At 56.5% G+C, this 131,224-nt stretch overlaps 10 protein-coding genes across 19 annotated transcripts; 8 read left to right on the forward strand and 2 right to left on the reverse strand.

Moving 5' to 3' along the window:
• Window positions 1-4,908: 4,908 nt before the first annotated feature.
• On the forward strand, window positions 4,909-27,345 carry CSNK2A1 (casein kinase 2 alpha 1). 2 transcript variants are annotated; one of them, XM_054274427.1, is made up of 14 exons: window positions 4,909-5,002; window positions 16,554-16,747; window positions 17,752-17,863; window positions 18,749-18,850; window positions 19,270-19,320; window positions 20,007-20,066; window positions 20,671-20,754; window positions 21,152-21,262; window positions 22,079-22,180; window positions 23,076-23,176; window positions 23,854-24,002; window positions 25,278-25,364; window positions 26,012-26,164; window positions 27,006-27,345. In XM_054274427.1, the coding sequence occupies exons 2-13, from the start codon at window positions 16,647-16,649 to the stop codon at window positions 26,125-26,127; spliced, it is 1,176 nt and encodes a 391-aa protein (XP_054130402.1). In that variant the 5' UTR covers window positions 4,909-5,002; window positions 16,554-16,646; the 3' UTR covers window positions 26,128-26,164; window positions 27,006-27,345. The 2 variants fall into 2 exon arrangements, with proteins under 2 accessions (XP_054130402.1, XP_054130401.1); XM_054274426.1 differs by having other exon boundaries at window positions 26,012-27,345.
• Window positions 27,346-28,690: 1,345 nt separating this feature from the next.
• TBC1D20 (TBC1 domain family member 20) lies at window positions 28,691-39,879 on the forward strand. 2 transcript variants are annotated; one of them, XM_054274423.1, is made up of 8 exons: window positions 28,691-28,805; window positions 31,046-31,231; window positions 32,359-32,442; window positions 33,868-34,054; window positions 34,817-34,918; window positions 35,784-35,925; window positions 36,529-36,716; window positions 36,849-39,879. In XM_054274423.1, the coding sequence occupies exons 1-8, from the start codon at window positions 28,763-28,765 to the stop codon at window positions 37,120-37,122; spliced, it is 1,206 nt and encodes a 401-aa protein (XP_054130398.1). In that variant the 5' UTR covers window positions 28,691-28,762; the 3' UTR covers window positions 37,123-39,879. The 2 variants fall into 2 exon arrangements, with proteins under 2 accessions (XP_054130398.1, XP_054130399.1); XM_054274424.1 differs by lacking the exon at window positions 28,691-28,805 and adding an exon at window positions 30,169-30,292.
• A 3,042-nt stretch (window positions 39,880-42,921) lies between these two features.
• SOX12 (SRY-box transcription factor 12) lies at window positions 42,922-44,808 on the reverse strand. The gene has a single exon (XM_054274523.1). It carries the CDS (start codon window positions 44,806-44,808, stop codon window positions 43,909-43,911), a length of 900 nt encoding a protein of 299 aa, XP_054130498.1. The 3' UTR covers window positions 42,922-43,908.
• A 5,653-nt stretch (window positions 44,809-50,461) lies between these two features.
• REM1 (RRAD and GEM like GTPase 1) lies at window positions 50,462-53,733 on the forward strand. Its single transcript, XM_054274724.1, has 4 exons — window positions 50,462-51,288; window positions 51,432-51,514; window positions 52,487-52,691; window positions 52,871-53,733. Exons 1-4 carry the CDS (start codon window positions 50,631-50,633, stop codon window positions 53,146-53,148), a joined length of 1,224 nt encoding a protein of 407 aa, XP_054130699.1. The 5' UTR covers window positions 50,462-50,630; the 3' UTR covers window positions 53,149-53,733.
• Window positions 53,734-56,169: 2,436 nt separating this feature from the next.
• HM13 (histocompatibility minor 13) lies at window positions 56,170-68,993 on the forward strand. The gene is made up of 13 exons (XM_054274725.1): window positions 56,170-56,349; window positions 57,665-57,763; window positions 58,978-59,060; window positions 60,116-60,204; window positions 60,936-61,021; window positions 61,134-61,259; window positions 63,077-63,134; window positions 63,671-63,754; window positions 64,200-64,236; window positions 65,198-65,300; window positions 66,077-66,162; window positions 68,083-68,270; window positions 68,906-68,993. Exons 1-12 carry the CDS (start codon window positions 56,170-56,172, stop codon window positions 68,231-68,233), a joined length of 1,182 nt encoding a protein of 393 aa, XP_054130700.1. The 3' UTR covers window positions 68,234-68,270; window positions 68,906-68,993.
• Window positions 68,994-74,474: 5,481 nt separating this feature from the next.
• ID1 (inhibitor of DNA binding 1) lies at window positions 74,475-75,275 on the forward strand. The gene is made up of 2 exons (XM_054274733.1): window positions 74,475-74,796; window positions 74,984-75,275. The coding sequence occupies exons 1-2, from the start codon at window positions 74,476-74,478 to the stop codon at window positions 75,023-75,025; spliced, it is 363 nt and encodes a 120-aa protein (XP_054130708.1). The 5' UTR covers window position 74,475; the 3' UTR covers window positions 75,026-75,275.
• A 2,028-nt stretch (window positions 75,276-77,303) lies between these two features.
• LOC128936048 (bactericidal permeability-increasing protein-like) lies at window positions 77,304-82,139 on the forward strand. The gene is made up of 16 exons (XM_054274723.1): window positions 77,304-77,367; window positions 78,365-78,490; window positions 78,721-78,832; window positions 78,918-79,046; window positions 79,127-79,282; window positions 79,397-79,460; window positions 79,553-79,613; window positions 79,774-79,865; window positions 79,951-80,184; window positions 80,373-80,432; window positions 80,851-81,018; window positions 81,244-81,311; window positions 81,597-81,639; window positions 81,798-81,861; window positions 81,943-82,019; window positions 82,098-82,139. The coding sequence occupies exons 1-16, from the start codon at window positions 77,304-77,306 to the stop codon at window positions 82,137-82,139; spliced, it is 1,560 nt and encodes a 519-aa protein (XP_054130698.1).
• Window positions 82,140-83,195: 1,056 nt separating this feature from the next.
• On the reverse strand, window positions 83,196-101,492 carry BCL2L1 (BCL2 like 1). Of its 7 annotated transcripts, none has more exons than XM_054274731.1 (3): window positions 101,328-101,492; window positions 99,691-100,351; window positions 83,196-84,923 (listed from the first exon to the last, which is right to left on the reverse strand). In XM_054274731.1, exons 2-3 carry the CDS (start codon window positions 100,243-100,245, stop codon window positions 84,786-84,788), a joined length of 693 nt encoding a protein of 230 aa, XP_054130706.1. In that variant the 5' UTR covers window positions 100,246-100,351; window positions 101,328-101,492; the 3' UTR covers window positions 83,196-84,785. The 7 variants fall into 7 exon arrangements, with proteins under 7 accessions (XP_054130706.1, XP_054130702.1, XP_054130704.1 ...); XM_054274727.1 differs by having other exon boundaries at window positions 99,691-100,356; XM_054274729.1 differs by lacking the exon at window positions 101,328-101,492 and adding an exon at window positions 101,176-101,235 and having other exon boundaries at window positions 99,691-100,356.
• Window positions 101,493-107,247: 5,755 nt separating this feature from the next.
• TPX2 (TPX2 microtubule nucleation factor) lies at window positions 107,248-115,728 on the forward strand. Of its 2 annotated transcripts, none has more exons than XM_054274719.1 (16): window positions 107,248-107,352; window positions 107,616-107,741; window positions 107,935-108,043; window positions 108,589-108,720; window positions 109,386-109,508; window positions 109,932-110,065; window positions 110,374-110,531; window positions 110,945-111,116; window positions 111,233-111,371; window positions 111,736-111,952; window positions 112,169-112,267; window positions 112,945-113,121; window positions 113,242-113,388; window positions 113,933-114,044; window positions 114,696-114,883; window positions 115,328-115,728. In XM_054274719.1, exons 1-16 carry the CDS (start codon window positions 107,250-107,252, stop codon window positions 115,436-115,438), a joined length of 2,247 nt encoding a protein of 748 aa, XP_054130694.1. In that variant the 5' UTR covers window positions 107,248-107,249; the 3' UTR covers window positions 115,439-115,728. The 2 variants fall into 2 exon arrangements, with proteins under 2 accessions (XP_054130694.1, XP_054130695.1); XM_054274720.1 differs by having other exon boundaries at window positions 114,717-114,883.
• Window positions 115,729-122,275: 6,547 nt separating this feature from the next.
• MYLK2 (myosin light chain kinase 2) lies at window positions 122,276-128,000 on the forward strand. Its single transcript, XM_054274894.1, has 11 exons — window positions 122,276-123,828; window positions 123,953-124,251; window positions 125,110-125,215; window positions 125,429-125,522; window positions 125,624-125,733; window positions 125,913-126,054; window positions 126,228-126,298; window positions 126,520-126,648; window positions 126,932-127,084; window positions 127,441-127,573; window positions 127,920-128,000. The coding sequence occupies exons 1-11, from the start codon at window positions 122,276-122,278 to the stop codon at window positions 127,998-128,000; spliced, it is 2,871 nt and encodes a 956-aa protein (XP_054130869.1).
• Window positions 128,001-131,224: the final 3,224 nt, after the last annotated feature.

Consider the following 131,224-nt stretch of genomic DNA (forward strand, 5'->3'; position numbering starts at 1 on the left):
AGCAAGGGCTGATGGTCCCAGTGCTGGGGGCACAGCAGGTCCCAGCACCGAGTGTATAGGTCCCAGTATGTCCCAGGGCTGAGCATCAGTGTCCCAGGATGTCCCAGTGCCAGCAATTGGAGCCTCAGCAAGCTCCAATATGAAGACCATGAGCCCCAGTGAATCCCTGCAGAGGAGCTGTGCATCCAGGATGTCCCAGTGCCAGAGACTGGGGCCCTAGAAATCTCCAGTATAAAGGCAATGTATCCCAGTACATCCCAGTGCCGAGGCCGTGGGATCCAGCATGTCCCAGTGCTAGGGCCATGGATGTCACCACACCCCAGTGCCAAGGATGGCACAATGACCCCAGGACAAGCTCCAGTGTAACAGCCCTGAGTCCCAGCATGTGCTAGTCCAGCAGCTGGGCACCCAAACACATCCAGTGCCGGGGCTGTGGATTCCAGCACATCCCACTGATAGCTGAGGCTGTGGATCCCAGCATGTCCCAGCACTGGGGCCACGGCTCCCAGCGTGTCCCAGTGACAAGCCTGTGGGTCCCAGTACATTCCAGCCCCTCCCAGCACCACGAGAGGGGAAGCGGTGACTCAGAGCTGCCGGGCTGGTGGGAGCTGGGTGCCCCTTTGCCCCTGAGGGGTGAGTGCTGTGGCCACCGCCGGCTCCCCGGCAGCCCCGGCCGAGCCCAGCCACGCTCCCCTCCCATCCTCTCCCCTTCCTGCGTGCAGACACCCTTGGAAAGGCTCTTGGCCGCTTTCTCTGAGACAGGAAGGTGTCCCCGAGTCTCAGGAAGGAAAAACACTCAGTGCTGAACCCACAAAGACCGTCTCTGAGGGGCCAGGGCTGGAGAGGCTCCAGGCCTGACATCACCTGGGAACTGGAACCAGAACCGCAGCTGCACTCCGCGCCTGGTATTTTTATTTTTTTTTAACTTGTGTTTTTAAACTTTCTTTTTATAGATTTTTATTTTATTATTTTTTTCCCCTTTCCCTTCTCCATTCCCCTCCCAAATATTTCAGCCTCCCGCAGGCTGGCCAGCCAGGCTGGAATGCAGCAAGGCTGCACCCGCGGGTGCCGGGAGCTGCCTTGTGGTGGGACGGATGAGGCTGGGTCTGGTCAGACAGGAGCTGTGGGCAGGGGTCAGCCTGGGGCTCACCCCCAGTGACCCCTGATAGCCCCTGGCACTGCTGTGCTGCTGGGAAGGGATCCATGGCCAAGCAGGGACACAGGAGGGTCAGTCTGGCCGTGGGGTGTGGGAGGACAGAGGGCACAGGGGTCAGGCAGAGCCTGCAGTCCGTGGGCAGCGCTGCTAACCCTGACCCATCGCCCCCAGGATGGGGAGTCAAACCATGTCTGAGTCTGAGTCAGCGGAGCAAGAGGAGCCAGACAGGGATAGAGGATACAAAGACAGATTTTGGGGCCAGGATTCAACCCCACTCATTCCTTGTCCTTTGGCAACACCTTTGTGTGCTGCCTGAGCCTCCCTGGGCTTCCCCCAGAGTGGAGGCTCATGATAAAGACCCTAGAGTATCCTGGAGCAAAGCTCAGTTGTTTGTTGCCTGGAGAATCCTCCCTGTGACAGTGACAGCCATCAACTGAGTGTCACAGGTCACTCTGAGCCCTGTCAGACCTGGGGGCGAAGGACTGAGAACGGACTCCCAAGGTCCAGATTGCACTGAGGATAGGGTGACACATCTCTGCTGCCCAGGGCAGGGTGGAGAGAAGGATCAGGGAGGGATGGGATGGGATGGGATGGGATGGGATGGGATGGGATAGGATGTGGGATGGGATGTGGGATGGGATGGGATGGGATGGGATGGAATGGGATGGAATGGAATGGAATGGAATGGAATGGGATGACCAAGAGGAAGCACGATGGTCCTCCAGGTGGGGTGCTGGGCAGTCCCGGCTTCCCTGTGCCAGCAGACACAGACTGTACTGATCCTCCAGCATCCTGCAAGAATCCCTGGGAAGAAAATGGGCAAAGGGTCTGCCTGAGACCCCCAAGACACCTGCCAGATCCTCACCACCACAAGGGATGCACAGCAAGAGCGCCCCAAGGTCCCACACATCCCAGGGGTGCGGCGGGCGCTGCTGCAGGGCTGCCACCACCCCGCCACGTCCCCCCCACGCACAGGAGCCCTCGGAGCTGCTCTCCCTGCTGGGACCTCGTGCCAGGTGGGCTCCCTGGGGACACGGGCCCCGCAGCAGGGACAGGGTGTGAGGCCGTGGCGCGGGGTGAACGCCAGGTTAATCTCCCGCTGGAGCTTCCCTCTGCAAACAATAAGACAATGCCCGGCCGGGGCCGCCTGCGTAACCAGCGGCGCGGAGGGGAAGTTGTAATATTTGGATTTAGCCCTCATTAAATTAAGGAAGAAAAAGGAAAAAACGCTGGGGGTAATCAGAGCAGGGCTGGCCCCGTGCCCTGCCCCACAGCCAGCGGCCCTGGGGGCTCAGCTCAGCCCGTGGGCAGCAGGTGAGCAGGGCCAGAGGCTCTGAGTCAGTGAGGCCGGGCATGGATGGGAGAGGGACATGTCCCTGAAGGGCAGGCAGAGGACAGGCATGTCCCCATCTCGGGGACAGCAGCCTGGAGGGTCAAGGCTTGGATACCCAGCAGGGCTGTGGGCAAACATCTCCAGCCACATCAGAAAAAAGGGATCTGGGCCAGGAAGTTATTTTAATCCAAACCTCTTCATGGGAAATAAAATCCTATTTCTGCAGCTGGGGTGGCTGGGCAGGAGAGGGCCCGGGGGGGTCGTCACCTTCAGCTGGCAGTGGGTGGCAGGGGATGACAAGGGAGGGGCTGTCCCAGGATGTCTCCATTGCACGGCCCCTTTCCCAGCACAAGCCCTGCAGTGGTGCTGCCTCCCTGGGATCCCACGGCAGGGCCCTCACTCAATCAAACAGGCACCGTGGCTGGACATGGGGCTCTGAGAGGGGGTGGGAAGAGGTCTCACTGCAGGGAATGCCTGCACATGCTCAGGGCAGGAACAGTGCTGCAGGGATGGCCTTAAACCCTCCAAAATGGGGGCTTTTCACACACCAACATCGCCACTCCCCCAGGGCTGCTCCTGCCTGACCTGGCCCCAATGGGGTGAACAGGACAGGGACACCCCAGGGAGCCGGTTTGGGGGGTCAGGGCTTGACCTCAGAGAGCTGGTTTGGGGGCAACAGGGCTTGACCCTAGGGAGCTGGTTTGGGGGTGAACAGGGCTGGACACAAGGGAGCCGGTTTGGGTGGGTAAGGGCTTGACCCCACACTGCAGGATTGAACTGGGGTCTTGGGAGGGCTCATCCCGCCCTGTACCTTGGGGAGACCCTTCCCCTACTTGGTGCCCCAGGGTGGTGTGGGGCTGGCAGGAGGCTGGGGCAGCTGGGGCAGAGGTGACCAGCGGGCAGCAGCGGCTCGGGAAGGCCTTCGGCACCGTGCCTCGCGCCGGGAGCCCATTTCCCCACAACAGGGGCCCTTATCAGCGGCAAATCCTCCGAGTGCTCCCAGGGGGGACCTCCAGCCCTTCCCCTCCACCTACCCCACCGCTCTCCCACTCCGGCCCACGTCAATGCCGCCGCGAAGGTGTCGGAACAATCGCCTGACAAAGAGCTATTTTTAGGGGCCGGGGCTCGGAGCGAGGATACGGCCCGGCCGCTGACAATGGGGGGAAGGGGGCCGGGCTTCCCCCGTGACCACTCGGCAGCAGAAGGACCTGTAAGATTTCCTCGATGACCCAGGCCCGTACAATACAAGGAAAGCGCGAGAGGGAGATACCCCCGCCAGGACGAGCTGCTCCTTTACCTAATGGGAGTGACCCGGGGTGAGGGGGCTGCGAGCCTTGGGCCAGCGGCCTCCCCTGGGGGAGACTCCCACACCGGGAGGGAAGTGGGGTGAAGCCTGGCCGTGCTCGGCTTTCCATGAGGTCGAGGTGAGGGAGGGCCTGGCTGGCTCCCTTCTGCTGAAGGGCATGGGGAGATCTGGGGGGGTCAAAGGGGTGCAGACATAGCTCAGCACAACCCCTTCCCCTCCAGGCTGGCTGGACATGGTGGGAGGACGGTGACCAGCCCAGAGCTGCGTGTCCCCGTGGTCCGAGTGTGACATGATCCCAGGCTCCTGCTCATCCTCAGGCTGAACCTGGATGCCTTTTCTCCCACTTCGGGGTCTCCCCCAGCTCAGCCTGTGCCAGATGGCTCGGTGGACCATTCGCTCGCACTTTGGGGAAAAAGTGATGTCCTGAGCTGCACGGCAAGAAATTGGGCTAAAAAGGTGAAAGGCAGGGAAAGAAGGTCACAGGGCACTGGACTAGGTCAAGGCTTGGCCTGGTTGCTGGCTCGGCTGCCGGCTCAGCAGAGGGATGAGCCCCTCCCATGAACAGCGCCCGAGACCCCGCAGGCCGGGCGGGACCCCAGCGCTCTGCGGCGGCCCCGGGGTCTGGGAGGGCCGGGGCCGGGCCGGTGGAAGGGCTGATAGAAGGGCCAGAGAAGGGCTGAAGAACGGCGGAGACAGAGCTGTGGAAGGGCCAGGACAGGACCGTGGAAGCGCGTGGGAAAGACCGGGACAAGGATCGGTACCGGGCCCGATGGAGGGGCCGGGGCAGCGCCGGTACCGGGCACCTTCGCAGGCCACAGTCGCCCCCTGGCGGCGGGTCCCGCGCACAGCCCCGCAGAGGGACTGGGCCCAAGCGGCCACCGCTCACGGTTGGGCCTCTCGCCGGCGCTGCGGAGGCCGACATGGACCCCGTCACCTTCCCGCGGTTCACGGGGACACACCTGCACACGGAACGGGAACAAACCCGCGCCCTTCGCACACCGCCGCCGCCACCGTGGACTACAACTCCCATAGCCCCTCGCGGCGCGCTCCACCCTTCCCTGCGCACGCCCCCGCGGCGCGTGGCGGGGCCCGCGCGGTTTCCGTTTCCGGCGCGCCTCGCTCTGGTCCCTGCGGCGGCGGCCGAGCCTTGTGCCTCCGCCATATTGTCTGTGTGCGGCGGCGGCGGCGGCGGTAGCGGCCGCGCCAGGTACCGGCGGCTCCGGCGCCCGAGCGGGGCCCCGCGGCAGTGGCGGGCGGAGCGGGCGGCGGGGGGGAGGCGCCGCTGCGCCTCCTGAGCTCCTCCGCCCCCCCGCCGCGGGCGCGGTGTGGGCCGGGGGGCCGCGGCTGCCCCTCAGGAGAGTGGGGCCGCGGCGGCGCTGAGGGGGAGCGGGCAGAGCGGGCGGGTCCGGTGCGGCGGAAAGGGCACGGCCCGCCGCCCTCTGCCCTCGGAGGGGCTCCGAGTGCCCGGGGGGAGCGGGCAGGGGCCGCCCCGCTGCCCCCAGCCCGGTGCGGGGCCGCCCTCGGCCGCGCAGGAAGGGCAGAGCCCCGCGGAACGGGAGCCGTCCCCTCCCCCAGCTCTCCCGGCTCGCACCTTCGGGCCGTGGAGGTGTTATTGGCTTCAATTGCTCGATCTTGCCTGTTCCCCGCCCTGCCCGGAGAAGCGGGGAGATGCGGAGGGGCACGGAAAGGCCCGTTCGTGCTCGATGCCTCCCCCGGCTGCGCAGGGACTCCGTTCTGGGCCTGTCTGGGTGGAGGGAAGGTCGTTCTCACGGCTGTGCACACCAGTCTGTGGAAGCAGCGGTGGTCAGCCTTGCCCCCGCTGTAATTTAGTTAATTGTGCCTTGGGACCGAGAGCAGCGTGTCTATTGGTGAAAATGTGGTTTGTAAGAGAGGAGTAAGATAAGATTATGGAGCCCTATGTGTGTGAGATCGCTTAATTTTTTCTTACTGAGGTTTTTGGGTAAAACCAATAAAGTTTGGATTGTGAATATTCAGGCAAAGTGGAGGGGCAGGCTCTGATCTGTGGTCTCTGGTGATCGGTTGCAGGACCTGGGGGGGTACACGGAGCTGTGTGCAGGTGGTTTAGGTTGGATATTAGGAAAAGGTTTTTCACCCAGAGGGTGGATGGAAACTGAAACGGGCTCCCCAGGGCAGTGGTAATGGCCCCAAGCCTGACAGAGTTCAAGGAGCTTGGAGAAGGTTCTCAGGCACAGGGTGGGATTGCTGGGCTGTCCTGTGCAGGGCCAGGAGTTGCCTCGATGTTCTTTGTGGGTCACTTCCAGCCCTGGTACCCCTGAGAGGGGTCTCTCATGGTTTGGGATATGTGTTGCTCAAACCTGACCCTGGACTGGAGCCTTGGGCAGCTGCTCTTGCACTGACCCTGGTGCCAGGCTTTGAGAGTGGGCACTGTCCCTGGAGAGGGCTGTGCCATGTGCTCACTTGGCTCCTCATGGGTGCCCTCCACAAAGGGGTTGGGAAGAGCCCCTGCCAGAGGGGACTGGGCACAGTGGCTGCTGTTCAGAGGAAAACAAGTGGACACCCAGCATTTCTGCTTGGGGCTGGGAGTGATTTCTTTGTTCTTTGTGCACGTTCTCTTTTCTGAAACAGAATTGCTCAAATTATTCAGACTCAGAGTTGGGGCTTGTGCCATCCTGCCAGCCAGCCTGGGTGTTGGATGTGAATCCAGGGTGGATTCTGGGTGCATCAGCAGCTGGGGCACAGGAGTCGCTCATCCTGTGGTTGCTGGTTTGGTGTGGTGTAGAAAAGGGCAAAGTTTCTGCTAGGAGAGGAGAGAGTGAGCTTGGGAAGACTCAAGGCAAGATTTGGGGAAAGTACGAAGCTTTATCAGTTCCTTAATTAGCCCTAAAACTGGGATTAGGGTAATGTTGCATTTCCTAGAGCACAGGCTCTGTGTCTGTAACTGGAAGGTGGAAATTGGGATTGGGATGTCTGATCCCAGGATCAGGGCAGGCTCTGCCCTCAGCAGATCTGCCTGTGCCTTGTGGCTGCAGTCCCTGTTCTCTGTGGATGGCTCCAGACAGGGGAGGTAAATTGTGACTGTAAAGGGCCAGGCATTGTAGAGTTGTAATTGTAAAGGGCCAGACCTCTCCCTGAGCATGAGGAATGTCCATCTTTGGTGCTAGGCACTGATCCTTTCCTTTCTTCTTGCCAATGGGGAGAAGTTTCCATTATTTTACCTTTCTCCAGTGATTTCTGTCAATACCTGGTAACATAATTTCTGTTGTCAGTGAAATTTGCTGTTCGGTTCCCAGTGTGTGTGGTGGCAGAGCTGGGTGGGCATGTCCTGCACTCAGAGCTTGGCCAGTTCAGCTGCTGCCTACAGAGGGCTGAGGAAGGGAACATCATCTTGGCTTTGGCTGCTGCAAAGAAGCAAAAACTGATGCAGCAGAAGATCTGGGTGAGGGGATGAGGCACAGAGCATGGGCAGATGTGGTGAGAGGGAGATGCTGGAGGAGAAAGCAGACAGTTGCAGGTGGGAGGGTCAGAGCAGGTTTTCTTTGTTTGGCAGGGCTCTTGGCTTCATAGATGGAGGGAAAGTGAAGCTTTTTGGATGTTGGGAATGTGGCTCTTTGGAAAAGTGATGCTAAAATTGGCAGTAGGTTCTAGCAAATGTGGAGGAAATTGGATCATGGGATGTTGCATGGCATTGAGGTTGTTGAGGTTTGTGCAGGGGCAGTTAATGGAATTGTTTGCTTGAAAAAGGCTGGTGAGATGTGAGAATGAAGATGCAAACCTGGGATTGGGAATTGATTTGGTAAAATGCCATTTCCTGACAGTGAGACATGGAAAAACAGAGTTTGGTATTTGGGTTATTTTCAAGTCATGCAGATTGGGTTCATCAGCATGGAATGTGTTGGAAGTAGGAATCTCGGGGTATAAAGGATGCTGAAAGGTGGTTATAGATTTGTGGAGTTGTAGAGAAAGAAACTTTCTGCTCTGATGAAAGGGACATGTACCCAGCTTTTCCCAGTTTTGTTAAATGGTGGGTGTCCTTACACTTCCATTTCAGTTCTTCTCCATTTTCTCCTTACAGAACTCATTTTCTCTTTGTCTTTCCTCATGTCCTCTGAGGATAAGGGAAAGGAAGACAGGAGAAGCAAATGGGTGACATTGTGGTGGTGTGATTAATTTAGTGTCACATTTCTGAAGAGGCAGGGATTTATTTCTGGGTTACCAGACCTGTCACCTCCACTGTTCCTCCATTATGGAATTGCTTACATTAAGATATCTGTTTAGAACTCTTTGCATGAGATTGTTGCCATCTTATTGTCCCATAAGGGTCTTGTGAGGAAAAAAAAAATAAGATTTTTAAGATCAGGAAACACTGCCTTGACTTAGCCTGGCTACAAACATTTGTTGCAAGACAGCTCTTGGATAATTTTTCTAAGCTTGGATATCTCCTTCCAGGGGCTTGCAAGAGCTGACTTCCCTGGAATTTACAGAATGTAATTGGAGAAAGGGAGTTCTCCTTTGAACCTGAAAAAACTGCTTGGAAGAGGAGGCTGCAGCTTTTTGAGCTGCTGTTAGTGCTGTGCTGAATGTTGAGTTTTTCCAAGCTGGTTTTTGGCTCCTTTTTCCACCAAGGTGCCAAACTTACATATTGGTGGGGAAGATTGATGAGGAGTGGGATTGTTGATGTGCTCATGGGATCAGTGGTTCATGGATATTTTCTGGTTAGGAGTCCAGTAGAGAAACAGCAACGTGAGCCAGGCCCAGGTCTCATCTGCTCCTGTTTTCACACTGTTCTGGACAAAAGGTTTTATTATTACCCATTTCTTGCTGCTGCTTTGGGAGGCTGAAGAGCAGAAGGGACGGTTGGAGTTCTTTGTGGACTTGGTACCACCACAGACTCGCATTTGGAAGGTTACAACTTCAATAATTTGAATTTTCCTTGGAGTTGAGTTCTGAGATTTAGGTTACGTCCTCCTTACAGAGTTCTATTTTTTAATTAATATTACCATGTCCAGGGAGGTGGTTTCTAAAGCAGGCTGCCCAGCTCCTGCCTGTGTAATGGCTGCTTCATATCATGGCAGTTTATTTCACGTGAGTGCTGAATAAATTGTGTGCTAGATGGAAAACAGCTTTGAGTCAAGGCAGGAGTTTGGCTGCAGGTTTCCACTGGATGGTCTGAAGTGTTAACAGCAGACCTAGAAAATTGAAGTTACTCACTCTGTTTTGCACTGAAGTAGGCTCTGCCCTTGCACCTTCTGGAACAACCAAAGGCTAAATTAGTCCTCTTTTAATTAAGCCAAGTTCAGGGAGAATCCAGCGTGCTAATACAGCATTTCGTGCCAGAACTTGCTTTCCCTGGGTGGGAAAGGTCTTCCTGTGGTGGGAAAAGTGGCCCCAAATCCTCTTGTGTGTCCAGGGGGCTGAAAAGGTGCCTCTCCCTGTTGTTACCAAAGCCTTTGGAGAAGGCATTTTCTCAGAGCATATTTGCACATGTGCGTGTGAGTTGTCAGAAAATCTTTATTTTTAGTGTTCAGAAAATGGATGAGCGTGGACGCGCACAACAAATTAATTTCCAGTCTAGAAAAGCAAGAGCTCCTGCAGTGTTCCTTCTCTTGCAGCCTTTTTCACAGGTTTCTCTGTCTGTTACCAATGTGCTGTTGAATTCCAGCCTTTCTTCCACACTTAGTTGTACTCCAGAAGGAAAAAGAGGGCTTTTTAGAGGGCTTTTTCCTCACTCTGCAGCATCTAGATTAATTTCATCTGAACTTAAAAATGAAGTTACAAGTTTTGGCACAGTGGCTTTACTGGGGGCTTGTTAGGTGTGAAGGAGAGTGCTGATTGCTGGAGTTTAATAGCTGGGGGTTTTTTTCCATTTGGTTCTTGGAATGGTGGTAGCTAGTTTCATCTTGTGTTAATAATTATAAATTTTTAGAGAATTATGTCAGAGCTTCACTTGCTGGCAGGGGTTTGCACCGGGTGCCTCTTGCTGAGCCTGATCAGTGCTGGCTGAGGGTTGGACGTGGTTTGTAGTGCATTGCCTGCTCCATGGAACAGCTGATCACAGGGATTTCCTGAAGAAATGGTTACAGGCAGTGCCCTTTGGCTCTGGTAATTCCTCCTGCCTCTAGGAGTTGCTTGATCAGATCAATTAAAACTGTGTCACTTTTACAGATGGTTGGTACAGGTCAGTTTTCTGAGTTCTGCCTAAATCCCTCTCTGTACATGACCCATAAGAGTCAAATCAGCTGAATGATTGTCCTGGCAGTACTCTGGGCCTACTAATTAATGAGGAAAACAACTGTGTCACTTAGCAGCAATTAGGGAGGTAGAACTTTCCAGAGGATGCTGCCAGTGGGACCTGATGTCAGGCCATAGTGCTGCTGAAACATTCCCCTTTGTGAGCCTCCAGGAAGAGTTCCCTGGTGTTGCTGGGCTCTCAGAAACTCTAGTTTTGCTAACTGGAATCCTGTCCAAAGCTCAAGCAGTAGGAGATTTAGTTTTGTTAGTGCTCTTGGAAGAAAAAGGAACTGCTTCCTGTTGAATATTGCTTTGGCTTTAGGGCAGACCTGGAGGGATATTCCTCCAAAGAAAATCCCCCTGCCTTTCCTGCACTCCCTGCTCAGCCTGAAGTGGCACTTTGGGGAAGAGGTGCAAGCAGAGTTTTGTCGTTGGTTTCTGTTTGGTGTGTGTGCACAGACAAGTTGGTTTGGCAGTGCCTGGTTATATTGCAGCCATTTTTATCAGGCTGTGTCAGGAGTCCTTGGCACTGGCACTGAGGATATCCTCTGGGTTTATGGTGCTGGGAGTGGTGGCAGAAGTGCAGGCAGGGGAAAGAGGCAGAGGCTGCACTCAGCTGCTGGAGCTTGGGTGTCTTGCTGCCCTCTGTGGCTACATGGCCCCATCCAAGGTCAGCTTTGGGGTCTTTGTGTTTTGGGGTCTTTCCCTTTGCTCCATGTGCTGTTGACTGACTTAGCTCTGAAAATAATAGTGTTGATGATCTTGGGGAATTGTCTGCATAGAATGCCTGTCACTGCTGCTGGAGGTGAGCCCAGTGTTCTGCCCCAGTCCATGTGCTGCTGCCAGCACTGATATTTGGCAAAGGACAGGTGCCCAACCAGGCTGAGATGCTGGAGACCCATAGAGCCTTCGTGTGAGCTCTGCTAAAATTCAGCTGTTAGAGATGTGAATGAAAAGGAAGACAAAGCATGACAGACCTTCTGCCAGGAGAGTGTGTGCACCAGAGCCACTGCCAGGGCACCCTGGAGGGTGACAGACACGTTACACCCTGCTTTCTGAGGTGGGAAAGTGGGACAGTGAAGTTTTCCCCAAGACTGTGAAGAGTATCATCAAACATGGAGTTACAGCTAAACCACTCCTGTGGCTTCCATATAGATTGTGATCCTCCTTACAGAGGATGACTTCTTCATTGGCAAAATCGTGAGGAATTCAGAGAGGAATCAGTGGAGCTGATGTAGGAAGAGCCAAACTAAATTTAGGATGTTTCTAATGCAGAATTACTCCAAGATGTTGCTTCCAGTATAACTAAACCTGTCAACTGCTTTCCCTGCAGACTGGCCATGTCTTGTTTAGAATTAATCACAACAGTTCATGTTTCTTTCTTAAGGGAATGTTGAGGTCATTACATTATCGTTTGTTATTTCTCTACAGTCAGACACAACCAGCTATTTAAAAGAAATCTGGAAAATAATTTTAGTGGAAACTGCAGTTAAATCAGACTGTGCTGTTCCAAAACAATACCCAGAGAAAAGTTTGGTTTCAAACCTTTTTTTTTAACTCAGATTTTAAAATCTGCTTTTCTGTAGATGTTGTCCCTTTAGTAGGGAAATGATCTTCAGGAAAGGATATAAAATGTCAATTTTGTTAATCCAGGCTTGTTTCTATTTTAGTTGTAAAATCATAGAAAAAAATAGGTTGCAAGGGACTTCTGGAGGTCATTTGTTCTGTGCTTGTATTGCTTAAGTTTCAGCATCATGAGAACATAAAAATCAGGTTTCTTTTGAGAGATAGAGCGTATTTTTAAAGGAGATGATTACTATTATTTCTTTTAAAAGTAAGCTGAGTGTTGATTGATGTTGACTGCCAGCAGGCAGTACTGTAATATTTAGGCATGTCTTGATTTTTTAATTTCAGTGTTTCTCTGGTATTAGATATTCTCCAAACTCTGAAGGAGCAAGTGCACTTCCCTGGGAGGATTACAGGGCTATGTGAAGGAAATCATCAACAATTTTATCTGATAATTGTAATTCTTGCTCACCCTACCAAATCACATTTTACACTCATGATTTTAGAGGCTGAGTTTAAGCTTTCTGCTGTGAAAGGTAACATCTTGCTTGCAGTTGGAGATAAAAGGAGGGGAATAACCTTTGGATTGCAGGCTCTGGGCTGTAATTCTGCTCTTCTCCACTGACAGAGCTTTTCTTCTCTCCCAACAAACCCGCTGCTGTCTCAGCCTGTTTACAGTCTTAGGCTGGCACAGTCACCACTGTAATGAGCTTATGTGGGGAAAGTAGAAGTGAGAGAAAAGTCTCTAGACCTGTTTGGCCAATCTGTCCACTTTGCTTTCTCCTCCAGAGGAAGGTGAGCTTCTCTGGAATGCATAAAGCTGCAGAAATGTGTTCTTGGCTCTTTGAGTTCAGCTTGCTGCAGTTCAGGGCCTGTTTTGCTCCTTTGGGACTGCTGTGGGCTCGCTGAAGCAGAGTTCAGGTGGGTCATTGGGAATAACCAGGTTTATGTGGTGTTGAACAAGGTTTTCTGGGTTCACTCCACTCTCTCTGGATGAACTTGGATCTTCCTGGCAGTAGAGTGTTCACACTGAGGGCAAGGCATGCTGTTAACAGCAATCCACAGGAGGGAAGCCAGTGTCAAGCAGTGTTTGTGTTCTTGGTACATTATTTATACTCCAAACCTTATCCACAAAGGTCATCACTTGGACAGCACTTGTGAATTCCTTGGGACACCAGTCTTCTGGGAAGCTTGGCTTTCAGCTCACTGGGAGCCTCTGTAAGTGCTGCATCATACTGGGGCAACTTCACAGGTTTTAAGTTCTGAATGAGTAACTGCTTGAGAAAGGTTCCATGCCAAGAACATTTCCATTTAAAAGGAGAAAAAAAATCATTCTGGTATCTCAGTTATTCTGGACTAAAAAAAAAAAGGCACATTTTACTAGAGGCAAAGTAGGTGTGTTTCTCAGAAACTAATCTGCATGGATTTCTTAACTCTGTTTTGTTGCTGCTTGCTCTAAGTGCATGCATCTGCAAGGACAGAGGGTAGGAAATTCCTGTACTAATTGGAGTAGGTGCTGGAAGTATGGATCCATCACAAAATATCAAATTCTCTATGGGGGCTTGGTTACCCTTAGAATTAGAGTGCATTGTAAGGATGAGAACATCCCTTTTTAAAAGTAAGGGGGTTTGTAACTAGTTCAGATTTAAATGTTGTAAAAGAGTCAAAGAGAGAACACTGAGAGGCTTTTTACCATTTTATTGAACTTTAGGCACAAAATATCTAAGCTTGCCAAGCTGTTTAGACAACAGGCTACTGTTAAAAGAATTCAAACTTTTAAGAACTGATCTTTTTTAATTAGTAGGCCTTCCAATTAAAAAATTCCTATATGGTGGCAGCACAATTATTTATCTCTGGGCTGGGGCTCTGGGTACTCCCCTGGAGTCTGTCAGCAGGGCAGGAGCTGTGTTTGGTTCTGTTCTTGCCTGGGATGAGCAGGGTTCCTCTTGATAAGGCTGCTGTGTAAGAAATCAGCTCATTATCAGTTTGTTAATGCTCCAACGGCATTTCTGAGGCCAGGCCTGTGTGGGAGAAGCCAGCAGTGAAATTTTGGGGTGGTGTTCCTTTGCTGTAGCTGTCATGTGAGCCCTTCTGGGTGCTCTCTGTCCAAGGGATGTCACCACAGGGGCTGATTGAGAAGCCCTGCTCTGTGTCCTTGGCAGTGAACAGCCTGTCAGACTGTGGTTGGGAGCTTTGTCTTCCTCTCCTTGTGACCTCTGGTACATTGCCTAAAAGCTCATGGTTGTTTCCCAGTTAAACACTTCTCTACCACAGAAATTAAAATTTTAATGTTGTTTCTTGGAGGTGCTCAAGGCTACACTGGACCCTGATCTCCCCACATCTACTTTGATTAGGTTATGTTGAGCAGACTCTCCCAATATAAATTATTCTATGATTCTGTCATCAATGCAGGAATTAATAAATGATAAAATTTGTTTGGATTTTGCAGAAATAGAACTTCTCTTTTATAACAGGCTCAGGGCTGTTCTCTAGGTGCAATCGCTGCTCTTGCTGTAGATTTTTCTGCTTTAAAACTGCAGGCTCAACTGATGCCTGCCTGTCAACACCTGTCCCCATTATCTGTCTTTATTTGTGTCATTCCCTTCTGCCAAAGAGCTTGGATCCACTGCAAAATAATCCCCCTCCAGGGGCACTGAAGGCAAAAATCTATACAAATTCCTTGGCAGTTTTGAGCAGAGAGTGAGCAGCTTTCAGGCAGGGTAAGTTTGTGTATGTCTGTAACTCTGTTTGCTTTAAAATTTAGTTATCTGTGCAGATTCTCTCCCCTTCCTGTGTAAAGAATAGTAGACAATAATACCTACCCTTGTAAATAGACATTGTGTGCCATTCTTAGAAGCTGCAGTTGATGATTTCCTGAAAAAGCCCTTCTCTGAGCAGCCTGTTACAATGTGCTGCTTGAGCTAGGCTAGAGCTACGTGACAAAAAATAGCCACTGTGAAATTTGATCTATCTTTAGATAATGTGATTGATTTTTCTTTTTTTTTGTGTGCTGAAACTGATCTTGCTAAGCTGGGTGAGGGGAGCAGTCACGTGTGCTTTATTTATACTGGATTGTGCTTAAAAATTAAAATTGCTAAGTCATCTGAGACATGTATAAGTTCAGTTAATTCCTTCACAAGGAGGATTGGGCAGAGGAAATGGGCCAGTGCATCTCCTGCCAGAAGGACAGGGAGTGAGAAGAAACACAAGCATAGTGATTGAACTTTGAAATCTAATAAATTTCACTGTACTAAACTGTTCTAGTAAACTTGCATGCTCTAGTAATGCCTGGGGACATCTAATTTCTAAGTGTCTGAGTCATGCCACATAAATGCTTTGAGGTCTTAGATGATTGCTGCCTCATCTTCTGAAATTGTATTTTGTGAGAGGACTAGCATTTTATCTAGGAATAGACTTATTATATTTTGAGGAATGCTTCATATTCTTCCATTAGCCAGACACAGCTGAAGTGCCACATCATCCTTTTGTGGGTCTAAGGCCTCAGTCACCCTTCCATAGTGGATTTTGGGATAGTGCTGTGTCCCTGTTTACCCTTTGGACTGGATCACTGCACCCCTGTCTACCTGAAGCTGCCACCAACACCATTTGTGTGTCAATAGGTCAAAAAATGTCCCAGTGCTGAGCTCTGTCCCACCCAAGGAGGCTTTGCCCTTGCATGCTCTCCTGCCTCTGGAAGCAGGACCAGCTGCTGGTCAGGCTGTGTGACACAGTGAGGGACATCAGACCTGTGTCCCCCAGGTCCTCCACAGCCAGTGGGTCCTCACAGGAGCTGAAGAGCTGCAGACCTCAAATAAACAACAGGACTGTGCCTGTAGAGCAGGATTTTGCTTCTGGAGTTTTCTTCTGTTGTGACGTGCCTTAGTAGCTTAAGCCAACTGCTCTGAGCAGATTTCTTGGTCTTTCTCATTAATGTGTGATTAATGGGGCTGTTACTTCCTTCTGCAGGCTGGCAGTTGCCCATTTTCTCTGAAGGGATAAGATTGGCACAGCAAATAAGTGTATTAGTTTAGATAACAGTGTTGCCCACTGTTGGAGCACAAACCCAGGGCTGGATGGCCCTGCCACGTGCTGCTGCACCAAACAGTGCTGGTCCCTGCTCCAATACAGCTCCCTTTCTTGTAAGTTATTTTGAAAGCTGACAAGGGGATTCTTGTATTTAAACATCTTCCCCTTGTGAAGGATTTGAGACATGTAAAGGCACCACATTTTTCTTGGGTAAGACAATATTGATACAAAACTGTAGTGAGTTACTGCTGTCCTAAATATTCAGATGTGGATGATAAAGTATTCAGACATATAGGATAAAGATGCAGTGTTTGTCTCTGACATACAGTAATGTTCTTTTGAGTGGTTTTGACCAGTCTCAATACTGCTAAAACTTACCAGAAGATTTGCAAAAATTGCCTTGGAAGGAGGAAGGATTGGAGGTACTTTGGGCAAGCACAATGTAAAGGAATATCTTCAGACTCTCGCAGCAGTGCATTTCTTTCATGTTTGAATAAAGCATAATCCAACACAGATGCTGCTGTCTTTTGGACAGTCAGATTTAATGCTTTGACTGTAGGAAGTTGTGACTAAAGCTGGTTTCCATCCCAGCAGAATTGATTTTGTTACATTGGATGGCCAAAGACTTGTGATGGGGGTGAGACTGTAGCTGTTGCTTTCAGTCTGCAGTTGAAAGGAGGGGATCAGTCTGCAGATACAGAGCACATGGCATTCTTTCCTTTTGGAAAGTTACCTCTACAACCAGCAGCTGGAAACAAGGTGCTGAAAATTACCAGCTCAGCACGTTGGTTTGCTATGGGCCAGTCCTGTGCGAGAGAGAGCAGACAAATGGCTTTCAAGAAATCCCAGGCCTATGGCTGGGCAGGCTCCAGCCTTTGCAGCAGCTTTTAATGATTAACTTAAATACTTTTGAAGCACCTTGAGAATTTAACCTCTGGTTTCTGTTCTGTCTGCAGGTGGAGGAATCTGAGGCCTTTCTCCTCTGTCAGCACTGCAGAGCAGGTCGCCTCTGATTTCACATCGCGCTTCCGCCTGCCAAGCTGTCTGATATGTCGGGACCCGTGCCGAGCAGGGCCAGAGTTTACACGGATGTGAACACACACAGACCCCGGGAGTACTGGGACTATGAGTCTCACGTGGTTGAGTGGGGGTAAGTCTGGGCTGCCTTTGCATGTTCCTGCACCAGGATCAGTCCCTGTGGATCCTGCATAGTGGTACTTGGGGAGTTCAGGCAACTGGCAGTTTCTTGGCAGATGGCAAGGGAAAGGATCACAACTTCTCTTCAGAAAAATGTTTCTTATCAAACTCTTAAATTCCCAGTTGGGGAAGAACATTTATAGCAGCTTCCTTAAAAGTTTGAAGAAGTTTTGCCAGGTAGTCGAGAAACATCCCCTTTCAGAGGGAATAAAATGTATTTCTGAAACAATCCAAACAGTCCTTGAGTGCAGGGCTGAAAAGAAATGAAAAGACTTTCAAACTGAACTTGCTGCTGACTTGGATGGGTGAAGAAACTCCACAGACTGAAATAGGTACATGCTATTTTATGACTTGTTGCTCAGCTCTCTCCAAGTGCCTGGAAAAGACATGGCTGCCTCTCTTTGAAGAAAGGAGGTGTCTAAATTGAGCTCATGACTAAAGTGTCCCAGAATCAGACAGCAGTGGTGGCAGCTTCATAGCTCTGCATTCCTGCTGGGACATGGAGGGCCCAGACAGAGTTCTGCCCTCAGCTGTGCAGTTCCCTGTTTCTGGAATGTACACAGTTGTCTGAGCATAAGTGCTGCTTTGTGCCCAGACTGTTTTTAAACAGCCTTGCACTTAGATTTTTTCCTCCTACTGGCTTTGTTGAATTTTACCAGCATTATACAAGGAAAAATGGAGCTTCCAAATGCAGAGAGAAGGGATAGTTCAAGTTTGCTAATGCTGAAATACATAGTTGGGCTTTCAATCCATACTTTTGGATTGAATCTGTCTTGGGCAAATAGAAGTTCCCTGTTTCTCTCCTAGTTCTTAAATCGTCCGGTTCAGGAGAGGTAAGGCACTAGTTAATCCCCTTTGTCTGTGAAGTTAGGCAGTGATGCAGTGTTAAGGAGCAGTTTATAAATTGTGATGGAAATGACTGAGCCCTTTGGAACTCTTAACCTTTTCTCTCCACAGAAATCAAGATGACTACCAGCTAGTTCGAAAATTAGGCCGAGGCAAATACAGTGAAGTATTTGAAGCCATCAACATTACAAATAACGAAAAAGTAGTTGTTAAAATTCTCAAGGTGAGCTGGGGATTGGGCAAAAGATAAAATCTGTCTTGAGGTGATCAGGAGGCCAGAAAGGGCTTTTTGATGTTCTAAAACTGAAATCCTTAAAGCCTGGCTTTGGAGTGTCACTCAGTGAAACAGGGCATGAGTTTGAGCCTGCTGATATAAGCCCTGCAGTTAAGTCAGATCTCTGCCTGTAAGGAATTAGGCTCTGTCTTAAAGAAGCCCTGATGTGCAACACCTTTTTACTTGGAACTAAACAACATTACAGCTGGTGACTACAAAATTCTCAGCTTCTCTAAGTGCTGGTGTCCTAGCAGGCTGTCATGGCCTTGGCCTTCATTTAGTGACCCTCCAATAGCCCATAGACTTCTCATAGTTAAACATTTGCCACATGCCAGTTAAGAAGTCTTGGAGTATCACAGAGCTGTTTGGTTGGAAAAGCACTCAAAGATCATCAAGTCCAGGCAACACCCCAGCATTCATGTCCCCAGGTGCCACATCTCTTAAATCTATTCAAGGATGGTGTCCTCACCACTGGAGCAGCCTGTTCCAGGTATTGACAGCCCTTTCTGTGGAGAAATTTTTTCCTGGCATTACTTGAGGCCATTTCCTCTTGGCCTATCAGATTATGTTCAGAGAGCTTTTTTAAAAAAATGCTATCTTCCAGCCTCTCCTTCACTTGGAATTATTGTCTGTAGCTGTCAGGGTTGTGTGGTTAGAAAGGAGACAGCAGATATTTGAGCCCTTACTGGTGTGATGCATACTCAGGTTAAATTTCAAATGTTTCAATATATTTTGCTGATCTGCAGTCACCTGGGTGTTGTCATCTGACTGTTGAGCTATTAGCCTCACTTTACTGCAGGGCTTTATCTTACACTTTGGGTTTTTCTTCTTCAGCCTGTTAAAAAGAAGAAAATCAAGCGTGAAATCAAGATCTTAGAGAACTTGCGAGGCGGTCCCAATATAATCACCCTTGCAGATATAGTAAAAGATCCTGTGGTGAGTAAGGGAGAAACTCAAGGGGTGCACTGGGGTTAAGGGTGAAGTTGCTTTGTTTGATTTCAGCTCTGACCTGGCTTTTTGTTTTCCCCTGCTCTTAAATCCTGCTTTTGAATTGACTGATCAGATCAGCTCTTAATCTGATAAACTTCTTTTAGAGGGCCCTTCCCCCACAGGTCCCTCCAGCCCCTCACTCTGTGAGGAGGAGATACCAGCAAGCTGAGTCAAGTTAATTCACTCTGCAAACAGTGCTGCTGGAGGCTGTGGGCTCAGGCTCTGCTCTCTCTGTCTGAGGGGAATCATAAATATGTCCAAGGCAGAGGGATTTTGTGCCGTTTTAGTAGAAAAAAAAAGATGTAATTCATTATTCTAAGTGGAAACATAACTTACCATGGCGAATACTTTTTTTTCTGTTTCAGTCTCGAACACCCGCTCTGGTTTTTGAACATGTAAACAACACAGACTTTAAGGTACAGTGTGAGATGTGACTTCTCTTTTTTTCGTGTTTGAACACCACTCCTACTTTCTGGGGAAGGGCAAGTACATAGAACAGGCATTGCCTTCCAGCATAGGAAATGCTTTTAAAGGTAAATGCAGTTGGGACAGAAGTTTGTAATTAGCCCATCAGTACCATTTTGCCACAAAAGTTACAAGATGAGAATGCAGATTCCAAGAGGCATTTAACCTTGGGAGCAAATGAATCTGTTACCTTGTGGTCCATCAGTGCCTGTGTTTTTGAGGCATTTGGCTTTTATGTGTACAACTATTTATTGAAACCACTTTAAATGTGGGCAGCTGTTTCTGTGGCCTTCCATGCTCCTGGGAATGGGGATTTAAATGTTTCTTTGTCCCTTCATACTGACCTGCCTCAGAAGAAGAAAAGCTGTGCAATGCCATCCATCATGCTTGTGCTGGGTGGGTACAACCAGAGGGAGATGGTGACAGGAACCAGGATGTGCTGTCTGAGCAGAGCTGGAAGTAAACCATGTATGGGATTTGCAAAGGGAGAGGAACAGACTGATCAGAGTCAGGTGTGGGATCAGAGTAACTTGAGAAACTTGGACTACACCTTCAGATGGGTTTGGAGAATGCCAGCAGCCCTGAACAGGGGTTTTTTGGATGTTGAACACTGATATGATGTGTTTGTGTCCCACAGCAATTATACCAGACATTAACAGATTATGATATTCGATTCTACATGTATGAGATTTTGAAGGTAAGTTGGTGCTTTGCTGTTTTGTTGGTTTATTTGCTCTCAGCTAATCACTGATGATAGTGACATCATATCACTAAGGGAAGGAGAGTCTATGGAAGAATTGGGCAGAAAAATATCAAGTCAGTATCTGTTTTTCAGCATTTTGGTACATTGAGGTACCTTAAAATCCTAAATCAGGAGTACATGTAGCCTCTGAAAGAAGAAAACTGTGAGCTGTTACCCAGCTGTGAGCTGGGTTTGTGCTCACATATAATATGAGTCAAATGTCTTCATCCATTCTTCTGAACTAAATAATTTCTCCTTAGGAGTCTGGAGAAAGGGGGCTTGTGTGATCATTAGTGCCTAGTAACTATACTCTTAGAGACTCTGAAAATCCAATTTTTATGAGGAAGCACATGAAATAAAGTCAAGAGACTTCTATTGCTGGGACCTCCCTTTGGGAGGGTGCTCTAAAAGCATTTTCTGTGATCAGTGAGTCTAGTCCAGGATCTAACACTGGACAGTCCTGTTATCTAGTTAGACTTGATATGTGTGGAAATACTTTTGAATATGGTTAAGTTGACCCATTCTTGTGACTCCAGCATGTGTTTCCTTTCACCTGCAGGCTCTAGATTACTGCCATAGCATGGGAATCATGCACAGAGATGTCAAACCTCACAATGTCATGATTGACCATGAGCACAGAAAGGTAGTGTGGGGTGGCTGGGGGGCAGGGAGGGGTCCTGCTTTTCTCTTGGCAAACTGGGATCCCTTTTGGGTACTCCTGTGTAGCGGTACTAGCAGACCTCTTTGAGGGGAACTCTGCTCTAATGGTGTGGACAAATGTAAAATGGGAATATTGTGCTGCTTTCTGAGGCTTTACTTGGTCACATGTAACCCTCAGGCAGGGTTGTAAGGAGAGATATTTTATTTAGTCTGCTTGGTGATACGGGTTTGGGGAGAATATGTAACCAGACACTCTGATCAAATTATTGAAAATGGAAGACTTATAAATTAACTTCATGCTAAGTTCACCAGTGTCATTCAGCCAGTGGTAAGCTGGAGCATCCCTTGAGCCTTTTTTCTTTGTTTTCTACCATTTTTAGCTTAGACTAATAGACTGGGGTTTGGCTGAATTCTATCACCCTGGCCAGGAGTACAATGTCAGAGTGGCTTCCAGATATTTCAAAGGACCTGAACTTCTTGTAGATTATCAGGTAAGAGTTACCAGGACTTCTTGCTGACTTTGATATGGAAAGTCAGTGCCATTTCAAAGTAATAATCCCAAAATTCAGATGTCTAGAGAGCTGAAGCTAAAGACAGTCTGTTCCAAAATGTATGGCAGAAAGCAGTGGCCATAAAGCCACTGAATGAAAGAAACAAATGAGTAGTCTCAGGACCTGAGGAAGAGCTGCAGAACTATCATTATGGATCTTGGAATACAAATGTTGAATATTTTTTTTAGCAAGGCTGTGTTTGCAGTAAGGTACAGGAATGAAACAAAGCCCCTGTGGGAACAGCAAGTACTGCATGAACTTCTAAATTAAGCTATAAAAGCATCCCCTTATCTGATGGCAGTTTGCATTATGGAAATCACAGTGTTCCTGGTGACTTTCAGACCATGCTGGTTCTGGAAAAAAAACACATCCTCACCTGTCCATGGACCCTGGGGAGTCCACACCTTTTGTTGTTTGTTCCAATGCTTCCTTTCCCAACACAGATTTCTCAGTGGTTTATAACATTGGAGTCTGCAGTGAAAATAGAAGAAAGCTCTGATTTTTAATATCCTGGCAGACAGGGATGGAATTAGGATACCTGCTGTCCTGCTAATTGCTGTATCCCAGTTTGAGTAACTGGAACACTGAGCTGAACACTGGTTTAGGGATGAAGATACATGAAGATAGTTCCATTTGTTTCCAGCGTGACATGGCTGTGTTCATATCACCTTGGTGGGGTGGGAGAACCCTGTTAGTTTTGGAGGTCTGTTGTGCTTAATTCATTAGAAATTGAATTGTCCTTCTGGTTTTGTACAGATGTATGATTACAGTCTGGATATGTGGAGCTTGGGTTGCATGTTGGCTAGTATGATATTCCGAAAGGAGCCATTTTTCCATGGCCATGACAACTATGATCAGGTGAGAGCTGGTCATGTACATTGTCTGTTCTCTTAGCACCATGAAGGTTTCCTGCTTAGGCTTCTATCAAATCATCCAGAGAATTTTTAAGCCTTTCTCTAATGGCTTCTTAGCTCAGTTTGAAGCCACATTCCTTTTCTCAAGTGTGCAAGATTATGTAACCAATTAAATAGAAATGGATTTATAGAGCTTTGTACTTTGGAGCTCCTCAGTAGGTGTCTGGGAAAAGCTGTGGAAATAGTTATATTAAGGCTGGTGTGTTCTAGTACATAGTTTGACTATTCCTGAGGTTATGTTATGTGGAAAGCCCCTGCCACTTCTTACTCTTCCCCCTGTATAGAAACTGTGAATTAGGTACAGGTTTATACAAATTCTGGAATCTTTGATGTGTTGCCTTTGGGCCAAAATTTTTATTTTTAAACTTTTATCACATGCTCAGCATGTGACTGCCATGCAAATATTCTGGAACAGGGACCTTCTGTTCTCAAACCTTTTTTCTGGAGCTCTGTGGGGTGGTGCTTCACCTTTCACATGCAAGATCCAGAGTTTCTGCTTTTTTGACCAGTTACTCTTGCCTTCCCCTCTGTTGGTTTTGAATATTTTCATGTTGCTAAGGGAGGTTGTGGTGTGAGGTCTCAGGTTTAGAGATTTTAGGATCTGTGGCTCCCTCCTGGCTGCCTTGGGGTTCTGAGCTCCAGCTGTGAGTGGAGGCATGTTCTGATGCCTGGGACTGTGTGGCTGGGGAAGCCAGAGCCACAGACTGACCCTGTGGCCTCTGATTCATACTGCTGGGATCAGGTTCCAGCTCCCATGGGCATGTGCTGCTGTATCTTCATGCAGGCTCTGGTATTATCATCCCTTCACAGCAGTGACTTGTTTCTGTGTTTGTTCCCAGCTGGTGAGGATAGCCAAGGTTCTGGGGACAGAAGATCTGTATGACTACATTGACAAATACAACATTGAGCTGGATCCACGTTTCAATGACATTTTGGGCAGGTGAGCCAAGGTCTGGAGTCTCTTTGGTAGATCCAGACAGTTAAAGCTTTGTCAACAGACCTTGAAATGAGCAAAAATTTGTGGGAGAAATCAGAGCCAGGATTCTAGAGAACTGACACTTTGTGCCTTTGGTCCCTTTTGCCAGTGCTTTCCATAGTCCTTTATATGGAAATAGACCTGAGGAAAGATTTTTAAATGTCATTCAGGCAATAAAGGAGCTACTGGAGCAGAAAGCATGAAGGGCAAATGCTCTCTTCAGTTTGGAGGGGAAAAACAAAATGGTGTTTCTCAGCATTAGAGTGCAGAAAGTCAGGTGCTGCTAAAAATGGCATTTATATGTTTTTTTCCCCTCATAGTGGGACTAAAATTAAAGGAACTCACGTTGGGTGCAGAAGAGATGACAGAACCTGCAGTTCTAGGCCTGTAATCCATTCTGAGCATTAGTCCTGCTGCTGTCTGGGGTCAAGGCCGGGCCGTGCAGGGGCTGAGGTGGCTGTGCTGGGGCTGTGCCTGCTGTGCCACCGCGTGGAGACACAGTGACACTGCTTCATCTTCTGGAATGTCTGTCCTGTGCCTCTCTCAGGGCTGGACATCTGTCACAGCTCTTGCTCCTTAAGAGAGTGAGTTTTGGCATTGCTGTCCCCTGGCTGGCCTGATCTTGGTCTGTTTCCCTGCAGACACTCCCGTAAGCGATGGGAGCGCTTTGTCCACAGTGAGAACCAACACCTGGTGAGTCCAGAAGCTCTGGATTTCTTAGACAAGCTGCTGCGATATGATCACCAGTCACGACTCACAGCAAGAGAAGCCATGGAACACCCCTACTTCTGTAAGTATCAGCTGCTGTCCTGAGAGTTCTACCTCTGGGAAATCTCTGTTCCCATGCCTTGTGCGGATGGGAGCTGAGAATGGCAACAATGATAAGCCTGCTCTGCAAATATTTGTGCTGGAGCTGAGGCTGCTGCTCTCTGTGTGCCACCTCCACCAGCCAAGGAATCAGTGTTGGGTGCCTGTGTCAGGCCCATGAATCAGCAAGTGATATCAAGGAAAGTCACCTAACTCATGTGATTTGGGGTTGCTTTCTGCAGGTGTGCATGGATTCCTCTGTTTGGATAAACCCAGAGAATTCTGGTTTGTTGATAAACAGGTGTTTTCACTCTTTCTGTTGCTAAATTGCTTAGCTACTGCTGTATTAAGGTCTTGATTGTGCAAGCAAAAATGTTACTTTCACTAGTAAATGCTTTTAAGTGCTTGCTGTTCTTCACAGATATTGATATCTAGGGATTTGAAGCAGCTGCAACAATGCATGATGTCAATATTTGCTCAGGTGGTTTGGTTTTGGGGTTTTTTAGCTGCTGCTGAGGGGACCCCTGTAATTAACAGACTGTTGATCTGTGTTACACCTGTTGGAAAAATCCCAGGGGAATGTTTTGCAAGTATGAGCATTAGAAAAGCCAACAGCTTGGAATGTGAGAGCTGGACAAACAGTTCATTAACTTGTGTTCACAAAAAGATACACGTAGTGCTGAGCTCAGCAAAGTTTGGAATTCCCTTGTCTGACACAGAAGGCCTGGGAGGCAGGAAGGGATTGTCCCTGTTCAGATGAGAGCCTTATTTACATGCAGCTGAAAATCAAGAGTTAGTAAGTTGTGATCATCTCATGGATGACAGGTTCTAGTGACACACCTGACAGCTCACAGAGATGTAGGATGTGTACAGAGACTTGACACACGATTGTAATCAGTGATGATCTTTCTGCTTGCTGCACCCATATTCTGGGTTTGGCTTTCTGCAATTACACAGTTGCTTAGCACAGGAAGATCAACTTTGCCATAATAACCTTTGTCTTTTCCTGTCAGACAGTCCTGCTGAACCCCAAATCACATCATTTAGCTGATTTTCCCTGATATAATGTGACCTTGGTACCTTCCTGAGTGCTTCCCACTGGCACTGGTGGAAATGCCTGTATTTCAGTGGCTGGTGGTTGATGTTGTTTGGCACAGGCAGAGTGCCAGGACTGGCTGAGCACAGAGGCCACAGGCAGTGTGTGTGCCTCAGCAGCTCTCTGGCAGCACAGCACTCACTGCTAGTGTGCTCTTCCTAGACCCCATTGTGAAAGACCAGGCTCGGATGGGCTCGTCCAACATGGCGGGTGGCAGCACTCCTGTCAGCAGTGCGAGCATGATGTCAGGTCAGTTCTGCCAACTCTCTTGGTGCTTGGGCTGCTGAAGCTTTTCTGTGTGTGGGGTGGGAGGGAGGACCCAGGAGGGAGAGTTCAGCAGGCAGGGAGGGCGGTGTTGGGTCATCTCCCAGAATTGGGGACAAGGGCAAGGAGAGCTGCAAAGTGGGTGGGAGAGTCTGATAAGTAAGGCCTTGGGCAGCCTGACCTGTTTTTCTGGTCTCATTTTAAGAAGTTCTTTGCAGTTGATTTTCTGGCAGCAGCTTGAAGGACAGTCCACTTGCACAGGCTGCCCAGAGAAGCTGTGGCTGTCAGATCCCTGGAATTGTTTAAGGGCCAGGTTGAACGGGGCTTGGGACAACATGGTTTAGTGGAAGGTCTCTGCCCATGGCAGAGGGGTTGGAACAAGAGGAGATTTAAGGTTACCTTTTCAACCCAAAGGATTCTGTGATTCTGCCCATCAGTGACGCCCAGGGGTGTGCAAATCTGTGCCCTTCCCAGAGCTGCAGAGAACAATGACAGATCTTTTCTCTCTTTAATTATTTTGGCAGCTCTGAAAACATAACTGACCCACAAAGCTCCCGCTTGACTTCAGAAGCTGTCCTGGATAGCAGTGTGCTGTTTTTACTCTAATTCCTGCTTACCTGTCTCTCTTCCAGGGATTTCTTCAGTGCCAACACCTTCACCCCTTGGACCTCTAGCAGGCTCCCCCGTCATCTCTGCCACCACCACCCTGGGGATGCCGGTTCCAGCTGCTGCGGGCGCCCAGCAGTAGTGACGGGCTCTGTCTCCTGCTGCCTGAGCTGAGTCAGGTGGGGAAGAGGTTTCCCCCTCCACCTCTCCTCAGGACGCAGCTCGTGCCTGGCAGGGGAAGGGAGGGGATGAACGCTTTGGAGACACCGTGTCTGAACTGTTGCTTGTGGATTTATAGTAGTTCAGTCATTATATACAAAATTATTATAGGCTGATTTTTCTTTTTTTACTTGAACTTTTCGTAACTCAGGGGATTCCCTGAAAATACCTACAGATGGAATACTTCTTGGACAGTTTTTCTTCCCCCCCCCCCCCACCCCTCCCAAAAAAAAAAAAACACCAACAAAACAACTCTTCATGTAATAACAAAGATGAATCAACAGCATTTCCAAGCTCTTGCATCCTGCTGGAAATCTCTTCTCTTCATGTTCCCACCATTATTCCTCCACAAGCATTGGGGGATTGTGCTGTTCTCCAGAGACTACCAAACCAAGTCTTCATGAGGCAGGGGAGGGGATTCTTAAAGTACCACTCACTGAACCCCATGTCCTGCATATGTCCCAGCCAGGGTACACTGAGGAGACAATTCCAGTAGGGAGAGGTGGGATAAGCTTAAAAGGAATAAGTGCAGATAGCGTCCAAAACCCTAATTGGATTGGATAATGTCTCCTTAGGAGTCAACCAGAATGCTAACTCACCCCTTGCATGTAATTTTAGTCTTAAAAATGAAGTTACTGATCCAGTTGGAGTCCTTGGCACCTCCTGAGACAGGTGCTCCTGTAGAGTAAGCCCTGCTCTCATCAGCCCCTTTCTCGTGGAGGGTTCTTCCAGCCATTGCTTGGCTTGGATCTCTGGAATTAATTTGTTATTGGGTATATTGTTTTTAAATTGTTTCTATAGGTTTCGAGCTGGTGGCTACTTAAAGCTGGAAAAATCAGACTGCGCCAAGTCCGATCCCACATCTTCACCCACCATCCCCTCCCTCACGTGCCATGTGGTGAGAATACCAGTTACCTCACAGTCTTGTAAATATGCACTGAGAGGAAGGAGCCAGGAGACGTTAACTTAAACTGAAATGGTAGATCAGTAATTGTGGACAAATATTATCATTGACAACGGAAAAGCACCCTTGTTACAGCCCTGCTACCCCTTGCTGTGTATATATACTTTGTCCTTCATATGTGAAAGATCCAGTGTTGGAATTCTTTGGTGTAAATAAACATTTGGTTTTATTTATCGAGGTTAGATTTAAGTTCCCTGTGTAGAGGCCTCCCTGGGGTGGTCATACACTGACACAGGAGTGGTGACAGCCACATGTGCCCTGGGCAGGCCATGTCCCTGTCACACCCATGGGGAGCAGTGCAGAGAAGCCTTACACAGATGTCACAAAGCCAAAGTATCTCCTGGGAGAAGGATCTTTTGCCATAACAAAAAAACCCTCTTCTGTCTCAGCCACGATGGTGGGGAATTGAGATGATGAACCAATTATTAGTTGTTTGCCTGTTGCAACTCACTGGATTTCTGTGACTTGTTTTCAGTCACCTAATGCTAGGCTGGCTCAGCTGGTGTGGCTGCAGGCACAATGGCACCTGTCCCTTTCAGTGACCCCTCATCCCAAAGCCATTGCAGCAGTTGTTCCCGTGGACATTGAGTGATCTTCGCGTTCCTCAGTGGGCGCTGACGCCTTGGCCTGCAGCTCCTGCCTGTCCCAGGCACCCATCCCTCATCTGTTCTTTGGAGAGGATGGACTTGTGCTTCCACGTTGCTTAGTTCATTTTAGGATGGGGCATGTGGGCTGGATTAAATTGATTTGTGGGACATGGAACACTGCCCCTTGCTGTGAGGAGTGCCAGCAGGGCGATGAGGTTTTTCACATACACCAGGATAGCTTTCTCCTCCATGCCTTCATCCAGTGGAAATCCATTGTACTTAATCTTTTATATCCTAAAGTGATGTGAAAGTTGGACTGTGTTGACTGTTACCTCAATGTGCTGTACCGTAAAAGCACCCAGTATGACAAAATACAGCTTGTTTGCACTGGTTCTGAGCTATGCAGGACATTTCACCCAGTTCTTTCGTTATTCCAAGCGAGGGAGGTTTGCATAAGGATAAGAATGGAAGAGGAAGCTGGGAGTGGTGGATGCCCCCAGTGCCTGCCAGCCCCTGCACGGACCCTGTGCATGGAAGGAGCTTTGTGGCCTGGACAAGCCCTCTCAGCAGTGCCCTGCAAGCACTGACAGGGGAGTTCGGAGGGTTTTCGGGGGTTTTTGTGTGGTGGGAGCAGCCCCTGTGTGCAGCACCATTGTGGGTGCGTTACACGCCCCCGGCAGCGCTGGGAATGGCCCGCCCGGGTCCATCGGGGAGGGTTCGGGGTTGGTTTGTGTGGGTTTTAAGCAGCCCCTGAGGCGCGCTCGGGGCAGACACAGCCAGGCCGCGCGCCCTCTTTCGCGCATGCGCGGCTGCCTCCGCCCGTGTGACTCGCCTAGCGGCGCCGCGCCTGCGCACTGCGGCGCCGTGACGTCCCGCCCGCGCGCCGGCGGGCGGGGGGCGGGGGGAGCGGGCGGGGGCGGGACGGGACCGGACGGCGCGGGGAGCGCGGAGCCCCGGCCCGGTCCGGTCCGGTGTCCGGCCCGGAATGCGCCGCAGCGCCCGGGAATATGGGCCGGCAGAGCCCGCCGCGCAACGGCGTCGGCGGCCACGGTACGGGCTGGGCCGGGCCCGGCGGGCGGGGGGCGGTGGTTCCGCTGAGGGGGCGGGGGCTGGAGCGCCCCCTGCGGGCGCGGCGGCGCCCCCTGGCGGCGGGGCGGGGCCGGCGCTGCGCTCGGAGGCGCCCCGCGGGAGCGGCCGGGGGCGCTGAGGGTCCCGGGGTCCCGGCATCGAGCGAAGGGCCCGGCTCACCCCGCGGCTGTGCGGCCGCCGCGGGCTCGGGCAGGCAGGAACCAGCCGGGCCCGGTTGATACCCCAGGGCGGTCCCCGGCAGTGACCGGGGGCTCTGCGGCAGCGCTGGGCTGGCCAGACCTGGCGAGGCCGTGTGTCGGTGCCCGGTGCCTGCAGCGGTGCAGAACCCCCGACGGACTCATGTGGGTTTTAGACCGCCCTCACCTTGCGTTTGTGTCTCTTCTTCCTAGGGTGAACCTGCGAGTTCAGTCTTGTGGTTGCATGAAACATTTTTTGCAATGCACTGGGTTTGGTAATACTCGCAGCTATTGTCCCCTGTGTGTTTGAAAAGTGTAAATATTGCGGTCTTTATTAGTAAGTTTGAGAGGAGGAGGAGCCCGCAAGATTTGCTTCTTCCTTGCCACTAGTCCTTAAGTTCTTTGTGTTGAACAGTTCTTTCTCCCGTAGGCTTTGTCTCCTCCTTCCCCAGGCATCGGTATGTGACAGCCCAGTGTGTGCGTGTGGCAGGGGATCAGGAACAGCTGGGGGTAGGGAACTGGCTGGGCATAGAGAACCGGCTGAGCAGAGCTGCCTTCTGTTGTGCAAATAACTCTGCTTGCACAAGGGGCCGGAAAGGAAATAAAAGAAACTGTAGTCACTGTGTGAGCGATAGGAGATTTAATGGTACCAGGATCTTGGAATTCGGAGGGAGGTGGAGCTCTCTCGTAGGCTGTTACAGCTTGTTTTGATCCAAGAAATATTTTAAAAGGGTCTTTGAGAAGGAACAGCATCCACTGCTCGACCTACTTAGCGTCCGTGTGTGTGAACAGCCTGCCGACCTGCCGGCTGCCTTCAGACCTCGCTGAGAGCGGCACTTCCAGCCAGGAGCTCGCAGGATCAGGGCCGGGGCAGTGGCTGAGGTGCCACGTGGGCAGAGGAACAGCTCCCCTATCTGCCGGGAGGGCAGGGCCTTGGGAAACAGCTGTTTCTCCATCGGAATCCTTTGAATTCCTCCTGCCCCAAATCCTATTTGGACACGTCCCTTGTAGAACGAATCCTGTTTGGATCCCAAGAGTTGTTGCATGTATGGGAAAAGCCTTTAGGGAAAGGCAGCGTTTGTGGCCTCATCCTGCACTCCGGTCCCACAGCTGCTCAGCAAAGCCTCCTTACTGGGAACTCCTCCAGTGTGGGATATCGAGTGGCTCTCGGCTGCTTCTCTCTTTCCTCACATGAGGCAGCGGTGACAAATTCCACCATGTGGTGTGAAGTAGTGTCCCTTCTCTGCTCCCTGGGAAGCTCTCTGGTGTCCTGTAAGTGTGTCTAACCCGAGCACTGTGTGCTTTTTGTGTTACCCCTTCCCTTCCTGCCCTGAGTTCCTGTGCTCCTCAAAACTGTGGGAATTATTTCCTACTGGCTGAGCTGTGTGTGTACTGATGGCTGACAGGTATGTGTTTGTTGTAGGACAAGTCAATGTGCTTATGATTCTTTAACTCTGGTATAATTATGTCCTTTCTTGTGTCTGTTGCTGTCAGTGGAAATACTCAGGCTTCTTCCTAGGACGGCTGCACCTGGGAGTCGGTAGGAACACAGTTTTGGGAACACTTTTTCTGAACACTTTCCTAAGTGCTGATCTTGGGAAACACTTGACATCTGAGCTGGCAGTTGCATCAGAGAGCAAAGAGTTTCAGGATGGGTTTGCAGATCTGTCTTGATCCTGTGTGGAGCCGTGAGCCGTTGGGAAGGACAGGAGCCAAGGGCTCTGTCTGGGCACTGGTGGTGGCTCCAGTGTCAGGAGGAGCAGCATGTGCCCCCCATAGTGGGACCCCCCCAGGATAGGGAAGCAGTGAGAGTGCCCTTTGAGGTGCTCCCAATGCTGAGCCTGCAGAAATGGGGACACTCAGCTGGAGGGGTCCCCACCAGAGTCGTCCCTGTCCTGACAGTGCGGTGACTGTCCTGTGTCATCTCCCGTGTGTGTTTGTGTGACATCACTGTGAGTGCCTATTGCTAGCCCCCACTGTGTGCTGCCACTGCCTGTCAGCTCATGTCTCTGTGACCTTTTGCAGACTTTGATGCTAAGAAGAAAAGAAAAGTGGCAGAGATTTACCAGGCTCTGAACAGCGACCCCATCAACGTGGCAAAGCTGCGGCGGATGGCGATCAGCGAGGGCGGGCTGCTCACCGACGAGATCCGGCGCAAAGTGTGGCCAAAGCTGCTCAGTGTGAACACAGACGACCTGCCCCCTCTTCCAGGTATGGAACAGCCTGGGCTCACCTGCTTGGGAGGAACAGCTCAGTGAACTTTGTCCCTAGAGGAGGGACATGCTTTCTGACTGTCTTTTCCCTGTGTGTGTTGTATTTCCCACTAAGCTCGTGTACAAAGGGGACTCACTGCAGCACCAATACTGGGTTGTATGTAAACAATACATGACTTCTAAAAACAACATTTGTTGTTTTCTTTAGTGATAGTCATGGAATCAGTTCATTGTGGATGCAGTCAGTGTGGCCCTGAGCATTAGCTGACATATGTAAGTTCACGTGCAGCAGAAAGAATCAGACTTGATTTGTTTTGCTCCCATGAAGAGGTGGCTGTGCTGAGCCCTGGTGTGGCCAAAATTCTCCTGATGTGTCTCTTCTAGGCAGCAGTTTGTTGTGTGAAGCACATGTGGTGTTTTTGTCAGAACAGGCACAGGGACAACAACCTTCCTGGTGAAGTACCCACATGGTTATTAAACCTTAGCAATGCAGGAGCTCTAGGTCCTGTAGCTTTGGAGTCACCCAGGACAGATTTTGTTGTTCTTGATTCTGTGGTTGTTTGGAAATGTGCATCCCCCCACCTCAGTCCAGAGCCGGGTGGCATTAGGGTGATGTGAGTTGACCAGAGCTGCTGGAAGACAAGGTTTAACTTTGCATAATCACATAGAAGGAATTTGCTGGCTCACTGAACTTTTCTATTTTAACTGCCTTAGCTAACCCTGGGTGAGATTTTCCTCTGAATTGCTTCTATTTTATAAAGGATTCCTTATGGTCTCCACAGCACTCCTCCAGTGCTGCTGCTGAGTACACTTTGAATTGCACAGGAAAACTGTGGAGCCGAGATGTTTCTAGGAGTGCTGGGAGTGCTGCTGTCAGTTTAAGCATTTTAACATGTGTTGTCTAAAGAAATAATTGTCTCATTTGCTGTTAGTGCCAGAGTGTGTGGCAGTGAAAGTGCAGGGACAGTGCTGAGGTGTGACATGAAAAAGGGGATATGCAATGGAGTAGGGGGTGTGTGCAGCTTCATGTCCACATTGAGCAGGGATCTTCCCAGCTCCCTCACCTCACTCTTTCCCCAGGACCATTGCAGTGCTTCATGTTAATCCTGTTCCTCTTTTCCTCAGCCAGGAAGGAGCTGCGAGAGGACAACAAGGATTACCAGCAGGTGCTGCTGGATGTGCGGCGATCCCTGCGCCGCTTCCCACCAGGTGAGGGGGGTTCTGCTCTTCCCCCTCTGCCATGGGGCTCTCCTGGCCCACACCTCCCTGGGACACTGCAGAATGTGACATTCCGTTATTACTCCAAGGGCCTGACCTCTAGAAAACTTTTTCCATGTGAGCTCCCAGTGAAGCCCTTCTGCAGCCATCAGTTTCCTTCAGCTGTCTCTGCACAGATGGTTTTTGATGTGGCTTTTCCAACGTTCCACTTCCCCTGCCCCACTGTGCCCCTCTGCCAGGAGGCTGCTATTGGCAGACAGTTGCAGCAGAGAGAGGATGGATCCTGCATGGATCTCGTGCACCATGACCTGTTGAGATTAGGACAGATGGAAAGCTTGAGAAACAAGCCGTGTGCTTCAGTTTATTTTAGTCCATGGTCTTGCTCAGGGGGCAGGGAAGGTGGGTTTGTCTGTGCTTAGAACAACCTCTGGTATAAAACAGTCTCAAAATCAGGTTCTTGCACCAAATTTAACAGAACTTAAAACATTTAGAAGCAAAATGGTTTTGCAGTTGTTTAGTTCTGATGGGAGGCTGGTGCCTTGTGTTATTTATAAAATGCTAAATCCAGCAGCTCTCTGTGCAGAGCAGTCGTTATTTCTGGCCAGAATCTGCCTCCCCCTTCCGCCACTTTTATTTTGTATAAACACTTGATTCACTCTGATTCTTGCAGGCATGGATGCTGTGTGCAGGCCTGATTCCTGGAGGCTCTGCTCCTACGGATTTTTTTGCCCTTGAATGGCAGCCTCCTGCCTATTTTTAGCCACATTAGAGAAGCAGAGGAAAAGGAGAACTTTGTCATTGCAGGATCTCTGCTGGGACTCTCTGCTTGGCCTTTGGGTGTTTTATCTGTTGACAAGGGCTGCCAGAAACTGGCTGCAGCTGTGCAAGACAGGAACAATGTTTTCCCTGTGACATCCTGTCCCTAAACACGTGCTGTTAGCAGGGGACTGATAGAAAGTTGTGCTGGTGGAGGCCTCACAGTCTGATGCAGTTGGCATAGTTTCTGTGAAAATGGGTCCTGTTGAATTTTTTTCTAGAGCTCCTGGGAAATTAAAAATTGCTAAAACATCCTCATCTGTGCTGGATGTGTAGAACAAATCTCTGTTCACAGCAGCACTGTGCAAACATCTGTAAACCCTGCTCCTGTCCTCCACAGTGGCTTCCTTGCAGATAAGGGTTCTGCAGATCTAAAGATTAAACCTCTCAGCAACTGGCCAGATTCCCCTGGCCCTGCAGAGTTTTGGGAGACAATTAGGGCGTTGGATAGTTTTTTTCTGCCAGTTTTACCACCCTCCCCTTATGCAGCACGTCCCTTGGGATCAGGCAGGTTAGTAAATGCACAGGTGCTCTCCTTGCACCCCACAGCAGGCACTGGTGGGTGCCACAGCTGTGCCACCTCTGCTGTTCCTCCCACAGGGATGCCAGATGACCAGAGGGAGGGATTGCAGGAGGAGCTCATCGATATCATCCTGCACGTCCTGCAGCGCAACCCCCAGCTGCACTACTACCAGGGCTACCATGACATCGTGGTCACCTTCCTGCTGGTGGTGGGGGACAGGCTGGCCACAGCACTGGTGGAGAAGCTCTCAACTCATCATCTCAGGTACTCAGTGGGAGGAGAGGAGCTGTGTGTCCTCAGGCTGTGGGGACACCTGTGCAGGTGGAGGAAGGGGAGCTGGGAAGGCAGAGCCTTGGGTTAAAGCAGCTGCCTGTCATGCCTGTACCCAGAGGGTGACTGAGAGCAGCCTGACCACACAACAGCACGTGGCTTTGCAGGGAGCTGTGCCCTGGGGAAGGGATAATTGAAGGCTGTCAGTTAATTTGTAGCATCCCTTGGAATTGGAAAAGCCAACTCACATGCATTATCCATGGTTGTGTGGCTGTCAGGGCCTCTCCAGTCCTCTGGGCTGGCTCAGCTCCTGCCACTCTCTTGTCCTTGCATAGCCCTGGGCAGCATGGTCTGTACTACCAGTGTCCTGTACCCCACACGAAGAGTCTTTCCTGTTTGTGCACTGAAATAAGAGCAAGCTTCCAGCTTGTGTGGTTTGGAGGGATTATCTCTCCTCTCCCAGGCAGGAGTCAGATTTTGGGTACTGGAAAGGCTTTACAGTTCTTGTGTGCACTGCAGCAAAATAAGAAGTGTCAGCTGACAGCAGTGTGATGGTCTGGGCCTGGGTTCTGTGTGCAGGTCAGCCCTGTGTGTCCCAGACAAGCTGGAAGGAGGCTGCTCCAAAGGGACAGAATTCCTTGGGGCTGGGGCCACCCTGCCAGCAAGGCTGTTTATTGCATGTGCTTCACCTTCTGCTGCCTCCCTAGAGGGGGAGCTCGCTGATGTTGACAAAGCTTCTTTTAAATCTTTCCTCAGGGATTTTATGGACTCAACAATGGATAATACCAAGCACATTTTAAATTACCTGATGCCCATCATAGACCAGGTGAACCCTGAGGTGCATGACTTCATGCAGAGGTATGCAAATGTTCCCTTAGAGCCTCCTGGCTCTTCCCTGCTTGTCTCAGGTTCCTGTTCACAGGGCCATTTTCACCCACACATCCCCAACACCACTGTGGCTTCCTCAGGGAGTCAACAGCTGTCCCACAGCTGATGGTGGCACCCCAAAGGCATGTGGCACTCATTTCTGAGCAGGCTCAAACCTGTGATGCCTGTCTGGAGGGGTTTCACATGGTGCCATCTTCAGCCCATTTGTCTGCAGTCTGTGTTGGGAGGGCTGGGGATTTGGGGACAGTGTTGTACAAATGCTACAACTGCTTCATGTGACCACTTGTGTGGCTGGTGGGACCTTGCTAGTTCTGGGGATAATTCCCAGGTTTTGCAGTAGGGACACACAGTAGGTGTGGGAAAATCAAACCAGAAGCAGGAAGGTGAATGGGAGGAGTCAGTTCAGAGCCCTTTTTTTGGGCAGGTGTGTGGTTTTTTTCACAGCCAGAATGTCCTTGGGTACCAACCCTGATTGCAAACTCCCAGAATTAGTAAGCCCTCAGGGTAGGAAGGAACCTACCTTCAGTTGCCCTCAAGCCAGCAAGCCAGACAGTGCCATGATACAGGACACATTCAGGGTCTCCTGAAAACAGTGTTTGGCCTCTGCTGTGGCCCCCACTGGATGTGATACAAATAGTGGCAGCACTTTGCCACATGGGTGGCACAGGGGATAAACAATTTTTTCTGTCAGAGGTGCAGTTCCTGCTCCTGGGGGGGTTCAGTGCTCCACTGACAGCCAGCTCTATTTCCCCAGGCATGGCTGTGCAGCACAGGGCTGGCTTGGGAGCATTTCATCCCTGTTTCCAGGCTGACCTCGTGCTCTTTCTGTGTGTAGTGCGGAGGTGGGAACCATCTTTGCTCTCAGCTGGCTGATCACCTGGTTTGGCCACGTTTTGTCTGACTTCAGGCACGTTGTGCGATTATATGACTTCTTCCTGGCCTGCCACCCGCTGATGCCCATTTACTTTGCAGCTGTGGTAGGTATTGATGGAATGGTCAGGGATTAAATGAGCTGTTCTGGGGTGGTCGGAGTTTGGGGCTGCAGAGGGAGGCTGGCAAACCCAGTGCTGGTGCTGTCCTCAGCTGTACCCTGCTCTGCAGATGCAGTCACTGATGTCCTTGGTGATGGTGAAGGGCAGGTGGGATCCAGGGGAACTCAGGGCAGCCTGAGGGTGTCCAAATGTGCAGGCTTTACCAGTTCAGTGCTGTGGAGGCAGCAGGACACAGTGTTTTTGTTTCCTCTCATGCCTCCATCCTGCCCATCCTCCTATAGCAGAGGGCAAGTCATGAAGTGAAACCCTGCTGAGCTTCTGCCCCCATCTCCAACTTGCCAATAGCAGGCTCTGCTCAGCAGACAGACCTAAGTACCCTGAAAGAGGCTTTCCTGGCCTCAGAGTCTCAGAAGGGGTTTGACATTTCTCTTCCCAATGAATGCTTCACTGCAGTGTGTCCTCCTGAAGAAGGTCTTTCAGCTGGAAGTAAAGTGTTTTTTTTTTTTCTTCTGGCTCTGAAACAAGTGCCAGCATCTGCCAAGGAGTTGTCCCCACTTCCTTGTCTGTCCTCCTCTCACTCCTCTGCAGATCGTGCTGCACCGGGAGCAGGAAGTTCTGGACTGTGAGTGTGACATGGCCTCTGTGCACCACCTCCTGTCCCAGATCCCACAGGACCTTCCCTATGAGTCTCTGATCAGCAAAGCCGGGGACCTTTTTGTCCAGTTCCCACCATCCGAGCTCGCCAAGGAGGCAGCTCAGGCAGCTCAGGCGGAACGGTGAGTGCTGGGCAGCCCTGTGCTCCCTGCGTCCCCTTGCCAGGCCTGGCCTCCCTGTGGGGATCTTCCTGACCAGAGGCTGCTCCCAGGGGTGAGCAGGGGACACTCCTTGACCTGTTCCTTCCCTTGCAGAACTGCGGCTTCCACTTTTAAGGACTTTGAGTTGGCGTCAGTGCAGCAGAGACCAGACACTGTGTTGAGGCAACGCTTCAGAGAGCGGCTCCGAGGGGAGGAGCGGCTCCGGGGGGAGGAGAGGACAAAATCCTTCTTGACAAAGCCCCGGACCAACCGCTTTGTCAAGCTGGCAGTGATGGGGCTGACGGTGGCCCTGGGAGCAGCTGCCCTGGCCATGGTGAAGAGTGCGCTGGAGTGGGCACCCAAGTTTCAGCTGCAGATTTTTCCCTGAAGCCGGAGGAAGGGCCTTTGCTGTCACTGCATCCACCCCCAGCAGGAAGGGCTGATGTGTGATGAAGGACGTGCCCAGAAACGACCTGTCTGAAGATTATTTTTTATTCTTACTGCGTCCAGTAACGCTTTTGGCCTTTGTGACAGAGGCTGGGGCAACCAGCCCAGCAGGACGGTTCCCCACACCATGCTCACCTTGTTCCCCTCTCCCTGTGCAAGGGTGAGCAGACAGGCACTCCTGCTGTCTCCTGAGGAACCAGAGGTATGGACAAATTTGGCTGTTCAGGCTGTGCTCAGGTGACTGTACAGAGGGAGAGCTGTGTGTGGGCTGTGCCCAAATGATCCTGTGTTCTCCACTGGGGAAAACTAGTGGGAGTGAGAGCAGATCTTTGCCTGGAGGAGTGTCCAACAGGGTTTGTTCTGGGTGCTTGCATGTGTGAGGGTAGAGGGCACTGCACTCCTGAGGAACAGGGAAGCCCTTTGGCTCTTCATTGCTCCAGTGTGCCCCACGATCTGCCTTCAGCTTTGCCGGTGCTCCAGCTCTCCCCTATCCTCTGAGCACCCTCTGAGCAGAGCCAAACCTTTCCCACACCCTGGCCAGCACAGTGCTCTCAGCTTCTCTTCAGTGTGTAACACTCCCTGGCTCTTTTTGCTTCCACATTTTTGCAGCCTGATCTGTTTGTAGGGGCCAGGAGCAGACCTTAGCTCCCCTCAGCTCTCAGGCACTGCCACTGCTGTGCTGGCAGTACTGTGACCATGTCTGGGGTCAGTGAAGTGAGCACGAGTGCAGTCACCCTGCCAAAGGTGTGCACTGTCATGTGCCAGGTTATGCTACCACAAGCCTTAGTGGCACTGTAAACACCCTTTGCAGACTTCTTTAATAGCTCTGGAAGTGGACATTACCATGCCCACAGGGGAGAAAGGCTTTCTCCACCTTGTGAAACACTTTACACAGGATAGAAGTTGTTGCACTAAGAAATGTGACAAAAACCTCCCCCATGAGCTGATCAGGCTTCAGCATGACCTCTGGAAATAACATGAGGGGTTTCCCAGAAAGGCCACCCTGACCCCTGCATCGCTCCCATCTCCCCACCAGTTCCATTGGCAGTCCCAGCGCTCCCTGCCCTTCAAGCTAAGCAGCAAATCCTTCTAGACAACTGAGTGTCCCACTGAGACAGAGCCAATAGACACTCTATGCCTCTACCTCTCCCCCAAGCTGCTAAATCTCCCTCAAGTGTCCTTACCTGTCCCTCACAGCTCCCTCCCGCTGCCCCATCATTGCTCTGTTGTGCCCAAAGCCATCTGTGCCATGCCCAGGGGCTGCACACCTGAAAGGCAGGTGTTGGTGGAAGGGATTTTGGGATAGAGAAGAAAATTCATGCCCTGCAAAGCTCAGCACCCCCCACTCCCACCCATCTTGGTCCATAACTGCCCTGGGTGTGTTTGGTTTGCCCCACGGGCCCTTGCTCATGGAAGGGATGTGCCTTTCTGGCCTGAGGGCAGGTGGGCAGTTCTCATTCCTGACTTGTGTTCCCATGAAGCTCTGAGCAGGAGTTCCCTTTGCCTCTGCAGGTGAAGTGTGCAGTGAGTGAAACTGCCTTGTCCAGGCAGGCAGCAAGACCTGTTCCCTCCTCTCCTCAGTGGTGCCAGTGGCCTTGGAGGGACCTGGGGCTGCTCAGGGGCTCCTCCCAGTGTGGCTGAAGGCAGAGCCCATTCCTGGCCCCTTGGCACCCCCAGAGCAGCAGAACAGGACTGGGGGCTGGGCCACTTAGCACTTTAGAAACCATTGGTGCAGGAGAGTGCGGTGACCTGGGAATGCTGCTGGAGAGCCCTGGACTGCTCTGTACACTACACTGAAGGAGGGGATGGCTGGAGCCCCCCAGAGGAGCCCCTGCAGCCCCTCCATTCCCTGGCCATGATGCACTTTAGTTCTTGTGTTGTCCCCAGTGGGGGGAGAAGGGCCTCGGAGGAGACCAGGGTGCTTCAGTTACTCTGTACAAAGACTTATACACCCCCTGTAAATGCAGATTTCTACAAGCCCTAAAACTGTAAAATAAACAGTTACTAAACACACTTCCTGCCCTCCACAGACCAGGGCTGCCAGATCTGCTCTTGTGGCACCCTGGGGCCCAGAACTGGCACCTTCCCTGCGGTGGCCAGACCAGCTCAGTGTGGCCTCACACCCAGCAGCCCCGTGGGAAGAGGAGCAGAAGCAGAGCCAGAGAGTGTGTGCGTGCCCCGGTCACTGCTCTCCATCCATCCGCCTCCCTCTGGGCCGGTGCCAGGCCTTGTGTGTGCTCTGGCTCTCCAGGGTGTCCCCCCCATCAGCAGCGTGGGGCTGGAAATAGCCTGACCTGCCAGGCTGCCCTGTACCCCAGGCTGGGTGCCCGGCTGCAGGAGGAGATCCCGGGCACGGTGCCCGACTCCCAGGGCACGCTCTGCTGAGCGGGGGTGGTGCAGCCGCCTTGGCCAGGCTGGAAGCGGTTTTGTCTGGATGGCTCAAGGCTGGCAGCCCTGCTGGCTGATTTTAATTGCCTGTGGCTTGTCCAGGAGCCATTTACTCAATAGTGCTTGAATCCCTTTGGGAGGAACACCCTTTGGAAGAGTGGTGGCAGGAGGTATGTGGCACCTTTGGGGTAGCCAAGAGGCCACTGCCTCATGTGACTCAGAACCCGGCCAGTGGCAATGTGTGCATGTGCCTGTGTGGGCCGTGTTGGACATTAGACAAGAGCCCCGTGTGGCCCTGACCTTACCAGAGTGATGGAGGCAGTGGTGATGGCCAGTGAGCTCTGAATGTGGCCCAACAGTGCCCCTGCACAGAGAGGAATCCCATTACCAGGGGCTGCAGTGGCACCACACTGGAACATTGCTGCCCTGTGGTACCGCCCAGCCCCGGGCGGTGCTGGGGGCAGGCTGCAGACTTGGGGGGGGTCACCGTGCCATGGGCAGCCCCTGCACTTCTCCCTCCCTCGGAGACAGCCCGGTCCCCGGCAGCGCCAGGGCAGCGGGAGGGGCTGGCGGTACCCGGGGATGCTCTGGGCTCCTCTTGTTGCCGTGGCAACAGCTGCGGTGAGACTGGGGGCGGGGGTCTGCGTGTGATGCAAGTGGCGCGTGACCCCGTGGCCCCCCCGGGCCCTCCTGTGGGTCTGGATTAGCACCCCCGGTTCCCTCCCTCTCCAGTTCCCCCCTCCCCGATTACCCTCGGTCCCCTCCCCCGGCTGAACGGAGCCGGGGGCGGCGCCGGGATTGCCCACACACACTCGGGTGGGGCGAGGGGCTGCATGTGCACAGCACATACGTGCACATACGTGCACATGCTCACACTGCTCCCAGGGACGCCCAGCCCACTCCGACTCCCGGCTGCAGGAGAGCCCTAGGAACCGGGCTCAGGGTGGGAACTGATATGCCTGGGACCTGGATGCTGGCCATTGGGAATCCCACATCTCCCTGGAGACCTCACATAGCCCAAATTCCCCTGGGAGGAGTGAGGCAGCACAGAAGGAGCCAGAGCCGTGGAGAGCAGATCAACACACTTTATTCCATAATCACAACAGTCAGGATCATTGTTAGCCGAGGTTCTGCAGAGCAAGGGCCAGCCATGTCACAAACCCCCAAGACAGACCCAGATGGGGCCGTCGCTGCCCCTCGGCTAAAATCCTGTTTCTCCAAGATAACAGACACAGGGACCCTTCACTAACACAACACTACAAAGGTGACCCCGAGCGCTGGCGCCCGTCCGCACGCTGCGCCGGGGCCCCGCCAGCTCCGGGTACCCCCCGGCCCACTCGGCCGCCGCCAGGGCAGCTGCTTCCTGAGAGAGGTTTGGTTTATTTTTATTATTTATTATTACTATCATTATTATTATTATTATTCGCTTTGTCTGGAGTGATGACGGGATGCCGCACGCGCACGCACACACGCTCGCACACGCACGCCAGCCAGCACCGGGCAGCGGGGGCGCAGCGGGAGGGGCCGCACGCTGGGGGGGTCTCTAAGCACTACAACCACACGGCACAGAAAATCCACCACTGTCCACGACGGTTCTCCCTGACAAACACACCCGGCGAGACTCGAGGAGGGGGACAGGGGTGAGGACGGGGACAAAGCGGATGATGTTGTGCTTGCGGCCAGGGCGGGAGACCCCGGCACTGGCTCCGGTTCTGGCAGCGACCCAGAACCTGCTCCTGAGGAAATATTTCGCCTGACAGTCTGTGGAGGGATCACCCTGGCTCCAGGGTGATGCACAGCACGTAGGGGACCACTGGGACCCGTGTCCCCCCTAGGAACGGAAGCTGAGCCCTGAGCTGCAGGGTCAGCAAAGCACACGCGTGATGCGAGACCCTCAGTGTGGCCTCAGGCCTTGCTGGTACCTGGGGGCTTTGGCTTCCCCATGGACAGGGATGGGAGGGCAGGTGACTGTCAGCCTCAGCGCCCTCCCTGAGAAGCCCTGGCCACAGCACGGGGTGGCTGTGCACCCCAAGAAGGCACCGAGGTGCTGGGTGAGATCCGTGTGTGTTAGAGAGCTCTGGGGCCGCCGGACCCCGCGGGAACCCCAAACCCGGCTCACACATGGGAGGCGGCTTCAGATGCTCCTGGAGCGGGGCTGCCCAGGGGGTGGGAAGGCAAAGTCCCCCCGAGGCGGCGGTGAGGCGGGAGCAGGCTGCCAGAATCACGGCTGTCCCGGCGCTTTTTTGGCTTTTCCACCTTTGGGGGCGGGACTGGATCCGGTGGGGGACGGCCGGGGAGGGAGGGGACGCAGAGAAGAGGACGCGCTCTATCCAGGGAACACGTGTCTGATGCGTGATGCCCGCCTGGCTCCGCAGGCTGGCACCCGCACGGGGGTACCGAAACACCGTGGCTAATGCCAACACACACGCACAGCTACCGCTACACACCGACACATCTACACTGCTGATGGCTGACCATCGCGGGGGGCCTCGAGGGGTCCCCGGGGACTGGGCTGGGGGCATCAAACATCCCTGCAAAGGGCCCAGGGACACACCTCTCCCTGCGCTGCAGGGACCATCCCCACGGCTGAGCCAGGGCCAGCAGCAGCTCCAGCAGCAGGGCCAGGCACCGACTCCGAGGCACCCTCGGGGGATGCCAGGACAAGGGAGGGAGGGATGTCCTTCCCCTGGTCACGGCTCGGCCCAGCCTGCCAGCAAGGGGCAGGCATAGGGTAGCCTGTGACTGGGGGAACCGGCAGCCCCAAAACAGGGAGGCAGAGCCCCAAGCAGCGGGTGCTCTGCTGCTGCCAGCACCCCACTGGCAGGGAAGGATCCGAGGGGCCCCCACAAATCCAGAGTCCCTGGGGAATCGAGGTCATGGGGGACTGCAGGGGCTGCTTCAAGCAGCGATTGCTGCCGAGCCCAGTCCAGCTCTCGCAGACGCTGCCAGCCCAAACCATGACCGCGTCCCCGGGGATGTGTGCGGTCCCCACCCAGCACAGCTGTACCAGAGCGCAGCCCCTGCCCCCCAAGCACAGCCTGCGGCAGCTGCCGAGCCAGCACTGCAGCCACGTGCTCCCGGCGGTGGGAGGAGGCGGCTGGCGCAGGAAGGAGCCATTAGGAAAAGCAAAGAAAATCCCAGCTGGAGGAGCCGCTGCAGCAGCATCTTCCCTGCCAGCATCTCTCTGCTCTTGGCGTGGCTGGCAGCGAGCGGAGCCCAGCGCGGTGCTGTGTGGAGGAGCCCTGTGCCAGAGCATCACCCACACGCCCACCAGCACCGGCTGCAGCTGCTCTTGGACCACTTTGGGTGGTTTCTTAAGGCAGATTTCCCACAGCTGCCCTTTCCTGCCTCCATGCTGCTCCCTGCCATCCTGGCAGCACCAAGTGCCACGGCTGGGCACGGTGACATCCGTCTGGGCACGGTGACACCTGGCTCTGCCGGTCAAGGTCAGCCAGCCCACAGCAGCAGGTCCTGCACGGGCACAGGCTCCAAGGTTAAAATGAGGGCTGGCTGCTTAGTGAAGGGCTGGTCCCCACACAATTTTGGGGTGACTCCGGACAGGGGTTCCCCTCGGTGGCACAGCTTTCCCTGCACAACTGCCTGGCGAGAGAAACAACACAGCCTCCCGCGCCCACGTGCTCGTCACGTGTGTGCAACTTCACTCTTCCCAAAGCGAGTGGCGCGGAGCACACGCCACCGGGAACGAGTCACTGCTGTGGGACACTGCACTCCCAAACCAGGGACCCCTCACAAAACAGGGAGCTGGGAAGGGACACTTTGGCATGGCTCGGCATCCCTCCCCAAGGGCTGCAAAGAGGCAGAGGAGAAAATTGAAGCCATGCATTCGATGCAGTCAAAAAGCAAACGGAATCAGCCATTCTCCGAGGGATGGGGAAGGTGGGGCGGGCACCGAGAGCTGGGGTGGCGTGGATGCTCCTGCTTCCTGGAGGGCGGGAGGGCACACGGTGCTGGCACAGACGGGAGCGGCCGGGAGCAGCCATGGCTGTCAGCGCCGGGGCCGTGGGGGAAAGCGGCCGGGTGTGACAATGAAAACCCGATGAGATGCATTTCACGGGCAAGTAACCGCAGCGGGCGGCCATGCGTCCTGCGGGCACGAGGCGAGAGCCGGACAGACAGACGGATGGAGAATGGGTGTGTGCCAGGGGGTGGGGGGAGCAGGGGCTCTGCCTTCCAGCAGCTTCAAGGCAAAATACCTGATTCCTGCATGTAAACAGCTGGTTTCGGTTTGTTTGTTTGTTTGTTTTTTCCTGGGTTGTTTTTTGATATGACCTGATCGTGGGTGAAAATAAAAATGAGTGTTACCTGCAGAGCGTGGGACTCAGTAGGTAAAGACCAAGTCTGAGATGCTGGACATGAGCCAGTCCCCTGCTATCATCTCCGTCACCTCGGGCGTGCAATAGTCCGGGAACTCGAAGTGCGAGGAGCCTCCCCGCGGGTAGAGGTCGTGGTCCTTGTCGAAGACGGACCAGTCCAGGGCACCACAGGTGGCACTGGCAGGCGCCCGCCCGGGCATGATCCCCAGCAGCTCCTCCTCCAGCTCCTCGTCAGAGGAGCTGAAGGAAGAGGGAGGGGACCCAGCCGACATGGGAGAGGGGGACCCGCTCTCTGGGGACCGCCCTGGCTCCGGGCAGGGTGTGGTGGGGCTCAGGGGTGCAGGGGGCTCCTGGGGGCTCTGCTCCCCGTCGGGTGCCGGGTGCCAGGCAGCCGTGCCAGGGACCACAGGGTTGTCCTCAGCGGGCACCTCTGCTGCGGGCTCCTGCGGGGTGTCGGGGCCGGCGGGCAGCTTGGCGGGCTGCCTGCGGCCGCCAGAGACACGGCCCAACACCGAGGGCTTGATCTTCACTGGGAGCCGCGGGCGGGCTGCTCCGGTGCCCACCTTGCCCTTTTTCCGAGGCCGGTACTTGTAGTCGGGGTAGTCAGCCATGTGCTTGAGGCGCAGGCGCTCGGCCTCCCTGACAAAGGGGATCTTCTCGGAGTCGTGGAGGAGCTGCCAGCGCCGGCCCAGGCGCTTGGAGATCTCGGCGTTGTGCATGTCGGGCCACTGGTCCATGATCTTGCGGCGCTCGTGCTGGGACCACACCATGAAGGCGTTCATGGGCCGCTTGATGTGCCCGCTCGGCGTCTTGCACCAGGCGGGCTCGGTGTCACGGGCGGGCAGCGGGGCGCAGGGCTCCCGCCGAGCCTCCGCGCCCCGGCCCCGCGGGCCGCGCTGCACCATCCCGGAGCCGGGTATCCCGCCGCCGCCTCCGCCTCTTCCTCCTCCCCTCCCGCCGTCGCCTCCCTGCCCGCCGCCGCCGCCTCCCCGCCCGCCGCTACGCGCCGCGCCGCGCCGCCCCCATTGTGCGGAGCGGGCGGCGGCGGGGCGGGGCGCAGGCGGCCGCGACGGGGCCCGGGGGCGCACGGCGGGGCCGGCTCCGCCGGGGCGGCGGCTGCGGAGATGCTCCGGAAGGGCCCCGGGATGGCCCGGTGGTCTCCGGCTCGGAGATGCTCTGCAGCGGTTCTGTCCCGGAATGTTCTGCGCCGGTCCGAGGATGCTCCGGAATGCTCTGTAGTACCTCGAGGACGCTCGGTACCGGTCTGAGGATGCTCTGTAGCACCTCGAGGATGCTCGGTACCGGTCTGAGGATGCTCCGGGATGCTCTGTACCGTCTCGGGGATGCTCCACACCAACCCGGGGATGTTCGCCGCCGGCTCGAGGATGTTCCGGGATGCTCTGTAGCGGCTCGGGAATGCTGCACGCCGTGAGGGCTCCACCCCGGGGTTGCTCCTCTCCCCGCCGCCCCGGTGATGCCTCCCCGGTTAAGTCGGCAGATGCTTCGGTCGGGAATGGTGTAGGGTGGTTGCGGCAGGTCCAAGTGCGGGTCGGGGGTGCGCGGGGGCGGTGCGGGCAGCCCGGGAGCCGCACGCCCCCCGGTGCCGCTCTTATAGACACGGGCGCCCCGCCCCCGCCGCCCCCGGTAAACACCGCCGCGCCGGGTCTGTCAATGGACGGCCCCGCCCCCCGCCGCCCATTGGCTGCAGGGCGGGGGGGCAGATCCCGCTCAGCCAATGGGCGCCCGCCGAGAGGGGTTGCTGGAGAGAATGGCAGCGCGGCACGCCCCGGTACCCCCGGTACCGCCCGGCTACCCGGCACGCCCCGGTACCCCGGTACTCCCCGGTACCCCCCGCTAGACACGGCACGCCCCGCTACCCCCTGGTAACCGGGCACATTGATCCCCGATACCGCCCCCACGGCAACCCGGCAGTCCCCAGTACCCCGACCCGAGCAGCGCAGAACCGCCGGTGACACCCGGTGCCTTAAGACAAGCATCCCGGTACCCTGGTACAGCTCTGTGCCCTCAGGCACGCACCCGAGGATGCTCCAGCTCCTGCCAGTAACCCGCCGCTCCCCCAGTTTAGGCACCCCGATGTCCCCGGTGACCCTGACATCCACACCCTCGGGAGCACCCCCGCCCCTCGCGGTTCGCCGGGAGCCTGTGCACGGGTGTGACCGGCCGGAGCACCGAGTATCACCCCGGAATATGCGCTTGAACCCTGCCCTGCTGCCCCACCGGGCTCCCGGGACACCCACTGCTCCCGGTCATCCGGGCAGAGCCCCGGCCCGGAACAGTCCCCGGGCGCTCAATAGGGCTGGCAGCGCTCGGCGCCACGCGTTGTGGCAACACCGACGCCTTCGTGTCCCCGCCACTCATTGCAGCGCGTTATCTCCCCGTGGGTCGGCTCCCGGCGGGGACGGGGGCGCCGGGCGGGGAACGCGCAGCCCACGAGGCGGACACGCGGCTCCACGGTGGCGTGGGTGGGGCCACGCCCCTCCCGGTCAGGCCCCGCCCCCTCCGCTGGCGGCACCAATGGGGCAGCGGCGGCGGGGCTGTTGCCCCGGAGACCGCGGGCTGCCCGCCGGGGGCCGCGCCCATTGGCTGTCGCTGTCGCGCGCGGGCCCGCCGGGGGCCGCGCCCATTGGCTGCGCCGCCGCCGCCAGTTGCTGTGGTGACAGGGGACGGCGCGGGGCCGCGCCCGACCCGCCCGGGCACCGCCGCTCACCGGACCCTGCGGCTCACCGGGCACCGCCGCTCACCGGGCACCGCCGCTCACCAGGCCCTGCGGCTCACCGGGCATCGCCGCTCACCGGGCGCCGCGGCTCACCGGGCACCGCCGCTCACCGGGCCCTGCGGCTCCCCGGGCACCGCCGCTCACCGGGCACTGCGGCTCACCGGGCACCGCCGCTCACCGGGCACCGCCGCTCACCGGGCCCTGCGGCTCACCGGGCACCGCCGCTCGCCGGGCACCGCGGCTCACCGGGCACCGCCGCTCGCCAGGCACCGCCGCTCACCGGGCACCGCGGGCTCTCCCCGTCCTGCACTCTGAGCGGGAACTGTGGCCTGTCCCGACCCTGCCCCGGCATTGCGGCCAGCCAGGACACCGGGGCCTGCCCTCCCCGCAGCCCCGGGCGCTGCCCACGCCGTCCCGGAGCCGCGCTGCGCGGGGAACACCGCACAGTTCTCCACCGCGGCTTTGCCTGCGGGCGGCGCTTCCCCGAGTCGTTCCCGCTCGGTATAGCCGGAGGTCATGCCCGGCACGGGTCTCCCACATGGCCCTGGCAGGGAGAACCTGCTCGGCTGCTCCCAAACACCTCCGGTCTTAGCTGCCATCGTGCCGGCAGAACCGGCTGGGTGCGCATTAGCACGGAACCCCGTGCCGTCCAGCAACTCTGTCCATCCCCGTTGGTCCCGTGCACCGGGCCCGCCTCTACCCGGGCTCCCCGCGACAGCCGTTCCTCTGCTCCCTCCCGGCCCCGGCCGTTCCTCAAGCAGCCCAGGGCCAGTCCCGCCGGGCTGCTCGGGCTGCCACAGCTGCTTCCATCCCGGACACGCAGATGGAAGCACCGGTGGATGCCGGCCCGGTGATCCCGGCCCGGTGCGGTGGCGGGGCGGAGCCGGCAGGGGGCGTCCCTTCCCCCCGTTCCCGGGAGCCCGAGCCCCGCCCGGCCCCGAGCCCGGCCGCTGTCGCCGCGGGCACCGGCTCGGCTCACGGGGATCACGGGCATCCCCAGACACCTCAGCGAACAGGGGTTCCTGGAGGGCGATGGGGCCCGGAGGGCAGAGGGTGGGATGGTGAGGGTCAATGGGATGTAGAGGTGTCCCGCGAGGCACAGAATCTGCCAAATGGACAAAAGAGCGAGCCGGGAGGGGTTTCCATAGACCAGCAGCGGTATCACCCCTGCAACAGCCTACTAAATCCATTCCTCCGTACTGCCCCTGGCCCCAGCTGGCTGCTGGAACACCACTCAGCTTCGCAGAGCCACTCCTGTGAGGAATGGCACCAGGCACGGTGACAGATTCCTCCGTGCTGCCAGTGCAAGCAGCAGCGCCTGAGGGTTAGGTCAGGGTTGGTGCAAGGGGACATTTCCCAGCTCTGAGGAATCAGCAGTGACTGTGTTTCTCCCTGAGCAGAGGGTGAAGGCAGTGGTGCAGACCTGCTGTCAGAACCAGCTGGACACAGTGAGGGCAGAACTCCAGGAAATAGAAAAAGCAATGGAAAATAATCTGGGAAGCTGGTTGCACACATCCCTGTGAAATGAGTCTATACAGTCATGTTACCTTTGCTTTCCATCCTCGGCTAAAGACACTGTGTTGATCTTATAAATGTCAAACAATTCCATTTCTGAGAATGAATCCCATTTGCTCTGTGGGGAGGATCTTCCCACCAGCCTGCCAGGAGGGAGAGAACCCTGTGCTACATGGCAACCTGTGCTCGGGGGGGTCTGCTCATGGCATCATTCCTTCCTGCTGTATCCCAGCTCCTGCCCCCCAGCTGCACACAGGGCTTATTTTTAATGAAAATCTCACCCTGTTGGGCAGATCCTCACCCCACAGAGCAGCAGTGGTGTGGGTGTCAAGGGAGCTGCATCTCCTGCACCAGGGTCTGGGTTTTAGCTGAAAGACAGGTATGGCTGTAGCTATGGAGGCACAAGCTGAAGGAGGAGAAAAGCCTGGAACATGTCAGGAGGGAGGAGGCGAGTGGCTGCGTGATAGATTAGTGGAACTTCATTTTTTTCTGTTTTAAAAAAAAATGATAAAAAAGGGGAATTAATTAGCCTCGGCAGCTGGTGGGGCTGGGGTTACTGAGGGTGGATGGGAGAAGAGTTAAAAATAGCAGGAAGGCCCAAGTGGAAAGTTTCTGTAACATCACAAGTCAGGCATTTGGTGCTTACCCGCCCTGACAGGCGGGAGCCTGTGCCAGAGCCCTCTCCACCATCCTCAGCCCTTTCCCACTGACCTCCCGGCAACTTTTCACACGACATCACCAGCCCTTCGTTTTGCTAATTAACCCTTTGCTTCCAGACACTGGACTTGCATTCTGAAAGAGCAAATCCAGCCACGAGTTGCTTATCCTGGGAATGTGAGGGTGCAGAGGAGCACAGTGCTCCTGCTGGCCCTCCCTGGGTCCCTGCGTGTCGCTGGAGCCCAGAAGAGCTGTGACCCCCTTGTGTCCATACCCATCTGCTTTTCAGCTTCCCCTCCTTAAAAACCCTCCTGTTTGCAGAGTCCCTGGGTGGATTTTGCTGGTAGGTCTGAGCCCTATGCTGGGACACTCTGGATGCACAGTTTGTCCTCAGCTGAGACGGAGATGGATGAGGCAGCTCTGAGCAAGCCCAGCTTGCTGCACTTGTCCCCGCTGCGAGAAAGCAGATGTACCTGGCTGCTCCAGCGGGCTTTCTCTGCTTCTGTTTGTCTTTCAGGATTGACAATAAGAGCAGCTGAATTCATTCCTTCTCCCTCTCAGAGGCCCAGGAGTTGTGTCTGGCTCTGCTGCTCCGGGAAGGCTGGCGAGGCTGAGCCTGCCATACAGAGGGTGGTGGAGCAGGGCTTGGGCTGGAATTGATTTTGGTGGTTGGCAGAGTGGTCAGTGACTGTGGCAGACCATGAGGCATGAGAAAATACTGCTGGGTTTACTAGGGGTCAGGTTTGGCTCTGGTTTACACTGAACAGGAGCTGGGCACTACCCTCACCTGGTTTAAAAGGGTTTCCCTCTTCCCCTAGCTGCTTGCATCATCCCGGATCCCAGAACAAGCATTTGGGCTGACCCCACTGACAGCCAGTGCAGGATCCTGGGGACACAGAGAGGGTGGCACAGCTGACACAAAGCAGGCTCCAGCCACATTGTGCCCCCTGATGACAGGACTGCCACGCAGGGAACGGGACAGCTCTGAGCACAGTCCATCTGAGCAGTCACCCTGCTCCTGCTTCTGCTCCTCCTGTACCCAAACAGCCAAAGCACAGAGGCTTATTCCCCTCTGTGCTTTCTTCTCCTACGTCTCCTCTCTCTCAGGTATGTGCTGGGTACTGTGGTACTGTCCTCAGCACTCCCACCAAGGAGGAACACTCATCTGATGCCAGCCCAGAGCCTGGAGCAGCCAGGCGTGGATGAGGTGCCAAGCTGACTCCATTGCCTTCAGCCCTTCTTCCTCCCCCAGTCTTGCTCAGCACCTTGGGCATTTGCAGATGTGGTTTTATGGCACAATAAAGGTGTTACTGTCACTCCTGCCCTCCCCATCGCTGTGCTCTGATCATGAGGGATGTCCTGGGACCAGCCCTGGTGCCATGAGGCTCTGCCAGCATATCCCAGTGTGGGTGGACTGGTGATCCAGTGTGGGTCAGAACACTGCCCACACTGGGACACTTTGGGACAGTGCTGCCAGTGTCTGGGATCTACAGACAGGTTCAAATAAAAACAGCTCCTGTTATTGCCCGTGCCAGGAGACCCTCAGCCTTGTATTCCACCACTGCATCTTGGAGACAGAGCTGCACAGCCGGGCTCCGGGCTTCTAGGTCCTGAAAAAGCACATCCTCCCCTGGGCAGGGCAGGGCAGGGCAGGACCGGACCGGGCTCGGCTCGCTCCTTTCTTGGTAGAACTGAGCCTGGGGCGGCCAGACCAGGGCCGGGAACCGGGCTGATGCAGCTCCACACGGGCCCGGAGCGTGGTGCAGCCCCCGCCCGCGGAGGCGCATCCCGCAGCATCCCGGTGTAACCCTTCTCCCCATGACCGGGGCGCGGCTCCCGGGGGAATTCGCCGTTCCCCGGCACCGCAAGCCCCGAGGGGACCTCGGGGACCGGGCCAGGGCGGCTGGGCCGGACCGAGGCCAGCGCGGGCGGGGATGTGCCCGGCGGGGGAGGGATCGGGGCGGCGAGGGGCTCCACCTCCCGGGGCTTAAAGCCCGGGGCGGACGGCGGGGCGGGTGTCCCGGGGAAGTTGTGCCCGTGTTGCCATCGGCTCGGAGCGGCTCCAGGAGCGGCACCGGCGCGCTCGGGGCTGCCCGGTGCGGGTGCCCTTCGGGGCGACACCCCCTCCCCTGCCCGCCCTGCGGCCCCGTGCCCTCGGTGCTGGTGATGACCCTGAACACGCAGCCCGGGAGCAGGAGCCCGCTGCGGCGGAGGGCCAGCACCCCGCTCCCGCGGCCGGGCGGCTCCGGGGCCGCTTCGCGGAGCGAGCCCTTCCACCCGCAGCTCGGCCACACCGCCTCCGAGCCGGGCGGCAGGGCCCCTCGCGGCAGCGGCTGCCCCGGCTCCGCGGGCTCCCCCCGCCTCAGGGAGCCCCGGTACCGGGTGGTGCTGCTGGGGGACCCCGGCGTGGGGAAGACCAGCCTGGTCAACCTCTTCGCCGGCGTCCAGGAGAGGGACCCGCTGGACCAGCACGGAGGTGGGTGTCTGCTGGGGGGATCTGCTGCAGGGTCACCTGCGGGCCATCCCGTGGTGGGACAAAGCCATGTGCGAGGCGGAGGAGCCCGGGACCCTGCTGGGAAGGGCGGCACTGACCGAGCTCTCCCTCCCGGTGTCCCGCAGGGGTCGCGTACGAGCGCAGGCTGACCGTGGATGGCGAGGAGACCACGCTGCTGGTGCTGGACACCTGGGAGTCAGAGCGGCGGGTACGGCGGGGCTGGGTGTTGGGGAGAGCTGGGATGTGCCCGGGGGACATTGCATGGGCACAAGAGCTGTCTTGGGGCCTCTGAGCGCTTTGAGGGGCAACCTGGGGCCCCCCTGTCCATTTCTGGGGCTCACCACCTTGGAGCACAGGGTACACACTGGGCAAGACAGGCTGGGGTCACATCTCTGCAGAGCTCTGTGCCCACCCTCCCGGGGCATGGGAGGCTGCCCCCCACATTCTCACTGGTGTGGGCTCCTATATGATAACCAACTTCAAAATGCATGGAAATGTTTGGGAATGGGGCTGAAGGATCCAACTGGGTAAATCCACAAGTCAGTATTGCCAGCCAGAACACTTTAATGGACAGAACAGTGCCTGGCATAGGGCATTCCTCATGCCCAGAACATGAGGTATCTCCTGGGCAGAAATACCAGTGCTGCTGTCACTGCCTCTCTCCTTCCCTTTCTGCCAGGGCCCTGCATTCCTGTATGTGCCACCAGGCAGTGAGGACAGGGTCAGTGCCCAAGCTGTGCACAGGGGTGCAGCACCCACATGGACTGAGCTGTGTTTGGCACTTACCTGCAATGCCCAGAGGTGCCCCAGCACTGTGACACCCCAACAAAGGCCCCTTTTTTTCCACCATGGCTTATTCCCACACTGCCCAGCAGTGCCAGGGTGCAGCACCCACCACACTGTCCCAGGGCATTCTCAGGGGATTCAGCCTCACCTCCTCCCACCAGGCTGAGCCCACAGCTCCAGTTTGTTGTTGATAGAGAGGAAAACTCCCAAACACTCCCCTCAAAATCAAGAGCTTTTAATCTGCATTCAATTAATAGGGTAACACACTTGTTCACCACAGTGTGGGGGCTATGGGGTGCGCTGACAGGTCCCATCAGTGCCGGGGTGCTCTGCTGTCCCCTGGAAGTGGCCATGGCCACGCATTGGTGACATCTCGTTCCCCGTGTGGTGACAGGATGAGGAGAGCCAGCGCCGCAGCCACTGCCTGCAGATAGGGAACGCCTACATCATCGTTTACTCTGTCACTGACCGGGACAGCTTCGAGAGCGCCTCGGAGCTGCGCATCCACCTGCGCCGGGCGCGCCAGGCCGAGGACATCCCCATCATCCTGGTGGGCAACAAAACCGACCTGGTGCGCTGCCGGGAGGTGTCTGAGGAAGGTGAGTAAGGGTGAAGGCTCTGGTGGAGACCCCTGAGGGGGCTCCGTGCCCAGCTGCTTCCCCTGCATCTGTCCCCTTGTCCCTGGACGTGCAGCTGCTGTCGTGCATGTGGCAGTGCCCGTCCCACAGCACCTGAGGTGCCAGCAAGGCTGTGCCCTCTCTCTGCCCTTCCCTTGCAGAGGGCCAGGCCTGTGCTGCTGTCTTTGACTGCAAGTTCATCGAGACGTCAGCGGTTCTGCAGCACAACGTGGACGAGCTCTTTGAGGGCGTGGTGCGGCAGATCCGCCTGCGCCAAGGGGGCAAAAAGTCCCACCTGCACCCCCCGCCCGGCCAGAAGCACAAGGAGAGCCTCGCCAGCAGAGCCCGGCACTTCCTCGACAGGCTGGTGACCAGGAACAGCAGCAAAGTGGCCCTCAAAGTCCGCTCCAAGTCCTGCCATGACCTGTCTGTGCTCTGAGAGCCGCGCTCCTGTCCCTCCCCGCGCGCCGGCTGGGACTCTGCTCTCTGCCAGCAGCGTGGCCAGTGGCCAGTGCAGAGCTCAGACTGGCCTGCAGTGATGCTGAGCACGTGGAGCTGTTTCCACTGGTGCTGAGGGATGTGAAGGTGCTCTGGATCCAGCCATTCCCCGCCAGGAGAGGGGATAAGTGGGATCAGGTCCGTGGAGTGGAGGATGGGATGGGTACCTGCACTTGGAGTGGTGAGGTTTTGGATCACAGCTGCTCCTGCAGAGCCGGAGGTGAGGGGTGGCTGTGCCCCAGAGCTGGGCTGGAGGCTGCCAGGAGTGTGGCAGGTCCCACTCGCAGTGCTGTCCTTCACAGGGCTGCAGGGACTGGCAGGGGCACCGTGGCATTGTCCACCTTGGACAGCCTGGAGCCTGGCTGGGAAGAGGGGGCAGGGGAGCACCAGCGGCATCACCTGGCACCCTGACCCTGCTGTGCCAGGGCTCTGTGCCATGTCTCACTGGCACCAGTGTGTTTCTGTGCTCTCTCTGTACTGGTGGGATGGGGAAACCCTTGATCTGCAGAATAAACCACATCAGGGAGGTGCTGTTCTCTGCTGGGTCCCTGCCCTGGGGAGCCACATGGTCAGATTGAAGCTCTGTTCCTCACCTATGCCAGGGCTGAGGATCTGCTTCCTACTCTGGTCAGGCCTTGGCTGGCTCCTCCATTAGCTGGACCATCTTGGGGCAAGGAGAACCTCTGTCCAGGCCTTCCTTTGGCCACCCTTGGTGGAGGTCCCAGTTCCTCACCCAGTGGTCCAGCATCATCCTCTGTGAAGCCCCCTGCATTTCCCAGCTCTGGAAAAGCCTGTGGGAAGGGCTGAGCTGTGCTGAGCTGCAGGTTTAAAGCCCAGGCACCGTGGGAGCTGCAGCCTGGACAGGGATCTGGGTGCTTGGTGGCTCCAGGAAGGGGCAGGGGGCAGGATGGCACAGCAGGAAGGGACGTGCCTGGCTGCAGCCAGCAGGGAATGACCCCGGGCACGCAGGGAGGCAATGCTGGAGCTGTGTGGGCTTTGCCTGTTGTTTTTAGGCTGTGCTGCCATCCAGCAGCTGGGATACCATGGGGGAACCTGCTCAGCATCCCGGGCCCGATGCCAGGGAGGATCAGCTGTGCCTCCTACTCGGGTCGGGAATTTCCACTCGCTCTGTGGGCAGACCGTGGGGAACCACTGGCAGTGCCTGGCACAGATGGGACACTGGAATGTGCCCCGTCCCTATGGGAAACTAATCTCTCCAGAGGTGCAAATCCCAAGTTTTGCCCTCATAAATGGGGACGTGGGTGCTCAGATTTTTTTTTTTTTTTTTTTTGGTCATGCTGCTTAGCCCATGGCATTGCTGCTGCTCTGCTCCTGCTGCTCTGCCCTGGAGCTCCCGGTTCCTGGCGCTGCTGGAGGCGATGCCGAGGTTCACACAGCGTCGGGGCTGGGGGCTGCACCCCGGGGACGGGGCTCCTGGCAGCTGTGCTTCTTCCCGCAGCTGCAGCCGGTGTTTCCCTGTGGCGGGAGGCGGGGGAGCGGGGCCACGGCATGGAAAGTTGGCAGCCGGCGGAGAGGGGAGTGGAAAGAATGAGCTCAAACCCAGAAAAATGCGGCCGTGCTGGAGGATGGGAGGAGTGGGAGGAGAGGCCAAGGGGGGCCACGGTGAGCGCTGGGAAAGGAGAGAGGGTGGGAGGAGGAGGAGGGAGGAGGTGCTGGCAGGGGGCCCGGGGCTGCCTGTGCTGGGCCCGCTCCTGGGGAAGGTGGTGCCAGTCTCGGCGGTACCAGCTGCTGCAGCGAGCGCTCCGGGGCTGTCCCAGTGCCATCAGCCTCTGGGTGGCCCCTGTGTGCTATCTATCCCTGGGTGGCCATCGCTGCCAATGCCGTCTATCCCTGGGTGCCCACCAGCCCCAGCGCAGTCTCCTGCCATCCCAAGGCTCCCTGGTGGCCACCGTGGGACAGCAGCCCCTGACTCCCCCATCGCACTCTGCTCAGCAACGCTGCCCTTTGTGAGGATTCCCAAGCCAGGCTGGGATTCAGAAAGGGGCAGAAAGCTGTGCTGTGCCAGGCTGGGATGCAGGGGGGTGTGTGGGCACACTGCCTTGGGCTGCCCATCGTGCCTGCTCTGGGAACAGCAGCTGCAGGGAGAGGGCAGCATCCCGGGCAGGAGGCCAAGCCCGCAGAGAGGGGCTCCCAGGAGGCTTTTCCCATCTGAAACACGGAACTATGAATCACCCCGCTCCTGAAATAGATCTCTTTTAGTTAAAATATGAAATTTAAAAGACGTTTTTAAAAAATAATTTAAAGGCTTGTGTTTTAATCCCTGCTGTGCTCCCGTCTCCTGCCCGTGGCTCAGATCTAAACGGGGGGCAGCATCATTTCACTGTGCTCAAATCTTCACCAATTTTTGCCCCTCAGCAGACTTTCATCCTGGCGAGGATGATGAGGAGGGGAAGGCTTGGTGGCACAGCCGAGCTGCCAATGCCTCAGAGTATTTGTGAGGAAAATAGACAAAATTTCGGCCAATTTTCCAGCAGAGCCTGGTCCCAGTCCAGCGCGTGGGGAGAACTTGCTGCCATTTATAGGGAATTTTACAGAAGGGCTGTTTGCTCACGGGTGGGCTGGGAGCAGTCAGGGGGAGCCTCAAGAACAGAGGTGCAGATCCTTGGAAAAGGGTAAAGGGCAGGAAAACCCCGGGCGGCGCAGGACCCGCTCGGGGCGATGGCACCGGGAGCTGCCGCCTCCCCGCTGATGCTCCGGGGGGTTGCGGCAAACCGGGAGCTTTTCCCTCTTCGGGCGTTGGTTCCCTGCCCGTGACCCAGCGAGGGCCGGGCCCAGCCGGGGCGGCGGCGCGGGGCTCTGCCCTTCTCCGGGCACCGGGGAGCTCTGCCCTTCTCCGGGCACCGGGACACCGGGGCGGGGCCGGCTTCAGCGCCGCTACGCGTGACGCACATCCGCTCGGTAAGGGGACGTGTCGGTGCGGACCGCGGTGGGAGCCGCCGCCATGGAGGAGCCCGCGGCGCACAACGGCAGCGCCGCCGGGGCCGCGCCCGGGGCCGGGACCCCCGCCCGCCCGCCCGCCACCCCCGAGGGCATGGCGCTGGCCTACGGCAGCCTCGTCCTCATGGCGCTGCTGCCCATCTTCTTCGGGGCGCTGCGCTCCGTCAGCTGCGCCAAGAGCAAGGTACCCCCGCGGCTCGGGGCAGCCGGGCCTGTGGGCCGAGCCCCTCCCCAAGGGTCCCCTCCGGGCGCTCCGGTCACTGCCCCCTTCAGCTGCCCCGGACCGGCAGCTGCATGTGCCCGGCTCCGGCCCTGGGTCTGGAGGCGCAGGGAGCCCCGGGGACAGAGTTGGCTTCCCCCGGGGCTTCTCCAGCCACTCCTCAGCGCCCCGATAAATTCACGTGCTGCAAAACACAAGCGTCCCCTGTCCCTCCTCAGGAGGGGCTGTGCGGGGGGACTCCTGTGTGGCTGTGCCCCGCAGCACTAGGGCTGGTCCCGGGGTGCCCTCCTGCCTGTACACCCTGTTCTGTCCCGGTATTCCTCTCGCCGTTCTCTGCATTTCATAGCAGGGACTTCTATGCCAACAGTTGGGCTGCTGTAGCTCAGCAGGAAGGACTGGTTTACACAGTCTGATCTTTTACTATTTTTAAAATCTCCTTGTGTGCCCTTAAGCCTCATATCAGAGATTTCAGGTGATCTTGGGGGGCTTCTGGTTCCCCAGGCAGTGGGGGGCTGTGAGCAAAGCCCAGCCGTGGTTCAGGGTGGGGACTCTCATCCCTCACTCTGCAGGGAGCAGCAGGAATTTGGGGACAGAGTGACAACTGCTGTGCCTGGGATAAGCTTTACGAGGGCTTTTGAGGTGCCCTGGATCTGTGCTGGCCGCAGGTGTCAGCCTGAGTGAGATTAGATCTGTGAGCAGCAGCCAGCTGGGCCTGGGGCGGGCAGGGAACAGGCAGAAAACAGGCAGCAGCAGCCCTCTGCCTCCTCTGAAAGCTGAAGGTCTCCCATGGGAAATGGCTCAAAAGGGGCTGGTTGAGGTGGTGCAAAGATGTCTTGGAAGGGGTTTATAAATCTGGGGCTTTTGAGCACGAGAAGTGTCCCAAGAGCAAGGTGAGGGACGAGAAGGTGGCTGGAGAGAGCCTCATGCACGGGGTGATCACAGATGGTGGCACAGATGGGGCTGGCTGGGCGTGAGCGGTGAGGGAGCCCAGCTCCCCTCTGGGCAGGGGAGAACAGAACAACGCCAGAACAGGATTTTTTCCTTCTCCAAGAGGAGAAAAGCAGTAAAATTTGGCTGCCCTGGGAAGGACAAGTTCAAGGTTTGTGTTTTCCAGCTCAAGCTCTGCCTCTGACACAGCCTCACCTCCGGATATAGCAGGGACCAGTGGGTGTTTTGTCCCTCCCAAAATCACTGTGGTGTGTTGTGTCTGTTCCCCCCTGCTCAGGTGTGAAACCAGGGCAGGGGCTGATCCATTCCTGTTCTATCCTTCTCTCCCCAGAATTCCTCGGAGATGCCAGAGACCATTACCAGCCGAGACGCTGCTCGCTTTCCCATTGTGGCCAGTTGCACCCTGCTGGGGCTCTACCTCTTCTTTAAAGTGAGTGAGGGGCACTGGAGCTGGGGCAGGACATCCTCCTGCCTGGCAGGAGCTCCCATAATGGGGTGACTCTGGTTTTGGCCCTTAGTGTTGGGACAGAAGGTGTGTAAGGCTGCACAGATCGAGCTCTTCGGTGTCACCGTGCCGAGGACGTCAGTTCTTGCCTGAATTGTCACAGCTTGGGGGAAATCAGAGCCTGTTTGTGCACAGGTTGTTTCTGGAGAGCTGCCGAGGAGCAAATAGCCCTGAGCTCTTCCTGCCTCCGTGGGCCAAGCTGACAGGGCACAGGCTGGAGCCAGAGGGTGCCAGGGTCTCTGAGGGGCAGATGCTGCTGGCTCTGCGTTGTGTCCATGCCGTGCTCCTGGAGCCATCTCAGCTGCAGGCCTGGGGGAGCCCCTGTGTGATCCGGTGAAGACTTCTAGATGTTCAGAGCAGTCAGATGACCTGAGAAATGGATGGGAGCTCTCAGCAGCTCGTGCTTTTGGTGGTGTGGAGAAGATGCCTTCGCCTCAAGCACCTTGGGCTGCCCATGCGGGTCTGGCACATGGCTGAGCTCCCAGAGGGGTCTGGGGAGCTGCAGCACAGAGTGGTCCTGTGGGCATGGCAGCTTCCAAGCTGCGCTGTTCTGGGATCCCTGCAAGGTGCCAGAGTGTTCCTGGCTGGCCAGGAGGTGAGGGTTAAGGTGCAGAGGGTTTAGGTGCAGTTCAGTCCCTTCTCTGTCAGTAGCTGTGTGCCATGTGCTCTCCTATTCCAGCATGCCCCTTCCAGGAGGGCACAGAGGGCCCCAGGATCCCTCCACACTGGTCTGTAGGGGTGTGATTCAGTAGAGGAGTGTGTGACTTGGAGGGCAGGAGTTTTAGTAATGCCCTGTTTAATTAGGGCAGGGGATGCTGCTGCTCCCCTGGGCCTGGGCAGCCCCTGGGAGCAGTGCCTCTCTCCCTGCTCTGCAGGGGAAGCTCTGGCCTCCTTTCTGCAGCACTGGAGTTATTTTTTGACCTGAGCAGCTCACAGATGCGCTACAGCTCACGGGCCCATTGTGCTTGTTCTTTGAGCACATGGCTATTTCCAACATATTCTCCTTCAGCATGCAGGAATTTGGGTTATTCTAGCTATTCTTCTTATTTCCCTGGAGCACTGACACAGCAGCTGCCAACAGGAGCATGAGGATGGGAGGATGCTGTGGTTACTAACCCCTCTGTGGTTTTGTCTTGCAGATATTCTCTCAAGAGTACATCAATCTTCTGCTTTCCATGTATTTCTTTGTGCTGGGGATCCTGGCCCTGTCCCACACTATCAGGTACAGCACAAGGATGGTTGTGACTGGGGCAGGGCTGCCTAAAGCTTCATTTTATTGGGAGAGTTTTAGAGCACCACTGCCCTACAGCAGAGCCAGGTCTTTGGGGTATTTGCCCAACGTGTTAGGGAGCTGTCCCTTGGTGGTGGGAGCCAAAGCTCTGGGGGTCCTGGGAAGCCAGCATCCCATACACCAGCACTGGAACAAGGGAAACTCACCCTGAGGAGCTTCTCTGGCTCAGAATCACAGAATCAGAATATCCTGAGTTGCAAGGGATCCACAAGGATGGAGTCCAACTTCTGAACCTCCACAAGACAACTCCAAAAATCCCGCCATGTTCCTGAGAATGTTTTCCAAACACTTCTTGAAATCTGGCAGGCTCGGGGCCATGACCACTTCCCTGGGGAGTCTGTAACAGTGCCCAGCCACCCTCTGGGTGAAGAGCCTTTTCTTTATATCCAGCTTAAACCCCTCTTGGCACAGTCCTTGCTGCCCTGCAGAGGGGAGAGCTCAGCAGCACCCTTACTGGGATGGGTGACCCAGGCAGCTGGAGCTCATGGTAGTGTCCCTGGCCTCTCATGGCCATGTGTGGCACGAGGTGTTGAAAGCTCAGACTGTTTCAGTAACTGAAAAAGTTGAACTGGTTTCCTGTTTCGTGAGCTCTGTGGTCTTGGGGACCAGATGCTTTCCCTAGACTGGTGCTGGGCAAGGGCTTTGCTCTGCTCCTGGCTCTGCAGCCGAGCCAGGCAGTGGTGGCACAGCCACTGCTGGGTACCCAGAGGGTTGCTGGGGGGCATAGGGCATTTGCTGGGGTCTGGGGTGGCTCCTCCTTTCTTGTGGGCAGTGCTCTGTTTCTTGCCTGGAGTATTTGGGGGACTGTCACGTGTTGCCAGATCAGATCTCTGTGCAGGATGAGTTGCTGTGGCTCCTGGCAGTCCCTGATGGAGCAGATGGTGTTTCCCCTCTTGGGAGGGGGTGTGGGGCCCCCTAAACACAGAGGTGCTGGGCAGCTTGTGGGGTTTCTGTCGAACTGCCCTTCTCTACACCTCTCGTTTCAGCCCCATGATGAACAGATTCTTCCCTGCAAATTTCCCCAACAAACAGTACCAGCTCCTCTTCACCCAGGGCTCCGGGGAGAGCAAGGAGGGTACGTTGGCTTTCCTGTCTTTCAGGGGAGCCTGAATGTTTTCTGCCTTTACTGTTCCTTTTTTTTTTTTTTTTTTCCTTTTACTCTCAGCCCATTGAAAGAACCTTCTGAAAGGCTTGCCTCTTGCTCCCCACTGGGCTTCCATAGCCACTGTGAGCCCCACGTGTCCCTGCACAGCTGGGCTGGCACTCTGTGATGCCTCTGCCTGGCAGGGAGAGCCCAGAAACACCTCCCAGAGTGTTGTGGGGATGGAGCTGTGGCTGTCATTAAATGCACAGCTTTTATTTAAGCCCCTTGGAAAGCGTAGGCCTGGCTGGTTTGTGCTGCCTTATCTGGGCAGAAGATGCTTTGATCAGTATCCTGCCCTGTAGTAGCTTTACTGATAAGGGAGTATTTCTGGTGATACCATCAGGAGTTAACTGGCACAGGAAGAAGGAGAAGATTTGTCTCTCCCTGCCTTAGGCAGTGCCTGAATCCAATTTCCTTATTGACAGCAGGACCGTGGATGCTGTCCATGTGCAGAGTCTGGCTGAAGGAGAAGGTCTGAGCTTTGCAGAGCCCCCTGCTCATTCCCAGGCAGTTTGCACGTGTGTTCCATGGGTACAGTCCCCTTGTTTGGGATGTGAGCACTGAGCTCTGGGCTCCCCAGCTGTGGAATCACTCACCTCAGCCCTGTGTGGGAAGGGGAGCTCCCAGCCTGCCCCAAGTCTGACTTCTCTGTTTTCTTGCAGAAATAGTGAATTATGAGTTTGACACCAAGGATCTGGTGTGCCTGGCCTTGAGCAGTGTTGTGGGGGTCTGGTACCTGCTGAGGAAGGTAAGTGAGGCACAGCTGGAGGCTGGGCTGGATCAGACACTGACTCATTTCCATGCAGGGTGGGGGTTCCATGTACAGCAGGACCCAGATCTCCTTTTCCTGTCTTTCTCAGCACTGGATTGCCAACAATCTCTTTGGGCTGGCATTCTCCCTCAACGGGGTGGAGCTGCTGCACCTGAACAACGTCAGCACTGGCTGCATCTTGCTTGGGGGCCTCTTCATCTACGATGTGTTCTGGGTAAGCAGGAGCATTCTGCAGGCCACTGGTGGAAGTGTGTGCCTGGCATTCTGCCTTTCTGGAGGCACCACACTGGCTGGACACACACTTGAAGTCAGAATTTTTGGTTTCTCAGCCCAGAGGGTGTGGCACTGATGACAGAATCCACAGTGGCAGAATGTGGCTCATCAAGTGTGTTTTCTTTTATTCTCTCACTCAGAGAGCCCAGGGCTGGCAGGGACCTCATCAGAACTATTGTGGGGTACTCAGTGTGTGTCATATCTGGTCCTGTATTCCCAGCTATGGTCTCCCCAAGGCCTGACAGCTGTTGGGTGGGCTGGAGGCTGCTCTGGGGCACGCTGAGCCTGCCTGTATGAGCTGTGCCTTGGCTCTGTCATCTGCTGGTTTCCTTAGTGTCCTTCTGTTCTCTTGCACAGAGGACCAGACCCTGGAATGCCTCCAGTCCCTTCTCCTCAGCCAGTGCTGCACCCTAACTTCTTCATTTTGAGGTTTTCCTTATTTCTTGCAGTGCATTTGAGCTGCTTTTGTAGAGGAAAGGGGGCGGGGAAGGCAGGAATGCAGTCGTGTGCTCTGCCCCATGCATGAGAGAATGCTTCTCCTTGTAATGTCCGTGTTCCCCAGCCCTTCCTGCTGCCTCCACCTTCTGAATCACCATGTTTCCAAATGTCTGAGAGCCTTGTATGCACTGAGGTCTGTCCAGCAGCTCTGCAGCTGCCTGTGTAATCCCTCCATATTTATGCCTGGCTACTGTGGGTTGTTTTGTCCTTGGCTGGTGGTGCCTCTGTTTCCCAGGCTCGTTAACAGTCTGGGCTCTGTGGTTTTTTAGCCTGTGGGCCACTTCCTGTGCAGCTCTCAGCTGGAGAGGCTCAGCCTTCTGCCTTAGCACACCTGGTGCCCCAGGCCCTGCTTAGTGTTTGGGGACACTGAGTGCCCCCCTGTGCTCTCCACTTGCTGGCTATGTCTCACCTTGGCTTCTCCATGGATCAGAGTAGTGCTGGAGACTCAGGGAAGGCCTGCCTTGAAGTAGAGGCCCTGGTACTGTGCCCCTCTGCAGGAGCTGGTCACTTGGATCTTGGCATGGATTCAGTCACAGTGAGATCCCAGGAGGGTTTCAAGGAGGAAGGAGATCTCAATGGGTTGATGCTGTTGCCCCCACATAGTTTGGGGGTACACATGACGCTTTTCCCTGATCCCAGTGTCGAGTCCTGTCACTCCATGGCAGTGCTCAGAACTTGCTGCACCTTATGGGAGTTAATCTGATGCTTTAAGATTTCTCTTTAATCCAAAGCTCCAGGATTTTGCTCACCCAGTGCTAACCAACACCTGTTTTTGTGCCTGCTGGACTGGAGGCTTAGAGATGGCAAGGTGCAGAGATCAGAGTGGCTGCCCTCAGTGTTTACAGTCCACCCCCAAATGCTGCCAGTATTTACAGCAGACAGGGCCATGCAAGTAAATGACCTCAGAGCAAACTGCAGCTCATCTGACACTTGCCCCTGTCCCAGCTGGCAGCTCCTGCCCTCCAATTGGCTGTTACATGGAGCTGACTGATTAAAGCTGAACTGAGGAGGTGCAGGGCTGGGTGGTGGGCAGCAGCTCTGCCATGTGAGTGCTGTCCCCATGCTGCTCTGAGAGCAGGACAGCTGTGAAGCAGCCACCTCCCCCAGACAGTGGGCTTGCTTGCAGGGCTCCTGTACCCACATTTTGGCCGGTCATTGGCTATTTTCTGCCACTCCTGGCCCTGGGGTGAGGCTGTAGCTGAGCATTGTGTGTGTGTGTTCCTGTGCAGCTGTGGTCACCTTGGTCTCCTTCTGTTCCAGGTCTTTGGCACCAACGTGATGGTGACAGTTGCCAAATCGTTTGAGGCCCCAATAAAACGTGAGTAGATCTTCCCTGTGTGCTGGGGTCCTTTTTGCTGCAAGCCCTGCCCCATGCACCCTCCACCTCTGGGGATAGTTCAGGCTGGGATGTGTGCAGGAGCATTTCCTGATGGTGACTCCTCTTCCCTGTCTCTGGCCAGCCTCAAGCCAAGGCAGGTCTCTGTAAAGGGATGGTTTGCAGTGCCCTGCTCTGTCTGGGTCACTCTGTATCTTTGGAGTGTGCAATTCCACCTGCTTATAGAAACAGTCCATACCAAATTAAAAAAAAAAAAAACAAAAACAAAAAAAACCCCACAGAGCCCCAAAACAGCGGAAGGGCTGAACTGATGCTATTGTGGTGAATGCCATAGTTTGGTGCCTGGTTTCTTGTTCTGGAATTGTCCCAGAAAGAACAAGGAAAGCTACAGGGAAGGAGGGGCTGAGGGCAGGGACAGATCCCTTGCCCTGCTCTGGTCCCTGTGTGCCAGGCCCGGTGGGGCTGGGGTCTGCTCAGTGGGGACAGTCCCCTCACTGTGCCTCACTCTGCTCCTGCAGTGGTTTTCCCTCAGGACCTGCTGGAGAAGGGGCTGGATGCCGACAACTTCGCCATGCTGGGACTGGGAGACATTGTCATTCCGGGTGAGGACAGGAGAGGGGGAGGACGGGATGGGGTCTCCTTTGAGGGGGCTGCGGGGAGCCGAGCAGTGCCTGGCTCTGCCCTCGGCCGGGCGCGGTGTCCCGGTGTGTCGGGAGTGTCCCCGCAGGTCCGGGCGCTGTCCCGGTGCCGCGTGCCACGAGAGGGCACTGTCACCCCGAGCACGGCACCGAGCGCCGCGGCTCCTGCCCTGCCTCCCTCAGCCCGCCCTGCCCCTCCAGCCCCTCGCCGTCCCTTCCCTGCCCCTCCAGCCCCTCGCCGTCCCTTCCCTGCCCCTCCAGCCCCTCGCCGTCCCTTCCCTGCCCCTCCAGCCCCTCACCGTCCCTTCCCTGCCCCTCCAGCCCCTCGCTGTCCCTTCCCAGCTCCTCTGATCCCTCACTGCCCCTCCTGTGCCACTTGCAGCCCCTCACTGTTTCCTTCTCCCTGCAGGGATCTTCATTGCCTTGCTGCTGCGGTTTGATATCAGGTGAGCGGGCAGCAGGGAAGGGTCTCTGGCAGGTTGGATCTTGCAGCATATTTGAGCTGCTTTTGTGGAGGAAAAAAGGGAAGGGGGAGCCAGGAGTGTGCTCCCTTCTGGAGCTGGGTGTGCAGACACATCAGGGGTGTAAGGAAAAGCTCTTGGAAGAAGGGGCTGGCTCTGTGGGTATGTCCTGAGCACTGGGGTTAGTGGTTGAGTTCAAGCATAGGGATGGGGATCAGGACAGCAGCACACAGGAGCCCCCCAGAGCCTCAGCAGCTCCCTGGAACCAAGGAGTGCAGGGCAGTGACAGGAAGCAGTGACAGTGTGGGAAAGAGCCAGGGGTGCTGGCACCTGGGAATGCTCGTGTGGATGCAGATGGGTGCCTGGCAGTGCTGGCTGCCTCCAGGTCCCACTGATGCTGGAGGAAGCAGCTCCTTCCCACACAGGGAAGCTGCACCTCCAGCTGGGCTGCAGCAGTTGCCCCACACTGAAAGGCTCTGGGGAACAGGGTGCTCTGTGACCGTGGTGGTGTGGCCCCACTCCCACTGCTCTTGCACAGACCCTCTGCTCTGTGCCAGCTCTTCCAGGTGTTACCACCCACATCCTGCCTGCACCTGCTGGGAATCCCAGTTCCTGCAGCCTGCCCTGGGATTAAGTAGTAACTGCTGAGGGCCAGGGACAGGCTCCATCAAGACAATGGGACCTGCTCCCTGGGTCCTAGCCCTAATTCCTCCCTTCCCAGTTGCCATCCAGTAACAATCACTTGCCTTCTTCCCTTCCCCAGCCTCTCACTGGGTGTTACTGCCTTCAGTCCCACACTGTTCCCACACTACCAGGGGCTGCACAGGCAGAGCATTGCTCTGCACACTCCATTGTGGTGGGAGATGCCCAAGAGCACCAGGCCAATTGCATTTTTGCCACTGGCATTCCAGACCAGAGGTCATTGAGCTCTTCCCTTTCCCTACAGCCTGAAGAAGAACACGCACACGTATTTCTACACCAGCTTTGTGGCCTACATCTTTGGGCTGGGCCTCACCATATTCATCATGCACATCTTCAAGCATGCCCAGGTGAGCTCCACCCTGCTGCCTCCTGTGGATGCACATCCAAGTGGGTCAGGCCAGCTTGGCCACAAAGTTCCTGCATCCTGCCAGGAAAAAGTAGATTTATTTCTTCTCTTGGCTTTGATTTTCCAGTGCTTGTCTGTACCTTTCCCTTCCTAAAGCTCCTGTGCCCAGCTGGAGCAGAGCCTGCTTGGGGCAAGGCTCCTTGTTTCCAACAGCAGCCCCTCAGCCAGGGGCCCTGTGTTTTTTGGCTCTTTAGCAAAGCTGCCCTGAGCACCAGGGCTGTGCTGCAGGGGGCTCTGGGAGCCCATACACTGTGGTGTGCACAGTGAGGGCTCAGTGTGTTCATGGCCCACTGGGACCTCACAGCGAGGATTTTCACAGAATCCCAGAATGGTTTGGGAAGGGACCTCAGAGACCATCTTGTTTCAACTCCCCTGCCATGGGCAGAGACACCAACCACTAGACCAGTCTGCTCCATGCCCTGTTCCAGCCTGGCCTTGAACACTTCCAGGGACTGAATGTCCACAGCTTCTCTGGGCAGCTTGTGCCAGGATCTCACCACCCTCACAGGAAAGAATTTCCTCCTAATACCCAATCTAGCTTCATGCTGCTGCAGCTCTAATTTAGCTCTTGGAGCTGCTTTTTGGGGTGTTAACTCCCTGTGTAGCCAAAGGGATGCAGGATTGTGGGTGCAGAGGGGACAAGGCCATGAGCTCACCTTGCACTCCTCCCTCAGGGTGATTGTGGTTTGGTTTAACAGTTGTTTTCCTTCCCCACAGCCTGCGCTGCTCTACCTGGTCCCTGCCTGCATTGGATTCCCGCTTCTGGTGGCCTTGGCAAAGGGAGAAGTAACTGAAATGTTCAGGTGAGCCTCAGCTGGCCCTGGAGCTGTTTTGCCGGCGGGCTGGAGCCCGTGAAGCGTGCAGATGTTCCCACGGCCGGGCACAGCTGGAGGGACGGGTTCATGTGGGCACGCTCTGGGTGTGCCCCGGCTCGCGCGTGGGTGGAGGGAGCTGAGCTGTGTTGGGACACGCCGGGCCTGGCTGCAGCCCCTCCCAGGAGCTGTGCTCTGCTACCAGCAGGCAGCACCTGGGACTGCCTTACGCCCCAGTGACAGACTCTTCCCATGAGCTGGCAGGCAGGAGAGGGTGGGACTGCACACCTGGTGTGGAGATACTTGGTCATTGTGTCCCAGGGCCTGTGGGTGGGGAGTTATGGAGCCAGAGCAGGCTGTGAGAGCAGCCAAGGCCGGTTGGAGCACATCCCAACCTCCCCAACTGGGCACAGTCTCCTGGTTTGTAGTATTCTCCCTGCCCCAGAGACTGTGGGTACAGAGGAGGGGGGACTGGGCTGTTGTGCTCAGCTGTTCTTGGAGCCTGTCCAGGCTGTCAGTGGGCAGCTCTGGCCTTGTGCCTGAGAGCTGTTTCTTTGTCATGCTCGAGACTTGGTGGTGGCTCAGCACAGTAATGATGGTTGATGCAGAGGAGGGAAGGGAACATCCTAAAGCAGGGCAGTGTACCCTCCAGCCTCCCCAGTGCCCCAGCCTGGGGAGCATTCCTGAGCTCCCAGCCTCCTCAGAGGGAAACTGGAGGCCAGCTGTCCTCCCTCCTCCCTCCCCTCCCCTCCCCTGGGAGATGCAGGTATGCATGTTCCCAGCGGCTCTCAGCTGGGCCGGCCCCAGCCCTGCCGCACCTGCCCCTCCTTTGATGTTTGCTTCTGACAATCGCTGCTGCAGGCACTGAGTGTCCTGGGATCGTCCTTCCTGTGCACCTGGGATCCTGCAGCCGCTTTCCCCAGTGCTGTGTGACTCACCAGCTGACAGCAGCAGCAGCTCCTGCCAGGAAACTGGGGAGAGATGAGCTGTGAGGCTGGGCCCACTGGGCAGCAAGGAGTGCATGGAGCCTGGCAGCCAGGGGCCAGTGCCCTCCCAGAGCAGTAGCACAAGCTGCTCCAGCAGCAAAGTGTTGCCAGGGCAAGAGCAGGATGCTGGAGGGTTGCAAACTTGATGGCCCCAGGGGGCCGGACCTCCCTTGAAGTGGCTCCAGTTGCAGGCAGAGGAAGTGGGATATGGAGGGACCAATGCCTGGAGGGCAGTGGCTCCCACCGCAGGAATCTCACCAGGTGTAGGTCGCTCTGCTGTGGTGCTTTGGTGTGCCCTGATCCTCCCTGGAGCTGTCAATTCCTGTGGCCTCTGCCTGCACATGGTGTCTCACAGCAGTGAGGGTCTGCAGGCAGGGTGGGAGTGAGCAGATCTGTGCTGCAGGCCCAGGGAAGGGGTGCTGGTGGAGCAGAGGTCGGTGACATTGGGATCAGTTCCACGGCTCTCAGCCTTGCCAAACCTCCCTAGGCTGGGCAGGAAGCTCCCTCAGCAGTGGGAACCCATCCTGCTCCCCACATCTGCTGTGGGCACGCTGTCCTCGAGCGGCAGGATGGGGTCTGCTGCATCTCTCTGTCACCTGCCCAGCCCCTGGGCTGCTCCTCTGCCACCTCCCCACTGCCCAGGCTTGCTCTCCCTAGGTTCTGGCTGCCTGGCTCTGCTCATGCCAGTGGGAGCTGTCTTATCCCCGAGTTTCAGTGCTCACTTTTCCATGCTCCAGCCCTGTCCTGGAGTCTGCAGGCAAGGAGAGGCCAGGGGTGCCAGCAGGTGAAGGGTGATGCCAGGCTTCCTGCACAGGGCGGTGCATTCTCGGCGCTCTCACTCCAAAACTCTTCTGCTTTTTCTCTCTCTCCCCCCACCCCCTTTCTGTCCTTGTCTTTCCCTTCCTGCTTCCTCTCTCTCCTGCAGCTATGAATCCTCTGCTGAAATCTTGCCTCACACACCAAGACTTACCCACTTCCCCACGGTGTCTGGCTCGCCGGCCAGCCTGGCTGATTCCATGCAGCAGAAACTGTCCTGTCCCCGCCGACGCCGGCAGCAGAGCCCCAGTGCCATGTAGCACTGCCACCAGGGCCCTTGTCTGTCGCTCTGGCCAGGTAGGGACAGGCTCTGGCTCTCCCTGGCCCAAGCTCTCCCTATTCCCAGCTCTCTCTGTGGGCAGAGGCTGGAGCAGTTGCTGCGCTGCTGTGGGCCGGCGTCTCTCCCATTCTGAGAGAGAACACTGGGAAGGGCAAAAAGATTTGACATCCCAGACTTGGTCCTTTCTGCTTGGAGCAGCATTCCCATTTCCTTAGCCAGAGCCCTGGGGCCACTGCTGGAGGGGGTTTGCAGCCACAGGAGTGAGACCCTGGGAGGGAACGCTGCTGTTGGTCTCGCTGCAGCTCCCCTGTTAACCGGCCCCGCTGGCACCAGTGCTCAGCCAAGGAAAGCATGTGCTATCCAGGATATCCAGTAGTGCTCTTGGGAGCAAGGACAGATCCCTGGGCACAGAGCTGGCCCCTGGCTGGGTCCACCCTACCCTTGGAGGTGTCTGGGGGGGATGCATCCCTCATCTCCCTGCCTGGGCTCTGCCCCATGGGGCTTCCTGTGCTGGGTGCTGATGGCTGGAGCCCACCTTGTCCTCAACAGCAGCAGGGAAGAAGCTGAGGCCACAGGCTGGGCTGTCCCCATGTGGCACAGGGCTCTGTCCTCAGGGAAGAGCTGGCCCCACTCATGTCCCTCTTGTCCCCAGCTACGAGGAGAGCTCAACCCCCAAGGAGGCAGCAGGGGCTTCCAAAGAAGAGCCAACAGAAGCCTCCAAGAAGGAGAAGTGACCTTGCCCGTGGGCCGTGCCCGGTGCTGCTGGGCTGGGGCCCTTCAAGACCCTTTGCAAGTGACAGACGACGAAACAATTGTGCAAGAGCATCGTGTTGTGTGTGTCGGAGCAGCCACCCAGGTGGGGTATCGATGTATGCCGGTTTTTAAATTTTGTATTGTGCATTTGCTTTCTCTCATATTAAACCATATTGAAGGAAGGAGTGCTGGTGTGGCCGTGCCCCTGCTCAGCCAGCACTGGGATTGGCATCAGCTCACCCGCCTTCTCCCACTGGAGCTGGTGGCTATTGTCTGGCTGTTTCCAAGTGACCAAGTGACCGTCCCCTTCCCCCTCCCACTTCTCTGGCACTGGGCCTTCCCCCAGCCTGGCCCCTGCTCTGCAATACCCAGATTTAGGGCCAGAGCCACTGAGCCCTGTGTGGGTTTGAGCTGGGATCTGGCCCCAGAGAAGGGTGGCTCATCAGGGATTGGGATGCAGGAGCCCCACAGGATGGGAATGTGCTCTCCCTCAGCTGCTGGGGTGCTCAGTGAGTTGAGGCTAACGCCCCATAGCCTGGAGGAGCAGGAATGGGAGGGCTAGGAGTGGGTAACCTCAAACCCAGCCCTGGAGCAGGGTGAGGACAGTATGGATTGTCCCCCTTCCTTGCAGGGAGCCAGGCACAATCCTGCACCCTTCAGGGCTGGGATGGGCAGAGAATGCTGGTGCAGGCGTGGGGACTGGAGGGGCTGCAGGCAGGGGCAGCTCCAGCATCCACCGCAGCTTCCACTGGGAACAGCTGCCCTGTGTCCTGCAGCACTGGCAGTGTCCTCCCTGCCCCTCCTGGAGGCCCACATGTGGAGGATCCTGCATCCCTTCAGCCATGCCCACTGCCAGAATAAATAGAAAGTGTTTGCTGGCTTGGCAGCTCCTCCACAAAAGCCGTATTGAACCATTATTCCCTGCGCCGGCTGCGAGCACTAAAAGTGGCGCCTCGCGTTCTGCCATCTAATGACCCTTCGCAGGCTCCTGCAGATGTTTTCTATGACTTACAGCTCCTTTTCCAACAGCCCTGTCCGCAAAAACAAGAGGGGCCACTTTAATTCCAATTAAATACCTCCAGCTAAGCAAACAGTGTGCAGCAGGGTCTGGGTACAGCGCGGCCGCCAGGCCCAGCCCACCGAGTCACTGAGTCTAGACTCCAGATGTGATTTCACCAGCCTCCAGTGTTCATGGAGAAGGACTTGGGCCCTGCCGTGGGGTGCAGGACCCTACCCTGAGTCAGGACCCCACTCCCCAGCCTGGTGTGTCCCTTGGTGTGAGGCTGGCACTGCGTCCTCCCTGGCTTTGGGTGGTAGGAGCTGCATCCCCTTTCAGCCTCCAGAGGCCCCAAGAGGGCAGGAGCAGCCTGGGGGGTGCACAGGGTACCCCCGGTGCCACCATCACCCTCCTGCCCTGCAGAGCTCCCAGCAGCTCCTGCCTGCTGTAGGTGTGGTGGAAGCATGGCCAGGAGCTTTCCCAGGGCTGCAGGGAGCGGAAGGCCTGGGAAGGGGAGAGCGGGGTCACCCCTCACCCTGCCTGGCCGATAAGCCGGGGCCGGCCGGGAGGAAGGAAATGTGCTGGGCCCTGCAAGGAGCCGCCGCTGGAGCCGGCACTCGGCGCTCCTGGGCTCCCTCACCCGCTGCACCTGGGCCTGTGGCACCTCCGGTCCGGCAGGGCTGAGGCCGCTCGGCTCCGCTGTGTCTGCGCCGCTGCTGGGCCGGGTCCCCTCTCGGCAGGGTCCCTCCGGCCCGGTGGGGGCTGCGGAAACGGGGATGTGCCGACTCCAGCAGGAAACCTCCGTCCACTCAACTGCGCCCAGCTCGGGCAGGGGCCAGAGCTGCCTGTTCTGCTGCCAGCACATGTGGGGTTTGGGATGATCCTCACCCACCCACTCACCCATGGCACGTCATGGCAGGGGTGTAGATGCCCCTTGGCCAGGGGAGCTCATGGGCTCACACCCCTTGTGCCAAGCTCCCACCAGGAATTGCAGTGGGGTGGGATGAGCTGAGCTGGAGGTGCACAGGGTGCAAACACCAGGCAAGGGGAGGGTGGTTTCATGTTTTGGGAGTGCTGGTGCCTGGTGTGAGGGGGCACACCAGGGCTGCTCATCTTTAGAGCACTGTGGAGCCTCCCCACCTCAGCAGGGTTTCAGCTGAGTGATGATGGGTGGTGAGTGCTGCAGTTGTACCTCATGCTCTACCATGCAGGGTGGGTGGTGCTTTGCTATGATGGTGGATGCTGGTGGTGGGAGCTGGGGTCCCATGGAGTGGTGGGTGCTGGAGGTGAGCTCTGGGGTCCCATGGAGTGGTGGGTGCTGGAGGTGAGCTCTGGGGTCCCATGGAGTGGTGGGTGCTGGTGGTGGGAGCTGGGGTCCCATGGAGTGGTGGGTGCTGGAGGTGAGCTCTGGGGTCCCATGGAGTGGTGGGTGCTGGTGGTGGGAGCTGGGGTCCTGTGTGATGATGGCTACTGACAGTGGCGCCCGGCCGGCGGCTGCGAGCAGGGAGAGGAAGCCGCCCAAGGCAGCCCCAGTCCCGGTCGGCCGGCGAGGAGGGGCAGGAAGCTGGAATAAATCCCAGGAAGGGCTGCCTGGCTCCAGCTGGTCTGGGCTGCAGCGGATGGAAGCTGGGAACGGGAAGGGAGAAGGCGGGAGGGGAATGCGCAGGGGCTTTCTCAGGCCTCGGCCCCGCTCCAGCTGTGCCGGCGGCCCCGGCACATCTGCAACCCTGGCTCAGCAGTGTCGTGCGGACATGGGGGGGTGGAAGCTCTGTGTAGCCTCAGGGGTGACCTGCGGATGGCACCGGGAGAGGGGATCTGGATGGAGCCCAACCCAGCCAGTTTGGGAGCCCTGGTCACTGGTGGGGGCCCAGCCTGACCTGCGGTGTCCGTGCTGCCTTCCAGCCCTGCGTGCCGGAGTGCGGGGCTGGGTGCTGCCGCTTCTGGGGTGCCGCCTGTCCCCCATTCTCCCTCGCAGCAGCACAGGCAGCCCCTCGGCCCCTCGGCGGCCTGGCCGGCCGTGCCCTGTGTGGTCCCGGCGGGGCGGGGGCGGCCGGGGGCTTTGATGTGCTCGGCTGCCGGGCAACCCCTGCTCAGCGCAAAGCAGCCGCCCCCCGGCTGCCCCCCCGGCCGGGCTGAGCCCCGCCAGCACCATATGGCCGAGGCTGCTGTTACCGCGCCGCGAGCCCCGTTCCCAGAATTGAGATGGAAATGAAGCTCTGTGTTCTGCCGGACAACACTGCTGCGCCGGCCGGCTCGCCGTGCCAGGCCGGGACCCCGCGGCCAGCTGTGGCCAAGGCAGCGTCCCGATGCCACGCTGGCAGCCCCGAGCCCCGCACCCCGTCCCCAGCACCCCAACATGCACAGGGACGGGGTGAGAGTGTCCCGCTCTTGGGGCATCCAATGGGCTGGAGCAGCTGGGATGGCTGTGCCAGGCTGGCTGTGCCCTGTGTGCCATGACACCCACCACGGCCACGAAATGTGTCCCCGTCCTTGTCCCCGCGCCGCTAGGGGTGGCCGGTGGCAGGGGCGCGGGGTCCGGCTCGTCCTGGCATTGTTGGCGGCGCAGCTGGCGGTGGCGGCGGCCGGCCGGCGGCCCTGAAAGACATTCCTGTGCACAATGTCCCCGGCCTCCCGCCGCGGCCCGGCCACTGCCGCCAGATGGGGGCTAATTAGCAGCTTTGAGAGCCGCGGTGGGAACCGGGCAGCACCGGGCCCTCCGCCGAGCCCTGAATGGAGGGGGCGACCCCAGCGCCGTGCCCACCCTGGGAACCGCCACCGCACCAGGCTGGGGACACAGGGAGGAGGGACAGAGGGAGGGACAGGGGGATCCAGCTCCCCCCAGCCAGGCTGGCAGGGCTGAGTTCATGTATGCTCTCTAGGATTGCTGCCCTCCCCAGAAGAGGAAGAAGAGGGGAGGCCTTCAGCTCCCTGAATGCCTGGGGATGTGCGGCAGGGTCTGGCCTCCCCAGCCCAACCCCATAAAGGGCTGGGAGAGCTGTGCTGGCACTCGGGCACACATTGGTGTGCAAGGCAGGGTGTATGTGTGCATGAGTGTGCATGTGTGTACACGTGTGTGTGTGTACCTGTATGTGCGTCCATCCGTGTGTGCCTCTGTCGTGTGTGGGTACTTGTGGCTGTGTTTGGTCTCCACAGGGTTGTGTATGTGTGTGAACGCTCCTGTGCACATATTTGGGTATGTCCCACACACATCTGTGTGTGCAAGCACGTGTGTGTCCACACCTTTGTGTGCACACGCACACCCACCCTGCGTGTCGGTGTGTGCACACACCCGGGAGTGTCTGAGGCTCGGCTTTCCCTGCCTCCCTCCCTTCCCACACCATTCCGTGCTGCTCGGGGTGTGCCGGGGTCTCGCTCGGGGGCCCTCCCCGAGCGCTGCCTGCCCTTCCCGCAGGTGCGGGGTAATTAGCAGGAACGCTAATTACAGCCCGGACCAGAAACCCTTCGGGGCAAGGACCGGCTGCCTCGCACTCTGGCGGGACCTCCACGGGTTTCTCCTGCGGCAGAACCGTGCTCGCAGCCCACTCTCCGCGCTGCCCCACGCACCCAGCGCTCGACCCTCTGCCCGCCCCTCGGGTGGTCCCGGACCTGGCGCCCCCCGCCCCAGGAGCCGCCACCGAGCAGCTCCGCGGAGGTTTGAACCCCGGGAGAGAGGGGGAACGGGGAACTCCGAACTTGGGCCGGGGGGCGCGGAGCTGTCCCCTGTGGGGATGCCCGTGTGCCTGTGCCACCGTGGGGCCCCGGTGTCCCCGTGAGGGTGCAGATGTCCCCCGGGGGTCCCTGTGATTCCTGTAAGGTTCCGGTGCCCGTATGGACGAGAGCCTGCCAGTGTCTCCGTGGGGTGCCGGTGTCCCGGTGGGGGTGGCGCTGTCTCCGTGGGGGTCCCGGTGCCCCCCGTAGGGGCTGCAGGTGTGTGTCCCCGCCCCGCCCCCGTCGCCATGGGCACCGCCCGCCCGGCGCCGCGCTGACAGCGCGCGGCGTTTTATGAATGGGTGACGTCACGAGCCTGGCGTCTCACGGTCTGATCCGCCGCGGGGCGGGGGGGCCGCGGGGAGCGCGGGGGGGCCGAGCCCGCAGGGGCACCGGGGGCCGGGAGGGGACACGGGGCGAGCGGGGAGCCCGACACCGAGAGCCCGCGGGGCGAGCACCCGCGCTAACTACGGGCACAGTGGGCGCTCGCACCGCTGTGGCCTCCGCACCGCCGGCGTCCCTGCCCCGCAGCCCGAGCCCGTCACGGCGCTCCCTTCGCCATTGCCCTTTTAAGACGCTGCCCTTTGGGGCGCATGAATGGAGTGGGCGGGGCTGTGTCCGTCTTTTCCGCGCTGCCATTGGCCGAGGGCTCCCCGCGGCCCCGCCCACCCACCGGCTGTGCTCTATAAGTGCGCGGCGGGGCGCGGGCTCCTTGTCCGCCCGCCGCGTCCCCATCCTGCTCGCCGCGCTCGCCGCATCTCGTCATGAAGGTCGCCGCTGTCGCTTCTTCGCCGCTGCCCGCGGGCGCCGGTGGCCCGCTGAAGGCCGTGCGGCCCGGGGAGGCCGCTCGGTGCGGGCCGGTCCCGGGGGTGTCGCCGGTGGCGGCGGAGCAGGCGGCCGCCGCGCTGCTGTACGATATGAAGGGCTGCTACTCGCGGCTACGGGCGCTGGTGCCGACGCTGCCGCGGCACCGGCGGGTCTCCAAGGTGGAGCTGCTGCAGCACGTTATCGACTACATCTGGGACCTGCAGCTGGAGCTGCAGTGCGGCCCCCCCCGCCCCGCCGCTGCTGGGGACTCCCCCGAGGTGAGTGCGGACCCCGCGGCACCGGCTCAGAGCCTCGCTCCTCACGGGCAGCACCGGCGTTCCTTGGACGCTCCTTCCCCCGATCCGCGCCCTCTCCTTCCCGAGGATGTCCCTTCCTGCTGTCCCTGTTCCTTCTCCGGCACCCTCTGGCAAGTACTGACCGCCCGCTTCGTGTCCCTTTCCGCAGGCTCCGTGCATTCCCGCTGCCGATCGGATCCTCTGCCGCTGAGACCGCTCTGGACCTTCCACGGACATCGTTCCTGGGATCCCGGTCCCACCACGGACATCGTCCCCGGGACCCCGTCCCCGAGCACCGCGGCTCACCCGCATCCCTGGCTCCCCACCCCGCAGCCTGGGCAGGGGGTGCTGTGGGCCGGATCCTTCCTTCTCAGATTGCTGAGAGCATTCCCCGTATTGTATATTACAATGATGCTGGAGAATATTGTTCTACAATAGCTGGAGTTTTGTTATTAAACAAGCCCTGATGACCACACGTGCGTTTTCTTCCTGCCCCCTCCCCAGGGTTTTGGGCGTGTTTTGCTCCCGGGATTTGTGCCAAATTTAACTGGGGGCAACTTGTGCAGAGCACTGTGGGCTGGGTGGGTTTGTTGGGGGTACAGGGTCTGGGATCCTGTGGTGGTGCTGGGGAAGGGGTTTCCCACAGGCTGGTCCCAATTCCCTGTGTCCCAGCACTGCCCACACAGAGCCTCTCCCAGTGATTCTTGAGGGGTTTCACTCCCTGGGCTCAGTGGGATGTTGAGGGTCAGACACAGGAGGAAAGAGGTTGGCACCCTGTATTCTGTGGTGGGATAATGCAGCAGCCCTGGGATGCATCTTCCCGTGATCGGGCACCTAATGGGATGATGACACAGAGGGGACAGTGCTGTGAGCCAGCTGTGGGGTTCTGTGCCCCCATGGGAGTGTAGTTTCCCCATCTGCCTGCACAGTGGTGTGTTCACAGCCTGGAATTCCCTTCCCTCCCCTTCCCAGCTGGGCCACCTGCACCCACCGGCCTTTCCAGGGCTCCCACGATTGTTGCTGTGTCAGGACTGGGGGATTGCAGGGCTGATGATGCAGGGATTGTTCCCTTCACAGGGGAGAGCAGATACGAATCCTGGGGTGCTTCTCTCTGTGGCCTCGCCCCGTGGTTCCTGCTCTTCCTGGTGCAACCCCTGCCTGTGGGGACACACAACGCTCGCTCGGGACAAGGAAATTGCATCAGGGCTTGTGCAACCCCGAGGGCTGGGGGTGCCCCGGGCAGCTGCCCTGACCTGAGCTTCCCTGTGACTCACAAACACCCCGGGGATCTCACAGCCTCCTGTCCCGGGTCTGTGCAGACCTCCCTATGGGGCCGGGTGACACTTGGGGTGCCTGGAGGGGCTCCTGTTCCTCCGGTGGGACCCTTTAGGCTCTCCCCCTCTCCAGGGTCTGCAGCCAGGGGATTTGGGGCTGGAAGGGGCTGAGCAGCCCCGGGCGCAGCCGTGTGCATGTGTGAGGCTGTGCACACCTCTGTGGTGTCTGTGTGCTCACAGCTGTGTGTCCACGCGTGTCCACTCGTGCTTTCCCAGCCCAGCAGAGCCCCTGGCAGGGCCTGTGCAGGGCACAGGTGACTTTGGCTATCCAGACACTGCCTCGCTGTCCACTCCTGTCTGCCTGTGACAAAGCAGCAGGGGACACGCAGGGGAGCCGGGGGCTCTGGGTCTCTGTGGATGAGCTTGTCCATCCTTGGATGGGTCCCCTCCATCACCCCCCGGCTCCTCCTCATCGTCCCCCCGGTGTCTCCTCCGCCGCCCGCCCTCCTCCCAGCGCCGAGCGCGGCGGGACGGGCCGGTGGGTCCCTCTCCCGGTGCCCGCTCGCACTGCACGGCTCGGACCGCCCGCCTGGAGCAGCCTGGAAGGTCCCGGGACGGGAGAACCGGGGCTGGGGGCTCTGCTCGGGCCGGGGGCGGCGCGGGAGGCGCTGGGGCTGTTCCCGTGCCGTGTTCGTGGGTGCCGTCCTTGCCTGTTCATTGCCGCTGATGTGGAAGCTCCCGCTGGAGCGGTGGGGAGAGGGGCTCCGTGTGTGTCCGTGTGTGTCCCCAGGTCTCTGCCTGACCCCTGTCCGAGCCCTGTGTGCCCCACGACCGAGCCCTGGCCATGCAGCCCTGCCCGCCATCCATCCCCTCCTCGGGGGACGCTGGTGGCACCCCCGGTACCTGGGCACCCCCGGTACCTGGCACGGGAAGGGGCTGCGGGGCCAGCCCGGGCTGGCAGCGGGGCTGGCGGGGCCGAGCCCCTGCACGTGTCGGGATGCCGGATGCGGCAGCTCCAGGATGCACCGGAGAGCCCGAGGGAGCGCCCAGCCCGCGGGCACCTGCGCCCCAACCGGTCCCTCGGTGTTTTCGTGGGACCTGATTCATCCCGGAAGGGATTAGGGACGGGGGAAATGGGTGACGTTGTGGTGTGACCAGGACCCGGGATGGACATTGGCGTCAGAGCTGGTCTGGGACACGGAGGAGCCGGGACCCATGGCAGGAGCTGCGGGACCCATGGCAGGAGCTGCGGTGTGGGGCACGGCACCCACCGGGCACGGTGAGAGCGGCTGCAGGGCAGGGGCACCCTGGGATGGAGGGGCTCTGGTAGGCATTGGGCTGGGGGTCACTGCTGGGGGCTCTGGTCACCCCTGCAGCCGTGGCTGGTGGCTCTGGGCATCCCAGGCCAGGGGGCAGCTGCTTTGAAGACCTCCATAAGGTGCATTATGTGGGCTGTGGTCCCTCTGGTGAGGCTGCCCGTGGGCTCTATGTGCCCCTGTGGTGCTGAGATGAGGCCCTGGCCCTACTAGAGGTACCTCTGTGTCCACCAGGCTGGATCCAGGAGGGCAGCTGGAGCCCTGGCACTAGAGGGGCTCATCCACAGCCCAGGGCACTGGAGGGGCTCACCCTGGCTAGGGGGCGGTCCCTAGGGTTTGGCACTGCAGGTGGCTCTTCCCCACAGCTTGGGTTTTTAGGAGGGGATTGCACAGTTCTGCTCTCACTCTGACTGTCCCAACTTTTCCATCACTTCCTTGGGGGGTGCTTCCACGCCCCGGACACCCTGAGCCCCACTGACATGTTGGTAACCCTACACAGGGTTCCCAGAGCCCTTCCCAAGGTGGGAACAGCTGCTGGCCCCTGGTGCAAATGGGCTGAGCCCCCTGGAGCAGCTCATTGTGTCCCTGTCCCCCACTGCTCCATCGCTCCCAGGCAGGGCACAGCTGTAGCCCTATGTGGCCTTGCCCCAGCCGGGTCTCTGTGTGTCCCCACATGTCCCGTGTCCCTGTGGGGAGCCCCAGCTGGTGTCCCTGGCTCCTGTGTACCCCCAGGGTGGGGCTGGCAGGGCTGGTGTGGGACCCTGCATTGCCCTGCTCCCACGATGGGGGTTCCCCTTTCAGTCACGGTTGGGCAAGGCTGGGCTTTCGGCTGCGGTGTCCCCGTGTGTGCTGATGTCACCCGGGGCTCCCTGTCCCCAGTATAAGTCCTGGCTGTGCTGGTGCACAGGGAAGGGGTCTCTACACCTGCTGTGTGTCCCCCAGCCATGTCCTCTGCTCCAGCCTCCAGGTGCCAGCCTCGAGGTGCTGTATGGCTCTGCCTCTTGCTCCTGCTGCCCACCTGTGTCTCAGCCACCACCACCAGCCCTGGCATCAAGGTCTGGCTGACCCAGAGGACGCTGGAGTTTGGTGAGTCTGTGCTCCTGAGTAGGGAGGGATGGGGGGGACCAGTGGGGGATGATGCCCGGACTGCCAAGCATGGGGAATGAGGGGAACCAATGGGCACCCCCAGGAATGATGGCAAGTCTGACAGGAATGGGGGATGGAAGGACCATCCTGGCCCTGGCTGCTCACTCTGCTGACACCCCAGCTACCCCAGCCCCTTCCTTGTGTCACCCCAAATTCCCACTTTGCCCCAGGCCGGCGCTTTGGGCTGGAGCTGCTCCAGTCGATGCTGCAGAAGGAGCACGAGCTGAACCTGACGGGCTCCTACAACACCCTCCTGGGAACTCTCACCTACGCTGTGCCACGGTAGGAGCCACCCGTGGGCTCCCTGTCCCTGTCCCCATCCCTGTCTGTGCCGCAGCCACAAGCACAGCTCGCCTGTGTTGTGCAGGATTCACATCCACGAGCTGCAGATGAACGAATCCACGCTGGACTTTGCCGAGGGCGTGGGGCTGAGGCTGACGGTGCAGCGCGCCCGGGTGCAGCTCAGCGCCGACTGGGCAGCGCAGCTGGGAGCCGTGTGAGTGCCCGTGGGGACAGGGACAGCACCGGGTGGCGCAGTGTCCCCGCTGTCCCGGTGCTCACCCGCTCTGTCCCCAGCCAGGACAGCGGCTCTGTGCAGCTGGGCATGCAGGACGTGGCCGTGGCCGCGGTGCTGGGCGTGAGCGAGGACGGCGGTGGCCACCCCACGGTTTGGAGCGCCGGCTGTGACACCCACGGCACCGAGCTGCGCATGGAGTTCCACCGTGGATACAGGTGATGCCAGGCCCCTGCTCTGTGCAGGACTCCTGGTGCCCAGGCAGGGTGGTGGGCTGGGGGAGGCTGGGTGGGGGCCGTGAGGTGATCTGAGCACCCCGCTGTGCCCTGCAGCTGGCTCTACAACCTGCTGGCACCTCTGCTCCAGAGAACCCTGCGGCAGCAGCTGAACAAGCAGGTGGGTGCTCAGCCCCTGTGCCCTGGGCTGTCCCTGTCCCCCCCCCGCCCAGTGAGAGGCTTGGAGACCCTGACACCCTGCTCTGCTTCCAGCTCTGCCTCGTGCTCCAGAGGGGCATTGACAGGCTGGACGCTGTCCTGAAGCGCATGAAAGGTGGGTGAGGGGACCCCAGGGTGGTCCTGGGGGGCTGTGCACAGGGCTGGTGCCCAGCAGGGTCTGCAGGACCCCCCTGTGGGGCTGGATCCTGCCAGAGCCAGGCTGTGGGAGGGGGCTGGGGGTCTGACTCCTCCTGTCCACCTCCGTGTCCCTGCAGTGTCCACCCAGCTGGACACCATTGCTGCCATCGACCACTCCCTCCTGGCACCGCCAGCCTTCACAGAGGAGTATGGGGACATTGCCCTCAAGGTAATGCCAGTCTGGGCATCCCTGGGCCACATTTGGGAACAGGGCAGCCTGGCTGATCCTCACATCCATCTGTGTGTCTGTGCAGGGAGAGATCTTCAGGGTGGGCACGTACCAGCAGAGACCCTCAGCACTGCCTGTGGCGCTGCCTGTGGCACTCCCCATGGCGCTGCCTGTGGCTTTGCCCACGGCCCTGCCCACCACATCGCCCACGGCACACGAGCCCACGCTGCTGCTGGCTGTCACCGAGTTCGTCGCCAACTCGGCCGCCTTCACCTACTTCACAGCCGGGGCCCTGCGCAGGATCATCTCCAGTGACATGGTAGGGGTGGCTGCAGGGCAGAGCTGTCCCCACCGGGCTGTCCCCATGCCCACCCCTGCTCAGCCCCAGCCCCTGATCCCTCCCTGCCCACCCCTGCTCAGCCCCAGCCCCTGATCCCTCCCTTCCCACCCCTGCTCAGCCCCAGCCCCTGGCCCCTCCCTGCCCCCTGATCCCTCCCTGCCTTCCAGGTCCCCCGGCGGTTCCCGCTCCAGCTGAGCACCAAGAGCATGGGGGTCTTCTCCCCTCAGGTGAGTGGGATGGGACACAGGGACAAGGGGACACAGGCAGGACATGGAGTAGGACAGGATGCAGGTGGGATGGGACATGGGACACCAGATGGGATTGCAGGAGGAACTGAAGATGTGATTGAATGCTGGAGGGTGGGAAGGAAAAACGATGCAGGAGGGACAGGAAAGGGATGGGATGCAGGAGGGAAAGGTTGCAGGTGGGATGGAACATGGGATGGCACAGAGGTCAAATGGGATGCATGAGGGACAGGACAGAGAATGGGGTGCAGTGGAAGTGGCAGGTGTTGCAGGCAGTATGGGATGCAGGCAGAAGGGAACACCCCAGGACAAGGAAATGGGCAGGGCAGTGATGGGCACACAGGACTTGATGGGGGCATGGCGAGCATGGCTCTGTGCCACCCCTGCCTGTCCCTCCCAGCTGCAGGAGCTCTATCCAGACCAGCCCATGGAGCTGCACCTCTGGGCCCGCCAGCAGCCCCTGCTCTCCTGCCATCCTGATGCCCTGCATGGGACCCTCCTTGGCTCTGCCGAGGCCTTCGTGGTGCTGCCCAATGCCACCCGTGCCCCTGCCTTCCTGCTGAACATCGTGAGTGCCTGCTGCTGCCACAGCTCAGGGAGCCAGGGGACCCCAAAGGGCCTGGCTGGGGCTGGTGTGCCTGTGCTGCTGGCTGGGGCCATGCTGGGTGGCACTGGGGGATACTGGGGGCAGCTGGGTGGCACTGGGGTATACTGGGGCCAGCTGGGCCATGCTGGGGGATACTGGGGGCAGCTGGCACTGCCCGGGTCTCTCCAATGTCTCTCCCTGCTGCAGGATGCCAACGTGACGGGGAAGCCGACAATCACCAGGAACAGACTCGGGGGCACTGTGAGACTGACAGGGTGAGTGCTTGACCCTGAGCTGGGTCTGAGCTCCCCTGGGATGTACCTGGAGAGCTCCCCCACTCTCCAGCTCTGTCCTTTTGCCTCCCTGAGTCCTGAATTGCCTTCTCAGACCCCATCCTGCCCCCAGTTCATACCTGTGCCAGCTGCCCTGGCAGCAGGTGCTCAACTGGACCTGCTCTGCTGGGTCCTGGTCCCACTATGGAGCTCAGCCTGTCCCTACCCTGGCACGGGACAGTTCTTCCCATCCCTGTGCCTGGCTCTGACCCTGATCTTGTCCTACAGGCTCCACATAACACAAGTGGCATCAAACGTGGGCCTGGTGGAGGTGAGTGGCTGTGCCAGGGAAGCCAAGGGGAGCCCTGGGGGGGATTTGGGGGGCTGTGGACCCCATGCATGACAAGTCTGGCAGGGGGCTGAGCCCTGCCTGCAGCATGGACCCCTCTGTCTGTGCTGAGCTGGGCTCAGGGCCTGCCTGTCCCACAGGTGAAGCGTCTGGAGACCCTGCTGAAGTTCAGTCTGTGGCTTTTTGGGGTTCCCCGGGCAAACAGTAAGTGCTGTCCCCGTGCTGTCCCCATACTCCCACAGCTGCACCAGAGCCATCCCCTGCTATGACTTTGTCTCCCCACAGAGTGGCTCCAGGCTGGCATCGCCCTGCCCCTCCCGCATGGCCTCAGCCTGCTCAGACCCCGGCTCTCACTGCACCAGGTGGGTGCCACCACTGTCCCCTTACTCCGGGGTCCCCCATGTCCCCCATATCCCCTTTCTCACCCTGACTCCCTACAGGGCTTCGTGCTCATCTCCACGGACCTGCTGTACGAGCCATGAGACACCTGCCTCGTGGGAACCCACCAGTCCCTGCCAGTCCTGACCCCATCACCATCCCGGTGCCACCGTGCCCCCGTGGCTGGCAAAGTGCCCTTGCGCGGGACCCACAGCCCACACCCTGGGCAGGGATTAAAGGGGAGGTAGCTCAGCCCTGTGTGCTGTGGGTGTCTCGGGGAGCTCCCTCATCCCTCTGTCTGCCGGGCACGGTCCCGTTCCCGATCCACCACCGAGCATCGCCGTGTCCTCTGCCGCGAGGGGCTCTGCCTGTGCCCTGGTGGGCTCCGTTCCCTCCGGGGGGTTGCGGGCGGTGGGGACGGGGCGAGTGGCCCTGGGGAACCGGGGGTCGCTCCGATCCCCGCGGCTCTGTCGGTCCCGAGGGTCCCTGCGCTGCCGCTCCCCGCAGCCGCAGCGGCCGCAGCTCTCCCGCTGCCCACGGGATGGTGCTCGTGTCCGCGGGCTCCCGCCGCTCCCGCCTCCCCACGGAGCCCGCCGGGGCCCGGGGCCGCCCCCCGCTCCGGGGATCCCCGGAAAGGACAGGGGAGGGAGGCTGCGGAACGCTGAGCTGGGCGCGTGGGAGGGATGTGAGGTGGCTCGGCGTTCCCCATGCTTGTGACATCCCAAAAAAGCCGAGTGTTTGTGTGGTCCAAATCGTGCTGGGATGAGCCACGCGCAAAGGGAAGGTGCTCCTTTGAAGGGTAGCCCCGGGAATGCGGGGGTTGTGGGTCCCAGCGAGGTTGTGAGTCCCCTGCCCTCCTCCTCCCAACGTGACAATGGGTGCTGAGCCCCTGTCCCCAAAACCAACACCCTCTGCCCTGAGTTCTCCTCTCCCCCTCACCCCTTAGTGGCACCCGACCCCACCACCATCCCTCTGGACCACAGCAAACTGCCCTTGGAGCACCCCAACTCTTCCCTGGGCAGGGAGAGGACCTCATTCCCATCCATCCATCCATCCATCCATCCCTCCCTCCCTCCCTCCCTCCCACTGAAGCCAACTCCTTTGGCCCCACATTCACTCAAATTCCCAACGATTGCAAAGACCACAGCACCAGCAGCAGCTCGAATGACAAATTTATTTGTGGATTCACCTCCACCTGCAAACCGAAGCGTTCAATGGGCTAATGCTAATCCTCGTGCTCCCCACGCGGGACCCGAGTGGCTCCGACATGAGGAGCGCGAGGCCGTGCTCAGTGGCCAAGTGAGCCCCTCTGGAACCTCCGGTCCTCCCCTCACCTCCATCCCTCCCAGCTTGGCCTCTGCAGGGAGCACGGTCCCACACATAAATACGGACAGACAAGATAACAAAAATAGCATTAATAGTATTCACAAATGAATTAAAAACTACTCGTATATGTACAGCAGAGCGCGGGCAGTATGTACACGGACAAGCTGTGGACAGCTGCGTCTGCCCGCGGTAGGCTTCGAAGGATGGGGGCGTTTATTGTGGAAGCTAATTTCAGCTCAAAGGCCGGAGGTTCCCTGCTCCAGCAGCAGCAGGAGCAGCGTGGGAATGAGGGGGAGGGAAGGCAGACACCTCAGTCACTGCATGCAGCCATCACAGCCACGCATGGGCACTGCCTGCACTACGGGACTGGGAACGCGGGGAACAGCAGTGGAGAGGCCAACAGCTCCTTTGTCCCCAAAGAGGCTCCCCAGAGGTGGAGATGGCTCTCAGTCAGTGCCAGCCCTCACTTCCATCTCCCCTGGGCTTGCTTCCCTGCTCGTCTCGTGAATCAGCTGCTCCCTGGCTTTGCCACCCCTGTGAAGGTGCTTCCCCTGACCCTTCCAATAGCCTGCTCAGGATCCTGGACACCACAGCCCCAGCTCTCTGCAAAGCCCTTTGTGCCAGGGACAAGCACTCTCCCCTCTCCTGCCTCCCTCCTCTGCCAGCCCAGAGGAACAGGCTGGAAAGGGATGAGCACTGTCCCACAGACATCTACATTTGGAGTGAGGAGGAGGAAGAGGACAAAGAGCCCTTCAATCCATGCACAGCCCTGGGCCTGGCACACCATCCTCACCTGGGACAGGCTGCAGCTCCCAGGAACTGCCAATGTGGGGAGAAAGGAATTGTGACCAAGGGCAGAGCCCCTCACCTCTGGCCTCTGCCTCCTCCTCTTCCTCCCCCTGCCACAGGGATGAGCTCTGACTGGAGAAGCAAGGACAGGAGAGGGATGCTGCAGGGAAGCTCCTGCCTCTCCCTGGTGCCTGTGCTTGCCAGAGATGGGGGCACGGAGCCTGACCCTTGCTCTGGCTGGGGAACTTTTATATTAGTGACACATCTACACACACGCACGCACTCACACATGCAAAAATAAGTCTGTTTATTCTCTTCCAAATTATTTGGAGAACCCTGCAGGGTTGGGACACCTTCTAGCCTGTGCCCCCCGCCAGCTGCCTGGATCTCCCCAGCGCTGGGAGCTGGTGGCTGAAGTGCTGCATTGGCCTCAGCGCCTTTTAAAACACAACGGAACAGTAAATAAGACGGGCTACAATAAAAGGAGCTGGCGGCACGAGGGAGAGAACTCCGTGGAGCAGGGTGCTCGGCCGGGATGGAGGGGCTGCCCCGGTGCCGGTGCTCGGGGGCGGAGTGTAGTGGATGTGGCGGTGGAGGCGCAGCCGTCCCGGCCACGGGGGCTCGGCGGCGGCCGCTCACTTGCGGCTCAGCAGGGATCCCAGCAGAAGCACTCCAGCCACTGTCGCCCCCGTCAGGAGCCATTTGTTGAAGGTCTCCTGGCCTTTCCTCATCTCGGCAGCAGCATCGTTCCCATAGAGGTCCACAAAGCGCTCCTGAGGAAAGAGGAGAGTGGTGAGCACAGGGGTGTGAGTGGAGCAGAGGGAAGGGCTGGCAGGAAAGCGGTGGTGGGGACTGGGCAGATGACAGATGCCTTGTGCTTCCTCGCTCTGAATCATGCACACAGGGCAAGGGGGCAAGCACAGTCATGAGAGAAGATGCCAGAAAGGATTTGTGAGGAGAACACCACGCGGGCAGGGCAGGGGATGCATCACGTGCCCTTGGCTCTCTAAAATTAGCATCCAAGTGTGATAGAAATCATTGCAGTGGGAACCCGCTGGGCGCCATTCCCTGGCCAAGGCCTGTGCAAGCAGCACCAGGGCTGGTGCCCATGGCTGCGGGAGCCCACACCGTGCATCCCCCCAGTGATTTTGTGTCCACAGTGGAGCCTCCCACCTCCCACTGCCACATCCTGGCCCTCGCAGGTTACTCCACAACACGAGCTGGATTTCACGAATCCCTGCGGCGAAGGCAGACATTGGGTCGCCAAGCTACTGCCTTCCCACGGCTTCAGGAGAGCAGGCCAAGCACAAGGCTTGGCCAGGAATGCAGTCACTCCGGCCCGGCCCGTCCGAGCCGGCTGCCTCCAGCAGCAGCAGGAGCTGGGAAGACCTCAGCCCATGGTAAGGAGGGCTCTTGGGGTCCCTGAGCCACACACAGAGGGCAGGCAGCAGGGAAACACGTGGCCAGGATCTCCCAGGTTTATCAGGGCTGAGCAGGAGGCTCAGAGCTGGATGGAGAGGAAGCTGTGAGCTCCAGGCTCAGGGATCGCCAGCGTCAGCAGGGGCTCGATGCTGTCGCACCTTGAGCCCATCTTCCAGCAAGATGCCCGGGTTCCTGGTAAGTGAGAGCAGTTCCAGTAACCCAGCTGCTCTGGGAAAGCAGAGATAAGCCCTGCTGACGCTGTCACGCCTCGCCACAGCCGCTGCACAGGCAGGGGGAGCACTCCTGGCTGCCTGCTCTGCCAGCTCTGCCTCCCACACCTGCCCACAGCCTGTGCCCCAGGGCTGCGGGGGTTTGGTGCCCAGGTCATGGCTGGCATCCAGGCCTCTCTTCCATGGAACATGGTGCCAGTTCTCCCAGCTCCCACCAAATAGCCCCGGGATGGTCAGAGCTTGCAGGGTATCTCCTCACTTGCCACATACCTAAGAGCAAGCTCAGGCAGTTTTTCAAAGCAGGGTGTGCAGCAGACCTGCCTGCTTACTCCCAGGGAGCTGGGCTGTGTCCCTCTTCATGGCCACAGGGCTCCCCACCACAGGGGACCGGGTCCTTGATAAGCTGTGCACCTCAGCACCTGCCTCTGCCACCAAAGCTCTTCTCCATGTCCCACCAGACACCTCCCACAGCTGCCTTCCACACCCCATGACCATGAGGAGGTACTCACAAATGCAGCGTGCTGGGACACAGGGACTTTGCTAACTCACCCTGGAGCATGTCACTGCTGCCACCTCACTTAGAGTCCTCTTGAGGGGTATGACAGTCATCCCCATGACTCCCCCACCCACACAGAGTGGCAGAATGCAGCTCACTTCCCACCATGCCTGTCAGCTAGCACAGGATGTGTAGAGGTGTTGTACTGTGTCCTGGCCCTGCAGGAATGGGCAGCATGGAGCTCACAGGTAGATGCTGTCCAGGGAGAAGGGTGAGTCCACTCACCCAGGGACAGTGAGTCATGTGCTGCAGGAGAGGGACAGGAGCAGAGCCCAAACCCAAGAAGGAGATATTTTAAATTCTGGCCCAGGAAATCCCTCTACTGATAGGTGGTGATGAGTATGGAGCTGTGACAGGGCATGGCAATGGCAGCAAACTGAGAGCAGGCTGGAAGGGATGGAGGGCACAGGGAACTGAGGCAGAAGGCACCTGTCCAAAAAACACCACCCCTACAACATTTGTGTCCGGGGAGATTTAGGTTGGATGTTAGAAAAAGGTTCTTCACCAGGAGGTTGGCTGGGCATTGGAACTGGCTCCCCAGGGCAGTGGTGATGGCACTAAGCCTGAACCAGAGTTCAAGGAGTGTTTGGACCACACTCTCAGGCACATGGTGGGATTGCTGGGCTGTCCTGTGCAGGGCCAGGAGTTGGACTTGATGATCCTTGTGGGTCCCTCCCAACTCAGCATATGTTTTGATCTCTCAGTGCCAGGGCCCTCGCTCCAGGGCTGATCCTTCCCTTGGACACAAATCCCAGCCCTTGCTCACAGCACCTGAGGCTGCAGAATGCTCAGCTGGAGGAAGGTGCCTGCATCCTGTGATGTATTCCCCAGAAGATCTGCCTTCCTCAGGGAGTAGTAGGACCTGCCCCACTGAGAGTCCCACACATCTCCACAGCAGGGATGTCCCCACTGTGCCCAGCAAGGCTGCAGGGCTGGACAGGGCCACACACCCACCCAGCCTCTGCGTGGGGCAGGCACCAGGAGAGCCCCCCCGGCAGGGCAGGGAGCCAAGGAGGGCTGGCAGCCGCCTCTCCACGCTGCTTTTTCCATGGCATGTGGTGCCTTTGGGGAAAGGCAGTTCCAAGAAGCCCTTGCTTCCAAGAAAAGGAAGTGTTTGCTGAAGGAGAGATAAATGGCGCATAGTGAGCGCGGAGCTATCGGGTGCTACAGGCGGAGAGCAGCACAGCCGGAGCCCAGCACAGCAGGGAGGGACCTGAGCCCCTCTCCTTCCCTTGGGAAGGGAGCAGCAGCTCTGGAGCCACAGCTGGGGGCTGCAGGGACCTGAGGACAGTGCCTTGCCCTTCCCCAGGGAAACCACCCTAGGAGCTGGGATAGCTCAGCCTCTGCACAACTTTGATCCCAGATGTGTCCCCTGGGAACCAGATCCCAGGCCAGAGGGAGTGGGAAAACAGGCAGAGAATGTCCTCCCTGCCCATGCTGGGGCTGGGTTGAAGGTTAGGGAAAGGCAGCTTGCTCTGTTCCCACACCATCCCCAGCCTCGGCCGCTCTGCACCTGAAGCCCAGCACTGCCAGGACTGAGCCCGACCTCTCTGGCCTGGTGTTTGGATCTCAGGCTTGCCCGGACACGTCCAGATATTTCTGGCCTCCCCCAGTCACCTTTATCTGAGAGGAAATATTTGGAATTCCTGAGCTGATCACAAGGACTGTGGTAGCAACAGCACGTCAGTGTCCCACTCTGTGGGCCTGTTCCAGCCGAGAGCACAGGCTGTTCCATGTGAGTGTCACATCCCCTTCCCACCCCGGGTCACTGACACGGCCCAGAGGAGGATGCCCCAGAGCTGGCAATCAGTAAGCACAGATCTTATTCCTATGCAAGAGGCAATCCCCTGCCTTTGTCTCTCCTCTCCAGAACTGGAGAAGGAATGCTCATTTTCTTGCTGGAGGAGCTGGGGCAGGGCATGCTTCCCTCCTAATGCACATGCTGCTTGCAGGAGGCACAGAACCTGGGCAGAGAGTCAGGCTCCACCACCCCCCAGAGCTGAGGCAGGGAGGTTCTGCAGTGCCAAAAGTTCTCTGGACACTCACAGAGCTGCAAACTGCAACCCAGCACTGTGAGGGATGCAGCAACCATTTAAACACTGCCCAGTGCCCACACACAACCCTGTGGCAAAAAGGCAAGAAGAGCAGGTCTGACCTGAAGTGCTCTGTCTCAAGTGGGAGAGCAGCCCAAAGAAGCATGACTTCTGACTGAGACACTACTCACACCCCAGCCTGGGAAGGGGAACACCAAAATTTGAGGCTCTCATTTGTTTGGTTTCATTCACAGTGCCGCCCATGCAGGAGGGGGAACAGTTGCTGGATCCCATTCAGGGTGAGCAGAGCAGAGCAGGTTCCTCTTTCAAGATAAGCCCCAGCACTTGGGGAAAGAGGATTCGGTGACACTGAGCCATGAGGGCAGGTGAAGGAAGCAGATGTGGGCAATAAACTCCCATCTGGCCTCTGGTGAGGCAGGAGAGCAGAGAGGGGAGGGCTCTGGCAGTTTGGGGCTCAAAGCTTGCCCTGCACAAGGGGTGAGGGGTATGGAGGTCACTGAGATACCAGGACAAAGCTCTGAAAATCAGCAGAGAGGATCCAGGCTCTACTGGAGTAGATCCAGGTTAACTTGGTCAAACTTTGACAGGGAGACTTGGACTCCAGCAGGAGCTTTGGAGCTTCCCCAGGGCTCCAACACCCAGCCAGCCCAGTGAGACACCCCCAGCACCCACCTCAGCACGCACAGCAGCCTTTCCAACCCAAGGACCCTGATGGGTTTTAGCAAAAATGATCTGGTTCCCCAGAACCCCCCCATGGGATAAGTCAGCATTGTTCCCAGATGGATCAACAGAGCTATGGGGAGGTTAAGTGCCTTTCCCAGAGCTGTGTGCGAGCCAGCAGCATGAGCCACAGCATCTGACTCCCAACCCAGGCATTCTCATCACGAGGCAATGTTTCCCTTGAAAACAAGGCTGTTTCTGTTTTACCTTCACCGTAAGTACAGCTGTGTTCCTGCTCAGAGGTCTAACAGCAACCACCGGCCGGGAGCAGAGTCATCTGGATGACCAGACATTTGTTAATGAGATGCTGGGAACAGTTTTGTGCTGAGCAGCAAGACAAGGAGGGAAAAAGAAAGGCAGCAGCTCAGCACAGACCACAACAAAGCCCTGCATCGACAGCAACCTGCTCCCAGAGCCCCTTTGGGCTGCCAGCTCACCACATGGGGCTGGCATATGTGAACCTGGAGGTGAAGCACGGGGGAGAAAAGGCAGCTGAGAGCTTTGAGAATAAAAGAAAACATAAGTATTCCCAAAGGCTGCCACTGGGATCCTGTAAACACAGCTCTGTGGGTCCCTTTGTGATATGAATGGAAGAGACATCCTAGAGGTTCTCCCTCTGCCCTCCTCCCCCTGATGCTGTATCCACATGTGGCCCCCAGCACTCCCAGCCCTGAAAGGAGGGCAGCAGGGACAGAGGGTGACTGCAGAGGTCACTGGACTGCCTGCAGTGCTGGGCAGTGGAGGTCAGGGTGAGCACCTGACTCAGGAGCATGGCAAGGGAACCTGCCATCCAAGGCAGGTCTGACCTTCCCCACAGAAATACACAATTCCCCATAGATCCTAGAATGGTTAGAGGGGACCTTAAAGATCATCTAATTCCAGTCCCCCTCCTATGGGTACAGAAGATCTGCAGCTTCAACCCACTGGTCCCCACCAGCAACCCCAGGCAGGCTCAGAATGGGGTGGGGAAGGGGCTCTGGAACAGAGAGGAAGGGGCTCTGGGGACAGCAGCTGCAGGTGCAAATACTCCAGAGACTCAGCTCTAACTGTTATGCAAATGGTGACCTCCAGGGAAGCAGCTGCTGATCTCCATGACAATGGCAGGGAATGCCACCCACCCACTGCCCCTCCTGCCTTTCCTGCCCTTGGAGCTGGTGCTGGGGTGTTGAGGACCCTGGGGTGCTGGCCCTCCCCAAATCCCAGGGCATTCATTGAAACCTGAGACTGGGAAGGAGGCAGGCATAAATTCAAAAGAGGCAATTAAATAAGAACACCCCCTCTTCTTTCTCTCCTCACTCGGGCTTTGCTGTGGGACTGTAGCTTGGGGGTCCAGCAGGGAAGCTGTCCCTTGGGCCAAAGCCCAACAGACCTGCAGGGCTCCAGCCTAGCCCAGGCCAGAGCCAGCTCTTTTCTAAGCAGAAACAAACCCTCACTAGCACATTCCAGCCCTAATCCTTGCCGCGGCAGCCTTCTGTCAAACTGGTTTCATCACCGGCTCCAGGGAACCTGCAATAACCCCACACCATTCAGCACAATTTCAGCGTTTTCCAAATACATGAAAGGGGCTACAGTGACAGCTGTAACCCCCGTCCCTGCCCCGGGAGACTGCTGTGCACAGCACGAGATGGAGAGCAGGGAATTGCGCTCTCCGTTCCAGAAATCTGCTGAAACATTCATGTGTATTAAAGCCGGAGACGATGTGAATGACTAATCCATTTGCATCCATCTTTCATCAGTGTTCCTCCCAGAGCTAACCAGGCTGAGGGCTCCCGAAGGTGCCACAGCTCTGCCCAGCACCGGGCTGCTCTGGGAGGGCAGCAAGGATGGCAGGAGACACGGCTCTGGTACAAAGGCACAGCGAAGAACACATTGGCTGAGCCGGATCCACTCAAGAGATTAGCACCTGCTGGGAATGGGATTGTTTTCCAAAGGGCATTAAGTGGAATAGTCCGAGGAAAGACGGTCTCTCTGATGCTTGTCCCCACCGGACAGATGGTGTCTGAGCCCCGCAGCAGAGCGGCCTTTGTGCGAGGGGCGCGCTCGGGGGGCAGGGAAGGCTCCTGCTCTCATGTCCCGGTTATCTGCCACGGAGCAGAGGGACAGCACCTCAGCAGGGCCACTGGCACCCAGGGAACAGAGCTCAATTTTCACCTTGTCACTGCTCTTCCTGGACGTCAGAGCTCCTGTGCAATCGTGCCCTTGTGTAACCGTGGGGAAACCTGTGCCGGGGAGACGAGCCACGCTCACGTGTGCCCGGCTGCCGAGCCACGTTCCCTCTGCCAGGGGGTGAGTGGGCGATGCTGACAGCTCTTTCTGGCCCTCACCCACACCGAGAGCCTCACCAAACCCACCCCACAGGGAATGCTGGCGTTACCAGGGCTCAAGGGAGCCAGGCTGGGTGCAGGGACGGTCCCCAGAGGAGGCAGATCCTGGGGAGAGGTGCCTAGTTCTCCTGCCTCAGCCACTCATCCACCAGCATCCTGGAGGAGCGACAGCCAAGCTTTACCACTTCCCACTTCAGCCCTGGCACCTCACGAGGCTGCTGTAATTCTTACATGCCACTTGAATGAAAAAGGGGAAAGGGTGGAGGTGCAGGAAGAGGAGGAAGATGTGCTCATTCTGTTTTCACTTCCTGTTAGGTCCATGAAATCTCAAATTATTCAAGCCACAAAGTCCCTTTTAGCAAAATCCTTGCTGACTTGAGGGCAGGAAGCACAGTAGGCAGCTGATGCAGCAAACGCGAGAGAGAGCAGCGCAGCATGAGAAGGAGACTTTGTGCTCTGCCCTGGGCTCCTCCATGCATGTTGTTGCATGAAATAATCACTGGCTGGTGCACTGGAAGCTTCTAAATGAGGTCAGTTGCTCTATTAAAAGACATTAGCTCTCCAGCAAGTTTAATACACTGGTGAGCCATACGAGTATAGAATGAAGGCACTTGCAACACTCCATGATGGCTGATTTACAGGTAGCAACACCTCATTTTCTCCATATGTAAGTCATATGTCACCCAGGCACTACCCAGGGCCACACACACACCCAGCACCCACATCCCAGCCCAAACCCTGAGCCAGCTCACCACAAGTCACACACACAGTAATGCCACGTACTGCCACCAGACGCGCTCCCTGCACAACACAGGCAGTGTCCCCAGCCTTCCGTAGCTTCCATGGTGGCACAAACCAGGGAGATGGGCAAATGGCACTGGTACTGTTCAGAGAAGCAATGCAGACAGCTGTCCCGCTCCACCTGATCATGGCACTAGGTGCATTCAAACTAAATCAGCTCCGTGCCAGCCTAGACCTCTTCTCTGAGCTTCATCCTCCAGCAGAGAAGAAAACCCTTCCATGCTCCTTCAGGAGGCAGCCAGCTCCAGCAGCTCCCTTTAGACTCCTACCCCAGGGCACTGCATGGTTCTGCCCACAGGCCCCTTGCACAGTCCCAGTGTGAACAGCTCCAGCTCCTGCTCCAAGCCCTGCCTGCTGCCAGCTTGCCACGTTTTGGAGTATTTGATTTCACTCTCAAGAGCACCTGCCTGGCAGCAGTACAGGCAGGGAGAACCTGCCTGCTCTTTGTTCTTGGCCAGGCAAAGACACCTGCCTCGGTTTCCCTCTGAGCTCAGGTGCAGGGCTGTGAGCTGGGGAACTCTGCGTCCATCCTAGATCAGGAACAGGGGCTGAAAGGCTGAGCCCAGCCCTGCTCCCACCGGAGGCTCCTCATCTCCAGGGCTCATCTCCCCAAGCAGGATACTGATGCCAGGAGCTAGCTACTAATTGGATCTACTTAAATCAGCAGCTACGTCTGCAGACACAGCTGAAACACAAGCTTGAGCAGGAAGGAGGATAATGCAATAAATTCAAACAGCTTTCCCCAAGGGAATCGCACAACCCCCTGAAACTTCCCTCTTTGCAGATACAGCCCATTACTCTTCCCTGGGCCTGCTGTGCCAGTGTAGAGGCAAGCAGCAGTGGAAAAAGTAACCAGCCCAAAGCCCCCTGAAACACCAAACTCCCCCAGCTTCCTGCTCCCAGCAGCAGAGGGAAGGCAGACCAGTTACAGCACAACACTCAAACAGTCCCTGTGGCCACGGGAGCCTCTCTGGTTAACGCTCCGAATCCCGCTCCTCCCTCCCTCCCTCGCTACCCCGGAGGCAGGCAGCAGCGCTGAGTGCACTGGGTTTCCCATTAAAGAGATCCTGAGAGACAGCACTGGGCTGGTACACGTGAGCACGTGTCCGAGACAAGGCACGGGCGGCTGGAGAGATGCACGGAGCTGCAGCGGCGTTCCCGCCTGCAGGCAGTCCTTCCCAGCACTGCTCAGCCCTCCGATTCTTTTTTTTGCTAACTAAATTAAACATGAGGATAAAATAAGCAAAATACCTAAAAATAAAAAAATAAGCCGAGCATTTCTACAGCACAACTAGGTCACAGCTCCCCAGCATGCGAGTTGTGGCAGCCACGGCTCAGCCCCTTGAGCCTCCCGGGTTCAAAACTGACATCTCTCTTAAAAGGCTGCTCCCGAAACCCACACCTGCTCTCCGGTGAGCCCAGCTGGAGCCATCTGCTAACGGCTCAGCCCTCAGTACCCTCGTTCCGCTGGGCTGTTGTGCTGTGGCAGGGTAACCCTTCTCCCCACCTGACCAGGATGGGTGCCAGCCGTGCCCCGAGCCTGCCCCGCTGCCCCCCTCCATGGCTGCGCTGTGGGAGAAGCTCTCCCACGCCTCTGGAATGCACGTTCCTTAACTTGAGCTCTTGGCATCTCAGGAATGAATAGGAGCGGGACTTCAAAGAGATCTCGCACCAAGAACTCATCCCGCACATCCTTCCAGGTGAGGAGCAGGGAGGACGAAGTTTCCCTGTCCAAGGTCAGGGCAATAAAGCAAGGAATGCCCTGGCACCGAGGGACTCTGCTTCCCTTTCATGTCTCCACTCTGTGTGTTAATCTTTAGTGGCTCAGAACAATAGTGTTTAAGGGCAACATCCCTCCTTGTGGGAGGGTGGAGCAGGAGAGCAGAGGGTGGAGGAGAGTGGCTGCTCTCCTGCCACGGCAAGGCAGAGCCACCCTCGGTGAATACCTTCTCTCTGAATCAGCAGGTAGGTCAACATCCTGGCTGCTCTGGGGTCCCCAGAGGGGACAGAGCAGCTGCCCCCAGCCCCCTTCTGCTCCCACAGCAGAAGCCACCATTAATCCCTCGCCTCTTGGTTCAGCAGGTCTGCAACACTTCTACAACTGATATCCATCCCTTCCCTTCCCCCAGCTCCTCCTGGGAATACTCTGGCTTTACAGCTAGTGGGGAAGGAACTGCTAGAGAAATACTCCTTGTAAAGTCAAGATGGGACTGTGCTTACAGCCATCAGCCTGGTAAGAACCAAAGGAAACCAAACCTTCTCAGCTTCAGCAAAGGTCTCAGAGCACCACACCACCATTCAGCTGCACCCAGTGTGTGCTGCAGGCGTGTTGCTGCTCCCGGGGGGAAACCATGTACACAAACCACACCAGAGCTCCACGGAAATCAGGCACAGCAGCCCAGACACACACAGAAAGCTGCAGCTTCTACTTGGAAAAGAGGGCTCCCACCCACCCTTTCTGCTGTGCTGGGACACCCCACTGCTGCTGAAGCAGACAGATACCCCGGGCAGCGCTCCAGGGACACGGCTCCAGCGTCAGAGAGGAGCAGGATGAGCAGGCGGAATGACATTACTGAGAGCAGCTGTGAACACAGAGCAGCAAGAAACAGTTTGTTAATTATTTCACAGGTCTTTTTTTAAATGACACTCAGCTCTTCGGATTAAAGAGCCTCGGAGTGCTTTAGGAATCAGAGTTGCCAGTGGCTCCCCTGGGAGCGAAGGAAATGCTATCCCTTTCGCTCAAAGACCCCGGGGTTAAGTGGGCTGCTCTGAGGCACAGCCAGCCACGGGCAGGAGTTTGGCTTTCCAGGCGCCTGCTGTAATCACAGATCTAAGGAACGTAATCAAACTGCACCACACACCGAGAGGCAGCAAGGAAAACAGGCAGGGCCCCAAAGAAGGAGAACGAGGAAAGGGGGTAAAGAGCAAAGCTCTGAAATCAGCCTCTGCACTGCTCTCGGTCTAGCGGCAGGAATGCTGCTGTGGGCCGGGCAGGAAGCTGCAGTGGAAGTCATTCCAATGGCATTTCCTGGAGAGCACTGCAGAAAAGCCTCCCAGGTCGAAGGCTGGGTGAGGAGCTGCCAGGGATCTGCACGCTGAGCCTGGCCTCCAGCTGTCAGTGAGGATACAGCTACCTGGGCTGGCTGCTCCAGGCAGGACAGCCTGAGTCAGGACACTGCTGGCACCTCCCACAGCCAGGGAGGAACACCCAGGACTGTGAAGGGACATGGGGAACCCCACTGGCAGGAGGACAGCACTTTTTTCACCCCATGACAATGGGGCCATCATCTCAGCTGCAAGGGATCAAGGTTGAAAAATAATTGCTGAGGACAAAGTGCAAAGCAACAGTACAGCTGAGCACCCCAGACCAGGTTGCTCAAAGCCCCATCCAACCTGACTGTGAACACTTCCAGGGATGGGGCAGCCACAGCTTCTCTGGGCAACCTGTGCCAGTGTCTCATAAACCTCACAGGGCACAGAACCCTCCTAATATCCAACCTAACTCTGCCCTCTGCCAGTGGGGAGGAATTCCCCCTTGTCCTGCCACTCCATGCCCTTGTCCAAAGTCCCCCTCCACCTCTGCTGGAGCCTCTTTGGGCAGTGGCAGGGAGCCCTCTTCTCCAGGCTGAACAACCCCAATTCTCTCAGCCTGAGATGAAGCCATAGGATTCATCTTCAAGACAGCAAAGCGTGGCCTTACCTAAGCTCAGTAATTTCCAGTGAGTCAGTTCTGCTGCACGTTGACCACCACATGGAACAAATGGCTGTGATCTCAAACAGGATTAGAAGTGCTGGGGCACCCCCAGAACCCAACCTGTAACACTCAGAAGGGCAGAACTCTGGCAAACCACACTCCCAGGAAATGTGGTAATGGCAGGGACAGTTTGTGCAGCATACCTGGGACACAAGGCCAAAAAGCATTTTCAAAGAGCTCAGAATCAAAGTCTAACTCTCAACCTGAAACCATTGAGGAGCCTGGAGCCAGCACAGGACGAAATCCCAGCTGTGAGCTGTCATATGACCCAGGCTGAGTCATTTCCTATCATTCAGAAAAAAAATTTGAAAAGATAAAAATGAGCTTGCTATATTGACATGTTCAAAGGGTTTTCCCCAAAGAAAATCACAAGCTTTTAGTCCTCTGCAGGGTGACACAACACATGTCCCAGCACACCAAGTCCTGTGTGGTCAGGGTCAACTGAGAGCCCAGGAAACACTGAGCCATTGCAGGAAGTAGCTCATTCTCCATCAGCCCAGCACAGTTTGTTGGGATTCATGCATCACAGACTGGTGCTAAAGATGCTATTTGCTTTCGGGTCTAGCCTGATGCAGCCCCTTCATGTGGGTCCCCACCATATGCCCCACAAAACTCTTGACTCTATATCCACAGATCTAACTCCAAGCTCATCCAGAAAACCCCCTTTAAATCCTACTCTGAATGTGGATTTAGCCTTGAAGGAAAAGCTGTCATGCACTGGAGGGTCACAGCCAGGAAGGAACCACTGCTCACTTTCCTTTCTCAAACAGATTAGGCACGGTCAGTACATCTCTGCCTGACAGGCTCTCTCCTGTTCACCCTGTGCTTCCCCCTCTTTCCCTCCCACTCACCAGATTTCTCTCTCCACAATTCCCAATCCCTGCTGGCACCACCATTTCAACTTCACAGCTAGTGGGACCTGGTCCTGGTCAAAGCAACTGGCCCAGGAAAGCCTCCTTTTTGGATCTGATGGCTTGCCAAGGCAGCAGCTCTCTTCTGGCTGGTTATTAAATGTTCCCCTTGGGTTGCTCTTGTTTGTTTGTTTTCCCAGTGCCAGATTGCAGAGCAGAGGGCAAACCAAGGCAGAGCCAGTAAATGTGACAAAACACTTCTATGTTAACGTTATGGAGCAAGATTTACTATTTCCCCTTGCCTCAAAACTCGATTTCTCAAGAGAACTGCTACAGCCCAGCACACAGCAGCCTCCAAAGGCACCTGCACCCCATGGCCTTCCTGTGCTGCCTTTGTTCCACTGGTGGGGAATGAAACAGAGCTTCCCACACAACTGGGCTATGCAGCACTTGCTATGGAGCCATGCTCCTTCCCTCTTTTAGAGGGGCTTTCCAGGAAGAGAAGTGCTGCAGTGCTCCAAAACACAAACCACCTGGGCCCTGCCAAGCAGGCCTGCCAGAACTTGCATCTCTCTCACCAGGACCTGCCTGCTGCACCTCTCGGGAGTGCTTTGTTTGAATGGGACAGGCTCTAACAGCTCCAATGCACCAAACAGACTCCCTGTGCAAACAGGGCGGCAGGAGAGGGATGGCTCCAGCACAGCCAGGGCAGGGTGGCACTCCTCCTGCAGGGAGAGCTGGCAGAGGGCCAGTGGCTTTCTCCCTGCAGCTGGAACGGCGAGAGCAAAGGAAAGCAAAGCATCCCCACGCACACCCCACACGTGAGGCACTCAGGAGCTCTTGTGGCCTCTGTCCCTCGGTGTGGACTGGCATGGCTTCCTACAGGAAGGAACATGACGAAAGCTCAGAGTGGAAGAAAGCTATAGCCAAGATGTCAAATGAGCACTCAGGGTTTGCAACAGGCTGGCAGCAGCAACACTGCCCAGGGCTGGTTTTTGGTGGCTGGTGCTGTGGACTCCCCACACTCCGGCCTTCACCACCCTGCCTGGCTTCCATTCAGCTCCCAGCATAGCCCAGGCAGCGGCACAGCCTGGGCAAGGAAGTTAAAAGCTCGGTTCAAGGTTAGAACAAGAGAGCAAGGCTGTCCCCTGAGTGGGAAACGGCATTTTTCAAAGAGAGAGCTGGTGGGCGGGTCAGATAGAGAGGAGTCCTGACCCTCCCGCAATCTGTTGAACAAATATTTGTTCCAAACAATTAATTTAGAGACAGACACAAAAAAATTGAAGAGTCTGAATCGTGTGGGTTGGGGGTGGGGAACAGAGGGAGGAGGTGTTTGATTCCCCACAAGCAGGGACCAGTGATTTTCCACCAGTGATTTAATCTAAATCCCCCAGAGAGTTCATTTACAAAAAATCAGATTGCATTATCGCCTAGGTCTCCAGGATACAGCCCAATCCGTCACTAACAGCAACAGCCACACTAGCTTGGAAACCCCAGTTTGATCACTTAATTCCAAAACTAATCTGTGGTCTAAAAGCCAAAAGCAGAGGGAGGGGGAAGGAACTCTGTATTTGGCCAGGGTTATCTGCAGGATGAGAGAGCTAATGGGCCACATAGAGCCAGATGAAATGGCCAGCAGATCCCAGGCCATTAATCGAAACCAAGCTCCTCTCCTTGCCTGAGCAGCCCCACCCAGGCAGTGCCCCAGGGCGGTCACATTCCTGGAATTTTTTCACCCTTCCTGAACCAGCTCCCTCTCCCTGGGTACACCAGCTCTCCTTCTCCGGGGTCCCCAGCACTGCTGGCCAGGCACGGGGAGCTGGGGAGAACCTCTTCTCTGTGAGGAGGGTGCAGAGCACAACGCTGGGCTCAAAGGCTCCTGTCCCCTTCCCAAAATGCTGGGCTCTGCCAATGGATTGCGAGCTGAAGGGGGCTGAGAGGCCCCAGCTCCCAGCAAGGAGGCAATTCTTAGATGCCAATGCCTGACAGCATGAACTCTTTCCAGTGGGAACCGGTAAAGGTTACAGCAGCAGGGAATCACTAAGATGCAGAAGCCAAATGAAAACTCAGACATCTGTAGGTCATATACCTCCCGCCGGCAGTCCCAGGCTGCACCGCACAGCCGGACCCGGCATTTCAAGAATGCTTCCTGAAGAAATGCTTATTCATGTTAATACCTCACCACTGAGAGCTCCCAGGGTTTGCTGCTGGGGCAGCTGGGAGCACTGCTCCCTGCCAAGGGAGAAGCAGCTGCAGGCTTAGCAGCTCCCCAGCACAGAGGTTGCCTCCACCTCGGCCCTGGCTCCCACCACACCAGCTCAGACAGTCCCAGAAGCCCACCCACCCACCGAGATCTGCTGTGGGATTCACTTCACCATGAGCAAGGCAAAAGCTGTTTCCAGAATGAAGAAGTAGCTGCTACCTCTGCAAACCACCAGCCAGCCCACCACAACACTGCCTTGGAGAGGAGGAAGCTCCACTCCCTGCTATTAATGACACTGGGAATACACCCCAGAGCCAGGGCTCTCCTTGAAGAACAAGCTTGGATGACATTAGATTTCCAAAGGCTCTTGGAAAAACAGGTCTTTTACATAACATCCAGGGAGGAGAAAAAGCAGGGATGGAGAAAAAGCACGGTGGGCTGACCCTCTTGGGGCAATGTTTAGAGCACAGAAGCAAAGACCACGCACCCTTTATCCTCCCTGCAAGGGGTAGGACAAGCTCTAGCACAAACATTGCAGGGAGCTGCCGGTTTGACCAGCCCCACTGCCAGCCTGGAGCGAGGGAGGGCACGGGCAGCCACCCCCAGCACACAGAGGTGTTCTTACCCATCCGCCATTCTCCTGGATCCAGGGGTCTAAGTGGTCGGTCAAGTACGTGGTCATCCAAGACACGATGCGTTTCACCAATACCCTCATCTCCTTAACAACGCTCTCCACGCACAGGGCTCCTCCGAAGGAGAAGAAAGCCACGATGCGGCCCCAGTTCACTCCATCGCGGAACAGTTCGTTCACTACCTGCTCAAAGCTCTGATACGCCGTGCTGGGGGTGATGTGGAGCTGGGAAGTGAGGTCGCTGAACGCCCGCCGGTACCTCAGCTCGAACTCATCCCCCGCCTCTCTCAGCGCCTGCCTCACGTCGGCTGCTCGGCGGATCTCGTGCACTTCGAGGCTGCTCTGGTGCACGGTGGCTCCGTTCACTATGTGGCTGGTGGCTGCGTGCCAGGAGGGGCTCCCGTTGAGGACCCCGTCCATCTCGTCCTCCTCCCCTGCAAAGTCAGTCCTGTTCTCATCCTCCTCCTCCAGCTGGCTCCAGCTGTATCCTTTCTGTGAGAGCTTGTAGGAAACAAAGTCAATCACTAACTCCCGGTTACTGCTGTACATTTTCACACCTGGGACGCCCTCAATGAGTCCATGGTCCGGAGCACAAGCAGATCAGCACTTAGCAGGTCCCGACCCTGCTCCTCTTCCTCGCGACCGATGGAAGCATCTGACCTTAGCACAGAGGAGGAGAGAGGCACGGAAACGGTTAATGCCACAGCTCTTAGATGCACCCGCGCCATTACCACCGATAGCTTATCGCTATACTGAGATCACCCCGCAGCTCTACGCCGAGGCTCAGGGCCACCAGATTGAAGCCGCACAGAGAGCCGACCACAACACCCCCTCCCCCAGCAAGCAGCCCCGAGCCCCGGGGAGCCCCAGGCTCGCTCCGAGCAGACCCCAGATCTCACCGGCTGCGGGTTGCGCCTGGCAGGCCGGCTGCGGGCCGGGGCGGAGGCGGTTCTTGTTCTGCTGGAGCTTCGGGTCGGCCCGGAACGCGACAGCACCGCCCCCGCCTCGCCCCGCCCGTTAAAGGGCCCGGCGCCTCCGCCCCCTCCGCCGGCGTTACCCAACGGCTGCGGCGGCGGCAGCGGGCGGGCAGCGCTACCGAGGGATCACGGCAGCCCCAGGGCGGCCCGGTTTGACGGTAACCGCAGCCCCCGCCGCCCCGAAGCTCCTCGCTCCCCGCAGGCGGAGAGGATAAACCTTTGAAACCGGCGAGCGCTCCTCACCGCGGGAGCCGCCGCACGGCCCGGCGTCCTTACGGCAGCGATTCCAGTCACGGTTAGCGGCGCGCTGCCGCTGCGGCCAGGACGGTGACACGCCGGGCAGCAGCAGGCGGGAGCACCGCAGGGGGTAGCCGGTCCTCCCGGCCACCGGACTGCCTCCCCCCCCCACCACCGGGCCGCTTCCCCCAGAGCCCCGAACCCACCCCCCCCGGGCACCAGATCGCCCCCCCAGGTCCCTGGACGGCCCCACCGGTCGCCGTACCTGGGGGGCGGGGCCGCGCACGAGGGCCGACACGGCGCCCGCGCAGCCGACACGGCAGCCAATCAGCGGCCAGGAGGGGCGGGGCCCGGCTGCGGCCTCTCCCTTTGGCTGAGCCGCGCGTCACTCAAGGTTTACCCTACCCCGCCCCTCACCTCAGCGCCCGACTGAGGGTCCGCGTCCTTCCCGGCTCTGCCGCGCGGGCCCGGCTGGCAGCGAGGCCGGAGGTCGCCGGGAGCCCCGCCGGGCCTCGGCCCGCTCAGCAGTCCCGGGATTCCTTCCACATCGCCCGCCGAGCGGCCGGGGGGGGTGCGGTAGGGTGGGAGGGGGCAGCAAAGGGACGGCGCGCATGCGCACGGCGCCTCGAGGCTGGGCGAGGAGCGTCAGTTGGACTACGCGAGGGCACGGAGCGCACGCGCCGAGCCGGATGGGCCGCTGCTGCGCAGGCGCGAAGGTGCCGGGCGGAGGGCGGAGCACGGGCGCTCCCTGCCGGCCATGGCGGGGTCAGCTCGGGCCTCCGCTCTCACCGCGCCCTGTGGGCACGGACCTGCCTCTGGCACGGCCGCAAACCCCTCACAGCAGTGCCGGACTAACGTGGGGTGTTGTGTGTCTCCACAGTGCGCAGGGAGCCCGTGGCGGGGTTGTGGGGGGAGGTTTATGCGGGTAGTGCCGGAGCAGTGAAAGCGACTGTGGCAGCCGGGTCCTGCCCCGCCGTTAACAGCTGGCTGCCTATCCCTCTGCAAGGCCGCGGGGAAGATTATGCAGCACTTGGGGTCGATAACGCCCTGCACAAAGGGCACTTTCTCCTCACAGCATTGAGAAACCAAGACGGTCTTACCCGGCGGTGAAAGCCGCCTTCCCCGGGCCCAGCAGTCAGAAGTGCTGATCTGCTGAGGAGCAGCGGGTGGAAACCGGGCAACGAACACTGACAGAGCCGCAGTACCAGAGCCCAGCTCCGGTAGGCTCCTGACCGGCCCCACGGCCGCACCGGCTGACACCGGCTCCGGGGACCCGCCCACCACCCTCTGATAGGCCGCCTATTCAAAGAATCGCCTTTTTTGATTGGTCTACTCTGTCTCGCAGTGCTTTATGGGAGTTATGGTTCGGCTCGCTCCCGGTCATTGTGGCGCTGCTCAAGCACGTACTACATTTCCCGTCAGGCTTTGCCGGGAGAGCGCAACAACGTCACTCGGGGTCTGGTTATCCGGGTCCTCGAGCGGTCCAGCCAATCAGCGAGTCTCAAAGGGTGTCTGCCAGGCGCTGATTGGTGGGTTCGGACTGCCGAGCCCTGTTTGAAATCCGTTAACGGCGGCGGCAGAGGCGCCGCGCGGAGTGGCGGCGGCGCTGCTGAGGTGAGTGCGGGGCCGCCGGCTGGAACCCCCCGGCCTCGCCCCTTTTTCCCCCGACCCACAGCCCTTCCCCATATCTGGTCGTTCGCTCCACTCCGTTCGTGGCGACGCGGCCGTTCCCCGGGCCTACTCCGAGCCCAGGTATTGGTAACGGGGGCTCGGCAGGGAAACGGAGGCGGAAGGCGGCTCCCGTCGCTCAGCCCGCGGCCGGAGCCGCTATTATGGCGCCTGGCGGGCGGGTTCGTAACGGAGCCCCGGGGGCTGATTGCGAACCCCTCGTTCCCCGGGGAAGCCGAGCCCGCGGCCGGTAACGGGAAGAGCCGCCCTGGCGGGATGGGGGGGTTCCCAGTACTGGCGGGCCAGGCGTGTGCCTTACGGTGGGGTGGGGGCCTCGGCAGTGAAATAAAGCTCTAAGTCTTTAAACAATCACGAAATCTGATGGAACGGTGTATTTACCGACGGAAAGCTCTGTAACTTCTTTTAAGTCCAAATCCTGCTTCCCATGGAAAGGGGGGAAGCGAACCAGGCAAAACCCGGCCCAAGTAACAGAGAAAATAATAAGGGCTCTATTTTTATGCGGGGCTTTTTTTAAGCTAGAGGACCTTCAACTTAATGTAACAATTAGTTGAGGCTGTGCTAGCTAAAAATAATTATGTTTTCCTTGAACATCTATTCTTAGAATGTCCCATCTTCATGTCTTCTGAAACTTGTGGGATCTTTTTTAGGGAGCACGAGATGTCAGGGCTGTTTATTTTTGGGAGTGGGGGCGGGTCTGGGCCGTTAGCTGAGCAAAGGCTGTGCCGGAGCTTTTCCCCTGCCCTGGCTGCCGGTCCGGGTGGTCTGCGGAGCTTTCTGCGGGCTCAGCTCTCACCTGGGGCTTGTTAAAGGTTTTGTATCTCAGTTTGAGCATGAAATGATGGAACAGCAGCGTTTTGGGGGGTGGTGAATCCATTGTTGATTCTGTGCTGCAGAAAAGCCCAGTTGGACTTTGAGAGAGGAGGGAGAAGCTGTAGATCCAGAGCGTGTTGGAAGTGTTCACTTAACCCTGCCCAGGGAAATGCAAGGATGAAGGGTGACTTTCTGAGGCTGTCAGTGTCATGCAGAGGGAGTTCAGGTGTTGGCTTTGTGGTGGGATGGTTCTCACCAGGCTCTTGTGACAGGACTGTAACTTCAGAGATGCTCTAACTTACATTTTAACTCCTGAAAAGCATCCAGGCCCTTTGGATTACTATCCCAATAAAAAGAACAGAAAACTCTGTGTTGTAGGACAATGAAGAAGCTGCCAGGCTGAATTAAAGCTGCCTGGTTAGTGCAGCATCCTGTGGTTAAGCAGCAGCTGGTGTTGAAGCCCACCCAGCAGAAGGCCCTGGAATTGCTGGAGCACATTCCCATGCAGCTGCCTCAGCCTTGGGGAAGCTTCTCTTGCTTATTCCTGGTTGCCTGCCTTGGGTTCTGAGGCATGTGGATCAGCTGGCTTTGTGTTTATCTGCTGCTGTAACCTAGGATAGCCTCTTGTGTGTCTGTTGTTGTTTATTGGGCTTTCTAATCCTGGTAGGATTTGCCATAAGTAACATTTGTAACTTGTGAGGCTCTGGTGGTGTGTTGTGATAAGGCATCATCTCCAGTTCAGCAGGGCCTTATCTACATTGCAAGGTGGCAAGAAAGAGCAGATATCTCTGCCTTCCTCGGGATCCAGGCTGGTTTGGGTTGGAAGGGGCCTTAAAGCTCATCTTGTTCCAAGCCCCAGTAATGATTCTGGGCAGAGACACCTTCCACTGGAGCAGCCCTGTCCAACCTGGCCTTCAGCACTTCCAGGGATGGGGCAGCCACAGCTTCTCTGGACAATCCTTGCCAGAGCCTTACCACCCTTACAGGGAAGATTTTCTGCCTAATATCCAGTCTAAATCTCTCCTCTTTTAGTTTGAAGCCACTCCCACTTGTCCTATCACAACCTTTCTGTGTCCCTATCCTGTCCTTACTACTCTCCCACACTTCTCCATTCTCTCTCCCTCTGTCCTTGATTTCTCATCCTGGAATGCTGCATCCTATCTCCAACACCATGGTCTGAATGGCTGGGAGGCTTCTTTGTCCAGGCAAATGGTGCTGTTGGCACAAAATTCACAGCTACATTGAGACAAAGACACTGAACATATCTGTGATGGAATTGTGTCAGTATTTTAAAGCTAATTTGGATTAGAGAGAGGTGTGAAGTTATTCCAAAATACCTATTGCACTTGCTGTTGGATCAGTCTTATTCTGGGATAGGAATGCTTGTTCCAACTTAGTGTAATCCTTTTTCAAAGCTAACTAATCTAAACCATGCCAAGGCACTCTTCTGGAACGTGCCAAAGTGCAGTTACTCAAAAGAAACCTGATGTCCAGAGAAACCCATGTCTGTTCCTCCCCATGGATACATCTGTGCTGCTCTGGAGGCACAGTGAGACAGCACACCTAGAAAGCAAATGAGGGTGTTAATTAAGTTAAGAATTGGGGGTGTTTTTGCAGGAGAGATGATCAGATCCTCCTTTGCTGCCTGGGCAGCTCTGCGGCCCTGCTGAAAGCTGATCCTGCAGAACGGGGGTGAGGGTTCCCCTGGCTGGCTGCACACCCCCGTGTCGACACGGGAGGTGATGGATGTGGGGGAGAGCAGGGTCAGGCCTTAAATCCACGCCGAGCTGTGTAGGATTACAGCCTGTAGTCACGCCTGGGAAATGCACACACTGCCTGCTAATTAGGGAGCGTCCCTATTAATGAGGGGAAATCTCCACGCCTCCCTTCCGGTGGGTGAATACTGCGGTGGAGAGAAAGAATTTTGGATTGAGATAAATGTGGCTGTGCTGTCAGAATCACGATGGGCTGTTTTAAAATGCCTGCAGGGAGCGGGCTGTGCTTGGCAGAGCCTGGTGGGTTTGCAGATGCCTCGTGGTGGGCGCAGGAGTGATAAATCACCAGGGCATTCCTGGCTGATCCCTGTCCCAGCCTGAGTCGGTGGGTGGAGGAGCAGGATGCCTCTCAGGGAGCTGCTGCTTCACCAGCAGTCCTGTTCCAGGCAGCACTTGGAGGATATGGAGGGATTTGAGAAGCAGATGCCGTGAGTTCATCTGACTGAAATGGACTTTCTGGAGTTCACTTACAATAACTTTTATCTCCTTGTTGTCTCTTTCAAGAAACAGAGTATGAAAGTGAGGCAGTGGTACAATCCTTTTCCTGACTATTCTCTTCTGTCTGGGATAGAGGGGAGAGAGAAGGGGTCAGCAATGAGGGTGGTGACATTATGGAATATGGGCTCCACTCAGTAAAAAGCTGCAAACTGCAGCAATGTAGCAGTGGGCACAAGTAGCAGTGAAACATGATGCCCAGAGCTCTGACTCTGACTGGAGAGGGTGAGGGGAGAATGCAGATGACGCATTTGATTTTTAAAAAAGTCTAAAGTGTTGACAGAAATTCTATCTTGATTAAGGGCAGTAGGAAAGCATTTGATTCCAGCCGTGTCTCGAGCTCAGTTACAGTTGGTTTTGGCTCTAATTCTTCTGTTTGCCTTCTTTGGGCCCTACCATGACATCTTCCCAGCCATGTAGCTGGTGCTTCTCTAATGGCATTCTTGCCTTTAACTATCACAGCTCTGCTCTGGGGAGCTGGAGGCTTCTCAGTGCCCCCATCCTCGGGGGTCAGTGTTTGTGACCAGCATGGTGCCCCCCAAACACTGCTCTGCTTTACTCTTGACCATTTTCTTATTTATTGAGGAACATCTGGGTTTTGAACCATGTGTGGTCTGCCTAGACAGGTGGTTAAGGGCTGAGGCTCTGTGGGTTAGGAATATGCTGCTTTGGAATTGCTTGGATTCATAAAAGCAAAGTTCAGGTGATTTCCTTGGGGAGTGTTTTATAACATCCTCGTGGGCTTTGCCTCACAGCTGTTCAAGGCATCACAAAAGCACCTTTGCAAGAAGGTTTTGTATAATTTCAGGGTTTATAACTTTGTCATTGGCTTTATTCCTGTTCCGTTGAGTTTAATATCACCTGTTGACACAGGGACTCCTCTTGCTGTCAGTGCTTCATTAATTAACTGCAGGGACTGTTTGACATGGGTCACAGTGTACAGTTTGTTTATAGCCTGGCCAGCCTTGGGCTAGTGCTAAGGAATGCAAGAGGGCCTGACACTGCCCTCCTTCTGACTGTTTGCCCAGTTACAGTGTTCTACAGAACCCTCTTCCTGCTTTGAAAATCAATTTATTATACAGAAGAGCACCTTTGTATTGTTAGTTCTCTTTTTTTTGTAGCCCTTTAGAGAGAGAGGCTGTGCATTGCAGTGTATCTCATCAGGTTTGTAAATCTTGCTAGAGTAAGAACTCTTCTTTGTGTGTGGTGAGGGAAGGAAGTGGAAATCAAACACTCTCTGGAAAAGCTTTATACTTCTTAAAAAATACTATTCTGGCACCCACAGGTACAGAAAAAATCCAGTCAAAACTTGATCTTTCTGATAGCTTTGAACCTGCAAATGTCAACAGTGGTGAAATATCCTTAGCTTTGCAGATCAGCAGTAGGATAAAGCTCTGCAGTGCTCATGAGGAGTTCTCCCCAAAGGTGTGAAGTGCAAGAAGTCCCAATGCCTGTCCCTGGAAACTCTGCAGAGGAAGAGGGGTGAGGGATGATTCCACTGATTCCCTGTTGTTGTCTAAAGGGCTGTAGCAGTGCAGACAGGACTCTTGGGGACAGTGTGACTGTGAAGATGTCTAAGCCAGAATCTCGTTATTCTTTTGATGTCCCAAACATCTGCATCGATTTTGCAACTCTGAATGAGAATGATGTGTACAATGCAGACTCCTGGTTTGGTAAGTTGCTTCCAACTCCTTGAGGTGTTCCTTGTTGGGTGATCCAAAACAAGGATCACACTCCTTGGTGTGATCCTTGTTGTGGGCCTGGCTTCTGTGCCAATTAATCATGATGTTAAATGTATGGGGTTTCTTTTGTTCTGGTTTTTTGTATTTAAATTTTGTCATCTCTAACTTGCCTTTGTTAACCTCATAATGATATTTTGGGGTATTGTTAACAATTCCTAACACTGTGTATAGTGAAAGTCTTTCTCTCCTTATAGATGAAAAAGCCAATCTGGAGAATGTCCCTCCTGCAGAAAATGTGGCAAAGGTCTCACACTGCAGCCCTGCTTTGTCAAAGCCTGATGTTGTTCTGTCTTCTGTCCCTTCACAAGAAGTAGCAAAGAGTAAGCTGGCATGGTGTGGCAGGGAGGGAATAAATAAATTTTACCTGCTTTTCACTGACAAAATGGGAAGGCCTCTGTCTGGCTTTTGTGGGGCCATCTTCACAAACTCCTATCTGCAAGGTCTCCCTTGATTTTACTTGTTGTTGTTCTGTATATGTGTGTATAGATGAGCTGACACTTGCCCCTTTCTCAGGTGAAAACGATGGTGAAGCAGAATGTGCCCAGGGCAACGCAATCCCTCAGAATATCATCGGGTCCCTGGCAACCTGGAGAGCTGCTGCCCCTGCAGAGGCCCCTCAGAGGTGAAATATTGGTGTTCAGTTTGTACAATGATTGATGATGGTGTAACTAAGCAGGTCCTTGCTCTCAGGATCTGCAGTTCTAAGCTGTTCTTGGGGAATCCTGTGGGGCTGGAGTTCTCCAACATGGAGATGGTGCTTGGGACATCTGATCTGCTGGCTAAGCTGGAGGGGCAGTCTCCAGGGTGGAAATGTAATGCAGTGTCTCACATACTTGTCAAATGAGACTCGGCAGCACCAGGAGCTTCTGGAATGTGAGGATATCTGAAACTGAGGTGGCTTATAAAGTTTCTTTGTTTATATCTGCCTGACTTGGGCAGAGCTCATTCTTGATATGAATGCAAGGAGCTCTGCATGCTCATATATAGCAAGGAATATTTAGTTTATGGATTGTTAGACTTTAATAAATCATGCTGCGTTTGGATTGTTATGTTAAACCCAATTTGTGTGGTGGAGTTAGGGGATTCACTGACATAAATGTGTTATCCAGGTCAGGTGTGTCCTCAGATTTGTGGGAAAACTGACCTCTGCTTTCTGTTCTACCCTAGACCAGGCAGGAGACTGGCTCCAAAGCAGGGGAAGACCCAGCAGCGCAAGCAGCCAGGCAGAATCAAAGCAGAGAAAATTGATAATGCCCTGGAAAATAAGGAAGATGTTCCACCCATGAAGAAAATGAGGCTGTATGTCATCCAAGTCCTTCTCTTTAGGGCTGGGAAAAGGGCTACAACTGTTCCTTTGGAAAGGGTTTCCACCTGTGTGAGACAGTTCTTACAGGAAGGATAGGGGGCATTCTGATAGTGGTTGCTGATACTTCATGAACAAGAAATGGCTGTAAATGCTGAAGGAATTGCTCTTTTTGGAGGTGGAGATATGAATTAAATAAGTATGGGCTTCTTCACCTTCTTACTCAGTGTCTGTCAGCTTTAAATTTGTCTGAACTTATCCATCCAGAAGTCATCAGGCAGTCATTAGCTATGAAAGAGTCACAGCCAAAATATTTCTCAAATTAACTTAAGCACTGAAGTATCATATGGTGATAAGCTTAAGGTCAGGAAATTGAAGTGTGATCTTGGAAACACTGCTGTATCTCAATGATCTACAGTGTAACTCCCTTCTCCAGAAACGTTCCAAAAACTCAGTAATTCATCTTCCCTTCTACAGCCTTAGAGTACCAGAGAAAGCTGGATGGTCTATACCTGGGCCTGGGGTGAGGTAAGGCCAGCCTGGCATACCTTAGACCTCACCAGGTGTTGGGAAGTTATGCATGGTGGTGACAGCTGCAGGTAGTAACTTAATTAGAACACAGTTAATTCAAGGAGTTTGCCCTAACAACTTTTTCTTTTAGTTCTGGTAGCAGAGGGAAGGTGACAGAAATGTCCACAAAGAAGGAGCCCCTGCAGGATTCTGAGCTCTCTCCAGGGAGAGGGAAAAGCAAACAGACCATGCCCTCCACGCCAGCAATGTTGAAGTACGTGGCTTTCTTGTGACTTGTGTGCTAATCACAGTTGATTTAGGTGACAGTCCTGGCTGTGTGTTTTCAGCTTCAACTTAGCATGTGATGGTATCACATTTAGTAAACACTGGGTCAAGGCAACAGTATTAGGGTGAAATGTGCTTCACTGGCTGAACCCCTGCACAGGAAGGCTTTTACTTTTCTTTTGAGGAAAAAGTTGTTTTTCCTAATAGGTCAAGAAGGCACACAGCAAAGGGATCTGCAGAATAGCAGCTAGCTGTGAGATTTCTTGAACAGACAAAACCCAAGCAGATCTCTTTTTATAACTGGTGATGCTCCTGCAGTGAGGCTGGACATAAGGATGTTCCCTGCACAAACATCATGCTAATAACCAGGGAAGCAGAAAGGCATATCTTAGTTTTTAATGTGCTTATGCAGGAGGACCAAACCTTCTAGCAAGGCAAAGAGTACAGAGGAGCAGGAGCTGGAAAAGATGCAGCAGTTGCAGCAGGAGGTTGTGGAGCTGCGGAAGAGGAACGAGGAGTCTCTGAAAGCAGCTATTGCTGGAGCAGGTGGGCTCTGCCTGAATTGCTGAATGGAGCTGCATTGGGCTCAGCTGGAGAGTGCTGCACAAAGCTGTGCAAGTACCTTTGAAAACAAGCATTTCAGACTTTGCAATAAATGTTAGGAGCCATTTAATGTAGATCAGCCCCTAAACTGTCTGGAAACAGGTGGGCTTGGGTTATGTCATGTTTTGAAATGTTAAAGATGAGTTCTCTAAAAATTTACTTAGTTGTTAGAAATTAAATGCTTTTTTTATTTCCACAAATTGTACCCCACAACAAAAGTCTTCCAGTCCTTACATGTTCTTTTTCTCTAGGACAACCTGTGAAGAAACCTGTTGGTCAAGTAACAAAGCCAATTAATTTCCACTTCTGCACGGAGACTAGAATTAAACAGAATGCAGAAAGCCAGCCTGGGAATGAGTACAAGGAGCTGGATTTTGCAGCAGTCCTGAGGAAGCATCCCCCTTCTCCGGTGAGAGCCACAGTGTTGCCAGCACTCAGCTCACTGATTCTGGCCATCACCTCCCTGCTCCTTGTGCAATGCTTGGGCTGATACCCACAGAGAGGTTACCACAGGAGGCAGGTGTTGTGCAAATGTGACTGCAGACTTCCTATGTCTCTGTGTTGCCACAAGACTCCAAAGAAACGTTGTGGAAAAAGGAGCCCTTTAATGTCAGATCTTCCAGTCATTCCACTTTGTGCTTTAATCTGCTCAGTAGAGTTTCCCAATATAACTTGTGCATTTTCAGACTGTTAACACCTGTGCTTAATGTGAGGTGTTATCTTCATTGCAGTGGGAGGAAGGGACAGATACTGTGCGTCAGTGGGGAAAGGAAATGTCATCAAAACCTCCTGGCCATACTGACTGTGGTTTTCTGTCTCCAGATGCGAATGCCAAAGGGGCACACTGTCCCCAGACCTTTCAATCTGTCCCAGGGAAACAAAAGAAAACATGAAGAAGCCACAACAGAATATGTGTCCTTTGCTGAGCAGGTAGAAGCGTTCCAAAAACGCACACCCTCTCGTTACCATTTGAGGAGCAGGAAATCTGAGGAAGGTGAGTTGTCCTGCCTGTGTCCAGAGCAAGAGATGCTTTGACTAGTCTGAGCAAATGGCCTGTGATTGTTGCAGGCCTTGCCACTAACTGCTGGTCTCTGTGACTTGAATTTGTAGGCTCAGTTTCAAAAAAGCCAATGAAGGCTGGGCCCACACACCCCAAAACACCAGTGCTGCGAACGAAGCAGCGCTCGAGACCTGTCACCTGCAAAACTGCTGCAGAGCTGGAAGAAGAGGAAATAGAGAAAATTCAACAGTAAGTAAGGGTTACCCTAGTCCTCCAGGGGATGATTGAGATTCCTTTATGTTGTTCATAATTCTTTAGCTCTGATTGTAGGGGAGTGAAATATAAACAATTCATTTTGAAGAACGTGCTCTTAAGAGAGCTAATCTTGGGTTGAGTACAGCTTATGATGAGTAAAGCAAACCCAATATAGCAATGCAACCTGCATGCGTTTCAAAACCTGTCTGTAGGCAAAGGTTTGGATTTCTAGAAAAATAATCCATAAGATTTTCCTTATTAATCTTGCTGTTTTGAAGGCAAAGGAAGAATTGCTAACTATAGCTGCACACTAACATACAATGTATAACTGGTGACTGTCTCCATTGTTCCTGCATAGGTACAAATTCAAAGCACGAGATGTCAATCACAAAATCCTTGAGGGTATGCCACTCCTGCCCAAGAAACCCCCTGTGAAGAAGCTCACCCAACCTATTGGCTTTCAGCTGGAAATAGAAAAAAGGATTCAGGAGCGTGAGAGCAAGAAGCAGCAGGAGGAAGAGCGCTTCGAATTCCATTCCAGGCCATGTCCCACAAAAATCCTGGAGGATGTTGTGGTAAGAAGTTTAATAATACCCAGGCTTGGGAATTGGTGGCAATGAGCTTCCAAATGGTTGTAGCTATGTTGCATTATGTGTTTAATGATCTCAGTAAACAGTGTCTGTCATTAGGTAAGAACCACACTAGGTACATCCTGTGCTGTCAGGTTGTTTCTCTGAGGCGTTTTCTTGGCACTTGGCCTTGGGTAACTCCTTACTGGCTTTTCTGAACAGGGTGTTCCAGAGAAGAAGGAGCTTCCTCTTACAGTTGCTAAGTCTCCAGCCTTTACCTTGAGAAGCAGGACCCGTGTGTCTGGCAGAGAGGAGAAAAAGGTAACAGTTGTGACAAGGCTGGAGCCAGGCCCAGCTCTCACTACAGTGCCTGCTGTGCCTCTGGATGTGGGTGGGATGCTTTGGGGCTGGAAGCCCCTTCCTTCCCTCCTGTAAGCAGTTCCTCCAGTGGTTACCTTTGCCTGTGCCATTCACTTGACACAATCTGGTTATTTATTGCTACTCATTTTATGGAAACTGAATTCTCATTAAAAATGAAATAATTTAAATGCTGGGGCACTGATGCAGGTTTCTGAGGTGTTGGTGCTATAAATGAGGAAGGTGAACTGCTTAGATTTCTCATCCTTCCCAATTCTGTCACTGAAGGCAGATATTACACATGACCTTTTTTCTCCCTAAGGTGGGGAGCAGGATTCTGAAAGCTTCACATCCTTCTTCCTTTCCTTCTTGTCAAGAGGATATTAAATAATTACAGTCTAATTTGAATGAGTACTAGAATTGAGAGTGGTTTCATAAAAGGGAGAATTGGGCCTGTGGTTCAGGATGCCAGTAAATTGGTATTTTTTGGATTCCTAATTTTTGCAGTGTCCACTGTTTGTGTGACCCTGCTGTGCCCCTTATCAAAGGAGTTCATTCAAAGCTCTTTGTGGCTTTGCTTGGCAGGAGTTGCAGCCCATACAAAAGTAAAAAATCAGACCCTAATGCTAATATCCCTTTAGGAAAAAGAGGAGGTGGCTGTGATCAAAGCTAATCCTATGCCACATTATGGAGTGCCCTTCAAACCCAAAATGCCAGAGCAGAGGCACGTGGAAGTTTGCCCCTTCTCTTTCGATGCCCGGGACAGAGAACGACAAATACAAAAAGAGAAAAAAATAGAAGAACTACAGAAGGAAGAGGTAAGAATGAAAAGCTACCTTGGATTCCACTTCTTCAGTAAAAAGAGTGTGATAGGATTTGGTGTTGTCTATTAAAACTCCGAGGAAAGGACAAGAAATATTTTGAGGTGTTTATTTCAGGTGCCAAAATTCAAAGCGCAGCCTCTGCCTTACTTTGACGAAGTTAAACTGCCAGAAAAGAAGGTCAAACCTGCAACTCAGCCTGAGCCATTCCATCTGCAGGTGGATGAGCGGGGAGCTGCCAAGCTCCAGAGCTGGAAACAGCAGGTAGGATGAAAAGGGTAATGGGAATGACCAGACTTTAATCAGCTGGTGGAGTTGTGCTTGACTAGAGAAACTGTCCTCCTTGAAGTGAATCAGGAGCTGAGTTGGAATTTTTCTGTACTTGGCGTGAGACTTGTGCTATTGGGTTAAGGATTGGTCAATGGTTTGTTTTCATTTTTCTCACTTAGTGGTAAATTATGGGATTTACCACAATTGTATGAACAGCTGTGGGGCATTTTCTAAGCACCCGCTCTGTGCAGCTGAATCTTTTTGCTGACTATCTCCAGGAATTTATTGTCACATAAACAATATACTGCTTTTCTCATGTGAAGCCTGCAGTGGACACCTGAAACTTTCTTCAGGCTGTTTTTTGGCAAAGCAACTGTCAGGCAACAAGTGACACCAATTTTTGGCTTTAATATAATTTTCTATGGAAGTTATTTGACTGAATCAGCATGGATTTTCCAGTGTAGGGAGCGCTTGAGTCTGGGTCAGGGGGAGATGGTCTCTTTCTGCCTGGCACTTGATGTGCTCTCTTCTCTTGCAGCTTGAAGAAGACTTGAAAAGGCAGAAAGAGGCAGCGTGTTTTAAAGCTGGTCCCAACACAGTGGTGTACCAGGAGCCTTTTGTGCCCAAAAAGGAACATAGGATGCTACCAGGTAGAGTTGCAAGTACTTGTTACACTGGTTTGGCTGATAGCTCAGAACTGAGGCAATTAAGTGATGTTTTTTCTGGCTCTTGCCTCTTCATCAGCACAGCCAATAGTGCCTTGCATTTAATCAACTAATTGCCTAACAGCTTGTGTCCCCTGGGAGCAGGGGGATTTCCTCTCCACCCCCCTGTCCTGCTCCAGCATGGCAGCTGTATTTAGAAGCTCTGCTGCAATTGGCAGATGATTGATGTGTGCCAGCTCAGGATAAGGGTACTGAGAATGTGAGGAGCTCCCTGCAGAGACAGCTGGCATTTCTGCAGCGCTGTCACTCTTTCCCTCCCGTTTCTAGTGAGATGAAGGCATTTACTGCTTGGGTAGGCTGAGATTTGTAGAGCATAAAACCAGCCAAAAGCTTGTTTGTACTAACAATTGTGTGCTTGCTCCCTCCCATGAGAACATCCATGATGGGGTGACGTCTGCATTAACACTGCTCACGTCTGGGAGTAAAGTTTTGTCTTTTCCTGAAGCCTGGAGGTATCTCCTCACCACCCTTGCCAAGGGGAAGCTCTCCAAAGGGAGGCTTCCATTGGCATTAGTACTGCTCTGCTTTACCTGACTCTCTTTAAACCAATGTTATCTCCTCTATTTCTAAACTTAGAGAACCTTTCTGGTTCTGTAGTTCCTGAAAGCTTTGAGCTGGCAACAGAAAGAAGAGCAAGAGAACGGCAAGAATTTGAAAAGCGATTGGCAGAAGTAGAAGCCTTAAAGGAGAGTTATGAGGAGCAGATCAGGCAGGAACAAGAGGAGCTTGAAAAGGAAGAAGTTGCTAAGCTAAGACAAGAAATGGTAAGTGAGCTGTTTGTGAGCAAGGGCTATAAAGAAACCCAAAGGAAGGTGGGAATATCCTTATGGAGCTAATGTCACAGTTGAGCTGTGCTAAGACTGCCTTTTCAAGGTTCCCTTTTGCAAATTGATGACTCACTAACTTCACAACTGGTTTAAAAAAACCAAACCTACAAAACCATACAAACAAAGAAGGCAGCTGTGCTGAGATGGCTGAGTTTTGGAGCTGCACATGTGTAGCTATCAAAGCAGAATGATCTTAGTAAAACCCACAACCCCAACATGTGCTGTACATTTTCCCACTACCTCACTCCAGTGCCCAGGGTGGTGTGGTGGTCTCAGGCAGATGTCTGCCTTCACCTCATCCACAGCTCACCTGCAAATTTCAGCTTCATAACTGCAACCATTTGCTTTGTTTTGCCCTTGCTTATATTTATTTTTCCACAGGTTCACAAGGCAAACCCAATACGCAAATACCGCAGCCTGGAAGTCAAGTCCAGTCATCAACCACTGACTGTGCCAAAGTCTCCCAACTTCTCAGACAGATTCCGAATCTGATGAGCATCCACATCCACGTGACAACTGCTGGGAGATCCCATCCCTCTCTACTCCCGTGGTAGGGAGAGAGGGAGCAATTGTTTTTCCATGACTGCTCAGTCTGAACTCCTATGCTTGGTTTCATTGTTGTACTGAGTAGTTAAACTCCACCTGAGCCCGTGGCATTTCAGCAGGGCCTCCTGGCCTTGCTGTGTATACAGACCCTATCTTCTCTAGAGACTAAACCAAGTTTTGATATTGCATACAGATATTTTATACCTAACTAAATAAAAATTCCAAATCTACTTGCTGTCTCTGGCTAATGGGCTGAAGCCATTTCCTGCAAAGCCCTTTCCTGCAGGAGAGTTTTTGATAAAGACTGGCCACACAGATGTGTGCATCTGGCACAGCTGCCGTGTTTTTACACCAAGTGTTATTTTCAAGTGTCTTGTTTTTTAGCATTTTAGTCTACATTTAGCTTGAATTGTGTTAAGAGAGGTTCCTTCAAGCCAGTGTAGTGCGGGTCTGGCCTTCCTTGTTGATGTTTAGATGACCACAAATATAAATCTTGCCCATGCTTAAAGGTAATTCTTTGTGTATATTAGATATTAAACCATCTTGCTGTTTTATAGCTGAAGTCCTGTTTGGGGAGCCATTTATCTGGCAAGTGACTTGCTGTGAGCTGCTGCCCCAGCTTCTGCCAGTGCAGGTCTCTTGGCTACACAGCCATCAGCATCTCTGGCTAGTTTGGGCAGCGAGCAGAACTAAACAGCCCAAGTGCTCAGTTGTGCTGGAGGACAAAACCGCTGGCATTGTGAAGAGTGGACGCATCTAGATTAAAGCTTTAATAATTATTTCTTACTTAGTATTGTGCTCTGATTTCTTACTTCTATATTTTGCTGAAATACCTGCTCACACCCATGAGCAGGGCTGCTTGCTACTGTTGTGCTGCTTAGCAGAGGGGAGGAAATGGAAATTTAGAATTAATTTATCCTAACTGGACAAACTTGGTTATTTGGTGGTTATGGAAAACATTTGCTTTCATTTCTTCTGAACTGGGCTACTGTTGAAGAAGTATTCCTAGCGTGTGTAGCTTTTTGTTCAGCGTTTTGGGTGAAAAAGAGTTCAAACTAGGTGTTAAATTCCACCTAAGGGGGTGCTTAGAAATGCTGTCTCATTCTTGCCAAAGTGCATCAAGCAATTGCTATTTTACTTCTAGATTGAAAGAATTAACAGTGGAAGAAAGTCCTTAGAGACCTAAATTCGAAGATGAACATTTATTGGACCCGAGAGATGATGTTTCTGCAGGAATTTTCCTAAAAAGTGTGATGCTCAAGAGATGTCATTGCAGAACAGCTGGGGTCTCTATGGGAGTGTTTTCAAGAGCACCAGCCTCAAACTTCAATGCTGGGATTAAAAGAGGAAAAGCCACCCACACTGAAATACAAGGATTCTTAAAAAAAAAATTAAAAGTTTTATGTAGTTAGAACTGAGGAGCTGGAGAATGAGAGCCTTGGGGAAGTACTAAAGGATGAATGACTCTATGGCAAGAGAGTCATTCAAGAGTGCACTCCATGGCAGTATGGGCTCTTGGAAATGGTAAGTTCAGACATGGCTCCATTTTGCTCAAGTTTCAGCTTTTCCTTCCCTTCTCTTGAGGATCTTTGTGTAGCTGTGGCAGAGGTTGGCCCAAAGGTTTGATCTAATCACCCAGTCTGCCTTCAGCTACATTTTTCTGACTTTCCTGATAGCCTTGTGTCTCAGCCTTGTGAGCTGAGAGTTACAGGACAATCAGAAAAGCTGCTGTGACAATTTGCAGGAGTGGCTGGAGCACAAGGACATGTCAGCATCCTTTTCTTGAAAATGAAAATCCATGTGGATCTGCCCTGTCTGCCTTAACCCCATTTCTGTTGTGGTGAGGCTGTTCCCTGTGATCTGCTACTGGCTGGGGACATCACAGAACCTCAGATGTTTTTTCCTCGAGTGCCAGCTCTGGGTAAGGCAGCGTGTGGGCAGCAGAAGCAGCAAATATTTATGATGAGTCAGGGGGAAGCTGGAATGATGATGAGCTGCTGAAGAATGTGAAGGCAAGCAGGATCATGAGGCCGTGGAACTGGAGCAGCCCCTGAGCCCTGAAGGATGAAGCAGCTGGATTTCCCTGATGGCCCTACATGGCCTCTTCTGCCTTGAGGAAGGGGTTGTGTGCCTCACAGCTTGGCAGGATTTTTTCCCCAATGGTATCATTTGGGTCTAATAAAAGACATTACATCTTCCCCCAGCCATGGGCTCTTGTATTCCCCATGCACTGCAAACAGGGGCAGGAGCCTCAGGCAGCTGTGCCTCCAAGGCTCTGGGGTGTTTGTATGAGCTTGGAGTCACCCACCAGGTTCTCACGGGCTGGGGTGTGGGACCTGTTCTCTTAAGTAGGGGGGAAGTGGTGACATGGTGGGAAAACTGCTCCAGTGTACAAAGTATAAAAATCATGTCCTGAAGGAGCTGGATGTTGGAGAGGATGGGATTTGGCCAATGCTTCAGCAGGAAAAGGGTGGCAGGTGATTTTTCTGCTGGGGAGAACAAATTTACAGGATGGGAGCAACAGATTTAGAGTCAGGGTAGGTGGAGAAACTGATGTAAAATCTATGTTCTCTGTGTGGATTTTGCACACACATTTTTGTATTCCAGTACTCAAAGGTCATCACCCTTACGTGCATGCCTTGAGAGCAAGGATTTGGAGGAGAGAGGAGATCTGGGCACAAAATCTTCCTCTGCTATTCTAGTTGGGCTGTACTCAATTTGTTATCAAAATAATTTGCTAAACATAGACTAGGGCTGGAACTTAAAGGCAGCCAATGTTTTCCTGGACTTTCATGTTGATTGCAAGAGCAAATTATCTGGTGAATAAATTCTTATGAAAGGGTTTGATGATGCTCTCAGATCACAGCTTTGCTTCTCCCTTCTGTCTCCACTGGGAAACCTTTGCAGTTGCTTGTGTGACCTGGCCTGAACCCGGCAAGAACTCCTGGATCTGGGCAGGTCCTGGCACTGCTGCTGGTGGCCACATCACTGTGGATGCTCTGTTGATGATGTTGGGGTTTTTCCTTGTCTTTCCCCATCACCTTGCTGACACCTGTCATGACACGATGGTGGAAGCCCTGGTTCTGATGGAAGCAGTGAAGCCAGACAGCCCGGCTGGTTTGTGTTTCAGCAGCATGGCTGGGATTCAGGTGGGGATGTTGTTCAGCCTTCCCTGCCGCTCGATTTAGCAGGGGTGTCGGGTTTCCCGGGAATGGGCCGGCTTTGGCCCCGCTGGGCCTCCCTTCCCAGGGTAAACGTAAAGGTTAAAGTGTGCTGCCGCAGTTGTGACAACGGCGTCGCCAGGGAACAGCGTGCTTGAGGCGCTGCCAGACAGCCCCAGGACAGGCTGTTTCCCAGCTGTAGCCAATGTAGGCTCTGGCTTAAGTTCCTGAATGGGAAGGGAGAAAAAAAACCCCAAGCCCAGGCTGAGAAGCCTGGGTGGTGGCTGGTTTGCAGAGCCCCAGGGCACTGTGCTGCTCCCTGGGCGTGTGGGTTTGGGCCAAGGCATCTGAAATCCTGGGGTGGAACAGATACTGCCCTTCAGTTCTACAGTTCCTTCTTCCCAAAGGACTGATTTCAGCTTATTTCTTTCTGCCCACAGATGAATTTTACCTGTTATAATGCCAAACCATAGTCCCCCGTTGCCCCTGGAAACCATGGCTCCCCAGTACCCTTACCCAGGGCTTTGCTTCCTCCCCTTGTGCCAAGGGTTTGTGCCCAGACCAGCCTTGCTCCCAGGGAGTGTGGAAGATTGCAGGCATCCCAGAAAGGCTGGCTGGTGTCCAACTGCTTGCTCCTGCTCTCCTTGGAGAATTTTATCCCAGTGTCCACCACACCGAGAGCTCCAAGGGGGCTGTGGGGCATGGCTCTGGCTCATGCCTGGGCATGGATGTGCTTCTTCCACCTTGCCAGGAGGGTGCAGAGCCAAAGGCTGGCGGAGTGGTGGCAGTAATATGCCTGAAGTGGCACTGGTGGCCTCCAGGTGCCTGGCAGCCCAGCTGGAGGAGGAGAGAGGCAATTCCAACTGTGTGTTGGCAATGACAGTCGATGGGCAGGGGCCCCGCTGGCCAGGCACAGCATCTGGCCAGTATTGCTGACTGTGGCCCTGCAGAGGCCAAGGTGGGGACTCCCACTCATCACAGGAGTGGTGGCTGTGCCAGGGCTGGGCAGCGTGTGTGTCATTGTCACCAAGAACTGTGGCTGCTGGTGATGCTCCAACCTCTGCTTGTACCCAACTGCATGAACACGTCAGTGAGCTGGAGCTGTGTGCCTGCTCCTGCATTATCCCTGCTGGTGCTCATCACATGCCAACTCCTGCCATGGATTTCAGGAAAGGAGCTGAAGCCACAAATCCCAGCTGTGAAGGCTGGAGTGGGACAGTTCCACATCTGCTCAGGAGTTCCTGGCTGTATCCCACTGAGCAAGTGTTGCTCTTGTATTGAGCTGTTGATGGTGGGTGCCTCAGGCCAGCACAGGGACAGGTGGGACAGCAGCACCTCAAGGACAGGAACAGCTGTGCTCCCATCCTGGCTTTTCTCAGTTTCAATGCCACATGGGAACCCCAGGCTGTGGCACACAGGGGCTGGTGGCTCACTGGGAGCTGGGATTTGCCAACGTGGAGCAGCAGCACTGCTTGAGCAGTGTTCATCCTCCTGAGAGGTGCTGCAGGCAAAGTGAGCACTGCTCTTGTGGGGTTGCTGCTGCTTTTTGGTGGCATTAATTCAGCTCCATCATAGATGGCATTGGCCAGGGCAGCCTCCCCACCTCCTTTGCTGCTGTAGCCTCCAGCCCTGCCACAGGTAAGGTTTAAACGAATGAGAGAGCAAAGCAAGGTTTAAGCAGCCAGGTTTGGTGTCTGGCAGGACCTGGGCTCTGTGTGGCTGTGGGGAGCTGGGGCAGGACCAGGCTGGCAGCTGGCAGAGGCTGAGGCTGGAGGAGCCCAGGGTAACCTCAGCCTCCCCGGGGGCACCTGGCCAGCCTGGGCCTGGGGAGAGTCACACTCCTCCAGCAAAGGCCAGGATTCAGCCCCACACAGTGCCTGAGGTGTGTCCTGGGGTGCAGCACCCCAGAAAGAGCTGGCAATGCCTATGCAGCACCCATGCACACAGCCCAACCCCGCTGGAGCCTCCAGCTCCTCTGTTTCTTTCCCTGATTCTCAAAACACTTGATTTTGCAGAAAATAAGTCTTTCAAATGGTTCCTAGGGAAGGCTGCAGCTGCTGGCCAGTGCCCAGCTCCCAGCTGCTGCCACCTTCATCAAGGCCCAGTGGCAGTGCCCAGAGGTGCCACATCATCCCCACAGAGCCCAGAGGGCCAGTGCCAGTGGGCAGAGCTGGCCACAGCTCACCAGCACCATCACCAGCTGCTCCTGCCCGCCATCCCCATGGGCTGGCCAGTGGCCACCTTGTGTCACCTGTGGGCACCCTGGAGGGCCTTAGCCACCTGAATCCTGCCCAGCTCACCCAGGCCACCCCCATGGGATGGTTTTGGGGTGCCACTGTGCCCAGTGCCAGCCCTCCCTGTGGTGCTGTGCTGGAGCAGGAGGCGAGTCCATCCCTGCCCCATGTCTGCGTGTCCCTGGCCCACGGGGGACAGGCGAGAGTGGCGTGTCCTTTGAACGGGCTCCAGCAGGAACAGGTGCTGGGAAAGGCGCAGTGGGCCGGCTCCTGCCGCTGTAAGGGATCCTCCTCTGCCCTGTTAATCCGGCTCCGTTACAGCCGGCATAGAAGAGGCCGCTCCCCCCGGCGCTGCCACAGTGCGGATGCTGCCCCGCTGACCGCCCGGGCACCGGGACCCAGGTAACGGGGCCGGGGGGGCTGATCTGGGGTGGGGTGATGGGGGGTCCTGCGGGCAGGGGAGCCCCCAGGCCTGGGAAGAACACCTCCATCCCCACGGGCTCCCTGTGCTGAGCTGTGGGATGTGGGAGCGCTCACCAGGGACTGCTCTGCCACAGCTCCTGTTCCAGCAGAGCAGCAGCAGCTTCCCTGTCACTGGGGTGGTCACTCCTGAGTTTGTTCTGGGGCTGGGCTGTGCCGGGCTCTGCACGGCTGCACAGGGAGGTGCTTGGGACAGGGTGAGGAGAGATGACCGGGTACAGGAGGGCAGAACAGCCCAGGGGATTTGGGGATCAGGGGCTGGGCTGGAGGCCAGTGCAGGTACAGGCACCAACAGGCTGTTGGTGGAGCTGGGTACCCCTGGGCCGGGGGACGAGCAGCGCTGCTGCTGGGTGCCCTGAGCAGATGGGTTTGCCTGCATGGCTGCAGCTCCTGCGTGCTTCAGGGGGAGCGGTGGTGGGGCCGTGCCGGGAATGCTCATCTCTCCTGCTCCCCACTGCCAGCCCGGGGCCAGAGCCGCTGTCTCCTGCCCTGCCACGGTGGGATGTGGCCTTAAATTGCCCCCCTGGCCGCGCCGCGCTGGCTGCTCGCACGGCGGAGGCCGCGGGCACCCGGTGACAGGTGCCGGGTCAGGCCATCGATCAGTCACCGCGGGCAGATATCGGGGCACAATGGGACCGGCTCTGCTGGCCACGTGGGGTCCCTGGCTCGGTGCCACCGGCCCGGGAGCCGCGGGCGGGGCGGCGGGGACACAGTTCCCGCTGTATGGCAGCCGCTCATCCCTGCATGGCAGCCGCTCATCCCTGCAGGAGCAGCGCTCTGCCCGGGTCCTGCCGTCCCCTCTGCAGGGTGTCGGCTCCGGCGAGCCCTCAGCTGCCGCTTTCTGTCCCGCAGGAGCCTCTCCGAGCCGGGAGCACCGCAGGGCAGCCTGATCCTGCCTGGAGCGTCCCATGGAGCAGGGTGGAGGCACCGGCGGGGCTGCAGGGGCAGCACCCCCCGAACCCGAGGGCAGCGCAGCCCCCGCAGCTCCCCAGCCCCAGGCGGGGACAGCGCCAGCCGCCACCGGGACACAGGACACCGGCACGGGTGGGCCTGGGCAGGAGAAGGCTGGAGGAGGGACGGCAGAGCCGGAGCAGGAGGCACCTCTGGCTGCTCCAGAGCTCCGGGATGGACGGGGAGCAGCTCCAGGAGAGGAGGATTCGGCTGTGCTGTGTGATGGAGGACAGGCAGCAGCTGATGAAGGGCAGGCAGCATCCACCGGGGAGAAGGTGCCGGCTGCCACTGAGGCCCAGGGTGCAGGGAAGGGCGAGAAAGAGAAGCCTGGGAAGAAGAAAGCTCCAGCTGCTGCAGGGGAGGTCAAAGGAGGAAAGGCTTCAGCTGCTGCAAAGGCTGAGGATGGAGGGAAGGATGAGCCCATGGAGGGGAAGGACCTGGCTGAAACTGAGGCACGGGATGGAGGAAAGGACAAGCCCAAGAAGGAGGAAGCACCTGGTGGGTCAGGGGCTGAGAGTGCTGGAAAAGCAGAGTCCACTGAGGAGAAGGCTCTGGCTGCAGCAAACTCTGAAGAAGGAAAGGCAAAACCTGTGGAGGAAACAGCCTTGGCTGCAGCTCAGGCTCAGGATGGAGGAAAAGGAGAGCCTGCAAAGGAGAAAATCACAGGGGTTGCAAAACAGGAGGTCCCAGCCACTGCTAAAACTCTGGATGAAGGGAAGCAAGATGCAAAAGCAGAGCAAGCCCCGGCTGATACCAAGCTTGCAAAAGATAAAACCACAGCTGCTGCAAAGGAGAAGGCCCTGAATGCTGCAAAGGCTCAGGATGGGAAGAATAAAGTGGTAAAGTCAGAAAAAGCCCCAGCAGTTAAAAAGGCCCCAGATGAAGGCAAAGAGGAGCCCACAAAGGAGAAGCCTCCAGCTCCGGGGAAGGAAAAAGCCCCAGATTCAGTGAAGGAGAAAGCCCCAGCTCCAGTGAAGGAGAAAGCCCCAGCTCCAGTGAAGGAGAAAGCTCCAGCTTTAACTCCTGCAAAGGAGAAAGCCCCAGATGCTGCTAAGGCTCAGGATGGAGAGAAGACAGCAGCAAAGGCAGAGAAAACACCAGCTGAAAAAATGGCTCAAGGTGGAGGCAAAAAAGAGCCTGCAAAGGAGAAGTCCCCAGCAGCTGTGAAGGTGCAGGATGGAGGGAAGAAAACTGCAAAGGTGGAAAAATCCACAGTTGCATCAAAGGCTGGGGATGAAGGGAAAGATTCTAAAAAGGAGAAGGTCCCGGCTACTGCAAAGGCTCAGGATGGAGGGAAGAAAGCTGCGGAGGTGGAGCCTCCCACGCCTGGAGCAGAGGCTGGGGTTGGGGCTGCAGAGCCCACGGAGGCAGCAGCCATGGCTGTGGTGAAGGCTCAGGGTGAAGGGGAGGAAGTGTCCAAGGGGACCCAGGGACAGCCCCCAGCGGTCCCCGAGCCCCCACGCCCCGCTCTGCTGCAGAGCCTGAGCTGCCCGGCTGCCTCCTGCCACAGGTACCCACACCCTGCTGGGATGGGGGGATCCCCCTCGCTGCTCCAGGGAGCCCTGGGGCCCCTCGGGGTGCTGGGCTCGGGAGCTGCTGCCTGGGCTCTGCTCACCTCCCACTCCTGCTTCCAGGGAGGAGCAGCCCTGGGCAGAGATGGAGACAATAGAAGAGGAGACCACAACGGAGCCAAAAGAGGGTCCAACAGAGCCTGGCCACGGCCCACCAGCCCAGGGGGACCTGCAGCCCCTGGAATGCCCTGGTACCCCTCAGGAGAGGACATTGCCCAGTGCCCCAGGGCAGCCCCCAGACCCTGCTGGGGTGGTGGAGCAGCCTGGACCTGGGGTGGAACCGTCTTTGACAGAGGCAAAGCCACCCCCCAGCCCCTACCTCACCCCCGATTTTGGGAAGGAAGACCCTTTTGAGATACTGGGTAAGGTCATGAGGTACCTGCCTTGTCCTTATCCCCTGGACACTCTGTGGAGTGACAGCCTGGGAACCCCTGCCCTGCCTGCTGCCCACACTGCCCTCCGTGCTGCCAGCTCCTGTCCTTGGCTTGTCACCTGCCTGGTGGCCTCCGAGCTCCCCTTTCACTGTAAACAGGGCTAAATACGTCGCGTCCCCTCCTGGCCTGCTCTGGCCACACTGACTGTGAGGAAGAGGAGCCTGGAGAGTGACAGTCACTGTCTGGCTGGTGGCAGGGGACAGCATGTCCTCATATCCTGCACCACTGTCCTTGTGGGGATGGCAGGGCTTGGGGCAGTGGGTGTTTGTGGGGATCCCTGTGAGACTGGGTCCTGCTCTCCCCTGGGAAAAGGAGGCTCAGGAATGTGTGCAGGGGGTGCCCTGTGAGGGGGGTCTGTCCTGGGAGGGTGAGCAGAGGGTGGTGGCGTGGAGGGGGATTGGTCTGGAGAGGGTGACAGACAGTGACATGGCCTGGAAAGGGTAAATGTGACATGTGGGTTGGTCAGGGTGGCTGTGGAGTAAGGTGGGTGCCATGGAGCAGAGTGCCATGGAGGGGAGTGGGTGCCATGGAGCAGGGTTGGTGCCATGCATCTGGGCAATGCTGTGGGCAATAATGAGGGACCCTTCAGGTGTTGCTGCATCATCCAGTGCATCCCCAGCCAGGAGCCTCTGGCTCACAGCCCAGCACTCAGTACCTGGCCACATCCTGCACCCACAGGCTTGGCTGGGTGCCTGTCTTCACTCCAGGGCAGGGCAGCCCGGGGTACCCAGAGTGGGGTCCCTGCACAGCAGATTCCCTGCTCAGCTCCTCCTTTGTCTTTGGCAGACGATGTCCCCCCGCCGCCAGCGCCCTTCACCCACCGCATCGTCACCCTGCGCTCGGCCAGCGTCAGCTCCCAGTTCAGCCTCAGCTCCAAGGAGATCCTGGGCGGGTAAGGAGGGGCCCCAGTGCTTCTCCTGGCACTGTCCCACTGTCCCTCCAGCCTTGGGCAGTGGCCTTGTGTTGGTGGCACTCCTCTGGTCACGATGGGTGGGTGCCTTGGGCAGCCAGAGCAGCACCACAGTGCGGTGTGAGGGTCCCCAGCAGCCTGGGGGCTGATGGTGGGGGCACTTCTCCCTCTCTCCCTTCCTCCTTCTCTCCACAGGGGCAAGTTTGGTGAGGTTCACACGTGCACAGAGAAGGAGACAGGGCTCAAGCTGGCAGCCAAAGTGATCCGGAAGCAGGGAGCAAAGGACAAGGTCTGAACGATGCCGGGCAGGTGGTGGCAGTGTTACACTCTGTGTGTCCCTGGTGCGGGGACACAGCAGGCTGACACCCCACGCTGGGGCTCCTTCTGCAGGAGATGGTGCTGCAGGAGATCGATGTCATGAACCAGCTGAACCACCACAACCTCATCCAGCTCTACGACGCCATCGAAACCCCCCGGGAGATCATCCTCTTCATGGAATAGTGAGTGCCTGTGCCTGCCCTGCGGCTGTCCAGCCCCAAAATGCCACATCCCACTCTGGCTCTGCTCAGCACCCCGTGGTGGAGCTGGGCAGAGCCCTCAGGAGGGCAAGGAGCTCTGCGGGAGGATGGTTTGGGGCAGGGAGTCCCCCAAAGTGACCCCAGGGTCCATCCCCATGCAGCGTGGAGGGTGGTGAGCTCTTTGAGCGGATCATCGACGACGATTACCACCTGACCGAGGTGGACTGCATGGTGTTCGTGCGGCAGATCTGCGAGGGCATCCGCTTCATGCACCACATGGGCGTCCTCCACCTCGACCTCAAGGTGCTGGGGGTGACAGTGGCAGGGCCGAGGGGGACAGCAGGACACGGGCTGGCTGTGGGAGGGTGCCTGTGGGTCAGCGCTGCTCTGGTGTGGATCAGCTGCAGGACCCATGGGTCTGGGCAGTGGGGATGTCCTGTCTGGGTGGTGGGGCAATGGTCACCCTGTCCCCACAGCCTGAGAACATCCTCTGCGTGGCTGCCACTGGGCACATGGTGAAGATCATCGACTTTGGGCTGGCTCGAAGGTGAGGTTTTCTTCCTCAGCTCTGTCCCTCCTCCCTCTTCTCCTTCCACCCTTCATCTCTGTGTGCCTTTGGGTACCAGGAGCCCCAAGACCTGCTCCAGGCCACTACTTTGGCCACAGCACTGACTAGCTGGGGAGGGCAGCATCTGCTGAGAGAGGGGCAGGGGTTTGGGGGAGCAGCCTGTCCCCCTTGTGCTGACTTGCACCCCTCCTTGGCTGCAGGTACAATCCCAATGAGAAGCTGAAAGTGAACTTTGGCACCCCTGAATTCCTGTCCCCTGAGGTGGTCAACTACGAGCAGGTCTCCTACACCACGGACATGTGGAGCATGGGCGTCATCACCTACATGCTGTAAGTCTGGGCTGGCAGGGTCTGGCAGTGCCATCTGGGCAGCTCTGGTGCTGGGGCACAGCCCCCCTGGGTGCAGGGCTGTCCCCAGACACCTGGCTGCTTGGTGGCAGGTGGGGATCCTGGGTGGGGCTGGGGGGCAGGAAGAGGCTCAGCCTGGCTGCAGGCAGGACGGTGGCAGCACTGCCCTGGAACATCCATCCCTGGCCAGGTTGGCTCTGCTCCAGGGGGTCTGCGAGGTGCTGAAGCCTGAGAGCAGCTGACTCCTCACCTCTCTCACCCCCAGGCTCAGCGGCCTCTCCCCCTTCTTGGGTGACGATGACACCGAGACACTCAACAACGTGCTGGCTGCCAACTGGTACTTTGATGAGGAGACCTTTGAGAGTGTCTCCAATGAGGCCAAGGACTTCGTCTCCAACCTCATCATCAAGGATAAGAGGTGTGAGGCTGGCAGGGGCCGTGGGGTCCTGGGATGGGCATCCCCAGAGCTGGCCCAGGTTCCAAATGCTGCCTCTTCACCAGGGCCAGCAGCATCCCCTGGGTCCAGCACTGAATTAACTCCATGGAGGTCTGTCCCCAAAGAGCCCTGTATCCCTGTAGGGACACCTGTCCCAGGCAGGATGTGCTGGATCCCTCACATCTTGTGTGACTGCCTCACCAGTCCCTGGGCACATTCTCCCATCTGGTTCTCCCCTTCAGGGTTATGGGGTTTGGGGGCTCTGGAGTGGCTGGAGAGGGGATTGGTTGGGGCTGAGGGGCTTGAGCAGGGTTGAAGCAGTCTCATTTCTCTCCCAGTGCCCGGATGAGTGCTGACCAGTGCCTGCAGCACCCCTGGCTCAATAACCTGGCAGAAAAGGCCAAACGCTCCAACCGGCGCCTCAAGTCCCAAGTGCTGCTCAAGAAATACGTCATGAGGAGGCGCTGGAAGGTGCGGGGTCCGGCAAGGGCACGGGGGTCAGCAGCTTCTGAGGGGGCTGGGAGGGGCTGCCAGGTTCTGCCTGTGCTGGTGGGTGGCATCTGGAGCACAGAGAATGGCTCTGTCTCACTGTGCTGCTGGCAGCTGGGACACGGGGCTGGGGACCCCTGGGCATGGATGCCCCTGAGGTCACACCCCAATCAAGCACAGGTCCCTTTGGGGTGGTTATTCCTGAGCTGATCCCAAGAGCAGGTTTTAGGGGCAGGAGTAGAGTCAGGCCCCAGAGCTGGGTCTGGCTCAACCTTCAGTGCCACAGCTCTTGCCAGAGGATGAGAATCTTTCCTCTTTCCTTTCACAGAAAAATTTCATCGGGGTGTGCGCTGCCAACCGCTTCAGGAAGATCACCAGCTCAGGGTCCCTGACAGCGCTGGGCATCTGAGCTGGGCTCCCAGGGGAGCCGAGGCCAGAAAGGAACCACTTGAGAGGGACCCCCACTCTGAGAGGGACCCCCACCAGTCTGGAGCAGCTCTGTCGAGCTGGTCCCACTGCCCTCAGGACCGCATCACTGCTCGGTCTCAGACTGTGAGGCTGCTCCGGAGTGAAGGTTTCTGATCTCAGCTCTGGCCCTGGCCTGGCTGCGTGATGCCCGACCTGCAGCATCTCTGCTCTGCTCACGCTTCCTTCTGGTGCCCTCGGAGGAGGAGCAAGGCCATTCCGGTGTGATCCCGCTGCCTCGGCCGCCTGGCGCTTGCTGCTTTTGGACTCTGCCTGTAAATGCCGCAGCCCTGCCTGCCCTCGCTGCCGCTGGCCCCTGCTCTGCCCGACCTCCCTCCCCAGCTCTGTGGCTCGGCGATGATGCTGGAGGGCACCGCGGAGCCTCACCCCGGTGCTTTGGCAGCGGAGCCGGGGCTCAGGCACCTCCTCCCGGCCAGCTGGGCATGTGGGAGCGGAGCTGGCCCCGAGCGCTGCTCGCACAGGAAGGGAGGAAGCAGCAAGCACGCTTCCAGCGGCGTCCCCAGCTGGGAGCCAACGAGGAAAGAAGGAGGCTTTGTGTTCCTGCTGCCCTCCCTGCCCTTCGGTTCTGCCAGCGGGGGAAAAACACAACCTCTGCTTCACCCGTCCGCGGCAAATAGCGATGAGCGAGGCGGGCTAATGCAGAGCAGCTGGGCCGCGCTCCCGCTCCGGCCGGCACCGCTCACCCGACCACCAACACAGCGGAACTGCTCGGCCGCCAGCTCCCCGCCCGTGCGGGGGCTCCGCGGGACCGCCGGGACCGGGAGAGGGGAGAGAGGCGCTGCCCCAGCTCCCGAGCCTTGTCCCGAGCCCCGTCCTCTCTGCCTGCACCCCTCAGGCCGCCCCGTGCTGCCAGAGGATGGGCATTCCCCGGGATTTGCAGCATCCAGAGGATGAGCATTCCCCGGGATTTGCAGCATCCAGAGGATGAGCATCCTCCGGGATTCGCAGCATCCAGAGGATGGGCGTCCCCTGGGATTTGTAGCCTTGCCCACTGCAGGAGGGGATGGGGTCCCCCAGCTTTGGCTTTTGCCATGTCTGAGCCCCCCAAGCCAAGGCTGTGTGTTTGCTCTGGAGCTGCCTCTGCACTTTGTGCCTGCTGGAAAAACACTGGGGAGAGACACGGGGAGACATTGCTGCTCACCCCACATGGCTGCAGCAGGGGAAGGGGCTTCAGGCTCGTCCCCAGCGGGCAGGAGCCACGGCTGGTGGGACCCTGCCCCATCATGGAGCTCTCCACAGCGCTCGCCTTCTTGTAAATAAATGTACAGGTCTGCCCAGAGCCCACAGCTGCATCTGGGGGCTGGGGAGGGCCTGCTCCCACCGGTGGGGCCTGACAGTGAGGTGAGGTGAGGATGGGAAGCAGAATCTCATCTCTGTGGTAGAGGGAATGGGTCCGGGCTGTGCCGTGCACAGGGACCACCTGGTACGGCCTGGGCAGGGCTGTGCAGGCACAGTGCCAAGGGTTTCTACACACCCAACAGCTCTGAGCAGCCCGGGGGGATGGGGGGAGGGAAGGCGACTGCATGGATGGGTGGATGGATCCGCTGTCAGTCAGACGTGTCCTCACATCTTCAGCATCTGTCTGTATCGGGTGGGATGCCCAGGCAAGGGCGGGTGGGACCTGGTGTCCCTTTGCCCAGGGGAGCTGTGGCTGGCCCTGAAGTGGTTAAAGCTGCCACAGCCCGGACTCCGGCGGCCGCAGGCGTCCCTCCCAGCCGCTTCCTGCCGGCAGCCTTTGACCGGTTCCTGTCGGTGACCACCCCGCAGGCCTGGACGCCAGCGCAGCCCCATCTGGTTTGAGTTACGCTCCACGGCGGTGACGTCTCCTTCCTGCCTGGCCCCAGGAGCCGCGATCGCCCCGGTCCCGGCCCTGGCCCCGCCGGCCCCAGGGGCTGCAGGCCCCTGCTCTGGGGTGGCCACGGGGCTTCCAGATGGAGCATCAGCCCCGGACACTGCTGGCACCCTGAGCTGCTGTAGGGGATCGGCCCCTGAGCACAGCCCTGTGTGTGCAGGTCTGCAGCAAGAGGATGCACAGACACCAGCATATGCCAGCGTGTGGGACCCCTACCCCACAGCCCAGTTTGGTTTCTCCAGTCCCCTCCTTCCTACCCTGGGACCCTCCAGAGACACACACTGGGGCTGGATGAGTGGGGCCACAGGGCAGACACCCATGGAAGTAGCTGTGATCCCATCCTGTGCTCCCAGCTGACAGCTCATGAGCTCCTGAAGCTGCTTGGAGTGAACAGGTCCTACTGGGGCCAAATGCTCCTGGTCCAGCCCAGGCCAGGACAGCCAGGTCCATCCCTTATGTGTGGGGTCCTCATCACCCCCAGGGGTGCAGTCTGGGTGTGCACACGAGTGTCCTCAGCATCCGTGCATGGAGCACACACATTCCCCAGGCACCCGGTCCCTGTGGCTCCCACCCTGCCTGCAGAAACGAGAAACAAACACTCCCCAGGCAGTGCAGGGAGGGAAGGGCAGCGGGCTGAGCTCCGGCAGCAGCAGCAGGTTCGCCCCGTGACCGGGCGCAGCGAGTCCCGTTCGCGGCACGGCCCGGGATGGGAGCGGGCGAGCGGGCGGGGAACCGGGGCCACCCACAGCGAGCCGGGAGCGAGCCAGGGAGGAGCAGAGCCGGGAGAAGAGCGTGTCCGTGACCGGCAGTCGGGGTGAGGGCGGGCAAGGGGAGCACGGGGAGAGCGCACGGCTCTGATCCTCACTCCCGGGCAGTGCGGGACGCGAGTGCCCATCCCCAGCGGCTGCTGCAGCCCGGGGACAGCGGGACGCGCCGCATTTCTCCCAGCACAGGGAGCCCATCGGGGCACAGCGTGAGGCCGGGGCCGCGCGTTCCCAGCCGCGGCGGGCGGTGGGCCCGGCCACGCTGCGTGGGAACCAGACGGCCCCGGGCACGGCTGCGGCGCTCGCTTCCTCCCGCGCCCCCGGGGACCGCGCGAAGGAGGGGGCTGAGGTCAGCCGCGCTCGCCGCCCGCCGCTCCGGAGACGCCAGCATGATGTAGGCGCTCAAATATTGTTTTCCACTGGGCAGGGGAAAAAAAAGCGAGTAAAGAGAGGCCCAGGGCTGAGTGGCGGTCCCCGATGATGAAGGGCGGCCCCCCTGCCCTGCCCGGGGCTGGGACGCAGCCATGGCCC

The sequence above is a fragment of the Melozone crissalis genome, unplaced genomic scaffold (genome assembly GCF_028551555.1).
Source record: "Melozone crissalis strain CALT ecotype California unplaced genomic scaffold, PUWL_Pcris_2 ptg000017l_1, whole genome shotgun sequence".
Lineage (NCBI taxonomy): Eukaryota > Metazoa > Chordata > Aves > Passeriformes > Passerellidae > Melozone > Melozone crissalis.

Bases quoted from the DNA above. Each gene is read 5' to 3' on its own strand.
- CSNK2A1 (XM_054274426.1), top strand. From the start codon at position 16,647: ATGTCGGGACCCGTGCCGAGCAGGGCCAGAGTTTACACGGATGTGAAC. The intron at 16,748-17,751 runs GTAAGTCTGGGC...TTCTCTCCACAG, and splicing joins TCTCACGTGGTTGAGTGGGG to AAATCAAGATGACTACCAGC. The intron at 20,067-20,670 runs GTAAGTTGGTGC...TTTCACCTGCAG, and splicing joins ACATGTATGAGATTTTGAAG to GCTCTAGATTACTGCCATAG.
- TBC1D20 (XM_054274424.1), top strand. From the start codon at position 30,238: ATGTGGTGTGAAGTAGTGTCCCTTCTCTGCTCCCTGGGAAGCTCTCTG. The intron at 30,293-31,045 runs GTAAGTGTGTCT...GACCTTTTGCAG, and splicing joins GGGAAGCTCTCTGGTGTCCT to ACTTTGATGCTAAGAAGAAA. The intron at 36,717-36,848 runs GTGAGTGCTGGG...CTTCCCTTGCAG, and splicing joins CAGGCAGCTCAGGCGGAACG to AACTGCGGCTTCCACTTTTA.
- SOX12 (XM_054274523.1), bottom strand. From the start codon at position 44,808: ATGGTGCAGCGCGGCCCGCGGGGCCGGGGCGCGGAGGCTCGGCGGGAG.
- REM1 (XM_054274724.1), top strand. From the start codon at position 50,631: ATGACCGGGGCGCGGCTCCCGGGGGAATTCGCCGTTCCCCGGCACCGC. The intron at 51,515-52,486 runs GTACGGCGGGGC...GTGTGGTGACAG, and splicing joins CCTGGGAGTCAGAGCGGCGG to GATGAGGAGAGCCAGCGCCG. The intron at 52,692-52,870 runs GTGAGTAAGGGT...CTTCCCTTGCAG, and splicing joins CCGGGAGGTGTCTGAGGAAG to AGGGCCAGGCCTGTGCTGCT.
- HM13 (XM_054274725.1), top strand. From the start codon at position 56,170: ATGGAGGAGCCCGCGGCGCACAACGGCAGCGCCGCCGGGGCCGCGCCC. The intron at 65,301-66,076 runs GTGAGCTCCACC...CCTTCCCCACAG, and splicing joins ACATCTTCAAGCATGCCCAG to CCTGCGCTGCTCTACCTGGT. The intron at 66,163-68,082 runs GTGAGCCTCAGC...TCTCTCCTGCAG, and splicing joins GAAGTAACTGAAATGTTCAG to CTATGAATCCTCTGCTGAAA.
- ID1 (XM_054274733.1), top strand. From the start codon at position 74,476: ATGAAGGTCGCCGCTGTCGCTTCTTCGCCGCTGCCCGCGGGCGCCGGT. The intron at 74,797-74,983 runs GTGAGTGCGGAC...CCCTTTCCGCAG, and splicing joins CTGCTGGGGACTCCCCCGAG to GCTCCGTGCATTCCCGCTGC.
- LOC128936048 (XM_054274723.1), top strand. From the start codon at position 77,304: ATGGCAGGAGCTGCGGGACCCATGGCAGGAGCTGCGGTGTGGGGCACG. The intron at 78,491-78,720 runs GTGAGTCTGTGC...ACTTTGCCCCAG, and splicing joins CCAGAGGACGCTGGAGTTTG to GCCGGCGCTTTGGGCTGGAG. The intron at 80,433-80,850 runs GTGAGTGGGATG...TGTCCCTCCCAG, and splicing joins TGGGGGTCTTCTCCCCTCAG to CTGCAGGAGCTCTATCCAGA.
- BCL2L1 (XM_054274731.1), bottom strand. From the start codon at position 100,245: ATGTACAGCAGTAACCGGGAGTTAGTGATTGACTTTGTTTCCTACAAG. The intron at 84,924-99,690 runs GTAAGAACACCT...CTCTTTCCTCAG, and splicing joins TCCAGGAGAATGGCGGATGG to GAGCGCTTTGTGGACCTCTA.
- TPX2 (XM_054274719.1), top strand. From the start codon at position 107,250: ATGTCTAAGCCAGAATCTCGTTATTCTTTTGATGTCCCAAACATCTGC. The intron at 111,372-111,735 runs GTAAGTAAGGGT...GTTCCTGCATAG, and splicing joins GAAATAGAGAAAATTCAACA to GTACAAATTCAAAGCACGAG. The intron at 112,268-112,944 runs GTAACAGTTGTG...ATATCCCTTTAG, and splicing joins CTGGCAGAGAGGAGAAAAAG to GAAAAAGAGGAGGTGGCTGT.
- MYLK2 (XM_054274894.1), top strand. From the start codon at position 122,276: ATGGAGCAGGGTGGAGGCACCGGCGGGGCTGCAGGGGCAGCACCCCCC. The intron at 123,829-123,952 runs GTACCCACACCC...TCCTGCTTCCAG, and splicing joins CCGGCTGCCTCCTGCCACAG to GGAGGAGCAGCCCTGGGCAG. The intron at 126,299-126,519 runs GTGAGGTTTTCT...CCTTGGCTGCAG, and splicing joins GACTTTGGGCTGGCTCGAAG to GTACAATCCCAATGAGAAGC.